At 37.1% G+C, this 144,179-nt stretch overlaps 3 protein-coding genes across 8 annotated transcripts; 2 read left to right on the plus strand and 1 right to left on the minus strand.

The window, feature by feature from the left end:
• The first annotated feature begins 26,425 nt into the window (after positions 1 to 26,425).
• Positions 26,426 to 53,283, plus strand: LOC131146159 (rRNA (cytosine-C(5))-methyltransferase NOP2C). Of its 4 annotated transcripts, none has more exons than XM_058095530.1 (11): positions 26,426 to 26,601; positions 34,203 to 34,364; positions 35,126 to 35,270; positions 36,400 to 36,490; positions 38,279 to 38,476; positions 38,613 to 38,851; positions 44,652 to 44,783; positions 45,178 to 45,245; positions 45,363 to 45,424; positions 51,795 to 51,933; positions 52,361 to 53,283. In XM_058095530.1, the coding sequence occupies exons 2-10, from the start codon at positions 34,252 to 34,254 to the stop codon at positions 51,926 to 51,928; spliced, it is 1,182 nt and encodes a 393-aa protein (XP_057951513.1). In that variant the 5' UTR covers positions 26,426 to 26,601; positions 34,203 to 34,251; the 3' UTR covers positions 51,929 to 51,933; positions 52,361 to 53,283. The 4 variants fall into 4 exon arrangements, 3 of the variants coding, with proteins under 3 accessions (XP_057951513.1, XP_057951512.1, XP_057951511.1); XR_009134249.1 differs by lacking the exon at positions 52,361 to 53,283 and adding an exon at positions 45,508 to 45,605 and having other exon boundaries at positions 26,446 to 26,601; positions 51,795 to 51,885; XM_058095529.1 differs by having other exon boundaries at positions 26,446 to 26,601; positions 52,154 to 53,283.
• A 2,709-nt stretch (positions 53,284 to 55,992) lies between these two features.
• On the minus strand, positions 55,993 to 68,481 carry LOC131146160 (ATP-dependent Clp protease ATP-binding subunit CLPT1, chloroplastic-like). Of its 2 annotated transcripts, XM_058095532.1 has the most exons (6): positions 67,924 to 68,481; positions 67,798 to 67,833; positions 67,541 to 67,650; positions 58,729 to 58,908; positions 56,506 to 56,633; positions 55,993 to 56,433 (listed from the first exon to the last, which is right to left on the minus strand). In XM_058095532.1, exons 1-6 carry the CDS (start codon positions 68,157 to 68,159, stop codon positions 56,410 to 56,412), a joined length of 714 nt encoding a protein of 237 aa, XP_057951515.1. In that variant the 5' UTR covers positions 68,160 to 68,481; the 3' UTR covers positions 55,993 to 56,409. The 2 variants fall into 2 exon arrangements, with proteins under 2 accessions (XP_057951515.1, XP_057951514.1); XM_058095531.1 differs by having other exon boundaries at positions 55,993 to 56,633; positions 67,924 to 68,446.
• A 23,185-nt stretch (positions 68,482 to 91,666) lies between these two features.
• Positions 91,667 to 119,966, plus strand: LOC131146687 (protein trichome birefringence-like 18). Of its 2 annotated transcripts, none has more exons than XM_058096435.1 (5): positions 91,667 to 91,953; positions 92,357 to 93,287; positions 93,387 to 93,449; positions 117,394 to 117,668; positions 118,786 to 119,966. In XM_058096435.1, the coding sequence occupies exons 2-5, from the start codon at positions 92,672 to 92,674 to the stop codon at positions 119,593 to 119,595; spliced, it is 1,764 nt and encodes a 587-aa protein (XP_057952418.1). In that variant the 5' UTR covers positions 91,667 to 91,953; positions 92,357 to 92,671; the 3' UTR covers positions 119,596 to 119,966. The 2 variants fall into 2 exon arrangements, with proteins under 2 accessions (XP_057952418.1, XP_057952417.1); XM_058096434.1 differs by having other exon boundaries at positions 91,667 to 91,947.
• Positions 119,967 to 144,179: the final 24,213 nt, after the last annotated feature.

Raw genomic sequence — 144,179 nt, forward strand, 5'->3', positions numbered from 1 at the left:
TCCCCTAATGAAGTCGCCAAGCTGTCGACATTGGATTCTATCTGGGGTGCCGACAAAGAGGGATTGGAGATCCCTAAAATGAAAAAGGAAAAAATATTTTGAGGAAAAGGGGGTAAAATATTTTAAAATGGAGTCGCTACCTTTTTAAAAGAAAAAAAAAACACAAGCAAAATAAATCGAAACATTGTAAAAGGTCTAAAAAAACCAAATAATGAGGTCGGAGTATATTTGTGCATAGTGAAGGTTATTAGCCAATCATTTTAGTGACGATTAGTCTCTCAGCACCCCTAACGACAATCGTTTGCAGAACGGTTATCGCACTTATGTAGGTGTTGCCTTTAAGAGGAAGGGAAAAAAAAAAAGATAAAAGACCCCTTTTTGTCATCAAGTGATAAAAACACTGTCTGAGCAGTCTAACATAACTTCAAGAAGCCCAGAGCATTGCTCTAAAAGGAGTTGGTTTTAGAACCTAAGTTTTGATGAGAAGACGATGGTGGTGATGGTGATTGATGAAAATAAAAATGTTAGGGTCTTATTATCGACTTAGAAAACAAAAGTTTTTAGAAAAAAAAAATGACCAAACTTGTACTATGGATTGGTTGACAGTTTCAGAGACGATTTGCTCTCAGTATCAAACCATTGACAGTTGGCTGAAACCCTCAACAGTTTCGTTCAGCGTAGGTCACAGAATTTGAATTTAGTGATCAATAGATTGGGGGGATTGGAGGATTTTCCTCCAAGTATTGCTACAGGGATGATTTAGATAGGTTATAAGGTTTCTGTATGCTTACGGTTTGTATTTAATCAATATTTGTAACTCTTAAATGTAAGCTTGATAGCATGATTGTCACGCCCCGAACCCGCAGATGGGTCCCAGGTATGAATATAGTAATCTAAGTTGTCTCTGTATCAATTAAACATACATGATACAATACTGAATGGGGGTCCGACCCCATGGGGTACACGTGAATCGCATACACATCCACATACATATCCATACTCATCAAATATGCAGCGGAAATGTTCTTTCTATACAAACATCATACAATACCGGAGTCTATACATAATTGGAAATATACATCCCAAAATACAATACATACTTTGGGTGTCTACAAAACCCAACATTGACAACCTGATTACAAAACACGTACCTACTCAGGTACCAAATGTAGCTAAACGACACCCCCGCTTTCGGATGTTAGGATGCTAGTTTCGGCTACCCGAAGGACCTAAAAAACATTTGTATATTCGGGGTGAAACACCTCTCAGTAAGGAAGAAAACAGTTTATATCAGTGTGTGGCATGCGAGTGTTATTTCGGCATAAAACGTAACTTAATACAATACAGTACAATACAGTTCTAGTATTTTCTACAAATCTGTTCATGTACATACGATATCGTTGCTAGTATAGTGTAGCTCACACCCTACGCTGACCAGCCGAAACAAACAGGCGATATTTCACACCCTCGGATATAGAGCTGGACACTCTCGCCCATAGTAATTAGCCGAGACATGGTGTCAGCGTATGGTAATTTGCCGCCCTTAGCTGATTTGCAAAACCTAGAACAATTTTGGAACTCATGTCCCTATACTCATCAGCGTACAGTAATTAGCCTCCCTAACTATTTTTACAAAAAACCAGGAACATTTTACATACAACAGTTCATTCCACACTTATTTGGTATACGGCAAATCATATCGTTTTTAGTTCAAGAATACAATTTAATACAAATATAGGTACGATCATCTTAAAACTGCAGTTTTAATATAATATAAGGTTTCTTTAACAAAACATAGATGATACCCGAAACTCCCAAATTTTCCCAAAAACTATAATCCAAAAATCCTGCATTTTCACCCGATAGATTTTCCCAAATAAGTAATATACATACGATCATAAACTATAGGTTTACTAATCCCGATTTCAAAAATAATATGATATAATCAGAATCCCTTTACCTTTCCCGAATACTAAAATATGAACTCTACGGCTCTGAAACTACGAACTGAGACACCAAAACCTAAACATCAAAGAACTATACTTAACTAGAATTCGTACTACTACATATATTCCAAAACGAAACTGAAATCGGACCCTTACCTTAGTTTTGGGTCAAAACCCAAAAATCCTCATAACGAAGATTTGATCCGCTAAAAACGTAGAGATTCCTCCCTTGATTCACGTAGTAACGTCAGATCGTCCAATCAGGCGACAAACAACGAAGAATTGAAGAGAGAGAGAGAGAGAGAGAGAGAGAGAGAGAGATTGAGGTTTCTTAGCAACTAAGCAAGAGAAATGAATATTTATAGCCTCTTTGACCCAACCAACCTCATCGACGAGACGGCGCCTTCGTCGACGAATCATCCATTCATTTGTCGACGAATTGGCTCCTTCGACAACGAACCCTATTCCAATATTTAACAACATGTTCAGTATTTTTTCGTTGATGAGACTCTGAATTTTGGCGACGAAGGGTACAAGGGCCTTCATCAACGAGAACAATGGCTTCGTCGACGAACCCTACAAAATATACCTTTTTACCCTTTCGCTATTTACTTAATCCACATATCTTGGGTCGGGTTCTTACAACCTCCCCTCCTTACAAAAATTTTGTCCTTGAAATTTGTAATCTCTCGCTTACCAGCTAAACTACATACCCAAATGCATACCCAACTCTAGGAAGAGCCGACGATCACCCACATAGTAGCCCCATCCCAAACACATACATACCCTCACTTATGGTGGAGGAATACCATGGTTACATACATACATTGTCTCGGGAGCTCACGACATCACATACTCTCCCAGAGACTAACCATAAAATACTACTACGATAACAGAGTATTACATATATGCATACATACCCATACCAACCTTGCTATCCAAACTACTACTCAGAACAACTGCAGATATTTCTAGTGTATTTCCATCTCTAACTCCCAAGAAGCCTCCTCAACCGCATGATTCCGCCACAATACCTTCACTAACGGTATCGCCTTGGTATGCAACTTCTGAACTTTATGGTCCAGAATCTGAACGGATATCTCCTCATACGTCAAAGCATCCCCAATCTCTAAAGATTCATAACTAACCACATGCGATGGATTCGACACCTACCTTCTCAACATGGATACGTGGAACACATCATGGATCCTCGAGAGCGCTAGGGGTAGTGCAATCCTGTAGGCCATTGGATCCACTTGTTTCAATACCTCAAATGGTCCGATATATCTCGGGCTCAGCTTGCACTTCTTCCTGAATCTCATCACTCCTTTTATCAGAGCGATTCTCAGAAATATCTTACCCCCAACCTTGAATTCCAACTCATGATGAGAACATCCTCGTAACTCTTCCTGACTCTGAGTTGATTTAATCCTATCCCTAATCAACATGACCTTCTCAAATGCCTGTTGTATGAGTTCGGGACCCAATACCCATTGTTCACCGACCTCATCCCAATACAAAGGAGACTGACATCTCCGACCATACAATGCCTTAAACGGTGCCATCCCAATACTAGCCTGGAAGTTGTTGTTATAGGCAAACTCCACCAATGATAGAAACTGAATCCAACAACCATCAAAGTCTAATACACAAGCCCGTAACATATCCTCCAAGATCTGTATCGTCCTATTTGACTGTCCATCAGCCTAGGAGTGGAATGTTGTACTGAAAGTAAGTTTTGTCCCCAGTGCTTCCTGCAAACTCTTCTAGAATCGAGAAGTGAATCTCGAGTCTCGATATGAAATAATGGACATCGATACCCCGTGCATTCTGACTATCTCCTGCATGTACAAATCTGCTAGCCTACTCAAAGAGTAGCTAACCTTCGTTGGTATAAAGTGAGCAGATTTAGTTAACCCATCCACAATTACCCAGATGGCATTCTATCCGTGTAGTGCTGGTGGCAACCCAGTGACAAAGTCCATGGAAATATGCTCCTATTTCCACTCCGGAATACTCAATGGCTGCAAAGGCCTTACCGGCCTCTAATGTTCAACCTTTACCTATTGACATGTCAGATATTGCTCCACAAACCGAGCAATCTCCCTCTCCATGCCACTCCACCAGAAAGTTTCACGCAAATTCTGATACATCTTTGTACTACTTAGATGTACTGTATACAAAGAATGATACACCTCCTCTAGGATCGTCCTCCTTATCCCCTCATCATTTAGAACACATAGCTTGGTCCCAAACCTCAGCACACCTCCCTCAGAGATGTTAAAATCTGCAGCCAACCCTTACTGCACTTTCTCTACTACCTCGACTAACTCCGCATCATTAGCCTGCGCGGCTTTAATCCTCTTCAATAATGTCGACTAGATCACCAAACTAGCAATGAAAGCCGGATGATTACCATCCACCAACTCCATGCCAAGACTCTCTAAATCCCATCTGATATGATGCTAACCTACCACTGCAGATACTAATGCATGCTCTGACTTCCGACTCAACGCATCAGCTACCACATTAGTTTTCCCAGGGTGATAGCTAATCGTGCAATCGTAGTCCTTGATTAGTTTTAACCACCTTCTCTACCTCATGTTCAACTCCTTCTGAGTGAAAAAATATCTGAGGCTTTTGTGGTCCATGAAGATCTCACACTATTCACCATACAAGGAGTGTCTCTAGATTTTTAACGCATATACTACTGCCGCCAACTCCAGATCCTGCGTAGGGTAATTCTTCTAGTACTTATTGAGTTGCTGAGAAGCATAAGCAATTACTTTCCCCTGTTGCATCCGCACACATCTCAGCCCCTTCAGCGATGTGTCGCTGTAAATCACAAAACCACCAACCCTATATGGGATGGTCAAAATTGGAGTAGTGATCAGTCGATGTTTCAACTCCTATAAACTCTATTCGTACTCATCGGTCCAATTAAATCTCACATTCTTCCTTATCAATCGTGTTAGAGGTCCAGATAACTTAAAGAATCCCTCCACGAACCGTCGGCAATACCTAGCTAGTCCAAGGAAACTTTGAACATCCTGCACGTTCTTCGGTTTCACCCAGTCAATCACTGCTTCTATCTTACCAGGATCAACTAAGATACCACCCTTCGACACGACATGGCCTAGAAATGCGTCTTGACTCAGCTAGAACTTGTATTTTTTCAGCTTAGCATACAACTTATTCTCCCGTAGTACCTAAAGTACCAACCTCAGATGATTGTCATGCTCTTCCGAACTCCTAGAGTATACCAGAATGTCATCGATAAACACCACCATGAACTAGTCTAGATATTCATTGAAAACTCTATTCATTAGGTCCATAAATACTGCTGGGGCGTTAGTTAATTCGAAAGGCATGACTAGAAACTCGTAGTGACCATATCTGGTTCGGAAAGCAGTCTTTGCAACATCTTTAGTCCTAACCCTCACCTAATGATACCCTGACCGTAGATTGATCTTCAAAAAGACCTGTGTTCCCTGCAGCTAGTCAAATAGATCATCTATACGAGGCAACGGGTATCGGTTCTTCACTATTACCTTGTTGATCTCACGGTAATCAATGCACATCCGCATCAACCTGTTCTTCTTCTTCACAAACAATACTGGAGTTCCCCAGGGTGAAACACTAGGTCTGATAAAGCCCTTGTCCAGTAATTCCTTTAATTGCTCCTTCAACTCTCTAAGTTTTGCTGGAGCCATTTGGTATGGAGCTTTAGTAATTAGCGCCTTACCTGGCAGCAAATCAATAGTGAACTCCACCTCACGATCAGGAGATAAACCGGGTAAATCTTCCAGGAATACATCCAAAAATTCGTTAACCACTCGGATATCTTCAAGTTTCAAATCATCCCGAGGTAGTTCCTTCACGTAAGTTAGGTACCCCTGACAACCCTCCAAGAGTAACCTTCTCGTCTGTATAACTGATAGAATATATGGCGTCAAATGCACACACAATCCCACGAACTCATACTCGTGCTCCCCAAGAGGTTTGAACACTACTACCTTCCTACGACAATCGATCAGTACATAACTAGAGAATAACCAATCTATCCCCAGTATGATGTCAAATCCACACATGTCGTACACTACTAAGTTCCCCAGTAGTAGTCTTCCTTGAATAATCGCTGGGCGGTTTCCCAACATCTTACTACAGATTGTTATACTCCTAATCAATGTAGCCACGGACAACCACTCATCCATCACCTGGGTTTCAACCCCACACAGTTTCACAAAACTAGCAGATATAAACGACTCCCGAATCATATAAAACAACAGATCTATTCGAAAGTAATAACATGGTACTTGTCACCACGTTCCTAGTGTGTTCTACATCTGCTGGAGTAAGAGAGTACACTCTCACCAGAGCCATGTTTTCCCAATAATTTCCCCGAGGCATCTGATTACTCCCACTGTTCTAGCTCTATGCAGGCATATCGCTCATCAGTGCCTGACAGTTCCGGGATATGTGGCTTGGTTTGCCACAATTGTAGAAGTTACCCTAGAACGGCTGGCATTCACCGTCGTGCCATTTACGACATCTGGTGCATGGTGCGGAGGATAGATCCCCTTGAAAACTTTGTCGTTCAGTATTCTGATGATACACCAAACTATAGTTCTTCTTCTTCTTCCACTATCCTTATCGTAGACCAGTATGAGAACCAGAAGAAACCAACCTCTTCTTCTATTCGTGTACCACCTCATTCCCCTGAAGGTCAATCTCAACTATGGTGGCTTTATCCACCAGAACCGAAAACTCTCGAATCTACAGCATTCCCATAAGCCTGCGGATGTCTTTCCTCAAACCTTTCTTGAACCTTCGAGCCTTCTCATACTCATTCGAGACCAAATACGGCACGAAACGAGATAGCTCGATATATCTAGCAGCATATCTCTACACCGTCAAGGTTCCTCGAGTTAGGCTCGAGAACTCATCAGCTTTCGCATCATGAGTGGAAGCCGGGAAGTATCTCTCGAAAATACCTCCTTGAAGCGGCTCCACGTCATACCAGATGGACCAACTCTCTGCTTCTCAAGTAGACTCACAGCCATCCACCATCTTTCCACTTCTCCTGCCAACTGGAAGGTAGAATAGAGAACCTTTTACTGGTCAGTGCAGTGCAGAACTTCCAATATTTTCTCGGTCTTCTACACCCGATTCTCTGCCACTATCGGATCGGGTCCTCCCATAAACATTGGAGGGTGCATGCGGGTGAACCTCTCCATGGTACAACCCGTAGTAGTAGGAGAGTGCTCACGTCTCCTAACACTTCGCCCAATCTCCCGTATAACCTGCCTTATCAAACCCTGAGACACAGAAGGAGACCCATTACTCGTAGTCCCCTCGAAACTCCTATCCAAATTGTTATCCTTGGGCTCCATTCTAAAAATAAGATAGATTCGGTTAGAATTCTTATATCCTACATAGTTAACACAGTCATTAAAAGCTAATTATGTCAACTATTACTCCTACGGGTTCAGGTCTATCCTGCCACACTAACACGAAGCCATCAATGGTTTACCGTGATTTTACTGAAATTGTCATTCCAAGAAAAACACAGAACATTGCCAATGAGTCCCCGTCTAGCTAAAAAACAACCCTCGACCTACTCTACCCATTTCCTACATCCTATACTCTGTATGTACACAAAGTTATGCCTAACCAAGTCTACAAGACCTAACAACCTAGTTTAGCTTTGATACCAAGTTGTCATGCCCCGAATTCGCAGATGGGTCTTAGGTGTGAATATAGTAACCTAACTTGTCTCTGTATCCATTAAACATACATGATACAATACTGACTGAGGGTTCGACCCCGTGGGGTACACGTGAACCCTATATACATTCACATACATATATATACTCATCAAATATGTCAACAAAAATGTTCTTTCTATGCATACATCATACCATACCGGAGTTTATACATAACCGGAAATATATATCCCAAAATACAATACATACTCCGGGTGTCTACAAAACCCAACATTGACAATCCGGTTACAAAACTTGTACCTACTTAGGTACCAAACATAGCTAAACAACACCCCCGCTTCCAGATGCTAGGATGCTAGTTTCGGCTGCCTGAAGGACCTGAAAAACATTTGTATATTCGGGGTGAGATACCTCTCAGTAAGGAAGAAAGCATGTTATATTAGTGTGTGGCGTACGAGTGTTATTTCGACATAAAACATAACACAATACAATACAGTACAATACAGTTCCAGTATTTTCCACAAATCTGTTCCAGTATATACGATACCAAATATATAGTCAGTGTCGTCACACTCAAGCACCCGATACCCTACGATAACCAAAGCCTCACAGCGATATCATTGCCCAATATGGTGTAGCTCGCACCCTTCAGTGACCAGCCGGAACAAACAAGCGATATTTCACACCCTTGGATATAAAGTCGGACACTCTCACCCATGGTAAGTAGCCAAGACATGGCGTTAGCGAATGATAGTTAGCCGCACCTAGCTGATTCAGCGTATGGTAATTAACCGCGCCTAACCGATTTACAAAACCTGGAACAATTTTGGAACACATGTCCCTATACTCATCAGCGTACGGTAATTAGCTGCCCCTAACTATTTTTACAAAAACCCTAAAACATTTTACATACAATAGTTCATTCCACACTTATTTGGTATATAGAAAATCATATCGTTTTCAGTTCAAGAATACAGTTTAATACAAATATGGGTACGATCATCTCAATACTATAGTTTTAATACAACATACGATTTCTCCAACAAAACAGAGATGATACCTGAAACCCCCAAATTTTCCCAAAAACTGTAACCCGAAATTTCCGTATTTTCACTCGATAAATTTTCCCAAATAAGTAATCAAAACATACATATGATCATAAACTATAAGTTTACCGATCTTGATTTCAAAAATAAACTAATATAAATAGAATCCCCTTACCTTTCCCAAATACCAAAATACAAACTTTACGACTCTAAAACTACGAATCGAGACACCAAAACCTAAACATCCAAGAACTATACTTCACTACAATTCGTACTACTACATATATTCCAAAATGAAATTGAAATCGGACCCTTACCTCGGTTTTGGGTCAAAATCCGAAAATCCTCGTAACGAAGATCTGATTCACTAAAAACGTAAAGATTCCTCCCTTGATTCACGCAGTAACGTCAAATCGTCGAATCAGACGACAAACAGTGAAGAATCAGAGAGAGAGAGAGAGAGAGAGTTTGAGGTTTTTTAGCAACTAAGCAAGAGAAATGAATATTTATAGCCCCTTTGACCAGACCAACCTCGTCGACGAATCATCCATACATTTCGTCGACGAACTAGCTCCTTCGGCGACGAACCCTATTCCGATATTTTACAACATGTTCGATATTTTTTTGTCGACGAGACTCTGAATTTCGGTGACGAAGGGTACAAGGGCCTTCGTTGACGAAGCCTGCAAAATTTACCTTTTTACCCTTTCACTATTTAGTCAATCCATATATCTCAGGTTGGGTTCTTATAATGATAGTAAAAATTCAGTTGCTGCTCCCGTAAACGTAGACAAATTGCAGAACCATGTAAATCTTGTGTCTTTGATTATTGCTTTTGTTGAATCTCTTTGTGAGTGTTTGCTTGCTTTGTATTGTTCATCATTAAGTGTTTGCATTAGTTATTTTAGATTCGAATTGTGTGTGGTTTCCACTGCACATTTGACACCAAAAATTGGTATAAGAGCGCCAATTTCAACAAAATATTTCCAAGGGGTTTTTAATCTTATTTAGTAGTTAACAACAAATTTTTTTTTTTTTAAACATTTCAAGATTCTATGATTAACGTTACACATGCAACATTTAGTTTGCCACATGTTTGTCAAAAAAAAAAAAAAAAACTTATGAACAGGATATTACTTCTAAATTAGTTAAGGTTCCCTTCTATTGATAGAGTTGTAATAAGATCGTCTCAAGAACTCTTTTCTTATCTAAATCTCCTACTTCTCCTTAAGTCAAGTTCATTAACGAAATTGTTTAAGCTTTCAAAAGGTTTTTCAATCTTATTTAACATCTAACAAAGAATATTTTTTTAAAAAAAATTAGCATTTCAAGATTCTACGTTAATTTAAGGTATTCTTACATTAGCCAAACACTCCTATGCTTTGAAAAATTTTAAGCTAGATGCAAAGCTTTTATATGACTCATATGGAGTTTTTAGTGGTTGTTTCCTTTGGAATACTATCCAAATTGTGATGCGTAGATAAAATTGTGTTCCCCCACGTGTTTGAAAGATAATTTAAAACATTACTAGATCATTTATTGTGTTCTTAAGTATCCGAATTTTCATTTCAACAATGCTATTATGTTTTGTCACCTTATGGACTATGTCATTTGAACAACTATACTTAAGTTTTAATGGTTATAAAACCAAAATTGTATTTACTTAAAATAATTTGAATTTGAACAGTCACATTTGAGATTTACAAGAAATAGTTCGACGAATAATAAAAATCACTTAGATGTTTGTTCAAAAGTAAGGAAAATTTTGAGAGAAAATAAAGGCTCGTAGTAAAATGAAAGTTAAGGCCTGTGCATATATGACAAAGGGGTTGGTAATTCATCTCTAAAGCATACTAATTGCAATTCACGAGAAAATTTCTCTCACAACAAATGCAGTACTAGAATTTCGTTTCATTTTGAAACACAATCACACACAAGTCTAAAAATAAGATTACCCTCTATTGTACATTATGTTCATTTTCAATTCAAAGTACATTACATAGGCTCGTCTGGTCAAATTTTTAAAACTATGGTTAAAAGGAAAATTTGCAATGTGAGTGGAAATTTCAAACTATTCTTATTGTTTGTATATATACATATATATATATATATATATATATATATATTACTCCATTCCAGTCATTTGCAGTTTGCACTTGAAATCAAAATGATATTACCTATAAACATAAATATAAAAGATTATGGTTAGAAATGAGACTTGTCATCATCTCTTATAGTTTATGCTTATATGCAATATCATTTTGATTTCAAGTACAAAAAATTGGAATATGGGGCAATTTTTGGTGAAATAATTGTATGCTCATGGCATGGAATTGTGGCAAATCATTTTGTTGAAAATCCAAATTAAGAAAAAAGAAAAAGGATTTTATGCACAACAAGAATAGTTTGAAATTTCCACTCACATCGCAAAGCTCCCTTTTAAGTTTTAGCATATAACCGGTTCGCAAAGGTTCTATAACAAAAATTGGTTCGGCCATTTACTGGTTCAGCTCTTCACTGGTTCTCCAAGTGGCCCAACTCGAGTTTTTTCCTGTTTTAACTTTTTTTTAAAAAAATATATTAAATAATACCTCATTCTAGGAAGAATTTCCCAGAATGACTCTGACGTAATCTCGCTACTTGGAGTAGCGAGATTTACTTTTGCCTGAAGGGCTCGTGCTAACACGTGGCAAATCTCGCTACTCCAAGTAGCGAGATTTAATTGGGAGAATTAATGCTCTGCTAGCCGGCTTTCGACACGTGGTAAATCTCTGCCAACCACCATTTGAAGCGTGGTAAATCTTGCTACTCCAAGTAGCGAGATTTTCTTGGGATAATTAATGCTCTGCCAACTGCCTTTTGAATTACCTCCACCCGGCTTTCGACGCATGGCAAATCTCGCTACTCCAAGTAGCAAGATTTGCCTCAGAATAACCTCGCCCGTTCTTCCTCCTTTCTTGCGCGAACAGAGTACCTATTGCAGAGCCGAGCAGGTGACCGTTGAAGGGAGACTCCGGAGTAGGTGACCGTTGCGGGCTTCATCAAATCGAAAATTATATAAGGAGATGGGGTAAGTTTTGTTTTCCATATTCAGTGCTTACATTTTTACATTATTTTGATTTCATCGAAAGCTTTGATAATTCGAGAAAGAGTTTGTGATTTGTGTTAAAAGATTCGTGGACAAACATTACTCTTAAGGTTTGTATTTCATTGTTTTGGTATTTAAATTTATTTTTTTTGCTGATAATATTTTATTTGTATTTCATTATTTGGGTATTTGAATTTAATTTTTTGCTGATAATATTTTATTTTTTCCATTCAAACTGTTGTTTAATATTTATTTATTTTTTTTGGATTGTTGTTTCATTGTAAAATGCATTATGTTTCCTGCCTTAGAAATTGTTGAAGTTTCCTCCACTGACTAAATTTGTTGAATTTCCTTCTACTCTTTTGAATATAATTGTGCAATTATAATTAGATCATATGGTTTACTTTCAAAATGGGAAGTTTTGTTATTCAATTCTTGAATTTTGTTGTACTATTTTTAATATAATTGAGCACATCCACTAAAGTTTTTCAATAACAAGTAAATTGTATGGTTTTAATTGATGCTTTGAGTTAATGTGAGTGCACATTGTAATTATAAGTTGTATTGTCATATGTATAAGATCCTAGGATCTTATACCTTATTTTTCGGGTTATTAATAATTATGTTGAAAATTTTAAAATAAAAAATTCTAACTCTTATATTAATGCTAAAGAACTAAAAAAAAAAAAAATGTGATATTTTTACAATCTACAAAAGAAGAATCTAAAAATTGAGAATTATTTTCTAAACATTGAACACATCCTTAGGCTTTTCTCTTCCCTTTATTCTTTTCTTTTCTCCAATTAATTTAGGGCTAGTTGAAAAATTAAAATTTGACAATATGTTTGGTTAATATTTATGAAAATTAATATAACTTAATTTTTTTAATAAAATAATATTTATGTATTATTTTTAAATCAATTGATATTTTAAATATATAATTAAAAAATAAAATTACAAATAATATATAATAAAAATATTATAAAAATAAAAATACAATTTATTATAATTATTTTAATTAATTGTTGTACTATCAAAATTTATTTTATAATAAAATCTTTTTTTTACATGACAATTGAAAAATTGTGAAAAATATTATATTATTGCTTTTATAATTATATATATATATACATATATATCTTAATTTGAATTCTATTTCAATTTTTTTCATAAATAGTTAAAAATTGAAAATAAAAACTGAAAAATGACCACATAAAGAAACATATTTATATAATATGTTTTCTTGTTCACTTTTCTAATCTTTAACTAAATAGTTTTATTTTATTCTTAGATTTATGAATTGGTTCTTCAAAAAACTAATAAAAAAAAAAATTAGGGCCAGCCCAGCACAATGATTCATATATATATATATATATATATATATATATATATATATATATATATAAATTGTTGGATGCTACGCCTTCTCAATTTCAAAAGCTAACTCATAGGATCAATCTTTCCAAACACTTAATAATTGATTATTAGTACCTTTCACAATAAATCCAATAATCTCTCTCTCATACATGAGACTCCAATTTTAACCCATCTCGAGAAGAATGTTAAAACATGTTTATGACACTAGTATTTCGGGTGGGATTTTTTCCATACTTATATATATATATATATGTATGTGTGTGTGTAGGCTATGAAAATAAAATAAAATTTATTACCTCTTTATCTGCCTACTCAAGAATCCAGCTATAATGTGAATTGCTGTCTGGACATCAATGAGTTCTCCTTCTCCTAGACTCAGATGATCATGTGGGCAAGTTTTGACAAGTTCTCTTTAAGTGAAGAGTTTTCTTAGTTCTCCAAGCTCATAGCCTAAATTTCTTTTGTATTTTGTTCACCAATACTCACAAGCCTACTACTTGGTTTCCAACAATCTACTCAATTCTAACTCACCCAAAATCACATACACAGAGGCAATGTTCACAGAATCACAGCTCTAGCTATGAAAGATTATCTCACCCATCCTCTGTCATTAATCCATCCTATGTAATAGAACAATGGCTTTAACGAATATATAAATAGAGGCAACTCCTACACTGCACATAAACTGCCAAAAAAGAAAGGTGCTTGAACAGCTGACCATCATTAGAATCCTGAAGTAGCAGAAGACAATTAGTTGGATTATCTGAGTTATTTGGTAGGTGCAGTAGTTCTAAAAAATGCGGTTCCTTAGGGATCAAATTAAAATAAAAAATTCCATGGAAAAGCCCCATATGTATAAGATCCTAGGGTGGGGGGTGCCTGAGGAGGCCACAGTCAACAGAGCACCATTAAAGATCCAACGGTACGAGGGCGAAGCCGGCCTCGACTAGTCACCGTCGATGACGCTGACTGAGAACACTGTAGAGATGATAGCTAAAAGGTCACATTATTAGAGGAGAGTAGTAATGAGTTTTTTCCTCCCCGAATTTATGTACTTTTCACCAATATATCGATATAAATGTAGTGTTCACATTTTAAAGCACTTGCCATAAGACAATCCCATTCCCATTTCATGAATCGGGATGTTATGCGTCCTAAGTAATATTTTTCCAAAAGATCCCTTCAACTCCTTTGAGTATGGCTATTTGGATTAGCAATGAATCCTCAAAAGGCTACTTAACAAAATTGAACTTCAAATTAAGTGGCAACCCAACCCATAATGAGGCAGAGTACGAAGTACCATTTTGGAAAAATTACTCTTAAGAGCACCATTTCATAGTTCTTTGGATTCTAAGTTGAATTACAATTTTGGGAAAATCTAAAGTATATGTCATATGGGGAAAATCAATACATATTCATGTTGTTTATTCATAGACGCTGAATTCATCTATTTATTTTCTTGGTGGGAAAGTTAGGTCCAAACTCTAAGTTCATTCATTCATTAGAATTTGTATACATCTATTTGGTTTATAGTTATTAGTTATTTCGTCTCATTTACACATCACTTATATATACAATTTTGTCTTGCGTAGGTTTGTTTTATTTCCTGATCGCCGATCTAAATGGCAGGAAGCTCAAGCAGTGATCCAATCACGGTATTTTTATATATAGGGGGGAACATTATAACCGTATTAGATGGTGTTAGGTATAGTAGTCGGCCAGTTCGACTTATTCGAATTGGCCGTAGGTGTAAATTAAGTAAATTATATACGAAGATATATAAATATTTGCATATTGATCCAGATCAATATGCATTGCGGGTGACCGCAAGATACCCTGCGTGAGAGTTAAATAATACAGCGTTCTATGAGGCTGTTCCGATATCAGATGATTATGGGTTGCGCATTGTATTGGACGCACACTGTGTCGGTGAGAGATATTTGACGATGCAATTGTATGTCGAGACTATTCCTCAAGTGGGTGTAATTGTAGTTAGGCAACCAGATGAGCCCGCGGAGCAATTGGGTGAAGTCGGTGAAGACACCGAACAAACACATCAGGTCGATGTTGGTGGGGAGGTTCGTGCTATGTCCACGGTCGATTTTGATGAATATCCGGGATCGTCATTCCAGCCGTCGGAGTACGAAGCACCTGTTCCTCAGACGTTTTCGCAGGAAGGTTGCGAAGACGTCTCGAGTGCGGTACCAGCATCGTTGTTTGCCATTGCGAACGACGCATTGGACGAGGGCATGAACATTACGAATGATGTTCATATTGAAGACGAACACATGCACGAGCAGGAAATGGGTGAAGGGTTAAATGATGTCCCCAATGATGTGAACTTACCTCACCATGACATGGACGACGCAACATTTGATGCGCAATTCATCGGCGAGCTTCCGATGTACGGTCATATTGACCTGGCTGCTGCAGATTTAACTGCGGTCGATGAGCTTCCCATACGCGTCACTTGTTGGGAAGAATCCTCTGAGTTGAGTAAGGGGATGCTCTTCGGTTCAAAGGATCAGTTGATCGCCGCAGTGCAAATATATCACGCTCGCACCCACCATGACTTCCATATGGTGCAATCTACTCCTGAGTTGTGGGTTGCTAGGTGTAAGGACCACGATTGCGCGTGGAGATTGCGTGCCATGTATCAGATGATACACCGTTTTTTCGAAATCACCCAATATAGTGGTCCGCATACGTGTCTGAATGAACTTATATCGCAGGACCATAACCAAATTACGTCGTCCCTCACTGCTGGGGAGATAGTGAATATGATCAGGGGAGATGCGTCAACGTCGATCGCTACATTGAAGGAGTTCATTGATTATTGATTCGGGTATTCAATATCTTATAAGAAGGTTTGGTTGGGCAAACAGAAGGCAATAGCCCAAGTCTTCAGTGATTGGGAGAAATCGTATGAAACTTTACCAAAGTGGATGGAAGCGATGCCCGCGTACAATCCTGGGACTACAGTTAGGTGGAGGTCAACTCCGGTTCCAGGTAGCACTAACAGCGCAACCTTCATATCTGTATTTTCGTCATTTGCAGCATCTATTCAGGGTTTTCGTCACTACCCTCCCGTTATATGTGTGGACGGGACACACTTGTACGGTAAGTACAAGGGCAAACTCCTTATTGCGACGTGCCCCGATGCAAATAGGCAAATATTTCCCTTTGCTTTCGCTATTGTGCAAGAGGAAAGCCTCGACACATGGAATTGGTTTCTGTGTTCTCTGCGTTTGATTACCGACAGGGACGACATTTGCCTCTTATCAGATCGACATCCAGAGATTATTGCTGCGGTGCAGCACAATCCTGATTGGCAACCACCACGTGCGCACCACCGATTTTGCCTTCGACATGTCGTCAGCAACTTTCATACGAAAGTGCGGAGTGTCAATATGAAGCGAATGGCTGAGCGAGCCAGAAGGGAGCATCAGGTGAGAAAATTTGATACCTGGATAGAGAGGATATTTGACGAGGGTGGAGAGCCAGCCAAGTCATTCTTCGATCAGATCCCTCCTCATATGTGGACTCAGTGCCACGACGGTGGAAAGAGGTACGGAAACATGACCACCAACCTGGTCGAATGTTTCAACGCCGTCCTAAAAGGCACACGTAGCCTTCCCATAACGGCTCTTGTGCAACTAACATTTTATCGCGTTGCACATTACTTCAATAGCCGACGGGAGTCTACTCGTAACGCAATATCTGGAGGAAATACATTAACTCCGCATATATTGCTATCGATGGAAAGAAGGAAGCTGATGGCGACCGGACAACGAGTCATGACATTCAACCGGTCTAGGGGTACTTTTAGCATCACGACCGCGCAGTGGGGACCCCATAAAGGAAACAATGTCCAAACTTTGAGCATCCAGAGGCGCGAATGCTCCTACGGGAAGTGGCAATCTTTACACTATCCCTGCTCGCACCTTCTTGCAGCCTGTGCCGAGACATGGCTAAATGCGAGCCAGTTTGTTGAGCCATATTGGAGCACTGTCGAGCACTATGCAACATATGCTGCAGAATTTTATCCAATCATGCATGAGGCATATTGGCCAACTTGCTCTTCGCCAAACTTGCAGGCAAATCCTGCATACGCTAGACATAAAGGTCGGCCTAAGAGCTCACGTATACATAACAAGATGGATGCTCGAGAAGGTCGAAAACATATCACGTGTACCATATACCGTCAAGAAGGACATAACCGCACAAGATGTCCGAGAAGGACCCAACCTGGGGATGCAGCTGGACCTTCGCACTGACCTATAACTTATAGGTTATCCGGGATTTGCGTACTCTTACTCCTCGCGTCACGACAAGTTTTCAGCTGCCATTCTACTCATTCCTTCTGAAAATTTTTTCCCCAAATGTTAAATCCTCAGACCGCTTTCATTTTTCGGTGAACACGCGAATGCTCCATGCTCAATTTGTCTCTAAGCAATTGAGTCACTGTGTCCATCAATCGAGAATAGTGTATGTTTAGATGAAAACTTGGTGAGACATTTTCATTTGTACACATATAGGATAAACCCTGAGATTTTTGATTGGTTCCACCATACAAACCACCGGGGACAGATACTCAATTCTTATGATTTCTATGTTAATGCTTTCAATATTCTGGCTTGTTTGCAGGATCGATCCAGGGCCGTCCGATACTACTATACTGAGTATGGGCGATCGGCACCGGTCCAGTCGGCCGTGGACCGATTCGCATGCTGACGTGCTATATTGCCGAGGGGGCAGTCAGAGCGTACAGGATAGGATAGGCGCAGACCCTCGCATTATTGATTGGATACGTGACACGAGTTTTTATGGGATATATCAAATTGGCCATATCCAGTTCGATTGGCATCTTGTGACCGCGTTGGTCGAGCGATGGAGGCCAGAGATACACACTTTCCACTTGCCGCACAGGGGAGGCGACTATCACATTACAGGATGTCGCGGTGTTGTTCGGGCTACCGATTGATGGGTTGCCCGTCACTGGTCGTACAGCTAGACCAGTACAGGATGGAAGCGTCGGTAAGGGGGGAGGACTTCGCCGCATGTGCGAGAGATTGTTAGGAGTAGTGCCTCCAGATGGTAAGCTTGTTGGTGCCCGCATTCGCATGCGGTTTCTAGAGGGGGAGATGTTTCGCCAGCTTCCGACTGATGCTGATGATCAGACTATAGCGTGTCACGCACGTGCCCACATGCTGCGATTGATATTTGGGACGCTATTCTGCGACCTATCGGGGAGTTACACACACTTGATGTTCCTTCCACTGCTCGCGGAGCGAGGAGAGATACGCCATTATAGTTGGGGTGCTGCGATGTTAGCCTGGCTGTACCGAGAGATGTGCTGCGCCGCTGACGTGTCGCACTCACAGATTAGAGGAGCACTCTGCTTATTGCAGGTTTGGGTGTGGGAGAGATTCACGTTGTTAGCTCCTACGCGCCGCGATGTCTGACGTCTTATTCAGAGGGATGAGGATGGACAACCGATTGACCCAGCTCCACTCGCGTGGAGGTTAGTAACTCAACTGAAAATCATTTGCTTCAGTTGTAGTACGTAGTAGTGGTTACACCTTGCTAACTTACGTTTTATTGTGTACAGGTGGAGGGATCAGTTGTTGGCGCCTAATGTTGCGCAACACACGCTGCCCTGGTACAGATTTGAGCTGGACATGCACCGGGAGCACGAGGTAGTCTCGGTGATGTGTATTGATAGTATTTTTCAAGATTTGCATATATTCCCGTCCCACCTCTGACATTTACTATATGTCAACGTGCAGTTCGTATGGGCGCCCTACAATGATTACATTGTTGCCGACCTACCACCAGGTTATGTAGTTGGGTTGGACCTCTGGGTTGCCTGAGTGCCACTCATATGTTTTCATATTGTTGAGTGGCATCTCCCAGACCGAGTGATGCGCCAGTTTGGCTTTCGACAGGGCATTCCCAGTCGCTTCTGTACTTTGGGGGTCGATGTACGTGGGAAAGACTTGCACGAGATTGATGGTCGCGGTCGGGGGAACACAGATTGGGCTGCGGAGCACGCCATGTACGTGAGTATGTGGGTACATAGGCGCGACTACATTGTCGAGGGAGTGCAGGCAGATGGCCCGATGCGTCCGGAGGATCCGTATTACGCATGGTACAGGTCGATCACACGTCGCTTCGTAGATAAGACTGCGGCGGTCTACATGAGCCTTGTACGCTTACTCAAACGTATACCTAATTTGTTACCATGATGATTAGTAGTTCAATGTTTTAATCACTATTTTCCTATGCTGCAGGCTGACGTATTACACCAGGTCGACTCGCTATCATCAAACCCTGTTGTGAGCGATTTAGCGAGAGTTGGTTTGGACATTGTCTACGAGGACGGGCGACGAATCCCTACCCCACGCCAGACCCCGGCCCCACGAGGTGGTCGAGCAGCTCCAGTACGAGGGGGTCGAGCAGCTACATCCAGCCGTCCATCGAGTCCGGCCTTCTCACCGCCCATTGTACATGAGGAGTATGTGTTCGGGCCATACGCACCGTATGCCCCATCGACAGCTGCTGATTTTGCGGGACCCTCCAGTAGACCGACAGATTATCGATCTGACTCTGCCGTGACGCCGTCGGTGTTGTACTTACTAGACGATCCTCTCGATGCAGAGGAGGTGGACGCACCCAGCTTGCCAGTTCGGACTCGTCCAGAGACTACATACGACATAGCTCCTCGTCCACTTCACCTAGAGAGGGATTATCCAATACGTATGGGCGGAGACGACAGACATGTAGCCCCTCGACGTGACCGGACGCCAGACGCAAAGGAGCAGCCAGGTGAGGGCAGACGCAGACGGCAGCCACCCAGACACCGGAGACGACCTCCATGTGGTACCGAGTAGCCGATATATGTGTTTGTTAATTAGTTCATACTTTCATTTGTACATCAGATATATGTTTACAGCTTCATTTGTACATAATGTATTTATTCATTATTCATTTGGGCATAATGTATTTATTAATGACTTCATTTGTACAGCATCTATTTGTATAGAATATATCATTTGTCCTTTATTTCTACTTGTTTGGAGTATCATTTGTACATAATGTAATTGTTTGGAGTATCATTTGTACATAATGTAATTTTCTTAATTCTGAATCTATAAAGCAACAATAGGTAAAGTGACAAGCAGGTATCATTTAGTGTACTAATTTGATATGTTGAATGTATACGAATCTGATGAATGTAACGTTGTGAACATACTGGTATCAACTGTATTTGAATAATGTTTTCTTTGCACAAGTGCGTGGATGGATATGCTCAATTTGTAAACAGAACTCTGCCGAAATTAGTATAGTATTTTGATAGGTTCAATGTATACGATTCTCGTGAATGTAACGTTGTGAACATACTAGTATCAACTGTATTTGAATAATGTTTTCTTTGCACAGGTGCGTGGATGGATATGCTCAATTTGTAAACAGGACTCTGCCGAAATTAGTATAGTATTTTGATAGGTTCAATGTATATGATTCTCGTGAATGTAACGTTGTGAACATACTGGTATCAACTGTATTTGAAGAATGTTTTCTTTGCACAGGTGCGTGGATGGATATGCACAATTTGTAAACAGGACTCTGCCGAAATTAGTATAGTATTTTGATAGGTTCAATGCATACGATTCTCGTGAATGTAACGTTGTGAACATACTGGTATCAACTGTATTTGAATAATGTTTTATTTGCACAGGTGCGTGGATGGATATGCTCAATTTGTAAACAGGACTCTGCCGAAATTAGTATAGTATTTTGATAGGTTCAATGTATACGATTCTCGTGAATGTAACATTGTGAACATACTGGTATCAACTGTATTTGAAGAATGTTTTCTTTGCACAGGTGCATGGATGGATATGCTCAATTTGTAAACAGGACTCTGCCGAAATTAGTATAGTATTTTGATAGGTTCAATGTATACGATTCTCATGAATGTAACGTTGTGAACATACTGGTATCAACTGTATTTGAAGAATGTTTTCTTTGCACAGGTGAGTGGATGGATATGCTCAATTTGTAAACAGGACTCTATCGAAATTAGTATAGTATTTTGATAGGTTCAATGTATATGATTCTCGTGAATGTAATGTTGTGAACATACTGGTATCAACTGTATTTGAATAATGTTTTATTTGCACAGGTGCGTGGATGGATATGCTCAATTTTTAAACAGGACTCTGCCGAAATTAGTATACTATTTTGATAGGTTCAATGTATGCAAATCTCGTGAATGTAACGTTGTGAAATATAATTTAGTCTCTCTATGTATGTTTCTTAGGTTTTATTTCTACTTTTAATTTGAAAATATTGAAAGTAACAACAAACGGGCCCCCGAGGAAAAAGGAAAGAATTCAATTAGGTGCAATTCAACTTGAATAGGGTTGAAATGTATACTCAGTAAAAGAGCTGTGTGATATGATGATTTATCTTTAGAACTACCAAAAAAAAATATAATCCTAAAAAGTGTATACCGAGCCATTTGTATTTCTACAACAGTTGGTTCGTGGCATCATTGTATCCTTCGATTTTCGGATGCTTCAGAATTGTGTTACTAAAAATACAAATTTTTCATGAACATAAGAATTTTAATGTTTTGACCACAAACATATTGCTAATAGATTCCTTCGCATGGAGCATTAATCTTTTGTTCATAATAAGATTGATATGGAAAGGAGGGTATGTCTTCTTATTTTATATATAAAGTAAGATTTTTTGTTAATTAATACCAAGTTGCGAATTTAGATATGAATGAACAGCTTCGATGAAATGGAGTTCGAACTAAACGAGGGAAAACATTGGAATACTTTGGAATCATTGAATGCACAAACCAGATGCTAAGCAAAGGCACAATAGAACCAATCATTAAATCAGAAATGTAATGACAATCCAAAATGTAGAAAGTTAAACATAAGCCAGACGAAAATAATAACCTATGATCTGTAAAGGAGGAAGTTCTATTAACTCCTATCGATAATGGATACATATATGATGAAGAAGTAAAAGTTAAAAAACATTAAATGTAGGACAGTGTGGTCCCAACTCTATACGCTAGAACATGTTAATAACATAGAAGAAGGAAATAATTTACAAATTTGAGCTCATTTTGTATGATTCTTGAAGGGTTAAACCGTTTAACATTCGGAAATGTGAAGACAATCCGACGGGGGATTGTCGTCTGAAGGAGAAGCAGAATCAGAATTTACCTTCTCTTAGCTCCTCGTTGCCTTCTCTTCATTGCCACCTACCCTGCAGGACACTGAACTGCTCTTCTTCTCTGATGAAATACATGGATTCTCTGCAGGTATCAAAATGTCCGTTAGCAGCTTCTAGCCTACTAGCTGAGGCTGTTGCTTATTATTTTGTCCTCTTTTTTTTTCATGCAGCTGTTGCTGTCGATTTAGCATTTGTTGCTACTTGTTTTCATCTACCCCCATTCTTTCCATATTCTGGGCGACGAGCTACCACATCCACCTTAAAATCTTTATTGCTGAAATCATCGTTTTCATCTTCCCTATCAGATATCTCTGTAATAGTTAACGATTTTTCTGTGCTATAGCCTTTGATACTTTCTTCCTCGCAGACACTTGGGGAATTTCATGTTAATTCCCAACATAAAGAAAAATAAGTTTTGAAATGAGCAAAAGACTCCATAAGTATAATTGTAGTTGTCATTGGAGGAGTAATGACTAGTCTATCTGATCTGAGATCATTAGGGTGTTCCCTTAGTTGGACAAATGGTACGGTTTGGAGCAAATTGGCCAGGGTGATTGCTAATCACCTGGATCCATTGTTTCAGCTTTTTGGGGAATGGGACCTCGATCATTCTAGCTCGTTCATTTGCTATAACTTCTGGATAAGTAAAGGAACTACGGGACCAGTTCCTTGGTCCATGGTGGTTTGGAAGAGTGGAAGTACCCCTATACATGCTTTCACTATTTCGTTGGGAATTATAAATAAACTACCTACTTGTGATAGACGTATTGGGTTTGAAGGAAACCTGTATTGTTCCTTTTGGTTGGTAAGAGACTTGGTTTGGCCTATACTATTTATCTCATATGGAATGCTAGAAATAGGAAAAGGTTTGAAGGAAAATTCATATCTCCAATGGAGTTGATTGTGACCATTTAGAAACATATATACACAGTACTAGGCCAAAAGGTCCCTACATTTGCTCAGGCTCTCTTAAGATCCTGAGTGTTAACTTTATTGCTTGTAATTTTGATGGAGTTCATTTCCCCCCTTATATCTGCCCAGTGTTCCATGTAAATTGATGGATCATCGACTCTCTTTGTGCTACAGATAGCGGTAATAAATGGAACATAACATTTACATATATATATTTGTTTAAATTTCTTCTCAAGCTCTTGTTGGTTTCTACATCCAAATGGTGCTTGATTTGTTTGCCTCTGTTAATGTTTGATATGCATTGTTGGCCCACAACCTAACAGCTTAAGCATTTAGTTAAAGTGGTATTCTAACTTGGTACTGGAACTGGGTACCAAAAGGTCCTGGGTTCTAGTCTTAATGCCTGCTGTGGTGGTGTTTAAAAAATTATTGTATTCCCTGTAATGAGGGTTATTTATCAAGTGTTCATCTCTTCACGTGTTGTCGGGCTGCATGTGCGGGGCAGTGCTAAAGCTTGCAATACATTGTTAGCCCACAACCTAACAGCTTAAGCTTTTAGGTAAAGTGGTATTTTTACAACCAATATGGAATGTCTAGTTTGCAATTTCAATTTGTGATATTGTGCATTTTTTTTTTTTTTCTGGAAATCAACTGAATATGGTCCTTGATGTTCAGATATTTGCATCTGATAGCTTTCTTCAATTGACGGAGTATACGCGCGAAGAAATTTTGTGGAAGAACTGTCGGTAAGATATTTTACATTTTGCATTTTTTTTTCTAAAATATTGTTTATATTATTAAGCTAGAGTGCCTTGGCCCAAGTTGCTGGTTGGAGAACACAATCCCATTCTATCTTAAACCGAGTAAGAGCCAAGTTCTTGTAAAATACATGGTGCCTTAGAGACATCCTTTTCCCCACTCACCTCTTGCTTTTAGATCATTCATGTTTTATTTTACAACTTCTCTTCGTGTTTTCATCTCATTGTATTTTGAAGCCTCTCAATTAGTCATTCACAAATATTTACAGGCATACAACCATAAGTTACATATGGAATGTTATATTCATTTATGTCTCCTTTATATTGAGGGATATGGATGTTAAAGCTTGATATACATTGTTGTCCCAAAACATAATAGCTTAAGCTTTTAGGTAAAGTGATAATGTAACATGGACTCTGCCGTTGGTTACCAGGAGGTCTTGGGGTCTAGTCTTGTTGCTTGCGTTTTTTGTGTGGTTTTTAAAACTATTGTATTTCCTATAAGTGGTAATCTAACAATGGATATATTATCTTTTCACTGGGGGTTTGGGGAGCTTATTGGTTCTCATTTGTTGGGGAAATTTCCTCCATTCTGAAATTATAATTGAAGTTTAGAACATTTGTTGGTAAATTTAAATGTGGAAGGTAAGAGCAGATCAATCTCAATAATTTAGCGCCATTAATCATCATGCATGGGACTGGTGCTTAGAAGCTGGAAGTCTTGGGGATTATAGGTTGCAGGCTTATTCTTGATTTTATCATTATATGTGATGGGGCTATCTCTGAAAGGCATGCATGTAAGACTTCATGCCATTTATCCTTTTTATTATGTCATTGGTCTAGTCTAAAGTTTGAACTCTTAAAGATTTCAGGTTGACACTGAATGGTCTTGAATTCAACATTCTATATGGTTTAATATGTCCATGAACTCAAGTCTAACTTCATGCTTGTAAAGTAAAAGATAACTTCATGTTTCTACTATGGGGGGGATATCATACAAATTTGATATGAAAAATATTAAATTCAAAATTTTGAATAACATATGAAACAATTTTGAAATGAGCATACACTTCTTAATTTTGTTGTCTTGCCTGATCTTAATAAACATTTAAATGGATCCAAAAACATAAAGGGGTAGCAATACAATATTAATGAATTTTTTGTAAAATTATAATTGCATTATTATTATTATTATTATTATTATTATTATTATTATTATTATTATCCCCAAGATCCAGCACTATCTATGATAAGTATTTTTATCATTTGACTTGATAAATGAAACTATCGGATCCTTCTAATTTAAATATTAATATGAGTAAAGATATTTTAAAAAAATAGGCTAAATTCAACAAAATTAGATTTAATTTTTTTATTTTTATTTTTAAAAGTAACTAAGACTTAAAATTGGGACTAAGGAATTGTGTTACAGATGAACTCCTCTTCCTCTTTCTTAATTATTTTCAAATGATAACCACCCTTAGGCCTCCCTATTAAAGAAACTTTTTTATTTTTAAGAAATGAATTACTAAAAAGGTGAATTACATTTTTATTGTGCATGTCAGTATAATGGATGTGATCTGCAGGTCAGAATTCTGAACAGTTGCTGCAGAGCATGCACAGTAGCCTGCATATAGCCATTATTTCCTACCATCCTATTTTTGCTAGCATCCATCAACTACGAATACTAATAAGCAATAAAAATAATATAATGCATATAAACATATTTAGTAATTATTTCTATAAAAAATTTTAAATCCCATCTTGGGATTTGCTGCCGTCCATAGAGACTAAACTCTCTGTCAACCATTTGATATTGTCCAATCAGATACAGACAAATCTGGGCTGACGTGGGCCATCCAACTCTGCACATTTTGGGGCTGTCCACCCGAGACGATCCATCCAACGAATCAAAAAACACCACAGCAGAAGGAACCGAGTTTTTTCCTTATTTATCATTTTTTAAAATATAGATATTAAATAAAATTTTTTTACAAAACTAATTCTTAAATTGACACGTGGAAAATCTTGCTATTCCAAGTAACGAGATTTGTTTTTAGACAAATAATTGTCCAGTTGACACGTGATAAATCTCGCTATTCCAAGTAGCGAGATTTGTTTTTAGAAAAATAACTCTCCAGTTGACACATGGTAAATCTCGCTACTAAGTAGCGAGATTTGATTAAATATCGCTACTTGGAGTAGCAAGATTACGTCAGAGTTATTATGGGAAATTCTTCCCAGAATGAGATATTATTTAATATATTTTTTTAAAAAAAAGTTAAAACAGGGAAAAACTCGGCCCAACTCTATTCCTCGTTCAAACTTCACGTCGGCCGTGTGGCCCTCTGGGCGCTCGCATCTCAGTCTCGCAGTTCCTCCGTCCGCACCGTCTACTTACCCTCGAGTCTCAAGTTCTCAACAGTCAAAATTTTTCAAGGCTCTCATCTCTTGGATCTCCGTTCTCGCAAGTTGCAAGTCTCGCAGGTTTGATTTGAAATCCTCAGTCACTTTTTGTTGTAGTCTGTCCCTCGCAATTAGATTATTAAACAAATCAGAGCATAAGTTCAATGGATGAATGATTTGTTGGGAAATTGAGATGTATTCTAACTGTTCGATGAAATGTCCCAGGCGTTTAAGCAGTTTCGGTCTTTAAATTTCTGAATATTTCGATCACTGCAGCCTGCTGGCTGTTGCTGCTGCAGTACTGCCTATTCCTTGATTCCTAGCCCAGTGTCACGGTCTGACTATTTTCACACTGTTGTGAAGGGCTGTGCGGCGCTAGTTAAAGCACTCTTGCTTAACTAGCCAGCCTATCGTTTACCAACATTCATTCACAAAGCACTTTCATTAACATTCATTCAGATAGCAGCGAAAACAGTAATCAATTCATGAAAGCCGTGGCAAGCAAGCAGTAAACATTGAAGCAAACGTAATTCATTAACAAATCTTCCGTTGACATGGTGTACTTAGCGAGGGAGGCAAGTAGGTTAAGCACGTTGACAATTGCTAATGAGTTTTATAATGACTGATGAACACTTACCCTCCCCTAAAGAGGTTTTTATGTAATTATCATCATTACACTAGGAAACATCAAAGTGACCGAAGAGTTATACTGCCTTATTTGGTTTACAAAGACTCTACTAGTAGAAAATAACCCTACACTAGTATTTACATGATGGAAACCCATCCTGAGCACACGAGATAAGCGGTCACAGGCAAGCATAATACCCTGAATAAGCTTAGCTCGTGACACCCAGCAACGGGTGAAAGTGGCAGCAAGACAAATGTTTCAGCTCCTTTAGAAATTTCAAATTTACGTGGGAATTTTGGAAAAAGGTCGCGGACTTGTGTAGTGAAAGAAATTTACTTTGGAAATTTTGGGAAATTAACAAAATTTGGTTCAGCTCTTCCAGTTAACTGAATTTTTTTTTGGTTTGATCAAAGTTTTTCTTGCCTCAAGTTGGGTTTGGTGCAGTTCTTTTTACTTCTGAACCAAAAATATTTGATTCTCTTGGATTTTTTTTAACCGACCGATTGCACAGACCTAGTTTTATGAACTGCATGGATTTTTCATTTCTGGTTTGATGAAGGACAAAAAGGACTCTGGTTAGATAGTGTTGTAAGCGATATTTCAATACTGCCCTTGGTTGCTTGTTAAGTTAGAACATGAAGTATGGGAATGCTTGCGATTTGTTTCATTTTGAACTTAGCATGAAAGCTTTTGTACCTTGACTCCCATGTTTCAGTTGAACAAGGTCTAGCAAAAATAGGAAATGATTTTGCTGTAAATGCAGCACGTATTGTCACATTGAACTTCTCAAACACATTGGTATCACTTTTGACTTCACCATTTACTTCTTAATTGTCTTTCATGTCATTGCACTTGGCAATTACATGCATTATGTGTCATGAACAGTTCATGTTGTGCCATGACATGAATTGGATGGATATTTTTTTTTTTCCCTTTGATAATTTGGATATGACTTATGGGAATGCTTGTGATTTGTTTCATTTTGATGTTAGCATGAATGCTTTTGTACCTTGACTCCCATGTTTCAGTTGAACAAAGTCTGGAAAAAATAGGAGACGATTTTGCTGTAAATGCAGCACATATTGTCACGTTGAACTTCTCAAACACATTGGCATCACTTTTGACTTCACCATTTACTTCTTAATTGTCTTTCATGTCATCGCACTTGGCAATTACATATGTTATGTATCATGAACAGTTCATGTTGTGCCATGACATGAATTGGATGGATATTTTTTTTACCTATGATAATTTGGATATGACTTGAGATATCTACACCCAATGACTGTATATATGTAGTTCCCTTACATTAACTTTTAGATTTAGATGCAAATAATAGGCTATCAAGCTTATTAGATCCTTTGACAATTTGCAATTTAGGTTGAGTTGAGTTGATTTTTGAATGCCTATACTCTAAAATTTTCTCATTTGTTTTGGTGTACATGCACAATATCCCATGGAATCTCAAATAATGCTCTGCCCAAGGAACTTTTGCATGCATGCGTTGGGCTATTAGTTTGTATATCTTCTGGAGGAGGGATATTGGAACACCACATTCTGTATTTGCAATGCATTTTAGTAGTGCTCTTGGCCATTTCAGGTTTGAAAATAAATCTAAAAAAAAGTGAAATTATTTTGATCGACAATAGTTCAAGAGGAACTCTCCTAGTGGGTTTATTGGGATGTAAATTAGGATCTTTCCCCTTTAGCTACCTGGGGTTACCTCTTGGAGCCAGATTTAAAGATAAAGGAGTTTGGGAACCCATTATCAAGAAGTTTGAAAAAAGGCTAGCAAGATGAAAAGGAATTTTTTGTCTAAAGGGGGGAGACTCTTCTTATTGAAAGCACCTTGACAAATCCTCCAGTTTACTTCATGTATCTCTTTCCGATTTCTGTTGCCAAAAGACTCGAAGGGATTCAAAGGAGATTCCTTTGTGGGAGCTTGGGGGCAAAATTCAAATTCCACTTGGTCAAATGGGGCTTGGTGAAACAACCAATTGGCTCAAGAGGCTTGAGTTTAAAGTCCCGTCACATCTTCAATAAAGCCCTACTTAGAAAATGGCTGTGGAGATTTTGACTAAGAAAGATCACCTTTGGCAGAAAATCATTGACATGAAATATGGGCTTGAGCACAATGAGTGGATCTCTCGGGCTGGTAGCGGACCTCATGACACAAGGGTGTGGAAATACATTAGGAAAGGCTGGAATGACTTTTTGTCCTCTATTAGATTCCAAGTGGGGAATGGAAACAACATTTATTTTTGTCATGATGTATGGAGCAACTTGGAGGCTTTCAGTGTCTCATTTCCAGCAATTTACAACATGGTTTGTGATAAAGATGCTTGCATAAGTCAACACCTTCTAACATCAATTCAGAGGTTTTTTTGGAATATACCCTTTCGTAGAAATGTGGAAGATTGAGAACTTCACCAGCTCACCGATTTCTACAGTCATCTTTACAATAACTACTTTCAAAACAATTATGACCTTTCTATTTGGTCCTTGGACAAGAAGGGGGTCTGCACTATTAGATCCTTCTACAAGAAACCTTTTCTTCAGGAGTCGAACAACATTCACTCCCCTTGGCCTTAAACATGGAAGACAACTACGCCTACTAAGGTTGCCTTTTTTACCTGGTAAGCAGCTCCTAATAAGATCTAGACCCTGGAAAACTTGCAAAGAATGAGGTTCTCCACTGCCAACAAATGCGCTCTTTGCATGGCTGATGCAGAATTGGTAGACCACATCCTTCTCCATTGCCTTCTTTGGAATGCGGCTCTAACTCTAATCAGACAACCATGGGTTACCGCTAGATTGGAGGGGAGCTTTGGTTCTAGAGAAGGATTTTGGCAACAAATGAAAAGAGGAAGGCTTTGTCTCTCATTCCTGTAACGACCCGATCCTTTATACGGACCCAGGTGTCACTCTTTCATTACATAATATCTATATCTGTTCAAGATATGGAAACAACCCGCCCTAAACAGGGACATACGGGTGTAAATAATACATAATCATGATGTAAATGTCGTGGAAAAACATAAACATCCATTGGGATTACTACTAGCCTTATAGCAAAGTTCACTAATACATCCATAATTTACATGCATTCGGACTTAGAGTAATCGTCATATTACAACCCTCCAAAAAGGACTTTCATCAAGTTTAGTACAAAATTTAGATGCTTACGTAAGCTAACTAAGATAACCACCCCAGTCCCTTTATCTACTAGGACTGATGCACGGACGGACCTGAAAACAAAGGTTGTAAGATAGGGTGAGACACCTCTCAGTAAGGAAGAAGGAGTTACAACAATGTGTGACTGCATACATGCATACTTTCATTCAACATCTGGAATATAAATCAAATATTTTCAATACAGTAATGCATAAGGTATATCATCATTCATATTACAAAATTCCCACATTTGTCTTTCGACCATTTAATGATTTATCAGATGACCAACAGCAAAATATCCCTATAACCAGTTTTACCCCGTGGTTCGGGTTGTGCACTGGTACTCGTCCAATGCCCTATTCGTGCAGACACTGCCGAGTACCTACATACGATCCGACTGCCTCCATTGGCCCAATATTAGTCAATGGTTTCACCCTGCTAGCCGACCATCTTGGTACCCACATCGTTTAGTACGTGTGGTTGCACGTGTACATCTAGCTACGATATCGTGCCGTATCATATAACAGTGGTTTCATTTCACCCTGCAAAGAAAGTATTTTTCAACCCTCCTGTTACTCTCAAGCTGTGGTTCCATGTATCCTAAATTCAATTTATACAAATATGATTTTATCTCCCATAATCTATATCAAAGTATAGAAATAATCCCATCGGGTTCAAACCGGCGTCTTTCCACTCAGTTTACCCCTCTTTGTTTATTGATGCGGCTCGATGTATCACCAGCCTCTGTTAATCACATTGTCAGTATAACAAATTGGAATTTCATTCCCATATTCTATATTAGTAGTATAGAAAATACATTCATTTCCATTTCAACATATATCACACAAGTTTAATACAAAAACCCGTTAAATGATAGAAATTCAATATACATAGTTTAACTAAATAAATAAAGGAATCGAGCCTCTCCTACTATAGTATAAACACAAATAACAATGTTTGTAAAATTTGGAGATCATACGTCGAAACCCTCGTTTTTACCAAAAATCGTAAAATCGTCAAACCGGCATTTCTACTTGGTAGAATTTCACAAATAAGTAGTTAAATCATAGATAATAACATAAACTAGCTTTTTAGTGGTTTAGTTTTCCAAAAATGCTGTTGTAATTAAATTCCCCTTACCTTATATTCGAAATGAAATTTCATACGAAAACAGTCCAAAACGACAACCCGAGATCCCAAAAACCTAAAACCACAGAACATAACCTTACTATGTTTTCTACTGCTATCCAAATATCCAATCAAAATTAGGATCAAATTCCTACCTTGATTCTTGGGAAAACCCGAAACTCTCCGAAACGACGATCCGATCTACTAAAAGTGTAGAGTTTCCTCTTCTGATCCACCCAGTATCCTCCGTTTTTGGAAACGGATGACGAACGGCGAAGGATCTTAGAGAGAGAGAGAGAGAGAGAAAATGAGAGAGAGAGAGAGAGAGAGAGAGAGAGAATGAGAGAATGAGAGAGGATAAGAGAATTTATAGAATAAATCCTTACTTAGCCCTTAAGTAATCTAAATAAATACCTCCTCCAAGATATTTATATATAAATATCTAAAAATATCTCTTTTCAAAATATCTTCTCCAAAATATCCTTTTTTTTCTTTTTCGGGGTCGGGTTACTACAATTCCTTTTGCATTTTTTTGGTGCATTTGGAAAGAGAGGAACTGAAGAGTATTAAAAAATTCAATCTTAAAGCTTCTATTCAGTAAAGATCAGCAGTTTACTGTGATGACTAGTTGGCATAGTGGTTTGAAGCAAATGAGACGTTGGGTTGGCATCCCCTTGATGCCCACTTAATATATAATATATCATCTTTACTGATCAAAAGAAGCAAAAGAACTTCAGACATATACACATCACAACTAAAGAACAGCTGGTTTGGGTATGCTAATAAGTAAGCTCAAGCTGTGTATTTCAGCAAGTAGCGCCCAACTTGTGTTGTGTTGTGCCTTCAAACATCCAGCTGTAAATAGGAGCCAAAACACTAATATAAGCTTCTCTAATTGCTTCATAACGACAACTGTCTTATATTCCAAGTATCTTTTGAGTCAAAAGTCAATAGACCCTTGCAAGCAAAAATCTATAAACTTGTAATTTATAATTTGTGAGTCCATGAAAAATATTTAAATAGAAAATCATCTAACTAAGATAATGTGTTATATTAATATTATCCAATTGATTAAAAATTAAATCTTCTAAACGACATTTGATTCACTAGAAAATATTTTGCGATAAAGTTAAGATTTCTTGTGAAAACTGAAATTATGGAAGAGAATATTTTGGGGCAAGTACAATAAAATCAATTTAGCAAAATACTTGCGGTGTCAAATCAGTTTCTAATTGGCCAAAATAGTTTAACATTGGGAACAATTGGCAGTTAGAAAACTAAACCTGCAGGAGTTTTTAAAGAGAGCTTACTCAATCAATTTGTACAAAATAACATATCATTTCAAGATTATGAGATTTTCTTCTAATAGAATTGTACGAGCACATCAACTCAATTTATTTTCGAAGTCTCCTTAGCTTATCAAATTCTTGCCTACTATAAAAATTCCAAGTATAGGAATTGAAATCTTTCAAATAATGTGGGGAGGAGTTCCTGGATTCGTTTCTGGAAAGATCCATGGCTAGGGAATGTTTCTTTTCCCACTTCTTTTCCTCATCTCTTTAAATTGTGCTCTGAGCCAAATAGAATTTTTCTTTTTTCGTTGATAATATGAGTAGCTCGTTGGCCTCTTGGATTCTCCATTTCAGGTGATCCCTTTTCGATTGGGAGATGGTCTTTTCATCTTCCTTGTTGTCCTTGTTGGACAGTTGCAATCTATCTTTGGGTGGTCTCTGGATCAATCGGGGGTGTTTTCTCAGAAATCATTACATGACTTCTTGACATATTGCAGTTCTCCTTTCCTTCTCTATCCTATTATTTGGAAAGTCACGGTTCCCCCAAAAATAAAAGCTTTTACTTGGTTGGTTGTGCCTAACAAAATTAATACCAATAACTTGCTGCAGATTAGTAGACCCTTGAAGGCTCTCTTTTCAGTTTCCAGATGTTTGCATGCTCTTTTTTAGGAATTCTGAGACAGCATCCCACCAATTTTTGCATTTTGCATGGAGGATATGGATTATGGAACAAACTGTTTGGTAGGAAGAGAGTTGGGTTTGTCCCTATTCGGTGGAGGATTTGTTGGTCATCTCATTCGTGGCTTTAGTAGAAGGAAGGATAGGGCTGCAGGGCAGCTCAGTGGCAGTGTGGCAAATTTGCAGCTTTATGGAGTATGTGACTAGAGCGTAATGCATGGTTTTTTTTTTTTTTTTTTCAGTAAGAAGTTAAATTGGTCACTGGTATGGGGTTTGGAATTTTTAGGGAAGCTAGTTTTCAGTATTTAAACAGGAATTGGAAGAACTGGCTGGTTTGATTTTTGTTGTTTTAGGTTTTTTTTTTTTTTTTTTATGGTTTGAACTAGATTTTCTGTGGGAGATATCTTATTCTTCCTTCTTGTAAATTCTTTCCCTATTAAGGAAATTTTATTTGCTATCCAAAAAAAAAAAAAAAATCTTTCAAGTAATATGTTTGTGTAGGGGGCTCTCAATTACATGCAATATTAACTATCCATGTGACAATTTAATTTTCAAGAAAGAAATATGAAAAATGATAATTTAATTATATATAGCATCAAAATTGTCATAAAACCTTGGAGCTAATATTACTGGACTATTGAGAATTGCGAATTCAAGGCACACACCTTTCAGTCAAAAACTGCTACTTGAGTAATGGAATCTTCTCTTGTTTTCTCACTTTCATAGCCCCCAAGCTGTTTTATTTGTTCTCTACTCTAAGGAATACTCTTTCTCATTTTCAGGCTGTTCTTTGGAGGGTTGATCGGCTAATATTAGTGTTCTTATTATTTGATGGAAGAAACCATGAAGCTCCCTTTGCCCAATGAATTTGTTGATTTTATCAAGGAGAATGGGTTGGATCCTTCAATATATAGTAAGGCTGATTCAACCCCTCGTTATATAAGGTACTCTTGAGGATTATATGCAGGACCATTGATTCTTTTTCTTCTTGTAAATCATTTATTTCTTTTCTGAGTGAAAAGAAATAAACCGTCATCATGTCATAAACAGGTTTAATTTTACAACTTTGCTTTGTTCATTGGAGTTCAACTCCTGCAGCTGTTTATGACATGATGACGGTTTGAGTTCCTTAATTTGATGGTCTTGATGAAGGTTAATGATTAAGCAGTGAGAGCAATGTTTACTGATATTGTGTTTCCTTTAATATCTTTGCTATTAATTAAAAGAATTTCAAGCAGTTTTGAGCCCTCCTTTTTTGGTCACAATATTCTGAAAAATCCCTTCAACATTAACATATGACCACTTAAAAGAAGGATACATGGATAATTTAAAAAACAAACATTTAAAAAAATCACACTTTTTAACTGTTTAAAACTGCCCACTAACATTTGAAACCACTTAAACTGCTCGCAATTACAAATTTTTTTAATTGAGATTAAATTATATGTGAATGTGTGATACTTCCACACTTAAAAAATCAACCGCTAATCTTTTGAGGGGGTTCAAAAGCATTGTATTGAGACATGCTGCTAATGCACAAAAGCAGCATATGGTAGTTCCTACATATTTTACTTCTGTGCTAATGTAATACTTTTTTTTTTTTGGGGGGGGGGGGGGGGGGGAAGAAATGCACAAAAGCAACGTGTAGTTACTTGTGCATGTGAATTTCACTATTGTGCTAACATAATTAGTTGTCTTTTGTAAGGTTGAAACCCAGTAGCAAAGCTGATCTCCAGGAGCTTGAAGTTGAGTTCAGATGTAAGCTTGAGAAACTGAGCTGGTTACCTGATTTTTATTCTCTTCCACCTCAGATCCAGATTGCTAAGTCAAATGCATACCAGGAAGGACTGGTGAGAAACAAAAAGTATTTCAGCATGGAGTTATCTGCTGTATAGCGGTGTACGAAAATTACTGAAAACCAAAAACTGGACCAAAACCGAACCTCTTGACATTTCAGTTTGGTTTTCAGTTTTGTTTTTTGGTTTCGGTCTATCAGTTTTCAAAAATTGGTTTTCAGTTTCAGTTTTGGTTTTACTAATGAACTGAACCTAAAAACCAAAAACCGAAATATAAATGTAAATGCATATTTAAATTTCATACATCATATTCTATATTAGTACTTGATTATTTCTTTTAATTCTGAAGTTTATTAATTAAAATAATTTATTTTAGCATTAGCATTATTATTGAGAATATTAAACTTACCAAATTTTTTCAACAGCAATGGAGCGTTTATGATTTGTTCCTTCACAAATCACTATTCCCAAGGCAATGCAAGCTATACAGCATAGCAGCAGCACTCTATGCATGTTGTCCCACATTGGTTGAAAGCAAACATTGAGAGCTAATTTCTTTTTATAAAGGGACACCTTGGACAACAATCACTCCATCTCATTGGGCTTGAGCTGTGCCTGCTAATTTAGCAATGTGTGGACTTCCTTTCAAAGGGAAAGAACATACCTAAGGCCCAATCTTTTTTAGCATACTGAATTCAATATTTCTGTTAATTGATGCCCAAACTGAACCGAACTGGCAATCCGTCACTAACCATTTTCATCGAGCCGCGGTTATCGATTTGGTATTAGTTTTGGATTTTAAAGACTGATTTTTTTGGTTTGGTTTTCAGTTTAGTTGAAACCGAATTGTTTAGAACCGATTACACCCATACTGCTGGAACAATGTAATTAATCAGTTGTGATGGTTGGGAAAATTCTTAAAAACACTTTCCTTTCCTTACTTAAAAATCAACTTTGCTTTTCAAAAGATATGTTTGTCAAATCATCTATTTTTACTGGATTTGACTGGAAATAGATAAGGAATTTAATCACTTAGTAGGTTAAATGCTTGCATTTGAGTTTTGATATCAGACACCGTTTTTCTTCACACCTAGATAGATTTTCAAGCACTCATTATTTTTTCCCAATTATCTATGCCTTTCAATGGCAATTCATTCTGCTATACTCTATTTTGGTTATTCAGATATATGGAATTGATGCTGCTTCTGGAGCTGCTGTTTCAGCTTTGGGCATCTCTGCAGGAGATCATGTCCTTGATCTCTGCGCTGCTCCTGGTAACAATTCTTTTATCCTTTCTTATTAAGTTTAAAAAATTTGTATGATATGTTTTAAAGAATAATTTCATGTGAAACTCAAAAACAGATAATAATGTGATGTTAAGATAAATTGTCTGGAAATTTTAGGTAGCATGCACAGACTTTGTTTGAAATATTTGGAATGTTTTGTAGAGTGTAGTACATACAGGGGAAAAAAGGAACTATCATTTCGGCTATATTCAATCAATTGTCAATAAGAGGTCGAAATCAGGGAATGTGTTGCGTGACATGGATGATACTAATTAACCTGCAGAACCTGTCTGAGATGTAGCTAAAATTGTAGCTCTTGGGTTGTCAAGTCCAAGTGAATAAGTTCAAGTTTTAACTTTGGTCTGTTAAAAAATGTTGAAAGTCTTTTTTCAAAGGACCTTGCTTAGCAGAAGCACCCCACCCCCCGTGCAATCGTGCACACACATACCGGCAACACACACGCAAACCAGGAAAAAAATCAAAGCTTAATCTGTATACTAGATTTTGGAGATGAAATGCTGGGTTGCTCTTCTGGACAGAATGATATGTCTATGGCTATTAACATCATTCAATTTGAAAGTTAGTTCTTTTATGCAAACATATAAAATATCATTGTTCACCTTACATGGAATATAGCCATTTTTAGGATCCATTTGGAACTTCGAAAATATAAAAGTAGAATATCAAGGAATCTGCTTTCCAATTTGGTAATAAAGGAAAATGAGAAAGAAAGTAAAATATATAGCAAACCAATGAACAAATTTTTTATTTTAAATATCATTAACCTTTAATGTTTTCTTAATTTTTATTCACGTTTAAATAAATTTTCATTCTTGATCATATTTGAGATAGAGAGAAAATACCATGGGAAATTGTTTTCCATCTTATTTTCTTCTTCTTTGTTTTTTTCTTGCAAAATCTTTAATCTAGATGTTGTCGTAGGGTTATTTTGCTACCAATGAGATTGTAAAATGGCTTTGAATCTAGTAGTAAGCTGCTGGAGGCTGCATTGAGAAGCTTGCGAGCTCTTGAGTTTGCAATAGGTTGCTCATGATTTCTTTATCTCATGAATGATCTTGAATGGGCCTCTAGTTGAGCCATGTTCTGTTGTTCAATTTGTTTTGAATTTTTCAACCACCATCTTGCTTTGATCTGCATTTGAAAAAAATGATCTCCAAAATTAGGAAAAGAGGTGGACTCAATCATCTTACTCTCAAGCTTTAAAGAGGGCTGCCAGCTGAGGTTGACTAGTTCTGATTGTTTAATAAATATAGTTGCTGGATCTTTTGGCTTCTGATTGTTCTAGTTGAGAACCTGGTTGAGAGACTTCAGGCTTGTTTTTCTGCAGAAAACACTTTCTGCTTCCATTTTGAAATTTTCAATTAGTTACAAAAAATGCCTTCTTGTTTTCTACTTTTCCAACATTTGTGTAGAAAATTTGGAAAACATCTTTTTATTGTTTTCAAAGTTTTCCATATAAATGTTTGAAAGGTAAAACCTGGGAAGCAACGTGGCATTTTTGTAATTCTTTAAAAAACTGGAAATAGAAAATGCATACTTTTTCTCTCAAGTAAACAGGCTCCCCCCCCCCCCCCTCTTCCTGTGGAGCTTAGGCTTAGAAAACCTGTCTTTCCTGTAACAGTTTGTGGTTGAATGTCTGCGTGTATGTGTGTATGAGATATTTTTATAATATTTCAATGGAGAATATCAGGGTTAGATTTTTGTCCCTATGTCAACGCTCACCTGTTTTTATATTTATTTATTTATTTGTTCCAGGAGCTAAACTTTGTATGATGCTGGACCTTCTTGGTAATTCGGGTTCAGTGACTGGTGTTGATGTTGCAAGGCACCGTTTAGCAGCTTGTAGAACAATGATTCAGAAATATGCACTGGGTGACCGGTGTCGGCTCTTTGTTGCTGATGGAACAACATTTTCCCTCATTCCTGTGGGGGTTCATTCAGATTCTAAATCATGTAATGAATTTGGAAAAAAAAAATGGAAATGACAATTGTGGCATTCTTCAAAAATAATCTGCTAGACTTTATGCAGTTATGTATATGATGGTCCTCATCTTTCTGATGTATTCTCATTCTGTCTAGTATTAAACAGGCGAGTATGCATTGGCAGAAAAGGTGGATGTATTCAAGGAGTGGACCTCTAGGAGATCATGGAAAGAAAGAAAAAATGCGTCTAAATCACGTAAAAGTATGGCCTCACAGTTATCTCAGGGGATTAAAGTTCCGGAACTTATCTTTTATGGGCTCCATTCCGGGGTGGTTGGAATCAGTAAAAGTGAGTTATATCAATGTAGGAGTGACAGGGATTTCTTGTGCTCTGGCTATGACAAGGTAAGTTGTGTTATGGCTTTTCCTTTGTTTTGTTTTTGGACAAAGCTGTGCTGACTTCCTTTAGTTTAACCTGATTTTAATTTATTGGAGCTGATTTGCAAATGCTAACATGGCCTTCTATTAATTTCTTGACCATATAATCTTTTCTTCAATATTCCTCCTACCATGAGATCTGTGCAGCACATATCATGCCAAAAAAGCCCCACTCTCTTTGATGTACTTCCTCCACCACCTTTTTTTCCTAGAAGTACATGCCCTTCCACCCTGCAAGTTTTGTTTCAAACTTCTCAATTGTGGGGTTCCATTAAATTTCTCCTTGGATTCAGCTCCCAATGGCAGCCACAAATATTTCAAGGTGAGAAAGATCCCACTTTAAACTCTAGGACCTGTTCCAAAAAACCTTCCATGTATCTCCTTTCCCATAGGAATTAGCTTGCTCTCACTCAAATTTACCTCAAAGTCAGAAATTGTTTCAAACCACAGGAGGATACATATCAAATTCAATATTTGCTTCATTTCAGCCCTGCAAAAAATGATAGCATCAACCACGAGTAACAAATGTGACACCTGCAATTCTTTATTGCCTCTTCTAGCTGTAAACCCTTTTCACTACTTTCATTAGCATCTTGCCAAAAGCTTTTATGATAAGAATAAACAACAGTTGTATAGTGGGTAAACCTTGCCTCAAATCTCTCAAGTATTTAATGAATCAGGTGGGTGTCGTGGGACTTCCATTGACAAGGATTGATTAGCTTGGGTGGAGATACACTTCTTAATCCATCTGAGCCATTTCTCATAAAACCTGTATTTTTTATTCAACCAAGCATGAAATCCCTACACACATGATCATATGCCTTTTCCATGTCAAGATTACAAAATTACACAGCTAGCTCCATTTTTTGATTAAAGTGCTCACTGCTGACAGCCTCAGTAGCTGTAATAATAACATCAAGAATCTGCCTCCTTTCTACAAAAGCATTTCCAGGGGAGGCACCACAACTGTGTTTATGACCTACTTCAACCTTGTTGTCAACACCCTTTGAGATGATCCATTTAACACTTTGATAATGTATCTTTTTCTCATCTTTATCGCTTCTTATAGTGCTCCAATTGCTAGTTTTTCGGTTGTTGAGGGGGAGGCTTTCTCTTGGAGTTTTCATTTTTCTAGGGATCTTAATGATAGATTTAGATGAACTCACTTTGCTTCTTTCTACTTCCCGCTTTTTTTAGCCTTCCTCAATGGATGATGGTAGGATTTGATACTTAGATAGCTCTGTCGTTCTATTTTTACATTATTCATTCTCCCACTTTCTCTTTAGCAAATCATATTTGGAAAGCTAAAGTCCTTCCAAGTGAGGGCTTCTGTTTGGTTTTCTGTTAATAAAGCTAAAACCAACAATTGTTGTAGGTTAAAAAGGCTCTTTGGATATTTTTTGATGTATCATGAAAGTGGTGAATCTTGTTATCTTCTCATACATTGTTCTGCTGCCTGGATTATGTGGAAAGACAGGACAGTAACTTTGGGTTTGTTCAGTGAGCAGTGGGTTTACCTGGATTTATTGATAGTTTCCTACTTCTTTTAAGGGATTTGGGAGGGGATGAGAACACAAGAATTTTATGGAGCTGTGCTTTGATTGCTGTGATTTGGTGTATTTAATTTTAGTTGGAGTGGAAATGGACAAATCTTCAAGGATCAATACTTTCCTTTTGAGTGTGCTTGGGAATACAATTTTTTTTCTTACTTTGTGGGCTTCAGCTGCTTGCTGCTAATTTTTATTTTTATTTATTTATTTTTTCTTTTTAAAGATAAAAAAAAATGATATATTAAGAGAGTACGTGTTAGGATTTGATGCCGACCTTGCTCCAAAACCTTGAGCTTGTAGTCAGGAGGTACCATTTCCTTACACATGGCAGTGCAAAGCCCAGCATTTATGGGTGGGCCTGAGGGGCCTTGCTACGCACACGTAGGCGCATTGACAGATGGGCTGTCAAGCACTGATGCCATATACTTGCATAAAATAGTGAGTCCATAGGAATATCGCACACCCCATAAATACCAGTATTAGGATTTGGTGCCTACCACTACACCGAGTTGATAGTGAGGAGCAGTCGTTTCCTTATACATGGTGTGGAAAGCCTCTCATCTATACATGCTGTGCGTGGGCTTGAGGGGCTTCACAGTGCACATGCAGGCATGCCAGTTTGGCTGCCAAGCGCTGATACTGTGTACATGCATACACAATAGCAAGTCCATAAGGAGATTGTTGACACCCCATAAATTCCAACAACATGATCAAGAGAAGATGATATATCCTCAAAAAAGAAAATGAAAATAGAGAAAGACCAACCCAAAACAGAATTGCTCACCCTGCAAAAAAATAAAAAAGAACCGAACCAAAACCACCTAAGATAGCCCCTTGTTAAATCCTTCGCATCATGGTTAATAGAGCACTGCAAATTAGTCAACTCCCATTGTCCCTTCTTAGCCTTACAATTACCACCATCCAAGTGGACTTCCTTCATCTCGATCAGCTAACAGCAAACCCATAGACCCTGGGACAATCACCAAATCAGCGTCAGTCTGCTCAATCTTGTGTATTTCCTAACCTATTCCATCGTATTCTGAAGCCTAAATTCCCTCTAAAACATCTATTGGAGGGGGAGGCTTATAGGAGAACTCCTCCAATGTATCAAAAAAATCTGATCCAAGCCCATGTTGTTCACCAACCTCACCTATAGGTAACCTTCCATCATATTCAAAATCATTATCCAGCTCACGCTCCTTGTCATATAAATCATCCCATTTCTTCTTCTCAAAAGCCTCACCATCTGTGTCCACCTTATAGAAAAGATCATACATCCTTTGAGCATTTATCATTTTATGGAAAAACTCAAGTATTTTTATTTTTTACTGCCTTTTTTAACTGGAGAACCATTAATTTTTGCCTCCAAGAGATCTCCATTCCAATAGCAGCAGACAGCACCGTTTAAAGCTCATTCTTCTTTCTTTTAGCTTCCAAGAAATCTCCATTCCAATAGCAGTAGACAGCTCCATTTTAAAGCTCATTATTCCTTCTTTTATTCCCTAGAAAACCCTCATATGGTTCCCTTGCATCCAGAAAATTAATTTCCAACATTAGCATCTCCTTTTTTCATGGAAATGTTCCCAAAATTCTCCTTTTTCCACCTTTTAATTTACTCTTTAAGCCATTTCAGTTTATTTGCTGCCACCAAGCTGGCAAAACCCCAACCTGCAAGCTGTTCCACCACTCCTCTACTCTAATCCCAATCGCTCATCCTTGAAACACTTGTTGTCAAACTGAAAATTAGGTGGACACTATATAACTGCTCTCACATCAAGAAAGATTGGGTGATGGTCTGAAGCTGGCGTTGGCAAGAGCTTTTGTGTGTCCATAAGGATGGAGTTCTTCTCAGTTGGTTGACACCAAGGGGGCGCTCGGAAAAATTGAGCATTAATTACTGAATGCTGAATCACACTCTGAATTTGTGAATCAGATTCATAGCTTGACTGAACCACTCAACACTGAATAATTAGGCTGTTTGTTGCTAGTCTATTTAAACATCTGAATACTTGTGTTATGTCCATTTAACCCTTTAACATTATGAGCTCATGTTTATTTGCATGTAAACAAAAAGAATGCATCTTACAAATTGAAATGAAAAAAGGTGAAAATACCTAAAACATTGTTCAGAATTATAGGTTGCAGGAAGAATTTCTCAGTAATTGTTTTAAAGTTACATTTAAAAAAAAAAATCAAACCACAAAAAACTTCAATTGATGTTCCAATTGCATCACAGAGAAACAATGCAGCTGTTTGTGGAAGACTTCCGGAACAATAGGAAAATTTCAAGAAAGTCAGACCCTTTTGAGAACAAAGCCCCACCCATGAATAATAAAAAAAAAGAAACCATAGGAGATGAGATTCTGGAACAAACACCTCTTGAACAGTTGAAATTTTGTGAGGAAGCTATATCCAATACCTTCAGAACAGAAGCCTCCCATGAACAATTTAAAAAAAAATGATAGATTCCATTGAAGAGAAGATTCAGGTTCAAGAATAATCAGAAACTTTTCAAATTCTGCGAATCAAAGCCCCTTATACCATTGCAGATAAAACTCCCGTTGCATTACAGGGAAAAAAACTCATCAATTGAAGCCTCTAATCACAGATCTATCCGGTTGTCCATGGTGCTACTGATCTCCTCCCTCTCAGTGACGGAAAACAATTTGGATCCCAAACATAACCTGGAGATGCTACTTGTTGGGAGAGAGATGGGAGGGGGAGAAAGGAGCATAGGGAGATGATGAAAGAAGAACAAAGGGTGTTGTCGTTGTGAGTGTCACCTCTCCCTCGGAATGGCATCCTGCAGAGAATTTGTTGCTGAGCGAACCAGAGCCCTTTGAAGGACATTTGGAGATACAACCAAACAGGAATGATCTCTTATTTTGGAGGCTATTAAGTGAACAGGTTCTGTTTAGATGCTATTCAGTGCAAACAAACACCCTCTAAGAATCTGCAAATCCAGGACAGAGAATAACTCTCCCTGATGTTAGAATTATGGCAGAGTGACTCCAGAGACCTAGCTCACCCTTCAACATTACATTATTTATATCGGTGATGCAGTCTCACCTAGAAGCTCATAGCCTGATTTAAAGTCTGTGTGTTAAGCATGTGCCACTCAAAGCTTGCATCAACACCTTGAAGTGTCTCATTCACATAGCAGCTGTGGACTATGGAGTTGGGGGATATGGCTTTCAGTATGCTGAGTCCATGTTGGGTGATGCCAAGTTCAGTTATTCAAGAGTTCTGGGCTTGGATAGGAGGATTGGACTTGTCTCATGATTTTTCGAACTGACATGGAGGGAAAGAAATAGAAGGGCTTTTCAGGGCAGTGAGTTGTCATTTGCAAATCCTACAAAAAGTTGGCTTTTGTGTTTGCTTTTTTGGTTTAGTGGGGAGTATGGTGGCAATGCTATAGATAATCTGACTTTGATAGGGTTACTGATTTTTTGTGATAGGGTTTTGTGGTAAGATCAACTGTTCAATTCACGGAAACAATCTCTTCAATTATAGTGGTAAGACTGTGCACATCATGCTCTCCCCAGATCGCAATGGTGCGGGGGTCTTGCGCACTAGGTGGTACACATCAAATGAGTTGTTGTACTTGTGTTGACACCCTAGTAGTGCCCTTTAGGGTTATCTTCATTACTTGCCAAAAAAGAGAATTTTTTACATCTAAAAGCTCTCTTTTGTAGTCTTATTGTCCTAAAAAAAGAAAACACATTGAATAAAACTAGGAATCCTATCCATTGTGAACAATAACATACTAAAGAACAAGTCGCTTGAGGATGGGGTGGTTGTCTATGCTTTCACTTTTTGCTTCAGCGGCTGGTGCTTTTGCCGGAGTTCCTTTGAATAATATTCAGAGCAGTTGGAGTTTTTTGCCATAATGATTTTTACTTGAGCTTGCTTTGTCTGGCTGTATTATTTTTATTTTATTTCTTTTGTTCTTTATGGGTGGATTTCTTGTCCTTTGCAGTGTATTACTCTTCCTACTAAATATACTTTCTCCCTTTTTTTTATCCCACACACACACACACACACAAATGAGAGCACTTAAAACATGCAAACACTTTATAGCTTGTTTCATTTTTACTGTTTGAGCGAGCCCCATAATAATTGTCTGGCATTTTTTTATGCTTATGTTGATTTTTCTGCATTTTTTGCCTATTCACTCTTTTCAAGAGCTAACGATTGGTTGGAACTTAAAAAATCAGGTCCTTGTGGATGCAGAATGCACTCATGATGGGTCAATTAGACATATTCAAAAGTTTGAGCACTGGGGCTGGAAAACGCTTGACCGTCGTGTATTGAATGCACAGAGAACTGATTGTGTGACTGTTCTTCAGGTAACTAATCTATCCTTCCAGCATCTATGAGGTTTAAGTTTGCAGCATATGGATTTTTCAAGTGTTAGATGAACTGCTTACATTTTTCTTGGAATTTGGAGCTAGTGTAACTTAACAGTTGATACTTTAGAAAGCACAAATGGCCCCCTATGTTACTGCTTACAAGCTGTCCTTTAAATTTACTTCTCTGTAGCTTCAATTCCTCTGAATAAGTAATCAATGGTGTCATTTTCCGAATTGATTTTCAAATGTTTTGGTCTCTCTGTTTCTTATTTGAGCCTTCATTGGCCAGAGTAGGGAGCCAGTGTCAGTCAAAGTGTAATTCTTCTATATGTCATCTCTTTTTCCCATTATCTTAGACGCATTGGTTTATTTATTTATATATTTATTGCAGTTACGACTACTGACTAATGGATTTAGATTACTAAAAGTTGGAGGGTCACTTGTCTACAGCACATGCAGGTACTGGTCACTGGCACTATTACAGCTCTCAAGCTTCTCTTTTCTATTTTTTTGGTGGGGGGCGGGTTTGTGATGTACATATTTAAAAATATTCATTTTTACCATTTTGTGCAATAGTTTAACAGTTGCTCAGAACGAAGATGTGGTAGAGCGGTTTCTTATGGAAAATGCTTCTGCTGGTAAGGGTCTTGCACATCTAGCGTATTAATTTTTTATTTTTCATTTAAAAAAGTTATAGCCTGCAATATGGGTTAATTTTCAGGAGTGAATACACGAAGTGTGCTTAGAAAAAGTTCAACATAATTCTACCTTCAACAGAATGGTTTTCATTGCTTTTCTGAAGGAATTTTGGATTAAAAGGTTTGGATTTAAGAGCAGTATAAATAGGCATGATCTAGGACTCTAATCTGTTCCATAGTTAAATTTTTCTACCAATATCTGCTGTCCAGCACTAAATTGCTTGTTCTACCAGCGTACACATGTAATTGAAGGCTGGATGCAAGTGTTCTGGTCGTTAGTATTTAACTAGTTAATATTAGTGTGATGTAGTATCAAGGAGAGAGGGAAAGAGAGAGAGAGAGAGAGAATAGAGAAGGAATAAGAAGATATATGGGGGAAAATACACATCTCAATCCAAACTCTTTAAACTGCTTTCTAAGACAACAACATTCTAAACTAAGACACTTATTTAGAGACTTGCCCGTTTTAAACAAGAGACTAATTAGTTACTTAAACCTAACTTGTTTAGGTTTGGTTTTAGGATCCACTAAGCCTTGACCCTATATTTTGGAATCACCCCCTGAATAGGGTTCAATTTGATCCATCCAGTGGCTGGATTCCACCCTACAGTTCTTTCTGCTGTAAAGAACTCAACTCCATTGAGTTGGGGAAAGTAGTAAGGAGACCATCCGCATAAGATGCATCATCCTGCTTCGTAGGAAAGGAGCTGCCGTTGCGTTTCAGCTTGGTTAGTGAAGATCTTGAGTTGGCATCAACTTGTACCTCTTCTTGTTAGTGGAGAAGGTACAGAAGTTTCCAATGCATCTTTCTTAACTCTCCTATTGAAAAACCATGGACGCCCGAAAAGAATGTTGCCAGATCTGGAGAGGAGGATGTTGGACTGCACTGTCTCCAGGCTCTCCACAATCAGAACCATCTTGAAGGTAATCAAACAATGGTAATGGACCTTCAAGTTGGTATTGTTCACCTAAGCTATTTTCATGGATCAAGATGTGGCTTATCCTTTAGAGTCGACTTCACAGCTTATTCAGAGACTGCATTTGTATACTTACCTGGACCAATAGCCAATGTGCAAAGTTGTTTCTGAGTTCTGAAAAATCACCTGGGTCTAAAAAATGCTAGTTCTCCTCCAATCTTTGTTTCTTTCAATACTGAAGGAAGAGAGGACACATTGAAATACTTGACAGTCTTTTCTCCCATGTTGCTGTCTTCATTTCGAAGTCACTTGGTTTCATCATCATTTTTTTCCCTATCATCGCCATTGCTTGATTAGGAAATTGTGTAACTCAATGCCCAAAACCTAAGCCCTTGAAATGCTAAATTTTTGGGTGGAGCTTAGAAGCTGGCTCAGAGTGCTCAAGTCTTCAATGAGATAGGAGTTTGAACACCTTTATCCAATTGCTCAACTGACTTTGCTTGCACAACACCACTGATGGTCTTCTCAAACCAAAAGGTCTGTTAACTTGAGGAGGATTGCATTGCATGTCATCCTCTATTTGAGTTGCAACCTGCATCACCAAGTGTAATTAGATGACAAGCAACAAACTTGGATGCATCGCTTGCTTCAACCCTTTCTTGTACAGGGCAATCCTGACATCTTCTTTCCATTTTATATCTGCTCGGTAGCCAAATGGTAGCATCCACTAGTGTATGCAGCTACATTCATTTCTTATTACCTCAAAGGGAAGAGCTCTAGATGAACACATTGCTGGTTGTCAAGGGGTTACAAACTGTTCTTGCATGGCTCATTCTCCATATTTTTCCCTTCCAAAGATTTATTATTTAATCCACCAAATTTGAGCAGTTTCCTTCAATTTGGATTCAGCCAAATACAACTTTTGAGCATCATTCATATCATACCCCTGAAAATATTTCTCTAATGAAATTCCAATTCATCAGGAGGACCAGCTCTTTTTTTTGGATAGAAAAAGAAGACATTTCTTTGAAGGATAATGAATGTACAAGAAGGAACATAAGAAATTCTCATTTGAAGAAAAATGAAGAAAAAATTACAAAAATAATAACACAGCCAACCAGGCTTGCTGCAGATAAGGAAAAACACAATTCTTTAAAATAACCAGCTGCAACAGCCCAAAGCAAAGCCAAATACTGAACCTATCCCAGAGCATAAAGCATTTCTTTCCCATAAAGATAGGCAAACCCAGCTCTCTCCAAAAGACCCAAACAACTTGTTCCGAACCTTCCAAGTGAAAGAACAATGCGAAAAAAGGTGAGATACAGATTCTGAACTTTCAAAACAAAGAGCACACACATCCATAGATAAAGCCTTACAGGGCTTCCTCCTTACCAAGACTCAAACCCCAACCAAATAGAAAAGGCATGCTTTCATGAATCAAATGCTCGAAAAAAGATACAGGAGTAATTCCTCGATGAACCCAGATGAAAGTTTCTCCTATTCTAAGGAGGACAACCCTCCAATAAACTCAACAAAGAAGAGAGCTTTTCCACCTCCTTCACATTAAAAGACCTACCAAAAATGGAAATCTCAAGAGAAATTATCCTCCATTACAAATCAGGAAGGAAAAGTGCAGATATATCAACCAAATGCCTTCCCCAAAAAGAAAGTGAGAACCATTACTCAAAATAAATTTGGTATAAGGGATGAAGAAAAATAGATTGTTCATAATACACCTCCAAGATCTCCCAAAGGAACATCTTGCACCCATATTTGCATCCACCCATTTACCTACATGCTAAATGTGCTTTTTTAACGTTGTGCCAAAGGAAATTCTCCTTGAGGGAAACCACCAAAGCCATTTACCCATTATAGCAATGTTTTTAGACTCCAACTTACCAAGGCTCAAATTCCCTTCCTTAGACCTACAACCATTCTTCCAACTATCCGAATGATCCTTTCCATTTTCATTTTTGATAGAAAAAGGAAGATATATTCATTGAAGAGAAAAGTATGTAAGAAGAGGATAAAAGATCCTCCTACAAAAAGAAGAAACCAAAATAGACTGGAAAACAATCAAAATAAAACCGCCTTCCAATCTCTTTGACGAATCATCCTCTCCAATTTAAATGCCCTATTTAAATGATCATTACGTGTGGGGAGCTACTATCATCATTCCACTTTTCTGTTTGGTAGGAGATTTATTGATGTCTTGCCAAGACTCAGAAGTGGATGACAGATTGAATTTGGATCAGATGCCAAATTGATGCAGAATTAAAAGAGAGGAAAGGAAAGAGACGGAGAAGAAAGAAGGAAGAAGATAGATAGGGGAGAAACACCCAGTTTAACATGTCGATTCAAATTCTCCAAACTGTTTTGCAGCACAACAACATTCTATTTTACAGGGATTATTTTTTAAAAAATTGCAAATTAGCCTCTGATACATATATATACAAGAAAAATATAAATCCAACAAATCACTTAATTCTAATACATTTGACCTTGGGACCCAATAAGCCCCTTTATCTTAGTCTTTGGAATAGGCCTCCAAATAGGGTCTAAATGATTATCCAATAGTTGGCTACCTGCTCTGCATCATTGTTCATGTCTTCATGATTCCTTGATTGCTTTACTAGTTAGTACCCATTTTGTGTCTTAGTTGCATCAGCATCCTCCAGTTGATCAATGATACTTGGTGATTGCTTTCATTCAATGTGTTTATCAATTGCCTGCCTTGTCCTAGGCTCACCCCTCCTTTATTCAAGTGCACACATGACAATATTTTAGGTAAGACCTATTTACTGGGGCTCATTAGTTCTCATCAATTAACATTCAAAGATAAATCGCTGTCTGATCTACAAAGAGATTGGAAGGCAGTCTTCCTGTAATTAGCTATTTCAAGGATGATGCCTTGTCCTCCATTTTCTGGACTTCTTTTTAGTTATTAATGGATTTTTGTGATCTAAAAGAAAACATTTGAAGATGACAACATTGCAGAAATAATTTTATAACTTGTAAGACAGCTGGCAAACTATATTCTTTTACGGGCATTTGGTTTGTTGTATCATATATGCCTATTGGAATAATACGTAAGAACTATATTGGATGCCTGTTTCATGGGAATATTTTTGTTTTGGTTCATGTTTATGACCAGGAATCAAAGGCAGGATGCTTATGTGTTTGGTTCGACATTGGAATCCTTCATGTATTTCATTAGGGTTACTAGAAATATCCATGAACCAGAATGCATAACAATATTATTATATAGTCATTGTTTACCACAATGACCTGTTGAGAACACACTCAGCACATAACAAATTAAATTCATGTTCTAGGCATTCAAACCATGACAAATGATACTCTCAATTTCATTAAGTTGTCTTACATTTTCAAATGTAGAACCAACACAGTAATCTTGCTATGGCTGCAATCATATCGCATTTAAAAAAAAGGGTGTCCCTGGGCCACAAGGCTCCCCTTTTTGCAAGGATATGCAGTGAACAGATAACAAAATTGTTTACTAGGTAACAGCTAGCAAAATGAAATTTACAGGCAACTTATTTACTTATTTAGTTAACTTATTAGCTTATAAGAGCAGATAATTAACCTATGAGAATGGAATCTGTAGAAATACTACAGAATCATAAATAACAAAATAAATGAGATAACAAAATTATCTTGTTAACCTGTAATAATACTACCTAAACAGAATCTATGAGGTACTCAATTGTCTTAAGCAGGCTGCAGTAGTGGTGCACAACAACCAAATGTTATTGCAAAATGAGCGGTGGAATACGCCTTCAGCCCAAGGAGAGGCTCTTCAGTCCTAGAATATTGGATGTCCATGGAAATAAAGAATAATCTGGGGAGTGACTATGGGATTCACATGCTATGTGGGAATAAGGAATCTGGAGACATCTTCAATGTCTACCATGTCAGATTCCCATGGCAAGCCTCTAAAGCTTCAACAATGGGTAAGTCATCTCAGTGTCTGAGATGCATTGATACTGATACCTCAGTGCCTCACTGACACTCTTGACACGACACTTCTCAGGCTGTGGAGCTTATTGTTACTTCTGGACATATGCCAGACACGGAAAATTTGAAGTGTCCAACACTTATGACACGAGAATTATTAAAAAAGGAGGGGGACTCAGGCCAATGTCATAATATATCAAATTTTGGTAAATTTCTTATGTCTTAGGGAAAGATATATTGCCTAAATTAAGGGAACTTGCAACTTGCATCTATCACATCTTTTACCCCCAAAAAAAGTTTGCATCAATTAGATGTCTGAAAATCAAATGGACCATATTTATCAACATTAGATGCAAACTCAATAATGCTTGAATACTATTTTTTTAAAGGACCATAAAAAATATGTTTATTACCATAATCATATGTGCATTTGTCTTTTTTTTTTTAAACTATTATTATTACGCCCATGTCTTTGCCTTACTGTGTCTTGACTTTTAAGATTTGGTATGTCAACGGGTCAGACATGTGTCATGTCGGACACCCATGTCTGAAGCCACCAAATCTGCGCACCTGAGGTTCCTGACATTACATTCCTAGGAATATTTTAAGATGCTGAAACAAATCTCCCCTCAGTTTTCATATGATATTGCTTGTCAAAATTTATATTTTTGTAGTGCATTTGTTTTATATTCAGTCTTGTAGGGATGGAAACACACAACTTAGGAATTATTTTCATTATTCCTGATGTTCATGTGAATAATTTGCGTCAGTAATTGAAGATTCATGGGTGCAAAATGTTAATTTAATTATGTTGCAGAGGTACTGGTTAGGCTGTGCCCACCCTATGCTATGGGTATTGCCTTGTTATGTAGTCTATTGTGCAAGGCTGTTTAACCAAAATCCATCTATTTATGAACAGGTCAACCAAACACACCCAGTCACTGCTCACTTTTAACTAAACAGGTCTCTTGATTTTACCTGGGCCTTTTTAACAAGACAGTTTGGTTGAGTGCTATGAAGACCTGAAGTGGGTCTCTAGAAATTATGCTAGTGGCCAGAAGTCTTCCCTCTCCCTAAACACCCCCCCCCCCCCCAAACCCCACCCAACCCAACTTTCTTCCTTTACCTTAACTGGTGACCAGATTTAGTAGTTTATGGATAATTCTTGTTTCATTTGATTGCCACTTCTTTTTGGTATTTCAGCTGTTTTATCTTCTGATAGTTCAAATATATATTCATTCCAAACTAATTTTTTTAAAAGCATGGTTCAGGTTTTTCTAACCTCTTTTGTCACTTGTATTGCTATAGCTTTTTGCTCTTTAAAAACCCTCATTTTATTGTTCTCTGATTTCAGAAAAAGGAATCTTAAATTACAGCATTTCATTTTCTTGTTCTCCATTATTACTGTCTTGCAGATTTGCAGGAGATAGATGCTGCCGAAAATTGGCCTTGCAGGAGTGGACTAATACCAAAGACCCTGCGCTTTGATCCTTTGACATCTCAAACTAGTGGACTTTTTGTTGCCAAGTTTACAAAATTGGCCATCTAGTCAAGGTTGGTGCTTGTAGATATTCTGACCCCATGTTTTTGTGGCCTGGGGGGCTTGAAATTTGAAATTGTGTATATTTGGATAAAATACAATGCAAAATTGCATTGCACTTTGTTTAAATCCACACAAATTCAAATCCAAATCCAAGGAATGAAATCCATACTTCAAATACAACCGAAGAAGAATTTGATACTGAAATGGTGTCTGTATGTTGCATGTTTGCAGCCAAAATAATAAAAGTCAAGGTGCAGCTTCGGTCACTTAGATCTTTTTTACACTGGCTTAAAAAGTCATTAGCCCTGTGCCTTTGCTAAAAAAAATATTGCTGCCCCCCCGCACTGGGTTCTCAGCACCATTAAATATATAAATAAATAGGGAAGGAAAGGAACTTTGTTGTGTATTCTTTTAGTAAAGTTATTTGTCCTTGTGCAGGAAAAGTTTGTTTTATTTTCCGTGTTGTTACAAAGGCATGGGATTTGAGTTTTGACTTTTTAATCCAAGAATCATATGCTTTTCTGACACTCAAATCTGATGAATCGCGGTAGGTTATTAGTTGAGGTGATGCTCCCTATTTTTTTGGGGTTTTTCTGAGTGTAACTAATTTGCAAGGCGGCTCCGAGTCATTCCTGAAGACCATAGAGAAGACAAAATGCAGGCTGGAAAGATTCTGGGGGTGATGGAACCCAATGCTAAAATTTTTCCTGGCCGACTGATTTGCACTCCAGTCTGCTGCGAAAAAAATGCCCTGCATACCATAACTCTGGCTTTATGCTCATCATGCTTGTTCTATGGTTATATGGAAGTGCTCCCACACTGTTTGCCACTTATACCCGAATGTTTTTGAGTTATTTTCACTTATCTTTCAACTCTTAAAACTTGATCAGAGGCTCTGTTTGCCTGTGCCAAGTATAGGATTGGCTTATTTCAAGAAAGTGGTGGCTCAACTTCCAAGAGCCTTTCTTCAGATGAACGATCTGTTACATACTTTTAATCACTTAAAATCAAGTCTCACTCTTCGATGACAAGATGGGAAGGGGAATCAGTCATGGAAACACATTGACGGGACTGAGTAAAGCGATAAACCCTGTCTATCGTGTATTCTTCTAATTTGATGGTGACAGAGATCTCCGCACATGCATAAGCTGCACAGCCCAGGGGATGGGAGTGTAAGATACTCGTTGGATTGTTCATGATGTAAATTTTGCAAAACAAGCATTTACTTTTTGTCAGTTGGCATGTTACAAAAATGTTCTGAAAACTAGTATTGTTCATGAAATTTCAATACTAGCATTTACTTTTGTCAGTTGGCATATGACAAAAAAAAGGTTTATAAAGAAGTACAACTTAGTGGTGCATGTTATTTCCTTGGTTGGAAGATATTTGCGTATTGCAGTTCATTAGAATATGGGGGAGACACCCTTGCTCTGTAAAATTATGAATGTAAATTTTCCAGTATGCAAAATTATTCCAGCTATTCTTATCTTGGTCTCTGTGTGCGCACTAAGGTAATCTTTTTGCTTGACTGATAAGTTTTATGTAACTTATTGCTTTCCAGTTTTGAGTGGCTAATTTTTTAGTCATTCCAAATACCCCTTAGCCCCATTTCTCCCAAAAAACAAGTTGCTGTCCCTTCAAGTTACTGCTGCTTCACCAACGTCGAGCTGAAATTGTCTTTACAGAACTTGAGAGTGTTTTCCCGATTTATCTTTTTTTTTTTAAATATATATATTTAATAATACCTTTTTGCAGAAAATGATTCTGACGTAATCTTATTACTTGGAGTAGCGAGATTTGCCACATGTCAGTTTGTAAATTATTTTCTTAAAAACATATTATTTAATATATATTTTTTTAAAAATGATAAATGGGGAAAAAACTATGTTCCGTGTGCTGTGTTATTTTTTGGTTCCTATTGTGTGGACAGCCTCAAAATGTGCAGAATTGGATGATCCACCTCAGCCCTGATTTGTTAGACTCTGATTGGACGATATTGGATGACTGACAAGCAGCTTAGTCTCTTTGGACGGCAACAAGTTCCAAGATGGGATTTAAAAATTTTTATAGAAATGATTACTAAATATATTTATATACATTACGATATTTTTATTGCTTATTAGTATTAGGATAGATGCTAGAAAAAATAGGATGGTAGGAAATAATGGCTATACCTGCTGCTGTGCATGTCAATTTCACATCAATAGTACTTGCAAAATATTAAAGATGAAATATTAAAATTTCTTTAAAAATTTTAAATTAAAATTTTATAAAATAAAATAAAATATATATGTATTAAATGTGAAATTAGATAAAAATATTGAATAAAAATATTAACAAATATAGCATGAGTGCTGAGCTAATTTCTAAAATCCCCTCAGAAAAAAATTGTTAAACAATAGTTTTTGTTAAACTTATTTTTATTAAGCATTCACTTTTTACTTGTCTTATTGTAATTTATCATTATCATTATGGAATCTTTTAAAAAAGAAAAATTGAAAGATTAGGAGTTAGGTAGGTAAAAGAGAAATTAAATAAATCATAATTTTGGAATTTAGAGATGAATTTGAGTTTTAATATTTTATAAAACGGGTAAAAAAATATTTCCAATATATATTGTATAATACTTTAATTAATTCTTGGCTTGTAAAGTAAAAGATAACTTGATGCTTGTACTATGGGGGCAATATCATACAAATTTGTCATGAAAAATATTAAATTCAAAATTTTGAATAGTATATGAAACAATTTTGAAATGAAGATACACTTCTTAATTTTGTTGTCTTGCCTAATCTTAATAAACATTTAAATGGATCCAAAAATATAAGAGGGCAGCAGTATAATATTAATGAATTTTTTGAAATATTATAATTTGCATTATTATTATTATTATTATTATTATTATTATTATTATTATTATCCCCAAGATCCAGCACAATCTATGACAAGTATTTTTGTCATTTGACTTAATAAATGGAAGGGTTCGGATCCTTCCAATTTAAACATTGATATGAGTGAAGATATTTTTTAAAAAATGGGCTAAAATGAATAAAATTAGGTTTTATTTTTTTATTTTTATTTTAAAAAGTAACTAAGACTTAAAATTGAGACTAAGGAATCGTGTCACAAATACCCTCCTCTTCCTCTTTCTTAATTAGTCTCAAGCGATAATCACCCCTAGGCCTCCCTCTTAAAGAATTTCTTTTTTCTTGAAGAAATAAATTATTAAAAAGGTGAATTACATTTTTATTGTGCATGTCAATATAATGGATGTAATCTACAAGTTAGAGTTTTGAATAGCTGGAGAGAGCTACAGAGCATGCACAGCAGCCTCAGGAATAGCCGTTATATTCTATTTTTGCTAGCATCTATCCAACCTACTAATAAGCAATAAAAATAATATAATGTATATAAATATATTTAGTAATCATTTCTATAAAAAATTTTAAATCCTGGGATTTGCTGCCGTCCAAAGAGGCTGTGCTGCTTGTCAGCCATCTAATATTATCCAATCTGACAAATCAGGGCTAACGTAGGCCATCCAACTTTGTACATTTTGGGGTTATCCACGTCCATCCAACAAACCAAAAAACACCATAGCACAAAGAACAGGAACAAAGTTTTTTCCCCATTTATCATTTTTTAAAAAATATATATTAAATAATATTTTTTTAAAAAAAATAAACGTGACAAATCTCGCTACTTAGAGTAGCAAGATTACGTCAGTCATTTCCATAATTCCGCAAAAAGATATTATTGAATATATATATTTTTTTTTAAAATAAATCGAGAAAAAACTCCAGAGTAGCCTTTTTACAAGTGATATTCTAGACATCATGACATAATAGATGGAAATAGAAACAATGTTTACAAGAATGAAATACATTGATAGGGTAACTTATTTCTATTACTATGAAGACCTAAACAGGGAGAAATGGAATATCACACCCTCAAATACCATTTGTAATTCATTTCTTGTTCAAACCATTGCCTACCACTTCCACCACATTGCAATGAAATTTGACCTTGCAACAAGCTCATGCTAGAATTCAATTGATGAAAGGCTTCTATTTTCTCCCAATCACAGGCATTTTCACAATTTCCAAAAACTTTTCAGTGACATCAGTGGTCTTTGTATCCAAAATTAACATGGATCAAAGCAATATTTGAACAGTGTTGAACACTAAGGTGTATAAAAATATGGAGAGAGAAGAAAAACAAATCGTAAGAAAATACATTACATAGATGAGACCGACTTGGAAATTTTAATTCCATGTAATGCCTTGTAAAAGAAATACAATTTTACTGTGCCAATAGCTGGGTCAAGAAGCATTCGTTTGTACACTCCAACCTACCTGCTGCAAAACAAATCCCTCGGCAATTATCTTGCTCCAACATGAATGAAGTGGCAAGCCTTGGAAGCCATCCAGATAGTGTTTCAGAACAAGATGCAACTAGCATTCCGAGAAAAACTTTAAATTCTCTCTTCATGGCGAAACCTCCTTGTTAATCTAGAGAGATTAAGAAAGGCATTAGCTATAGCAGTAAGGACAGTCAGTAGGTAATATAAGCTTGGAACTCACGTATTTTGCAAGCTCTTTAGCTTTCTCATCGTCAAATCCAAAAGCAGCCATTATCTTGTAGCCAGCAGATTCATCTTCTGACCATATCCCAAGAAGCAAATGTATAGTGGTTATTTCCCCACTTTCACCTGCATCGCGTGATAATCTCAATCTAATGGAAGCAGCCAAAAGGAAAAGACAACGGCAGACGGGAAAAAGAAAAAGCGATGCAGTACAGTTTTTGAACTTGGTTGACATCAGGAAACACAGGTTTGCATTTGAGAGAGACATGGTGTTTTACAGTATAAAGTTGAACTTCCGCCTTCCAAGAACTATTCTTGAACATCATGTTACATCAGCAAGATAGACAGCACCACAGTTTGCATGCAATAACATCCACAATTAACAGCATTCATGGACCCAATCCCGAGATAAAAGCATAGCAAAAATGGGGAAAGGCTTACATGTCTTCCCAGCTCAAATATTTTCTTCTAGTTGTGTGGGATCCTGTATCCTTTAGAAGAAGAAGAAGAAGAAGCTCTGAACAGCAACAGTGGTACTTTGTTTTTATGTTGAAAATACAAAGGACAAATGGACAAGAAAGAAGACTCCCCCCATGATATAAACCAAATTCATGGTGGATTTCAGCCTTTGCCGTTTTTTGGGGCGTAATCACTAGCATTGAGCTCGGGAGCTCAAGGAAGGGGATGACACTTGCCTGGAGCAAGGTCAGAAATATTATATGGATTAAGATTCAGCTCTGGCTTTGCATTTACAAAGATCTAAACAGGGAGAATGTTGTCATTATAAGAATTTGGTCCAAGACTGCCAGAAATTTATGGAACAGGACTGGGTCTGTTCCCTCCAACACTCTCTAAAGAATGAGATGATTGTCCCCCCCAAAAAAAACACTGGAACTGTGAGTCATTTGACACTTACATGTGCTCGGATTTACTTGTTTTCTCTGTTTATGGTTCCACAGAAGCAAGAAAAGCATAAGTATCAAATTTTAATCCCTCTTACTAATTAAAGGACTAAATAAATAACAGAAGCTATCAAGATCATGCAACTCAAATGAAGTGAGTCTTAAAAAACCACTTCACATTATTGAAAGGAGAAACATGAAAAGAAACCAAAATGAGTTTAGTACATAAATCAGCCAGCATGGAAGGCGTGGTATGCCACGCACATGGGTGGGTGCTTGGCAGTCTTAGACAAGGGGCAGGGTTCTTCTGCTGTGGGCTGGAAGCAGATGCAATGTCACACTATCAATGCAAAAAAAAAAAAAAAGATTCATTTTTAAAGTTATGCATTAATTATGTGGCATTAAAAAATTCAGCATTACGTTGATGCTGAATGTTACCTTTGTTAAAGAATTTTAGATATTTCATTCAACCAAAACTTTGAGCAGTTCAAATGGGACTCAATGTTAATACCAAAATGATACCCGTATAAAATGGTCAGAAGATTCTTAACAACAAAAATGAGACACATAAGAATGCTCTGACTCTTTAACTGATTTCTTTTTGTCAGTTGTTGATGGGCCCAATATTTGTTGACATGACATCCTCTTAACTTGACTCGATCAAGTGATTTTTAAATTTTAATAATATTTAAAAGACAGTTGACAGATTCTCAAAACAAAATTTAATTAGATCAGATAATAAAATCTCGTTCCCAAAAAAAAATAAAAAATAAAAAATAAAAATGATGCACTTAATTAGTTGTTTCTAGCATAAACCCATTCATTGGATGCAAACCCAAAAGATTCTCAAACTAGACGAGACTAGAAGCAAGCTTCAAGAAACAAACATACTACTATCATGGTGTGTGGTTAAGAACAGTTCTGTCATTCTGTATTAGCTTCAAATGAGTTTAATCTCAACATTTTATTTCTATGATGATAAAGATATAATATAATAACTACAAATTTTTAATAGCATGAACACTTGCACACCATTTTTAAAGTTTAGATGTAACTAGAAGCAAGCCCTTAATTTATAAAGAAACTTCCATACCCTGCTTATAAAGCAGGAAATAACTTTCTATGGCACTCATGCACACCTTGCACCACAAACCTATGTAGCTGCCAATTATTCGTAGATTGCATGACTTATGGTACGGTCCAATGGATCTTGTACGGAATGTCAGATAAAAAGAATTAGAGTAAAGTGTGCAGGAAATAGCTTTCTATCGCAACCATACACCCCTTGAATGCCATATTAAAAGGATTGGATTAAATACCGGATTTCAATTTCTCATCAACAGCCCAATCAAGAGCCCTCTGGGCTGGTTCAGTCAATGGGGGATGCTCGGGACTGAAGAAATACAAGTCAGATTTTCCAAGTAACTTTATGGTTTCTTCTCGCACCTTGAAAAGTGTGATTCCATTAGCCCTCAAAAATTTTGCAGCTTCACTTGTACCTGCAAAATAAATAGAATAACATGAATCAAGTAAAGGAAATTTTAAAAAATGGAACCCCTATCTCAACTAAACTTCATTACAGGCTACAAACAAGCTTTTTTTTTTCACTCTACAGATGAGCAATGGGCCATTAAAATGCCAAAAAGGGCAGAACCCAAACACAAACAAGATATCTAAAAGTGCTATAACTAAGTTTCATGATTAGACAAACTTATAGTTAATGCCAAATTTTTAAAAAGTGGGTCAACTAATTTTAATGCATCAGGAATTTTGGCTACAAACTTCTAAGCAGGTGACATTATCTGTGCTTATCCATGCTGATGACATGCAATGTAGATTTGGAAACAGAGGGAGAAAGATGGACAGACAGTATGGTCTTAGTCCTCTCTACCTTAGCATATGTTTAAAACAAATCTTACAAAATAACTTTTGCAAATTGATTCAGTTTCTAATTCAACAAACAAAAAAAAGCACCATAAATTTTTTTTTTATTTGGATAATACATAAAATTTTTAAAAAATTAAAATTTTCAACTGAATGGTCATTGAGATAGAAGGTTTTTTATCAACTTTGTTAATTAATTATTTAGAATTACATAAGTTCACAGTTGCAAAGTTTCCAAAATTCACTATTTAGTTCAATGTTTCATCATGCAAAAGTAAAGAAAAATCATAATCCAGAAGTTCAAAACCAACATCAGAATGATATGATGATGCTTATAACACCCTGCCACTCATGCTCATGCATGTGAATCAAAAGGAATTGTTAAAAAGTTCATTAAAGTTGCAGTAAAAACTGTTAGACCTGTCACAGCCTATGAATCAAAGCGACTTGTCACAGCCTTGTTGCAACTCATCACAACCTCAGTATTATTGTCGTCGTTATCATTATTGTTGTTATCATTGCTATTATTAATCAGAAATTAATTGAGACTGGGCACCTAGGGGCTGCCAACCCTATTGCATAGAAGTGAGAGATATAACAACAACAGCAACAAATAAAAAATTTTAACCAAGCCTCAAAGTCTGAAAACGATCCAAAAATTCCCCAGCTTTTCTCCACCCAATACACCTAAAAACACAATAGGAGCACTACCCTGCACTACTGGTATTCTAATCACAATCTCATAACTGCCAGGGAAGGAAGGAATGTGGAAATGTTATCAAGCATCATCCAAGAAATTTGAACCACTGCCAGACAAAACATCAACTATCTCAGGCCTTAGAGCCATGGGGTAAAAGTGATTAATGCTCTCCCTCTCCCATGCCTCCTTACAAAGAGAAGCCTCTAGGGAAAGGACTGATCAAACCAGCCTCTAATCTACTCTAGAAAATTTTAACCAAAAATTTTGAGTTCTACTACCCAGCTGCCAAATAGAATCTTCATCGTGCACCTCAATGCTGGTCCTGTATAGCTGTTGTATTACTAAATTGGCCTCATTTAGTTCCCAATCATGAACATCCATCCTATAGAAAAGGTTACTTGATTCATATTTGTTGTTGCCAAAATTTGTCCAGGAGAATTTGGATCAATCACGACTTTGATCGCCTGCCAAGAACGAAACAAAAAAAATAAAAAAAGCCTTTGAGGATCAGGATGTACCTCAGGGAATCACTCTAATGCCTAAGCTAGGGAATTCGGAAAGACTATATAATCGCATTAGTAAAGGAATGAGTGAAAATAAGATGATAAGAGATGTTTTACCTTCCTTAGGGGTCCTTTTTATTGGCATTCGGGATACCTCCTTATTGATTTTCCTACTAATGTATCGCAGGAGTTACACTTTGGCTATTGATATGTTACTAAGGAGTAAAGTTCAGTGTGCTAACCCCTTTAATTAATGGGCGTTATATCCTTTCCATTGATTTCCATTGACCCCTTGATGTCTTTTCATTTTTTGGTATTATATAAGTTAATGTCAAGTTTTAATATCGGGGTCTCTTTTAGGTTATATCAGCTGCCCCCTTACTCTTGAGTCTTAGGGCTACCTTTTTGGCTTGGGAGTATATTGCATTTACTATAAGCCACTTTATTATCACGAGATTCGAATTAAACCATCATATGGGCATTTTTGGGTCTCATGAGCAGTGCTCATCAGATGGGCCAATACATTGTCGAACTGCACCTGTTTCTGGTTGCCTCATGAGCGGTGCTCATTAGATGGGTAAATCTTTTGCCAAGCAATCTCTATCTCTTGTTGCCTCATTAGTGGTGCTCATCAAGTGGGCATTTTTGGCCTCACGAGTGGTGCTCATCAAATGGACCAATTTTTTTACCAAGCAGTGTCCATCTTTTGCTGCCTCATGAGCGGTGCTCATCAAACGGGCATTTTTAGGCCACATAAGTGGTGCTCATCAGATGGGCCAATTTTTTTGTCAAGCAGTGGCTGTCTCATGCTGCCTTATGAGCGGTACTCATTAGATGGGCCAATTTTTTACAAAGCAGTGCCCGTCTCTTACTGCCTTATGAGCGGTGCTCATCAAACGGGCATTTTTTTGTCTCATTAGCGGTGCTTACCAAATGGACCAATTTTTTACCAAACAATACCCGTCTTTTGTTGTCTCATGAGCAGTGCTCATTGGATGGGCAATTTTGGACCTCATGAGTAGTGCTCATTAGATGGGCCATTTTTTTACTAACCAATGTCCGTCCCTTGCTGCCCTATGAGCGGTGCTTATCAGATAGACATTTTTAGGCCTAATGAACGCTGCTCATCAGATGGACCAATTTTTTATCGAACAGTGCTCGTCTCTTGTTTCCTCATGAGTAATGCTTATTAGATAGGCATTTTTGGGCCTCGTGAGATGTGTTCATCAGATGGGCCAATTTTTTTCCGAGCAGTGCCCATCTCTTACTACCTTATGAGCGGTACTGCATTTTTGGGTCTCATAAGCAATGCTCATCAAATGAGCTAATTTTTCACCAAGTAGTGTGATGCAACCATGATTGAATTTTTCTGGTGGTGGGGAGTAAACTGACTAGCACAATTGATCCCCAACAAGTTTGGACTTGAAATTGTGTGATGCAACCATGATTGAATTTTAGAAAGAAATCCTTCAAAGTTTTCCACTGATGGTTCCAACTGTTGCTACCAAAATTTGTATAAGAAAATTTGGATCAATTAAGACTTTGATCACCTACCAAGAATGGAATAAAAATGGCTTGGAGAACCCGGTATGCTAACCCTTTGCTTTAATTAGTAGACATTACCTCCTTTCCATTGATCCCTTAATGTCTTTTTATTTTTTGATCTTAGATAAGTTAATGTCAAGTTTTAATGTCAACGACTCTTTTAGATTATAACAATATCATTCCACTAGACCTAACTAGAAAAGCATCCAATACTGATTATGTTTTTGTACTAGCCAACCTAAATAATGCTAGGACAAAATCTTTCAATATCATTTCTATACACTAGACAATAAGCTAAAACCTTATTACAAATCACAAAACCAATGTACCTAGAAAACTCCAAAAAACTCCCTTTTGCTCTTCATAATCTCTTTCCCAAGGCCAATTGCATGGAAGGCACGGCCCTAGGCACATCCTCAGCGAACTGAGACCCTCATTATTTGCTTTCAGTAAGTTTCTTTTAACACACATCTTCCCCATCGCAAATCTTCAAGTTCAAACCCATTTGCTAAAGAGAGCCTTGTTGAACTCTTGCAAAAGCCTAAGTCCCAATCCCTCCATTTTGATTGTGAAGCAGACCTTATTCCATTTTCCCAGATGGAACTTCCTCTCATCCTCACTATTGCCCCATTAGAAATACCTTAACAATTTCTTCCACCCAGCAACTCCACAACACTGCCTTAGATTTGAAGGAGGCAACTAAAGGAGGATCAAGGTGTAATCACACTTTGGTAATATACCTACCTTACACCAAACTATTCATGGAAAATTGATTGATATCTCCAACATCATGAACATGCATAAGCTCACTTTCATGACATTCACCTTCAGACCTAAAAGGACTTCAAGCCATAAGAATACAGATAGCAAGTGTCTACATTGTTTCCCTTCTGCTCCATTATGGCGTTGTTTGCAAACAAGAGATGGGACACTTCAAGCTCTTGATTGTAAAGGATGCGTACCTTAAAGTCAAGCCAAAAAACCACCCACAACCGACCTCCTAATCATCCTTGATAAGGCCTCCACCACACAACTATAAAATGGGGTGTCAAGATATGGTCCCCTTTCCATAGCCCTCTCAAACTAGGGAAGAAACTTTTTGGGGTATCATTGATCACTGCTTAATATCTAACAATGGAAATGCAAAAAATGGATGATTTTCTCTATTGTAAATCAAACCCCGTCCTTTTCAAACTATTTAATAGGAACAACATACATGTTCATAGGCCTTTTCAATATCCATTTGGCAACTAAATCAGCACTCTTGATCTTAGATCCACACATTCATTGGCCATAAGTGCAGCATCCAAAATATTCTTAACTAGGATTACGACTTTCTAAGACCACCTCTTTCAACTTCAAGCCAAGCACTTTGACAATCAACTAATAAACACAGTTAATTAGATAGGCCTAATATCCCGAACATCGTCTGCTCCTCCTTTTTTAGGGATCAAACAAAGTAAGCAGCATTCAAACTTTTCCCAAATGAGCCACGCTTCGTAATGTTGGAAGGTAGACATCACAGTCCCTTTTACAATGTCTCAACACTATTTGAAGAGCATTGTTTTCGCCCCATCTAGTCCAGGGACTTCGCCCCACGGCAGGTATTAAGAACTGCTGCGAATTCTTCAATGAAGAGCCTCTCCCTCGCACTCTACCATCCTATCTAATGGAACCAATTCTAGCAAGTCAAGAAAAGACCTTATGTAGCTTCAGACAAAAGGTACTTAACTTATTGTAGAAGTCAATAATTTTTTTTTATAATAAAAGAAAATGTGTTAAGGTAGAGAATGTACAATTGAAGCAAGGATACTAAATCCTCAAAAAAATAAAATAAAATAAAAACAAAAGAAAACTAAAAAAGAGGGGGGGGGGGGAAGAACAAAGCATAATAAAAAAATAACTACAATAATTAGCCAAGAAATCCCCTTTTCAAATCCTTCCCATCATAGTTCACCAAACACTTCAAATTAGCAAATTCCCTCTAACCCTTCTTCACCTTGGATTTGCCAATTGCCACCATCAAGCCTGACCTCATTACCTCCGTTGATCAAATAACCTTAGGGCCGAGGCCTAAGTCATCCAACCTCTAAGTATCAATATCTTTCCCAAGAATTTTGTTTTGAACAATAGTAGGCATAATTCCATCCTTAATTATTTTATCATCTTTGTCATCTTCATCTTCAAACAGATTAATACTTTCTAAACTTCTAAAAGAGGAGGCGGCACATAAGATAGATCCCCAAGACAATCAATAGAAGAATCGAAGGAATATCCACATTGTTCCCAAATATGGTCCAAAAGTGGCATCTTTTTTTTGCATTCAAGATCACTACTCCCCATGCTGTCCTCATCCGAAACATCTCCCCATCTCTTACTTCGCTTACCCAACTTTGCCCTCTCAAAGATTGGCTCTTCCACTATACTTAATACACCTTTGGAATCCCTCTTAATTTAATGTGTTCTCTCATTAGATAATTCTTGCTTATCTTCTAACTTTCCTCCCTTCAAAACCCATCTACATATTCTTTCGACAAGCGTACCACTTACCACTCCTCAAATTATCTGAATAGATTTCCTTTCCATCTTGATTTCCCACCAAACTAGAGATGAAATCCTAGTATTCCAACTCACAAGAAATAAAATTCCAAGCTAGACTCCCCCCCTAACGATCCTTAAGCCCCCTCTAATGCCATTTTCCTCTACCCGAGGAGAAACATCAAAACTATCAAGCCTTTCCCCTCCTTCCATCTCCATAACTTTACTTTTATCAGAGCATCCCTTGTCATGACCATCAAAGCATTTATTCAAAGAAGAGCGCAAAGTTGGATCACTTTGTACTTCATTCAAAGAAAAAAGTAAACACTGCTCGACATGTCGTTGCACTAGAGAATGGTGAGCCCCCATATCATCCCAAATCGTGGGCGAAAAGGCTCCCTTATGAGAAATATCCCGTCATTATAAATTCTACCAATGTAGCTCAACATTTTATGGGAATCGACCACTCTAAGGAAAAATCCCATGTTATTGTCCCCTTTCGAAAGCCACAAGACCCTATATTTTTGTCTCCAAGAAATTTCCTCTTCAGTGAGAAGTCTCCTCATTTTTCCTTAGAGAATATCCTCATCGTTTCTCTCTACCAATGTAATGCTACTAGCTAACACTTCCAAAGCTTGAACCAAATTGACATCTACTCTCCCATAGACTTCCCTATTCCGTTCCATAAGATCTTTTCAGCAACTTGCTTTACAGTTTTTCCACCAAGTAGGCAGCTCCTCCAATAAATCCACTTCCTTTAACCACAGCCTCTCAAATTGAGAAGGCTCTCCCCACTAGTACTAGAGATAACCCCACAATCCAGCTGAAGGGAGGAACGATCTGAGGTTGTCTGGGAAGGCACACTAGGAAAAGATTAAGGAACATCTCTTCCTAGTTAGCTGAGCACAAAAACCCCTCACTGCTAAATCCTGAATATGGCATCAACTTCTCTGTTGTTTGACCCAGTGAACCAACGCCAACCTCCCTGCCCCAAAAGTGAGGCAATATGCAAAATCTTTCACAGACTTAGATATTTTGCCGCAGCACCCTATCCTCTTTTGATAATATCCAACCATATTGAACCATCCCCTCCCCCGCCCCCAACCCAGAAAAAAAAAAAAAAAAAAGAGGGAAAACTCCATCTTGGCTTTAGCTCAGCCAGCTTCATCCATAAGTCCCCTCTTACTCTATCATAATGGCAGCACCTAAGTGAATGAAGTTGTAACACACGTTAACTTGCCCCATTTCAACCCAAACCCCATTCTCGTGGCTTATGTGAGGCTCCCTTTTAACAAATTTGAAATTTGAATCTACCCGTAGCCAGGTGGGCTGGTGGCTTTGTCTCCTTCCTCATATTTGCAACAACCACGCAAGATCCAACTAAGGAACTAATAGTCTGCAACCCATGAACCCGCTACCACTATTGCAGCTGCTGGAATACAATGCTTGTCCGTTACAAACTTATGGCTTCATCCACACCAAGATAGCTGCCAAACAACTAGTCAATGGCTTGAAATTTCTCCCCATGCCACAGGTGGACAAGAAGGCCCACTGCTCAAATTCAAAATTATTTCAGCTAAGCCTAAGAGTCAACCTTGGAGAAGCCACCAATCCAGCAATAAAGCAAACCCCCCCCCCCCCCTCTTCTTCAGTTCTTTTATTCCAACACTGTTTGCCCACACCTTCACCTTACTTCTCATCATAACTTCCACTATGCCTCCAAAGAACCCACCAACCAGAGAGCTCTCCTAGAAGTGGACTGTTGAGGCAAAGAACCTAGGGTTAGCTTTGATTGCATCAGAACCCCTTATCCACCAGGCTTCCAATTTATTACAAGGCCTCTCAGTCATCCGGTATGCCTCCATGAAGGATTTGCCTCTATCAAATGGTGGGAGATCCTGACCTTCCAAAACAAATTTCCTAAAATTCCTCCAGTAGCACTTCAATACCTAAATTGGTCACCAAACACCCCACTTTCTACTCCCTGAGCTCTCAACCACCTTCCGAGAAGACCACCCTTAACAGCATTTTGCAAACACCCAAAAACTTATCTACATTCCTCCAAATATTTTTAAAATAGAACACCCCATTTCTCAAATTTGGCAAACTGAAATCTCATCCAGAAAATGTTTTCTCAGTCAATCAAAATTTGACAAAGGTATCCTCATGCTCACTCAAACAACTAAAACTTTCTTATTCCATCTCCATCAACAACAATTAAGTAGACGATCCTTCCACCTACCTAGGCTGCAATGTCACCCACAATATCAATTGCACTTCTATTTGATTACAAAAAAAGGTTGAAGGTTTCTTCACGTGCGCATAGGAACACATGTTTTTGTTCATTAAACAACGTTGTTATAACACGTTAAAGTGGAGTTTATTAAAAAATATAGACTTAGGTGGAGGAAACTAAAGCAAAAAGCATGTTTGAGGGTAAGAGTGGTGTTTGGGTTTTAACATTCAATATAAGATAGAAAAGTAAAAAATAAAAAAGAATGACAAATTCCTTTTCAAAGATATTTTAACTTGCATTCTTAGCTTGCAATATAGTGGAACAATTAGGAAGGGGGCAGGATATTAATGGAAAAGTTTTCAATCATAATAAAATATTTACTATTTTTTTTTTTTTTGGGGGGGAGGCGGGGGGGGGCGATCAATTTTTAACCTGACTTGAAATTGATATGACATTTTACCATGGAATAATGATTTTCCAATTACTTAGTTTATATTAAAAGTAGCAGTTCTTCACTCACTGAATTTCATACAGGTTGTATGATATGACACTCTACCACCATTTTCTTAATTCACGGTTTAGTTGGAGTTTAGAGAGGCCTTGCGTGAATGTGTCATGAATTTAGGATGGAATCATACCACAACTACCTGCATTTGAAAAGCATATATTGCTGTTGACAGTAGAAAACATGATTAAAATTCTTACGAACAGTCAGAATTACAAACCCTCGATCAATATCCCCATTAGAAGAGCCTCGGTTCCAGTATTTGGGTACTTCAGCTTCCTTGCTTCCAGCTCTGCCAAAGCGAACGACTTTATGGCCCTCGCCGACCATCTAAACCCCATTAATTATAAACAAAAAAGAGTTATAAATCACCCAAAAATCCTCAAGCAAAACGACTAATCATAGTGTTCGAAGCAACTACTACGTAATTTTTTGCTTTCAAAAAAAAAAAACTACATTCATTGTAATGGAACTTACTTAGGGATTTTCTCAGAAGCAGCCCGATCCGGTTTCCTGCAAAATCAAATCACTATCAATTGTTCTATCAAACCCTCAAACAAAACCAAAGCAAGAAATTTGGCATATTAATGCAAGCCTGCTTACGCGGTGGGAAGGCTAAGCAAGACGGTAGCGACCGTGGGGTGACGAGTCTTCGAGGCAAAACGCCGTGAGCCGCCCGAGGGCAGAATCGAGAGCTTAAGCCCTAACAAAGAGCTCAACAGATAGTTGGGTTTGAGCGGGAATTGAAGACGCAGAGAGGGGTCGTAGGCTTTTCTGCAACAGGATGGTGAAGAGGCCGATGGTGACGCCGAGAGTGCCGAGATCGTGTGAGACGCCATGGACGTAACAGGACGTTGCAGAAACCCTGTAATGGCGTAATGCGCTGTAAACCCGAGAGACGAAAGGGGAAGTTGGGGTATTGAGAATTGGGCTACGGAGAATTTTTCATGGAGGTATCCGTAGTCCGCGTGGTATGTAGGTTGAAATGGAGATTGCAGTGACGAGCTGCTCTGAAATGGATAGAACTGTTCTTAAATAATTAGTATGGGTTTTTCGTCCTACTCCTGGAAGAGCTGCTCTGGACAAGCAAGAGAGTAATTAGGTTGTGTCTGGGAATGTAATTTTCATTTGTGTCAAGTTTTAAAAATTCAATATAAATATAAATTTAAAATTTTAATTTTATGTTCTTATATATAGTATTTTGTGCTTTGCATCTAAATTTGTACGAATTAAGAAAATTTTAATATAAGTTAATACTATATTTTTTTCTAAATTTATAAATTTAAATTTAATATTTGAATTTTAATGATACCTTGGAGAGTTTGAAATTTAAATTTTAAATTGAAACTTGTGTAAATTTGAAAAAATATAATATAAAATTATATTTATTTTATCTAAATCTCCACAAATTTAAATTCTATATCCCAAATCTAGCTCTTCAATTATAACCTAAACTCATGTTTGATAGTTTTAAGAGTCAATCTTCAATTTAAATTTATATAAATTTAAATAAAATGTAATACCAAATTATATAAAATTTCGTTCAAATCACTGATATTCAAATCCATTGCTAGTACACAATCTAAATTAATTTTTATACACAATGCCAATTTATTTATTTTAATTTAGACATAAATATAATTCTTCTATTTAATGATCTAATTGTCAAAATATCAAAAAAGTTAGACATCAAAACTCTGGGGAGTTTCTTTGATTTGCCATAAAATTTATCTCATGTGAAAATATAATTTATCATCTCTCTCTCTCTCTCTCTCTCTCTCTCTCTCATTGCAAATATATTAAAATCTTTCATTATATAAAACACTTTTGCAAATTTGTATTTGATTCCTTTTCAGCAGGGTCTAGTATAGAACTAACAAGAATTTAGTTGTTACCTCCTCATAAATGTAGATGTGAGAAATGCTAAAGTTAAATAAATGTCATTAACAGTCATTATGCATGGATTAAAACTGTAGGAACCCGACTTGTGATATATGGAATTAATTAGTTAAGAGAGAGGCAAAAAGGTAATTAAGCAGACCTCATCGACGAGGATGAAGGCAGAGTTCGTCGACAAAATCTTCAGGATACTCGACGACGAGTTTTAGGGGCTCGTTGACGAGGATAAGCCAAGGGACTTCGAGAAATCGGGAATCTCAAGCTCATCGACGAGGTCATTGTCTCATCGACGAGGAAACAAAATGAGCTCGTCCACAAGGGCTCCATTCGTCGACGAGAAGTGGCTGGGTCAAAGGGTTATAAATTGATATTTTCATTACTTCTCAGTTAAGAAAACTCAAATTCTCTCTTTATCTCTCTAGAAACTCCACCTACTCTTTATCTCTCTAGATTTCAGAGTCATACGTTGCAAGAATCATAGATCTGACGTTACTACGAGGATCAAGGAAGGATTCTCTACAAGTTCTACGGATCAGATCTTTGGTTAGGGCATTTTCGAGTTTTGGATCGAAAGTGAGGTAAGGCTCCGTTCTCAGTTCTGATCCAGTAGCTTTGTAGGTAACGGAGTTGTGAGTATGTTTTGTATTGGGGTTTATAGGTTTTGGAACTAAATTCGCTGTTTAGGGGCATTGGAATTCAGGATTTATCATCTGGGGGAAGGTAAGGGGAATTGTGTTTATATCGATTATTTTCGAAATCGGACTCGGTGGAGTTGTGACCCACGGTCCTATGTGCATTTTGGTTGCTCATTTGGGGAAATCTGATGGGTAAAATTATGGGTTTTTCATGTTATAGTTTTGGGAAAAGGGGCGACGGGTTGTATCATTGGTTTTGTTAGAAAATCGTTTATATATTGTGATGTATACTGTGTTACTGGGATAACCATGCCTTGACTTTAAACTGTATATGTTTGGAAAATCATGATTTGGATTACCAAATGGGTGTGGTTTTGTTTGGTTATATGAGCATGCATGGTTGTGTTTTTGTGGAAATGCAATAGGAATAGGGTTCCAAGTTGTTCCAGGTACTGAAAGAGTGTCCGACTCTATATCCGAGGGCATGTGTTTATCTCCTGCCATGTTTGGAAAGAGTGTCCGACTTTATATCCGAGGGCGTGAGCCTTATTAGCTGATCACCGAAGAGTGTGGATCCACCAGTTTGTACTAGTACAATGCCATGGGAGCCTAGGGTTCGCCATGTGCTAGGGACGCCGTGTATCGCGGGCCGGCTATGGGCCGACACCAGGTATTGCGGGCCGGCTACGGGCTGAAAGGTGTGATGACACCAGGTTACCTGATCATGTGTGCGTTGTGTATGCACTGGTTGAAACTGTTTTGTGAAAGTACTGAAATTGCATTTAAACTATGTATGTTACATGTATCATGATAACACTCATATGCCACACACTGATATAACATATATTCTTCCTTACTAAAAGGTGTCTCACCTCTGTTGTACGTACATATTTTTCAGGTCCTTCGGGTAACCGGAGCTAGCTTCCTGGTGTAGGAGCGTAGTGGTTGGTGTACTGCGGGAAGTACTTGGGTAAGTCTTTAAGTTTACACAGGGTGGTTTTTGGGATTCTGGGTTGCCACCTAGGTTGGTGTTGTATTTTGTGGAGTTTGACTCCTTTGTACAGACTCTGGTATGGTACTGTGTATATATAGAAATGACATTTTTTCCGCTGCGTATATTGTCATATATGAATGTGTATAGGGTGTCTGGGAACCCCACGAGGTCAGACTCTTATTCATTGTACTGTATCTTTGAGTAATTTGTATAATACAGTGACAGGTTAAGTTACTTTTTCATCCTCGGGTCCCATTTCCGGATTCGAGGTGTGACAAGAACTCTTTACTTTGTCCACAACCTCAAGATTGTGGTTCAAGACTCACTATTGTCATTCGCTTGCCTTAACCTTCCAATAGAGACTGTCGCGACGTCCCCACGCGGAGCGAAATTGCCCCAGGGTGGGCGAACTGAAAAAGTATGGTTTTAAATATTCGTGGAAAACATGGTGTGATGGAGTCACTACTAACATTTTGAAGTGTGGTTAGAATACTTGATTACTACCCAATTAAGGTTAGAATTAGTCTGCGCTACCAAAGCACGGATCGGGAGTTCGGTTATGCGAGAGAAAGGTACTAGCATCCCCTACACGCCCGTTCTACGGATGGTACCTAATTAATTGAAAATTATCCCTCAAATTAAATTTAATAGCCTTTTAAATTACTCCCTTTAAAAATTACACAACATTAAATACCATATAAATATTTCCTCAAAATTTAGGACACACGGAACTTAAGGAGCTCATGTCCTTTGTTTAAAATCATCGGGATGGAAAATCAAGAACATAATTTACAAAATACATTTTCCCAGGAAGCTTTGAAATTCATAGGATTTTTCTATGTATGAAAAATACTATTTTGGGAGGGTTTTGGAAATCATTCAAGATGGAAGAGGATGCCAACAATGATTTTTAAATTTCAAAATATTTTTCCTGATTTTTCTCTATTATATATATTGCAATTTTCCCATACTTTTACAAAATTTTTACTTAAATAACTAAAAAAACAATTAAGAAAAAATAACAAAAATTGAGTCAAAAATATATTTTATGATTTTTCCTAATTTCCCCTCAACTTTCTGTGATTTTTTTGAATTTTTTATGATTTTTTTTGAATTATGGTGAATTATTAAATTTTTAAATAATCATATAACAACTAAAAATGAGCTAAATCGGTTCCACACCGGTTTAGGGGACCAAACCGGTTCGGGAAAGAACCGGTCAAAGGGGAGGTGGTCAACCGGTTTAAGGCCTGGTCAGGGCCATGCCACGCGTCAACAACGGAGCGGGAAATGGAACGTGTCTCGAATTGGCATCGTGGCAACATCGGAGTCGTTGTTGGCGTGCAACGATCGGACGGTTGAAAAGGGAACCACACGAAGCACTAAATAAGCGGCACGTGTTGATCGTCGAGTGGAGCAAGCTGATGTGTGGGGATCCACATCACAATCTAATCTCATCTGTTCATGCGAGATGAAGATCGAACGACTCTGGGGTGCCTCGGGAGGCTGAGTGTGTATGGTGATGATGCTGCCACGCGTCAGTGATTGGTGGAGAAGCAGACGTTCAATGATAACTTTTGACACTGAGTAATCCTGGCAGTTGCTGAGAGCAAAGATCCAACGGTGGAGGGGGGTATTGCTGCGGATCGTTGATGGGATTGAATTTTGATCATCTAGAGAAAAAGTAGATCTGACGGCTGTGAAAGGAACGGTCATGGCTTTCTAATCGAACGGGTAAAAATGTGCCACATGTGTGAATCCTGTGGTCTCGAGGTCTTTGATATTTAAGCTTCAATTTTTTTTTTCTTTTTTTTTTTTCCTTTTTCTCGAATACTCTCTCTCTTTTCTTTCCCTTTTTCCTCTCTTCTCTGCAACCCTGCGAGCAAAAACCCTAGTTTCTGCTATTTCTCTTCTCCTCCTCTCTATCTTCTCTAGTTCTCTCTATACAACCCAACCTCCTTAGTCTGCAAGCCAGACTCTCTCAGTCCCTCTTCTCTCGATCTCTCCACTCTCTACTCTTGGTTACTTCCCTGAAAACCTTGCCTTGCCATCTCTTAATCTCTGCAACTGAAGCCCTGATTTCTCCTAACCCTCTCTACCTCAACTCTCCTAGAGACTTCCTGCTGAAACCCTGGCTCTGAACGTTCTACTCACGGATCTGAACATCCTCCTCCGATCCCATATCGAAACAAAACCCTAGCCTCTGCAATTTGCCCTATCTTACTCTTTACTCATCACCCTGTTTCCTTATATTCTTTCCTTGAAAACAAAGCTTAGGTTTGGTAACCTGCAACTCCCTTTACCTCTCTATCCGTCAACTCTCAGAGGATTTTTAGCTTCTAATAAACCTCCCTCAGGCTCTCGTGGTCAGGTCAGAACAAGCTGGAACCCTGCAATGAAACTAAGGCGAACATACCCAAGGGGACTTCGGGGGAAATAATCGATATCGATCTCAGAGAGGTCCATTCAGAGTCTGCAGAAAAGATAAGTTTTCTTTATTTTGATTTTTATTTTTGCTTATGATTTTATGCGTGGGTATGGTCTTGAATGATATGTGAATACTAGTTGTGTTTATGATTCTCTGCGTCGTGTATAGAGAATTAGGGTTTCGGGTTGAAGGTGGGAGACGAGTTGACTTGTCTCCACCCAGTGAGTGGCATCAGGGTTGACTTGCACGAGTCAACCCTATGAGTGATTTAACCATGGGTGAGCCTGAGTGGGCTAGGGATGTGTTTTTTGAACATGACCCCGGGTTGATATTCGGGCTTGGTCTTTTGGAATGGGCCTTGATTAGTTTTTTTTCAATGAAAAATGATATAGGCTTGGGGTTGTTTTCAAAAACGGGCCAGGAAAAGGAATTTAAAATTGGGCCTCGGGTGATTTAAAAAATTGGGGTATGGGTTTAGTTTTAACCGACGTTGTGGATTTTTAAGACAATGGGCCTTGGGTTGATTTTTTTTTTTTTTTTTTTTAAGTGGGCTATGGGTTTAAAAATTTGGCTTGGGCCTAAGGTGCTTTGAAAAAAATGGGCTTTTGGGTTTTCCAAATGGGCTTTTATTTTTAAACTCAAACTAGGCCCAAGGAATATTTTAAAATAAGATGGACATAGGGTTTTAAACAAGATTCGGGTCGGGTTGGGCTTCGATTTGTGGGTTCAATCTGGGTATGAGTTAAATGATTTATGGTTTAGATCAGAAGATCCAAACCCCGATTCGGGTTGGAGGTTTGGATTGGGAGATTCAAATCTTAGTTTGGGTATGGGTTTGAACTCAGGTTCAAAACCTGAGAGAGGGGGATGATGTAACGCCCTAGAAAATGATATGCTTGGGAGTGTAAAAATAAAAAATAAGAATAAATTAATAAAATAAAAATAAATAAATTTTAATTAATATTAAATTGAATTAATAAAATAAATAATAAGATGGATATATATATATATGTATATAATGATGATTGTAGAGATCCAGGAAAATAAAATAATAAAATAAATGGGAAAAAAGGTTTTTGGGGTGGTTAAGGAGAAAACCGGCGACGGTTTTTTGGAGAAGGAAGAAAAGCGGTGACGGTTTCCTCTAAGAGTTATGAAATTATAAAAGAACCGAGAACTCATTTGAAGAAATAAAATTAAACACTCTTCTCTCTCTCTCATGCAAACCCACAGACCCCTCTCCTTCTTTATTCGATTCCGACTCCGTTAAAGCCCGGATTGACGATCGAGAACTGCCACGGGATTCCTGGGAAGATTTTCTGCATCTTAGGTGGAGCAAATTCTTAGTTTAGGGTTACGGGGCACCATCCCAAAATTGAAGTAAGGGTATTAAATATTAGTTTAATGGTTAATATGGAGTATATAGGGCCTAGGGAATGATAAAATAGTGTTTTATTGAGATTTGAGTTGATAAACTTAGGTTTTTGAATTAGGGTTCGGGTGTGTAACGGACATTGTTTGGGGTTTTTGCAGGCGTAATCTAGGAAATCAAGTAAGGGGAATTAATTATAGTAGGTTTTTATTAATTATAAACTGGTTAATTCGAGTATACAATATATATATATGGAAAGAAATTGTGTAACGCCCCAACCCCGAAGGGTCTGAGATATTTACTTTTTACCATTGATTTACAGTGGAAGTAAATAAACTCAATTATTATTAAATCAGAGCGCTAATTATCCATATTACAATCGTTTATTTCAAAAGAAAAAAAATTACATAAGCATAAATATCTGGCATCATACTAATATTTATAATCAAGCTTTATTTTCTATTCTATTCCCACCCGCATGTTTGCTATGTTTGATTTCTGATATGTCCTTCAAAGTTATCTGAAATGTAAAAATATGATTGGGGTGAGACGACACTCAGTAAGTAAATAAGATTATTATTCGTGTGTGGCCAAAATGAGCTTTTAAAATTTTGTAAAACAATATTTAATACTATAACTTCAAAATTGCTTCTAAAATAAATGTAAATTTAAAAATTTTTACATAAAACTTTTGTCATCAACTACAATAGTAAAATTTTATAATCATATACTATAAGTGTTAAATTAAACTTTTAATTTTAAAACTATAAAAATATTTAATTATTTACATATATATATTTTTCCTTATACGTTTTCTTTAGATCGTCATTTAGGCACAAGAATGACCCTTTTTACATAAACATATACTTTTCCTTCAAATCATCAATAACTCTATACACGTAATTAAATATGTATAAACATATATTGTAAAAATCACTCTTAGGCCTGTTTGTCGTAAGTCATGTTTACCCCCATGACTGGGTTGTGCGGTCCAAAGATTGGACTTAGCTGGCTGGCCGACCAAACTAAATCAACGTACGTAAACATTAAGTGAGATTTTCCTTATTAAGTCCAAGTCCGGAATCAGGTGTGCACTTAAGAGAAATCCACTAACATAACTAACAACTCTATAAACAGTGTGGGTGCATTCTGATCCGTTTAAACTTTAAGCTACGGTATTGAGCATTTGTGCGGTACCGAACATCTGTAACTTTGAACTTCCTTTGCCATAAGGGGTTTTAAAATCATTTTATTATAAATTATGTAATTTTAAATAATATTATGAAAATCTCATCTTTACTCATATTTTCATCAAACATGCAACATAAAAATAAACTCATGTCACACAATTTTCGTGTTAAAAAATATATATATATATTAAATAGAGAGAAATGCTGAAAACTATCCGAGTGTATTAGAGTATTTCTTAACCCAAAAATAAATGTAAGAATATTAAAATTAAAACTGGTATAATTAAATATGCGTAAAAATAAATTCAGGAGAATTTTATGAAACTAAGTAACATAAATGAAATTTACTTACAAATAAACTTGGATATAAATTTTAAATGAAAATCTAACATAATTTAATTTACTTACCACTTCTTTTATCTTGTGCTACGAACACAATAACTATTTCTAAGAAATGAGATCGGAAAGAGTGGATGAGTGAGAACTTACTAAAAAATTCTCTCTCCGCCACTAATTATTTCACTCACTAATCTTTCTAGGAAAATTTTGGGGAAGAAGTGGAATTTGTAAAAGTGTCGGGAGAGGGGTGAGATTGTAATTTTTTTTTTTTAAATTAAAGAATGGGCAAGGAATGGGTTAGGTATGGGTTAAGTATGGGTAAGGAATGGAGGCCATGTGGGAGTACTTGCCACCACTCCCATTTAATTAATTTTTAATTAATTACTTACTTACTTCTTTAATTAATTATTTATTTATTTTATTTATTATTTTTTAATCATTATTATCATTATTATTATCATTGTTGTTACTTTTAAGCTATTTTTAGTATTTATTTATTTTATTATTTATTTTTTAAAAAGAATTAAATTTGAATTTTGAAAACTCATGTGGCCCATATGGTCTTGTGGGCCCCACACAACTTCAAGATCCAAGTGGATCATACGTAACTCAAATAATCCTCAAACGATTTTATGAGCCCTACACGGTTTCGAGACTCGTGTGAACCTCCACACAGCTTCGAGACTCATGTGGGCCCCACACAGTCTCGTGGGCCTTGCATAGGATACCTATATTATTATTATTATTTTATCATATATTTCTATAAATTATGTCAATCAAAACATTATTTTATGTACTTATTTACGTATACAAACAGTGTCTACCCTGTTTTATCCTATGAAATTTCATTTTGATCAAGCCAACCTCTAGGGAGCAACTGAGCCACAATGGTCTCTGAGCACTCGCTTAGACAAGGCCTTTCTTAGGCATCAAACAAGAAATCAAGGATCCTAATAGAGAAACTTTGATACTAACTAAATGACCATTAATATTATTATATTTTTATTTATTTTTTTGGGTTATTACAAATTGTGTGGCAGGAGTACAACTTTCATAATTTAATTGATTGTTGTGAGTACAGAATGATGAAATATACTATTGAATTGTGTACATTGGCTAATTGTGAGTACAGTTTATTGATGAATAAAGTTGGTTGTGAATATTGGCTGCTTGAGATTACTGTGTGATGAACAATGTGATGTGTGTGTATGGGTCATTTTGTGTGGTTATTCGTGTGTATCACAATATAACGTTGGCAGGCTTGAGGAGTTCGTTATATTGCCTAGATGTAATCATGATATACATTGGTAGGCCTGAGGAGTTCGTATATTGTCATTATATATTGGGGTAGAGCATTGGTAGGCCTAAGGAGGTTGTTCTACTGATATACTACAAGTAGGTCATGTGGATTGGTACTAGTGATTAGTGGTGCTTGTGTGGGTCACGTTATATCCTGTGTGGACAGTCCTGTGTGGATGTGATTCCTGTGTGGACTGGGCATCCTGTGTCAATGAGAGTCTTGTGTGGACCTTGTATTTTGTATGAATGTAAGTCCTATGTGGACGGTGTTCTCCTGTGTGTATAATTTATGTGGAATGTGATCTCACAAGATAAATGATATGTGAATTAAATTATATGTATATTTATGGCAAAGTAAAACTTTCTGCCAAGAGCTTACTGAGAAAGGCGAGTGCCCTGGTTATTTTCAGTTTGGTACAAGAGCAAAGGGATGCTACTTGTATGGACGGGTAATCTTCCCTATTCTTGGAGACTTTGCCTATATACATAACACGAGGGCTTACTGAGTAAGGTGAGTGCCCTGATATTAGTATTAGAGCTGAGGGAAGTTATTTGTATGGTTGGGTAATCTTCCCTATTCTCGGGAATCATCACTAAAAATAATAATGTATGCGTGTTTGATATCAAATGTCAGTGTTGTTATTAATGATGAGATTTCTTAGTTGCTATTAATAGTGAATTACAAATGAATATATGAATATATATATATATATATATATATATATTATGTATTTATATAAACTCTCTACCACACACTGCTATGATTTATTCTTCCTTACTGAGATGTGTCTCATCCTAGCGGATGATTATATTTTCAGGTCCATTAGGCGATCGAGATTAGAGCTCTGAGTAGGGTAGAAATTTTGATAAATCTTGGGGTGTTTGTAATAACTATTTATGTATAGTTATGTTTTTTTTTTTTTAAATACTGGGATGTAATATAAATAGATGGATGTAGTGGTTTTCGAGATTTATAGATAGACTATGGTATTTAAATTGAGGATGTATATTTATTTTTGTTGCATAATTATGGTGTATGGTATCAGAAATAGGTGAATGAAACATGTAACCTTCGGGCCCCACTTGGTGGGTTCGAGGCGTAACAATGATAATATAATATATATTAGATAAATAAGCACTTGGGAAGTTTAGACTTCTTGAGAATCAAACTGAATTTGAGAGTTCAATTCAACCCCCCCCCCCCCAGCGTGAAGAACTATCTCTCTTTCCGTAAGCTCACTCAACTTTCTCTCTCCTCAACTCACTTTCTCTCTCCTCAATTTTTCGGCGAAACGTGCGCCGATTGAAGAACATAAAATATCCTTGGGTTCTAAATTCAGCCACCGACATTTTAACCGGAGTGGATTCGTCATTTGAGTGTCGTAAGCACCACTCCTAGGATAATGTAAGGGAAATACATTATGTTAGATTTTTAAAGCTTTTGAACTGATTAAATTTGAGTATATTATATGTATACACCACATTTGAATTTATGTATGATTTGGGCGTATGGAATGGTCATTTTTTAATGTAATACATATTTGGGAATAACTAAGAGGGCGGTTCGTATGCCTTCATTTTAGGAAAAATTGCATGTTTAAAATTAAATAGAATTTTCGGAAAACAATCGGACCAGATTTTAGAAATACGCGTTTTTTCCCTGTGGATTACTTAAATGAAAATTTTAATGTATAACCGTGTGGCATATGATTAATTAAAAAAAATAATTTTATATGAATTTGTTGGAATTGTTATGGTATGATATTGTGAGTATGTGGCGTAATACTAGTTTATGGATATATGTATATAGTGGGATTACTGTGAAATTATAAAATGACAGGTTTGATATGGATATAAGGATATGACGGGTTAATTCCATTAATCATGAAATTGTAAGTTAGATTTTTCATTTGATTGAAAAATATGAAGTGGTGATGCTCAGTATGGAAACTCTGCATGAAGTTTATATTGATGTCGAAGGCTTATGTGGCGTATAAATTGAAGTGGTGATACTTAGTATAGAAACTTTGTGTGAAGTCTTACTGATGTCGAAGGCTAATGTGGTGTATAAATTTAAGGAGAATGCTTGTGTGACATATAAAAGTGCAAATTTAATTATCTGTGATGTGTTGTAAAACCTTACATTCATAGATTTATTATAAACTGTTTTACCTTGTGTGTGATATGTCGTAAAACTACGTTAGTAGACTTATCTAACTGCATCATATTGATTATACTGATATTGAGTATATTTAGGGGTAATATAAAAGACGTATATAAATAATTGTCACAATAGAACTCATCTGCCACACACTGATAATAATGTATTTCATATTATTGAGAGGTGTCTCACCCAATCCAGAATGTTAACTTTTCAAGTCCTTTAGGAAGTCGAGCCTAGGAGCTCCAGGGCTAGACTTAAATGATCATGCCGAAGGTGAGTGTGGGCACGATATTGTATGGTTTATGTTAGATGTTTTCAGATATTTGGGGTGGTCATATGTATTATTTTGGGACTAGTAGATGTCCTGGTTGGGTTAGTACTTTGGTAGGTATGATATTAGGAAAAATATTTGTTTCCGCTGTTTGTTTAATTATGTTATGGACAGTGATACCTTGGACCCTGCTATAACTCATAAATTACCTGTTTACGACCATTTATCTCCACATCCTCAATCCCTATTTAAGATTTAGTCCTACCACTCAGAAACAAGAACTGACGATAGTTTACTATGGTTTTCCTGAGATTGTCACCCCAGGAAAACTACAGAAACAACCACAGAATTTCCTACCTCTGGGCTGCAAGATAGAACCCAAGATTCCCAATCTCATCCTCTAACAATAACGAACTTATATCTCAATCTACCCATCTCCTATTCTCCTCACAATTCATTCCTATACTCTGGTATTGTATTTCGCTGTTTACTAAGGTATGCAGAACCTAACAACTTACGCTCTAATACCAAATTGTGACGCCCCGATTTTTCATACCATTTTTTTTCAATAAATAGCAAATATTCATCAACGATCGGCCACGTCAACAACTCTAATACTACTCACATGATTTGACCCGCATTGGGTACCGAGTAAACAGGCATTTTATTTATATTAACCTAACAACAGAAGACATAATGTACATACCATCTAGAATACAATACCCAAATTAACAATATCCATATACATATATTTCTGTCTCATAGCCAAAAACAATACAACCCTAAGGTAATCACATCTCCCTAGTAAAAAAACTCACCCTATATATCAGGGTCCCAGTTCCCTACTATCTCAGAGCTCTATTGTAAGAACTCGACCTGAGACAAGTGTATTAAATCAATGAGGAAAAGAGAAGGAAAGTTTAGAAGGTAAAATCTGTTGGGCTCATCGATGAGGCTTCTTTTCTCGTCAACGAAGCCTCTTGTTTAGCTTAACGACGAGATTCAGTAGCTCGTCGACGAGGAAATCCTGAAATCTTAGGCTCGTCGACGAGGCCACCTTGGCGTCGATGAACTTCCTTCTACGACTCGTTGACGAGGATGGCGTCTTGTCAACGAGGTTGGTTGGGTCAAAAGGTTATAAATATCTTTTTCACTTGCTTCATTGCTAAGAAAGCTAAAACTCTCTCTTTCTCTCTCTCTCTAGGACTCAAATCCTCTCTCTCTCTCTCTCTAAAATTTCAAGCCGTCAATTGCCAAAATCAACGATCCAATGTTACCACGTGGATTAGGAGGAGAATCTCTACGTTTATAGTAGATTAGAAATTCGTTTCAAGGATTTTTGGGTTTTAACCCAAAACCGAGGTAAGGGTTTGATTTTAGTTTCGTTTCGGTATATATGTAGTAGTAAGAATTATAGTGAAGTATAGTTCTTGGATGTTTAGGTTTTGGGAACTCAGTTCGTAGTTTTGGAGTCGTAAAGTTCGTATTTTAGTATTCAGGAAAAGGTAACGGGATTCTATTTATATCAGTTATTTTTGAAATCGGGATCAGTAAATATGTAGTTTATGATTGTATGTATGTTTTGGTTACTTATTTGGGAAAATCTATGGAGTGAAAATGTAGGATTTTCGGGTTACAGTTTTTGGAAAAATTTGGGGGTTTTGGGTATCATCTCTATTTTTGTTGAAAAATCGTATGTGGTATAAAACTATAGTATTGAGATGACCGTGCCTGTATTTGTATTAAACTGTATTCTCGAACTGAAAACGATATGATTGTTGTATACTCAAATAAGTGAATAATGAAATGTTGTATGTAAAATGTTCTAAGGTTTTGTAAAACAGTTAGGGGTGGCTAATTACCGTACACTGATGAGTATAGGAACATGAGTTTCAAAATTGTTCTAGGTTTTGTAAATCAATTAGGAGCAACTAATTACAGTACACTGACGCCATGTCTTGGCTAATTACTGTGGGCGAGAGTGTTTGGCTCTATATCCAAGGGTGTGAAATATCGTCTGTTTGTTCTAGCTAGTCACCAATGGGTGTGAGTGGACACCGTATTAGCATGATATCGCTGTGAGGCTTCAGTTATTGCAGGGTATCGGTTGCTTAAGTGTGACGACACTGACCATATGTTTGGTATCATATGTACTGGAACTGAATTGTGAACTGTATTATGTTATGTTTTATGTTGAAATAACACTTGTAAGCCACACACTAATATAACCTTCCTCCTTCCTTAATGAGAGGTGTCTCACCCCAAATATACAAATGTTTTTCAGGTCCTTCGGGTAACCGAAACTAGCATCCTGGTGTCCAAAAGCATGGGTGTTGGTTAGCTACATAGAGTACCTGTGTAAGTACAAATGTTGTAACCGGGTTGTTATGGTTGGGTTTTGTAGACACCGGGGTATGTATGATATTGGAATGTAGATTCTAGTTATGTATAGACTCCGGTATGGTACGTTGTATGGTATGATGTATGTATATAAAGAACATTTTCGTTGCATATTTGATGAGTATGGATATATATGTGAATGAGTATAAGGTGTACGTGTACCCCACGAGGTCGGATCCTCATTCAATGTATTATCATGTATGTTTTAATTGATACAGAGACAAGTTAGGTTACTAAAACACACCTGGGACCCATCTGCGGGATCGGTGCGTGACAACTTGATATTAGAGCAAAACTAAGTTGTTAGGTCTTGTAGACTTGGTTAGGCGTAGCTATGTGTACATACCAGAGTATAAGATGTAGGACATGGGTAGAGTAGGTCAAGGGTTGTTTTGTTGCTAGACGGGAACTCATTGGCGGTGTTTTGTGTTTTTCTTGGAATGATGATTTCAGTAAAACCACGGCAAACCATTGATGGTTTCGTGTCAGTGTGGTGGGATAGACCTGGACCCGTGAGAGTTGTAGTTAACATGATTAGCTTTCAATGATTGTGTTAACTGTGTACGATATAGGAATTCTAATCAATTCCTATCCTATTTTCAGAATTTAGCCCAAGGATAACAACTTGGATAGTGGTTCCGAGGGGACTGCGAGTGATAAGTCTCCTTCTATGCCTCGGGGTTTGACGAGGTAGGTTATGCGGGAGATCGGACATTGTTTTGGGAGATGTGAGCACTCTCCTACTACTACGGGTTGTACCATAGAGAGGTTCACCCGCATGCACCCTTCGACGTTAAAAAGCAAAGAAGAAAGAAGAAGACATTTGTGTTTAATTTGTATATGCATTTAATTTTTATCTTTAATCTGTAATAAAGCATGCATCTGCATGATATGTTTTAAATGCTCATATGACCATAGAATGACCATAGAGACTGAATTCGGTCGACCGACGCCAGATTTTTAGGGTTATTTCTCAAAGGCCTTAGACTGACCTTAGGTACCTGAATATTGTAAATTTTATAAGAGAAAAAGGACTGAAATGCACTAAATGTGCACATTTGGTCGGCCGAACTCCCATGTATAAAATGCCCTCGGTCGACCGGACTAGGACCAGGTCAACTGGTTGACCATAACCCAGTCAACCGAACTCCTATAGTTCATTTGACCTCGGTTGACCGAACTCCCCAGGAATCAACTTTATTAACCTCTTGGTCGATCGAGCCCATATTGCATTACAACGCTCTGGTCGACCGAGTTTCCACGTGTGGGAACTCAATGACCCGGTTGACCGACCAAGTTAGTTCAAAATCTTCCTAGTCGACCGAACCTCGCAAAAAGGAAAAATTGCCTTTGGACATACAAGTCGGGTCGACCGAACTCACAAGTCATTTAATGCCCGGTCGACCGAACCTCAAGAACTTCAGCCAATCGAACTTGCCTCGGTCGACCGGTGCTCTTGGGTTGGAATTTTTTAAAAGCTTTAAAACGTCATTAAAATTTAATTAATCATTTCCAAAATACCAAGCGTATCCCCAACGGTCATATTTTTCAAAAATGCTATAAATACCTCCTCATAACTCCATATTAGTAACTTTGATTACCCTAATTTTTCTCTCAAATATTTTTACTAATCAAAGTTCCCCCACATACTCTTTTACTTAAAAAATCATTTTGGGGTAAAATCTTTTCATATTCTCCAAACTCTCTTTGATTCTTTTATTGAAAACATTCCTTTTAAAAGAGTATTTTTTTATTTGGCTGATTATTTTTGAAGTGTGATTATTGCAAAAACGTTTTGAGCATAAATCCTATATTCTCCAAACAATATTTTATTCCAATTCTTGATTGGAGAAAATATTTGTTTTACATTTGATCTTTGAAGCTTTTATTGCATGTTTCATATAATATCAAAGATCTTACTTGTTAGTTTTTGCAAAAATACTTTTAGAACAAACCCTTGATTCTCCAGTGCATCTGAAATACATTTTTAGGAGAATATTTCATTAGGGTTCAAATCCTTGAAGCATATTATCATATACATCTTTCTTCAAAGATTAGAACATTTATTTAGAAAAACACTCTTACTCTACTGAGCATAAATCATATCATAAGAGAGTGCATATTTTATGAGCTTAAGCGTGTATATCTTTGCTTGTATTTCAGAAGCATGTTTCATGTACAAAATGGTTTTATTATAATGGTTGGGTTCAACCTGTTAATTGAATTGGGGAGTCTCAGCTCCATAAGTGAGACTAGTTTGATTCAGCCCGAAAATTGAACTGGGGAGTCTCAGCCCCGTAAGTAAGACTAGTTCAGCTCAGCCTAATAATTGAGCTGGGGTTTTCCTCACCCCGTAAGGAGAGAATGTAAAAGGCTTTTGCTTAACCCGATTGAGTAAGCAGGTTTAGTGGAATCCTTGTGGGGTATGCCCAAGGCAAGGACGTAGGTAGTATTGGCCGAGCCTCGTTAACAAATTTGTGTCATTCTATCTCTATCTCATTTAAATTCCTGCACTTAAATTTTAGCATGTGTATGTTAGTTCATGTTTTGCTATAACCATCTTGCATGCACACAAAACTAATTTAAATGAGATATGTAGCACACGTGTATGTATGCACACACTGATAACTTAATCGTTGTACGTACACATTTTCAATAATGAATGAAATATGAACTGTGGTGAATTGGTGTAATTATTTAAATTAGAGAAAAATATTTTAAAACCCAATTCACCCCCCTCTTGGGATCACACCAATTCCAACAGTGGCTTCAGTGTAGTGCAGGTGTTCCCATGGCAGTCCGGACCAAGTGGGACAAGCCCATCGTACTTACAGACTTATGTTTAACTTAACGTGGTCGGCCAACCATTACTAGATCTCGCCTACAGGTTGCACAACCCTGTCATATGGGGGGTAAGACATGACATCAGTTAGCTATCCATCATGGGTATTATTTCAGTGTTGTACAATTATAGAAGATGTTTTACATGATTACAGAAATTAGTATGATATTTATTGTGATATGATGAATCATATTTTGCTCAGAGTTTATACAATCAGTTTTTATCAAATATACATATTATGTACAGTTCATGTTCAAACACAACATTACTCATGTTGCCACACACTAATATTAGTTTATCTCCCTTACTGAGAGGTGTCCCACCTCAGCATTACAAACATTTCAGGAAATCCAAGTAGAAGGGCGGATAGAGCTCTGCAGCGGTAGAGATTGACCGAATTACCCTGTCAGAAGGGTAAGTAGTTGAGTTAGGGTCAGATTAATTTTTGGGTTATGACTTTTTGGTGCTTTTTGGTCCTTTTGTGGATGTTGTATATACATGACAGATTCAGTAAAGTTCTGGTATTGTGTCTGATGTTGTATGACATGTATGTAATTTATATTTTCCACTACTCAAGTATCAGAGATGTATGACAGGATTTCAGAGTTATTATGAATGTGGTTATGTAGGAATATATATATATGAATTTATGTATATGGTAAAAATAGGCAGGTCGTTACATATAGTCCTTCCAAATTCCCTAACTTAGGCATCAAAGTAATCCCTAAAGTACACCCCGAGTCCTCCAAGTCATTTTTTTTATTATTCTTGGTAGACGATTAAAGTTGTTATTGATCCAAATTCTCCAAAACAAATTTTGGCAACAACATAATCCTATGAATAAAACAATGGAGGACCATATAATTTCAAGTTTTCAAGTATTATGTTAAATTATTTGTTGTAATAATGTTTTTGTGTTTTTAAAATTTTATATTACCGTTAAATGATTTTAAATGTAATATATTTGACTTGTGGAATGTATGCCCTTAAAAACAACATGGTTACAATAAAAGAATTTAATAATTTGCACAAAGAAAATATGTTTTTACTATAATAATGATGCAAAAAAATCACTAAAAGACAAGAAATAAATATTCATATATATAATTATAATGTATAATAATGCTATATTGCAAGTATTAATATCTAAACCAATTAAAATAATATAATGATATTCAATTCAAAAGATTATATTCTCATATAACTTATTGCAATAATCTCATAGCCAACTTCAGCATTGTCCCTTTTGCCAACTATTCCTAAAGTTTTATCTTATAAAAGATGCCTTACATAATTGGAACCCAAACCACATTTAGAAACCCGAGGTATTTATAGTACACATAAGTTATAGTACCTGACTTATCAGTCAAAAAGAGATAATGAAGTGTTCATGTTTCGTGGATCTTTCAATCCCAAGAAAGTTAAAAATTCTGATAAAATTTCAAGAGTTTTTGCCCGATTTATCTTTTTTTTTTTTAAATATATTAAATAATACCTTTATTGGGAAAATAATTCCCTAAATAACCCTGACGTAATCTCGCTACTTGAAGTAGCGAATTTTAAACAAATCTCATTACTTGAAATAGCGAGATTTAATCAGTCACGTGTTATTTTGAGAATTATTTTCCCAAAAAAATATTATTTAATATATATTTTTTAAAAATGATAAATTGGGAAATAAATTCTTCTGTGTAATAAATTGAGAAATAAATTTTTTTAATATATTTTTTAAAAAATGATAAGTCGGGAAATAAATTCTTCTGTGTAATAGATTATTCTGCATAATAAATCGGAAAATAAATTTTTTTAATATATTTTCAAAAAAAATATTAAATCGGGAAGTAAATTCTTCTGCGTAATAAATCGGGAAATAAATTCGTTTTGTTTACATATATTATAAGTAAGTTATTAATTTTTAGTCGTAAATAAATTTATATCATATGTACATGTTCATAATATTATTGAAATTTTTTATACAACATGCAATTTTTATAGATATTATATTATTCATATGAATTTATCAATAGTTGTCAATTATGCTGAACAAATAATATAAAATAATGTGCTAAATTGTGATATTATTGTTAAAATTAATCATTGAACTACTTATAGATGACAATTAATCGTAGTAAAAATACATAAAAAAGTTGCGCCAAAATATTATTTATATTATATGTTTTAATGGTAATATTTAATGAAATAGTAAATTCCAAATGGGAATTTGCTTCCTCAGGCAAAGATCCGTCAAGGTGTTTTGCACAAACACGCCATTGACGCATGCAAGCTCTGATAACAAATGGGAAGTTGAAGCTATTGGGTGGTAGGAATTGAAAGATCATGAGGTTATGCAGAAAGAGAGCATGAGCATGACATGCATGCCACCAGTTTCGGGGTTTCCGCCACAGTCATCAAGTGTCAGCCTTCAACTATCACATTACTCGGAAGAAAAAAACGAGAGAGAGAGAGAGAGAGCTCATGGATTGATTTATATAGTTGTAAAAACTGTCCATAGTTTGTAAGATACAATAAAAAACAATATAATTATAAGTCGAAACATAATGAATGAATTTGAGTTTTAAACTTTGATAATAGATAATGGTTACAAGATAATTCAAATATTAAATTCAATTATAACAATACAAAATTAAAACAATATATTATTTGAATATGAAACTAAATATAAATACAACCTTACTATTAATAAAAAAAGGTGTGTAGCAAAATCATATTTGAAATTTACTATTTCATTAAACATTACTATTAAAACAAATAATATAAATAATATTTTGGTGGAACTTTTTTTATGTGTTTTTACTAAGATTTGTCATCTATATGTAGTTCAATGATTAGTTTTAACAATAATATCACAATTTAGCACATCATCTTATATTATTTGTTCAGTATAATTAACAATATTGATAAATTCATATGAATAATATAATATTTATAAAAATTGCATGTTGTATGAAAAACTTCAATAATATTATGAACATGTACATATGCTATAAATTTATTTGCGATTGAAAAATAATAACTTACTTATAATATATGTAAACAAAAAGAATCTATTTCCTGATTTATTACGCAAAATAATTTATTATGCAGAAGAATTTATTTCTCGATTTATCATTTTTAAAAAAAATATATTAAAAAAATTTATTTCCTGATTTATTACGCAGAATATTTTATTTTCTAATTTATCATTTAAAAATATATATATATTAAAAGAATTTATTTCCCAATTTATTACGTAAAAGAATTTATTACGTAGAATAATTTATTTCCTGATTTATCATTTAAAAAATATATATATCAAATAATATTTTTTTAGAAAAATAATTCTCGAAATGACACGTGGCAAATTTTGCTATTTCAAGTAGCGAGATTACGTCATGATTATTCAGGAAATTATATTCCCAAGAAATGTATTATTTAATATATATTTAAAAAAAAAATAAATCGAGAAAAAACTCAAATTTCAATGTTTAACTAAAAGAATAAATATATTATTAAAGGAGTAAAAAAAAAGGACCGCTGATACGCCTTTCACTAAATTAGGTTATGTATGTTTGTATATGGTTCTTAGGTTTATATAATGTGACATGATATTAATAAAAGCATGATATTCTTAAAATAAAATTTTTCTTGGTATCTCTAATATTATATTCTCAAAATATTAAAAGATATCATAAACTAGAAACACCCCTCTCTCTCTCTCTCTCTCGTTTGCCGACATGGTTCATGTGAACACTCGGACAAAAGGCTAGCTGTGTACGTAGGTTATGCACTGCTACACTCCTTCACTTCTAGGAAGGTGCAAGTTCATTTGATGATAGTATATAATATAATCTTTAAGGACATTTTAATTTTCGATTTTTATAAAAGTTGTGAAATTTTTATGTCAGAAGTTTCACAACTTTTATTTTAGAAAAAGTGAAGCAAAATATAAAATAAAAGAGATATTATCTTTAATATTATTTGATTAAGACTAATAAACTCTCAAAAATTCAAATTATTTATTTATTTTCCATGCTAAGCTGTAGTTTGGAAACCTAAATTTCAAGTCTTAAATTTGAATTTATAAATCTAGATAAAATTTAGTAAGTTTTTTTGCCGAATTTTGTTCAAATTTATCTAAATTTAAATTTAAAATGTGAAATCTAAGCTTCCAACTGTAAAGTAATTGTAATTTTATTTTGGATGATTTTATAATCTTATCAATTGAATAAAAATTATTATTTCTTATGAATTATTTTTTTAATTGTCTCACAATAGTAATGAGATTTGATTTTAGTATCTATTATGTGACGTAGGGGCGCACTTGTACAAAATCTATTCAAGGTAACCGAACAATTATGGATGGACCCATTACTTAACAAAAAATAAAAATATACATAAGTTAGACATTAAAAGCATCTTTTTTCTTCTATTATTTTATTTTATTAGATGGGTTGAGCCAAACTTATAGATATATATTTACCATTAAATATGATAAGTTAATATTTATAAAAACATAAGAAGCACAATGCCATTTTTCATAAACCTAAAGGTGTGAGAGTAATTTACTTCGAAAATCAATATTTCTGAAAATTGCACACATTAAATTTCATATACAATAAATGTTAAGAAAATTTTTTCTATGTACTCTCCTAGTAAATTGTCTAAATGTTTAGATCGTCATCTTTTTTAAGACCATTTTAATCATTAATTTAACTATTACCGATTGTCCATGAGGAAAAATTTAAAAAGAATAAGTGGCTTTGGAAGAGTATGAGAATAAAGGAGAAATGTAAAGGTTATTGAAAATATTTTTTCATCAATTCATTTTTAAGTTTTAGAATCAAATAGTTTGGTAAAAAATTATTATTGATGGTCAAATGATTCAGAGTGTTCAAGTTAGATAATTCAATCACACATCGTTTTGTGGTGTTTAATTGAAAGTTAATGTTAATGATAGATCAAGAAGCAACATAGAAAGTGGTGTGTTAAATGAGTTCATCCAAAAATATCTTTGATGGCTAATGATTGGTTTTTCAAAATCAATTAAGTTGCGTGAGCATGCATTTCAGATCTTAAATTTGAATTTATATAAATTTAGATAAATTTCAATTTAATTTTAGTCAAATTTAAGGTATTCCAAAACATAAGATTAGAGTGGTCTATAATACAATAGTCAGATTATTTGCACGATATCATTGCTAGTGAAATATTTTGCTAGGTGCAACCACAAGTGTAGGGGGTTTCAACCGGTTGGCCTACGAAGAGTTGTTGTACCTTCCCTGGGGTTTGGACTAAGATGCGGTAAGGCAATTAGACCAACAACTGAGATTGCAAATGTCTGCAGACATATTTGTAGATGATTACTTTGACTTTGTTTGGGTTGATCACCTATGCTATGTCCAGCCTTCGGGCCGCACAATCTGTCATGAGGGTTAATCATGTTATTTGTCTAAGGGAGTGTCTTATACGCATATATGTGAATTTATGTAAATAATGTTATCTATTATTTGAACTCGTTTATACTGTAGGAATAAAAATGTATTTTCAACTGTGTAGGTGTGGGTACAATTCTACAAATGTTAATTTTGATTAAATGGAGAAATGAATATTTTATGATGCTACTAAAACTCATATTGACCACACCCTGATATTAACTTACTCCGTCTTATCGAGAGATGTCTCATCCTAATGGTCCTTTGACTTTTCAGGAGGTGCTAGGAATCGTGCTTAGCAGGTTAAAGGGACTGAGATTAGTTTGTCTGGTATATCTATGTGGGTTGTATGAATGAAGTTTAGTTTCTATCTTCTATTTTGGGTTTGTAATATGAGTATTTAGAAATTTCTACGTATAAAGGTAGACTAGAACTTTGATAATGTATTTGAGGACGTTTAAATTATTTTCACTACTTTTATGTGATGATTATGGTATCAGGAATACAGATGTTACTAAAGTAGCACCTCAGGCCCCACGTAGCGGGTTGGAGCGTTACAATTATTGATAGTTTAGTGGGAGTTATGCGAAACACCCAATGTCATGTAAGGCCGACCTTACGACTGCCTACTTCCATGGGTATATTTGTCAAATTTGGGTGTACTAATTTTAGTTGTATCAGTAACATTACAATATAGATTAAGCATTGAAATATGGATTTGAATCATACCCTTACTCTATATTTAGCACTTCAAGTATTTAGTTAAGATGAATACAAAATAAAATTGTACTCCATTTTGACTAAATACACACAAATCTAAATTTGAATTTTAGTTGATGATACCTTTAAAAATTTAAATTCTTTACTTGTAAATTTACATATAATTTTCTACACAATCTAATTTATATGAATATAAAAATATAAAAATATAATATTTGTGGAGTGAAAACATTATCATCATAAAATAAAGAGAGAAACTATTTAATTAATAGCATAAAATAAATAAAATAATAAATTTTATAATAAAAATGTTTATTGTAAATAACACACCTACATTACGCGGTGCTATACAGGAAGCTCAGAAGTCACACTTATTAATTCTATTAATTATTTATGTACGAATTTCGCTTTCTTCGCGTTACTTTCTCTCCCTCTCTCACACACAGACACGATTGACAATCTTCTTCAACGACGATCCAAATTTTTCTCGAATTCAATTTAATTAATTCTGCCTGGACGCCGCGCAACTCTTTCTGGCGATCAATCTCTTACACTCCGAGAGTTCTCTGAATCTTTTCCCCTAATTCTTCGTCTCCTTCGCGCTAATCGAGCGTTCCGGTGCTTTAGAACCTCGTTGAATCGGTAAAGGTTCCCATTTCTACCTTTCCAAAGTTTTTCTTGGGTTTAATTCTGAAGATTTATGAGCGGTAGTCATTGCTTTTCTGTTTCTGTTTCGCCTTTTTGGTTGGTGAGAAAATGCACGAAGATACTGGAACTATGGGTTTTGAATCTTGAAATCTCTGTTATTTTGGAAGTGACAAAACTAAAATTTCCAGTTGGCTGAACACAACTCGAGTGCTGATTTATCGAATTTTTATATTAGTTTATTTAATTTTTTTTTTGTTGGAAGATGAAACAACACAGTGCCTGAGATTCGAAACTCGTTTCTGTTTCTTTTTTCCATATGTTCTCTTGGCATCTTTGTTCGGTTTTTTTTTTCCCAAGTAGTCTTGAATTTTCGATTAATTTGAAGTGGTTTCTGATATTTTAGATATTATATCCTGGACGTGATATTTCTGAAGGTGAAAAGAACGTTTGCTGATTTTTTCATTGTTACTCTATCAACCGATCGATGAGGTTTATTTGGCTGTTCTCGGCTTCAATTCTGCTAAGATTTGCCATCCCCGTTAGCAATTTGAAGCAACATTGACGAACAATATTAGCATTTGAATCTCTTTAGAATCTTATTCATCTTATGTTAAATTAAGTGTTGCACTGGTAGATCTCAGTTCAACTATTTGCTGTCTGGAACTTCTTGGTTTTCTGTTCGTTGTATGAAGAATTTACTTGATTCGCATTGAAAGCTATGACCTCAACTTCACCTAGAGGGCATGCCTCAATGGTTGGCTTTCTACGGAGCATCAACTCCATTGTGGTCACAGTAATAGCACTAGCATTGTTTTTGATTTTTGCTTCATTGCTTTCGGTTCCTTCCCCAGTTGGGTCTGCAATTCGTAGTTATTTTTATGGCGCGGATCCTTCGCCAAGACTGGAAGTCTCAATTCTTGAGGGGAATCAAGCTCAAATTATTGGTGATGGTGTTAATGGCTCAAAAAATTTGGACTCATTGGTGCCGAGTGGTAGTCAGAATACAATTAAAACTAGCTCTGATCAAAATAAAATTGATGATGACTTGCAAAAAGCTGCTTTGCCCATTCCACTGGTCAATCAAGGTACAACTGATCCAGGCCGAACCAACAAGGAAGATGCAATTGATGAGAATCTGCATTCTGAGTCTGGAGAAACTAAGAAGTCATCTAGTTTACAGCGGGAGGAAATGCCTGTGAGTTCTTCTGGTCCTACAGTTGTTTCAGAGGCAAAGGAGATGGTGGGTGTGCATGTGCCTGTACCCTCTCCGTCTTCTAGTTTAAAAAGTGATGTCGTGATCATGCAAAGTTCTGCTACATCCAATGCTGCAAAAGGTGTTGACATTGCTTTTTTCTTTCTTCTGTGTTTTGTTGAATAATGTTGTTCTAACAAATGATGCTGAACCATCTTCTTCCTTATTTCTTCCAAAGCAGAGCTTGTGCCATCTTCATCTTCAACACCAAATGAAGCAGGGAAGGGTGGCTCAGTTAATTCAGGTAGCACAGTAGAACTTACTGTTTTGAAATGTGTTCTTTTACCCCTTCACTAGTTTTTGCTTTCCATATAAAGTGCCCCTCCTGTCGATATTTCTCGGAATACAACATATTAATTAGGACTGGTTTACCATTTCAAGGTGTTTAGGGTCTTTATAATTGTGAGATTTTACCAAATGTTCCTATTGTAAATAATTTTTTATAATTTTAATAATTTTGAGTCCAAAATATTAGATTTTATAACATTATGAGCACTTTATCAGTTGATTATTCAAATTAAAAAGATAAATAAATTTAAATCTCATTATTTAATTATTAATTAATTAATTTATTTTTTTTGGATACTCAATTCTGAAAGTACATTTGATTGATACAATTTGTCGGTCTTTTGTATCTGCTTGAAAATTTTATTAATTATAAAAGGTGCTACTTATTTTTGGATAGAGAAAGAAGAAATTTTATTGAAGAGAAGAGTAACTACAAAAAGGAGCATACGAAATCCTTTTGTGTAATATAAGAATAAAAAGGAAAAATACCAAACAAATCCCCCCTCCAATCGCATTTGAAGTTTGAAAAAGACAATCTTTTGAAACAATCAATTGTAGTCTAGCAGGAGCCCATAGCAAAGCCAAATACTAAATTTTATCCCTAAGCATAGATAAAGACATCTTCTTTCAATATATGTTCATTCTGCTCCAACTAAATCCCCACAAATCAGCAAAACACCCATGAAAATGAGATAGCCAATAGGTCCTCCCCTGACTCCCAATTCTCTCCATATAGTCCAAATAAATTAGTTTGCACCCTCCATGAAAAGGAACAATGGAAGGAACAAATGAGAGATATATCCTGCGCTTCTGAAGCATAAAGAACAAACATCTAGATATAAATCCTTAAAGGCCTCCTACTTTACAACTAATTGTGAGCGTCAACTCTATTAAGAATAACTAACCAAATAAAATCCGTAATCTTAGAGGGGATATTGGTCTTCCAAATAGTATAATGAAGGGGGAAAGATGTGTTTGTATGGGTCAAATACTCAAGAAAAAAGATTTCGAAGAATACTCCCCATGAAGAATCAAGAATCTATACTTGAACTCCGTCCTAGAAGAAGGACAACTACCTTCAACAAACATAATAAGGAGGTGAGCTCAATGCCTCTTTATCATTAAGAGACCTATGAAAATGAAAATCTGAAGAGAATTCATCCCCATTAGAAATACAGAAGGAAGAAATAGGATCATTATGCAAAGAGGACAGCCTATACAAATGAAGAGAAGAAGTGTAAAGTGCAGAATCGCCCTCCCAAATGGTTTCCTAAAACCAAACGAGATACCCAGTGGCCATAATAAATTTAGAAAGCAGGGTAAATTTGCGAAATACACTTCCAAGGACTCTTAAATGAACATCTAAACACCAAATAGCGCATCCCACCCATTATCCTGCAAGCCAAGTTTACTTTTAGGAACTTTATGCTGAAGGGAAGGCACCTTTATAGGAAAATGCCAAAACCATTTACCCACTAAAGCGATGTTTTTGGACATTGTCCTACCAAGATCCGAATGTCACGAAATTTTATGAGCCAAGCTTGTTCAAGGCATTATCCTTACCTATGATAGGTTGTCTTTTGTGCATGGGATGGGTTACCATCAAGTAAATAAATAATATAAGTTTTCTGCTTTGTGTATGTGTAACTTGTAGTGTAAAGTGGGAGTATGACATCTTGGACATTTTGATGTTTCCTAGTGCTAGAGCTAAAATAGCATATAAAGCTCTTTAGGGGAGGATGTTTGTTCATCAGTCTTGTAAACCTCACTAGCATTTGTTAAACATGTTTAGACTACTTGCTTCCCTCACCAAACACACGTTGCTTATGGAGATTTTGTTAATTGATTATGCTGTTTTGTTGTTTACCGCTTGCTTGCCATTTGCTTTCATGAATTGCTTATTGCGTCTGCTTAGTTTCATTCAATTGTTGTGAATGTGTTCTTGTGGTAAATTGCAATAATCTTTGGCTGACTAAGCAAGAGTGCTTTAGCTAGTGCTGCACGGTCCTTCACAAGGTGTGAAGTGTTCAGCCTGTGACACAAACCCCCCTCATTTAGATCCAAAAACAATCTCCTACCTAATCAAATGATTCTTTTTGTCCCCCACTTCGCAGTTTGGACCATAAGAAACCATCATGACACTCTCAACATTTCTAGCAATCCCCATATGAATTCTAAAAATAAACAAAAAATAGAGACGAATACTAGAAAGACATTCCTGAATGTGGGTAATATGCGCACCTAGAGAGAATAAAATACCCTTCCACCCATCTTGGCACCTTCTCCACCATAATATCTCATGTCGATGTTTGTATTATATATACATATTAATATAAACCTCTCAGTCACAGTGCAGGCAGGGGAGGCATGCTGTAGGAGTAGTGGGGTTGCCCAGCTGGTTCTCCCTCATATCTTGCTTGCACTTTTGCCCACCACCGACCTTTGTGGCCATTATTGCACCCATGCAGGTCTAGGTGTGTGCTTTCAATCGTAGTGCAGCAGTAGGAATACCATTACTGGCGACCCCATTCCATTTGCCAACTAGCTAGGTAGCTGGGTTTCTATTTCACCTTGTCTTGAGAGAGAGAGGGTCCAATATGTTCAACACATAAGGTTATATGCATATATGGCAGTGGGGGAATTAAGATTGTTCACCTTGTCTTTTATTTCATTTTTTGTTTTTTGTCTTCTGGAGTCCACCTATAATATATATGGCATTTCCAATTTCAATGGTTTATTTATATTAAATATTTTCTTTGAAAAAAAGAAAAAAAAAATCACTTTTTATTGTATTTTCTCTTTACATATATATGAGATATTATAAAAATGAAATATTGTCTGAATATAATTAAATTTTTTTGAAAAATTAAAATTAATGACACATACTAGTAAATTTGATTAATTAATTTACTTTATTTTATTTCTTTTTTGTTGTGACCAAATATAAAAATATAAACTTAATTCATTTTCTTTAATATTTTTAAAATTTTAAACATGCCAAAGGGTTTTTTTTTTGGGGGGTAACCTGTCTTGGCACCTTCTCCACCATAGCATTCCAAAAACCAACCAACATAGGTCACCACCCAAAGGCATTCTTAAATAAGTCAAAGGCCAATCTAGAGTACGGTGAGTACCCCACATTGCTAAAGAGGACAGGTCCTAAGATCTAGACTCACTCAAACTAATACAAGCTAGACCACTCTTTCCCAAACTTATTTTTAAATTAGAACATTCTTAAATAATTGTAAAATAGTGATCAATCACATTAAAAAATACTTCCTATGATCTAAGTGAAAATAGTATCATTGCTGAAGATGAGACACCCTCACCCCTTCACTCTCCATCCCAATCCCTCTTACAATCCTATATCGACAACCCTATGAACCAATCCACTCAAGACATTTATTGGAAGAACAAGCAAAAAGGTCTTAGTCAATCCCCTTGCTCAACCCCCCAAACCACAATTAGGACCTCTTTTAATGAAAAAAAAAAAAAAAAAAAAGGGGAGCCTGGTGCACAAAGCTCCCACGTATGCGAGGTCTGGGGAAGGGGCGGACCATGATGGATCTATAGTACGCAGCCTTACCTTGCATTTTTGCAAGGGTAGCGTTCAGGTCTTATGCGAACGATGACACTATCACTTGCATTAAACTCTCTAGTTGTACGATGCACATCTGCAGCAAACTTATCATCCATATTACTCATTAGGGGTGTATTCGGTTCGGTTTTGCCTAAAATCGAAAATTGAACCGAATTCATTGGTTTTAAATTTTTATGAACCGAAACCGCGCTGAAACCGACTGTTTAAAGAATCCAAAACCGACTACTACTGGTTTGGTTTGGTTTTTATTCAGTTTTTAAGTTATTTTAAATACATAAAGAGACCATCCTAGTTATAACTGAGGCCCAATTGGAAAGGAAAATTTAAAACATGGCTCCTACATACAGGCCCAATACCCTAAGCCCATTAAAAAAGGGCTTTACCAATACTCTAAGCCCATTAAGATCAGGCTTCAAAGAAGGCCAGCCGTATGTACTCAGCCACGGCTTATTTTGTATTGGATTTAATTGCAAGATGAGGTTGGGCTGCGTGCTGAGTATATATAATGGGAGGAAGAGTCTTTCCCCTCTTCCCTTAGTCGATGTGGGACAAATTGTTCCCACTTCCCAATAGCCACTACTCACAGTTCAAAGCAATGCAAGCCTTGCTCACTTTTACTTTGTCCCACATTGGAAAGGAGTACAATCAATGATCCTCCCCTTCTTTATAAATCTTCTTGGTGGGTTAAACTATCAGTCCACTTAATTATTTAATGCATGCAATTATTATATGGTTATATTATTTTATTGACAATTATAATTATAATATATGTCATATGAAAAATTTATAATAATACTTTACAAATTTATAAAATATAAATATAAGTAATTGGTTTTTCGGTTTTTTTCAGTTCAATATGTTTATCAAATCAAAACTGAAACCGAAAAATCAGTTTTTATAAAATTAAAACTGAAACCAAAATCAAAATTGAAAAACCGAACTGAAATGTTAAAATGGTTTGGTTTCGGTTTGTTTTTCGGTTTTTCAGTAAATTTTGTACACCCCTATTACTTATAGCAAATTTTCAGCTAACATTAGCACGCAACTCATGAATTTGATGGACTCAACAGGCTTAGAAACACTAGCATATGGTGGCAAAGGAACAAGATCAATGGGTGCATGGGGTTTGTAATCGAATACACACTCAAAATGACTCTTACTTGTGGACATATTCACAAGAATAGTATAAGCAAACTCAATAGTAAGTAGCACCCAGTCGCAATCCAATGTTTTTCTCCAACAACACACCTAAGTAGGTCACCATGACTACAATTCACAACCTCAGTCTGCCCATTAGTTTGGGGGTGACAAGCAGAGGAAAATATTGAGTACATATTCCAAAGTGTCTTCCAAAAAGAGTTGGAGAACTTGATATCCCTATTGGACACTATGGAGGTTGGCAACCCATGCAATTTGATGACCTCTTTAAAGAACAATTTAGCTACATGAGATGCATCAGGAATCTTATTACATGGAACAAAATGTGCCATTGTGGAGAATTTGTCAACAACAACATATATGAAATCATGTCTCAGGCTGTTTTGGGAGTCCAAGAACAAAATCCATACTTAGGTCTCTCCAAGGAATGTGTGCCAATGGCAGAGGGGTATAAAGGCTAGTGTTGTGTCTCTCTTATATTTGACTAACTGAAAGGTGCCACATTGAGACACTATACTAGTAACATCCCTCTTTAAGGAAGGCCAATAAAGTCTACCCTCAACTAAGGCAATGGTTTTATCCTGCCCCAGGTGACTAGTATGCGATTCCCAAACTAAAAGATCTCTAAAAGAAGTATGGGGAATGCATAACCTAGTACCCTCTAAATAGGTATACCTTTTGGATGATGAAATCTACAAAAATCCCTATAGTGGCCCTCACTCACCTCCTGAAAGATAAGTCCAAAATCAGGACAAGTGGATTACTCCTCCTTCGGACGATCAAACTCAAATGATCCCAACTCTCAAGATGTGGAGAATAACTATTGCCCAACTAAGTGGCCACTTTATTCCTAACAGTGGAACAATGCTCAAGAACAAAAAGTGTACTTGTTGAGGAACTCTACCTAATCGACATGCTTCACACTTAACTTCTTCTGCGAGCTCAGATATCGCAAAGCAAGGTGATTGGAGAAAAGTACAAACGCTTGGGGTAATAGGTAGTATCTCCAATGTTGGAGAGATCTCACTACAACGTAAAACACTTTATCACTAAAAAAAGGCTATAGGACGTCTCTCTTGACTCAAGACCCCTTCTATACCTATCCCAAAGGCATCACAAGCCACCTCAAAAACTCTATTAAAGTTCAGATGCCTTAGTACAAAAACTTCGGTCATCTTCTATTTGGCCTCTCTAAAAGCTCTAGCAGCTGATGGGGTCTAATGAAACTCTCCTTTCTTCAAACATTTAGTGATAGGAGTCATGATGGTGCCAAATTGCCATACGAATCACCTATAGAAAGTAGCAAGGCCATGACAATTACGAACCTCAATAATAGTATGAGGATCAGGCTACTCTGTAATGGCGCTAACCTTTTTAGATTTGTGCTTACTTCCCGCACAGAGATCACAAAACAAAGAAAGATACACTAGTTTGTAAGAAGCTGAATTTCTTGAGGTTAGCAAATAACTTCGTTTCCCTCAAGGTGGCAAAGACCTCATGAAGATGTATCAAGTACTCCTTAGATTTACTATAGACTAGTATATCATCAAAGTAGACCACTAGGAACTTTCCTATGAATGGCTGCAAAACATGTGTCTTTAACCCTCATAAAAGTGTTGGGCGCATTAGAAAGTCCAAAGGGCATGACCAACCACTCAAGTAAACCATTTTGGGTCTTAAAGGCTGTTTTCACTCATCTCTAGGTATAATTCTAATTTGGTGATACCTGCTACGCAGGTCAATCTTGGAGTACCAACTAGAGCCAGCTAGCATGTCAAGCATATCCTCAAGTCTAGGGATAAGGAACCTATACTCACTAGGTAACTCACTAGGCACAACATCATAAAACTCAACTAGCAACTCTCCTACCTCAAGTGGGTACTCACATGAAGACTCTCGATCCTCAGAAGGAACCTCTCGAGCGATGATTGCTAAAATGCACTTGTTTTCTAAGCTCTCTTGCTCAAAAGCCCTATGACCAAACAAGTGAATATTTCTTTGAATTGGGGCTTGATGGGCTACCTTGTTTTTTAACTTGGGATCTTTTGGGGTGGGCTTGGTTGGGGTCAAAATAATATTCTTATCTTTGCGCCTAAACGCATAAGCGTTTTCCCTACCATGATTGGTTACATCATGATCAAATAATCGTGGTTGCCCTAACAAGACATGGGCCACATCCATCGGGCGTTTATCATTATAGACCATGTCCTTTCATTTGGATGGGTACAACACACCTCTTGGTAACTAGTAGATTTGTCTTGTTTACCCAATTCACCTTAAAAGGCTAAGGGTGTGGTTCTTTAAGGTTTAATCTTCCTAGAGCAGCCTTGGGGATCACAATTATGCTACTACCCCCTGTCAATAACTAGCTTACATGTCCTATCTCCACAATGAATGGAAGTGTGGAAAATAGTGGTTTGTTTCCACTTCTCACTATCCATGGTAGTGGATGACACACGCCCGATCACACTAACATGGTGGTCATCCTCCTCAAAATCATCTACAAGCTCCCCCTCATCTCTCGACTACTCAATAGCATATACAACCTGATCCTCTCAATCAAGTAGATCATCAATCTCACGCTCTAAAGCTAAGGCTCATTGGGGACAATGGGCAGCAATATGCCCTCAAGTGTGGCAACGATGGCACTGCATAGATGAGCTACTAGCTTGAGGAATACTAGGTCCACTAGAACAAACAACATGATGTGACCCTATTTGCTTCAAAGAATCTCTCTAGGGGTAGATTGAGGGATGGTGGGCTTCGGTAAGGAAAGGATTTGGAGTGATGTGACTCACTCACGTGAGATGAAGACCTATTGGAGCTCTTGAGGTACCTTTTGATGGTAAGAGCTTCTTGATAAGCTATCTCTAAAGACTCTTGATAGAACAACTCAACTCTTGCCTAATCGTCGTTAAGACCATTCACAAACCTAGCTAGAGTGATGTGTGACCTCAACAATGTCATTGCTAAGCATTGGCTCTTCAAATCGATCAATGTAGCTGGCTACAGTAGTGTTCCGTTTATGGTTCAAAAGCTCACTGAATAGTTAGCTCTTAAAGGAAGGAGGGTTGTACCTTTTTCGAACCATTGTCTCATCGCTTCCCACCAGATAATAGGAGGTTCACCCTTTCAAATATTTTGTGAATGGCCGAATGAATTTGCCTTGAGCTCTGTATATTATATATAGACTTTACAAGAATGCTATACAGGGAAAGTAAATAAGGTCTAGCATGATTCTAGCCCTATACAAGTAAACTATAATCTGTCAAGCCCTTTACATGTAAACTAAATGTATTCTAACTGTACAAAATAATGAATTGAAATATAAGGAAATAAATGTGGGTTGAAGTAAGGAAAGAAATCTTTTGCTTTGCCATTTGCTGTTTTGTTGGCAGCCCCCCTCAAATTGATGCGGGTTGATCAACAAGCATCAATTTGCTACTTAGGAAGCAATGTCGATGACGAGTGAGAGCCTTGGTGAAGATGTCCGCAATTTGTAATTTAGTTTAAATGTGTGGAAGAGTGATAACACGAGCTTCAAATGCTTCATGGATAGAGCATGGTATTAAATAACGGCCGTTATGTAACGGAAAAATAGGTCACCGATTCCGTTATAGGCCGCATTAGCGGCGAGCCAAAAATTCACATGAGTAACGGCCGTTACGGAGACGTAACGGCTTGTAACGACCGTTACACTAACGTTACGGAATGTAACGTCTGTTACTCCACATCACGGTCGAAAGCCCCTTACAGCGTACCTTGTCTCCTCGAATCTGCTCCACTTTGTGCGTCTCTCCTTTGTCTGATATCGTCATTTGAATCCTCCAAAGTCCGAAGAACTGAAAAGCAGCTTCGAGCCTTCGAACTCTTACATCTGTCGTCTGCAAGCTGAGTTCAGTTCTCTCTTCACTTGAATTACTCCTCGATTCTTCGTCTCCTTCGTACATACAACTTCGATCTACTGATCTGAAGCTTCAAAATCCCTAAAACCCCCAAAATCTGCTTCGTACAGCTTCGTCTTCTTCGGTCCGTCATTCATCTCCTTCGTCCAAGAACACAAAAATCAGCAAGCCTTCGATTCCTCCATTCGAAGCCTTCGATTCCTCCAAAATTTGGAGGTTTGCAGGTTGCAGCTGCAGCAGGCCAGCAGTTCTCTCGCAGCGCAGGCTCGCAACTTCCGTGGGAGTGGAAGTTGGGAGTGGGTTTTGGGTATTGGGTAAGTGGTAACTGGGTAGTGGGTGGTGGCCAGTGGGTATGTAATTTATTATTTCAATTAATGCTTTATTGCTTTTATTCTGTTTTATTATTTCAATTTATGCTTTATTGCTTTATATAAATTATAAATTTTAGTTTATTTAATTAGTATATAAATTGTAAATTTCAGTTCATTTAATTAGTATATAAATTGTAAATTTCAGTTTTAAATTTAGTTTGTTTTATAATTTCAATTTATAGTTTATATAAATTATAAATTTCAGTTTATTTAATTACTAATTAGTATATAAATCGTAAATTTTGTTTTATAATTTCAGTTTATAAATATAATTAGTATATAAATTTAGTTTATTTATTATTTAATTAGAATATAAATTAACAGTTGTAAATTAATAATGATTGTATAAGTGGAATTTATTAATTAAAATAAAAAAAATAGTGTAAAGTTTTTAAAATATAAAATTTATAGAGTTACTTAGACTCTTAGAGAGTTAGAACCTAGAACTTAGAACTTAGAAACTTAGAGTACAGATTTAGTAAAAAAAATATTAACTAATATTCTACATATATATTTTTTTTAATACCTTGAGGTCCTTGACAATTAATAATTTAATATTAGATCTACAATTTATAATAAATTCTAATTTGTACACAATTAGTCAAGTCTCAACTCTTAAGTGACTCAAGTTCAAGTCTATTACCATTTAAATAATTAAATTGTAAGATTTACAATTCCATATTTATTTTGTTAAATTGTAAATTTTAAAGTAATGTAAATTATAAAAAAAATATGTTTTTTTGTTTGTAAACAGCGCACTAAAATTAATCTAAAAATCATAATGCCTATTAAAAAACATTTGTAGGTTGAATGAAGATCTTTAAAATTCATTAAAAATCATGTATTAATGGATTTCATGCTTATTTTTCGATTTTGGCATGGTTGTGCATGCGTGAAAAAAATTCACGACCGTTACATCCGCTTCCCGTTACGTAACACCCGCGTCTCCCGCGTCCCGCGACACCCGCGACCGTTACGTGACGTTACCCGCGACCGCGATTTCGAACCATGGGATAGAGTGACAATCGACTTCAATATGCTTTGTGCACTCATGATAGACAGGATTGGCCGTGATCTGGATAGCACTCATATTATCGGCATGTGAAGGTGTAGGATTGGTTTCAGAAAAATCTAGCTCAGCAAGCAAGCCTTGAAGCCAAATAATTTCAAAACAAGCAAGAGACATCGCCGTGTATTCAGATTCCGTCGATGACTTTGAAATTCTGTCTTGCTTCTTACTCTTCCAAGAGATCAATGCATCATCTAAGCCCACACGCCCACCAATGATGGAGCAACGTGTATCTGCACAACCAGCCCAATCAGCATCGCTATAAGCAGTAAGGCGAGTAGAATTGCTTGCAGGGAAGAATAAACCACAGGCATAAGTGCCCTGAACATAGCGTATGATCCTACGGACAGCAGCCAAATGAAGATGACGAGGAGTTGGAAGAAAGTGGCTGACTTGCTGTACGGCAAAAGAAATGTCTGGTTTAGTAATGGTGAGATAGACAAGACTACCCACCAACTTCCGGTATAAACTGGGATCAGCAAGTAAGTTACCCTCCTCTTTCCAAAGCTTGACATTTAATCCCATGGAAGTATCAACAGATTTACCCTTTTGAAGGCCAGCTGTGGTCACCAAGTCATTAGCATACTTATGTTGATTGAGTGAAATACCTGAGGGACTACGATTCACCTCAAGACCAAGAAAATATGTGAGAGACCCAAGATCTTTCATATGAAAGGACTTTGAGAGATGAGTCTTGAGCTGAGCAAGTAAAGTAGAATCGGAACCAGTAATCACAATATTATCAACATAAACCAAAAGAACAATAATACCCATGTTTGATTTTCGAAGAAACAATGAAGTGTCATACTTGCTTTGTTTGAATGAAAATTATAATAAAGTGGTGCAGAATCTTATCAAACCAGGCCCTCGGAGCTTGTTTGAGATCATAAAGAGAATGATGAAGCTTACACACTTGTGAAGTTGGAGAGGGAAACAAGCTTGGGGGTGGCTTCCTATAAAGAAAATCTTTAAGATTCCTTTGAAGAAAAGCATTCTTGACATCCATCTGATGTAGTGGACACTCACTGGAAGTAGCAATAGCCATAATTGTACGAACAATAGTCATCTTAGCCACAGGAGCAAAGGTATCTTCATAATTGACACTATATTCCTGATTATTCCCAAGTGCAACAAGGTGAGCTTTGTAATGATCGTGACTTCTATCAGATTGGACCTTAGTTGAGTAAACCCATTTACAACCGAGAGGAACAATGGTGGGAGGACAAGGCTCAATGTCCCAAGTTTGATCGGCCTCTAAAGCGGCAATTTCGTCCTTCGTCCTGCATAGCTTGTTGCCAACAATCATGCTTGGCAGCGTGTGAGTAGGAAGTGGGAATATCGAAATTAGACAATGCAGCAGTAAGAGCTGAAACAGAGTTACCAGAACTTGAAGAGGGAAAGCCTTACCTGTCTGGGGGTACAAGCACTCGAGAAGAGCGCCGTACCAAAGGCTCTAGAGGTGCTGCAACTGACTGAATTTGGAGCGTGGAAGGATCAGATATTAGATGAGCTATCGGAAGAGAGTGTGGGTGGGGGTGCTACACAATAGCTGGTTTAAAACGAGAACTAACTGGATGAGGATCCAAGAACTGCTCCTCAAAGGAGGGGAGAATCACAGTAGGAGAGGAGGGTACAGAGGACATAGGAAAGAAATGTTGATTTTCAAAGAAAATAACATTTCTAGAAATGCGTGTACGATGTAATGTAGGATCATTGCAAACAAATCCCTTTTGACACACATTATATCCCAAGAATGCACATCGAACAGATTGAGCAGATAATTTATGTTGCTCATGAGGAGGTAAATGAACAAAACATACACAACCAAAGGTACGAAGGTTATCGTAACTAGGTTGCTTAGCAAATAAACAGAAATAGGGAGACTTCATGAGTAGGACTTGAGAAGGTAAACGATTAATCAAGTAAGTAGTAGTTTTTAGAGCCTCAACCCAGAACAAGGATGCAACAGAGGGTTCCAGCAAGAGAGTACGGACCACATCTAGGAGATGACGATTTTTCCGTACGACTATTCCATTCTGTTGGGGAGTAGTAGGACATGAATGTTGATGAATAATGCCTTTGGAAGCCAAAAATGCCTGAAACTAAGTAGACACATATTCACCACCAGAATCTGTGCATAATGTCTTAATGGAAGCAAAAAATTGATTATCAACATACGCTAAAAACTCAGCGAAAGTACGAAAAACCTCAGATTTAGAGCAAAGAAAGTAGACCCAAGTAAATCTGCTATGATCATCAATGAAAGTCACATAGTATTTAAATTTTTCATGTGAACTAACCGGGGAAGGTCCTCAAACATCACTATAGATAAGCTTATAAGCTCAAAATGCTGGGAAGCTCTACTAGCATGCAAAGGGAAGGGAAGAGTTTTGCTTTTACTAAGTTTGCATGAGGTACACTCAAGAGATAAAGAAGAACGTTCTTAATTATGAAGTAAACCGGAGTTCAATACATGAGATAAGATTTGAGTATTGGGATGGCCTAAATGTCGATGCCACACCATACTAAGATCTGAAACATTATTACAAGCAAAAGACTTAATAGAAGAAACTGGAGAACGTGCTAGAACAGGCAAAAGTAGTGGAAACAAGAGCCCCATTTTAGGTCCCTTTGCGATTGGCTCCTCCGTTACCTGGTCTTGCACAACACAACCATTACCAAAAAAATTAACAGCACAATTGTCATCAACTAATTGACCAATAGAAATAAGATTCATGGAAAGTTAAGGAGCAAGAAACACATTAGTGAACTTAGAAGAGACATCTCCAATAGTAGCTATTGGCAAAGAAGTGCCATTGGCAGTTTGAATAGCAGATTGACTAGTGTAGGGCTGAACATGACACAAGGTAGTGGGATTATTTGTCATGTGATTAGAGGCGCCCGAGTCCACATACCAGCGATTAGTAGAATTGTTACCTTGGAGCCCCATTGCTGATAATGCCGAAATTAGCATTTGTTGCACCATTTTGGGTGTGTAGTAATTCGCTGGAGGAGGTGCAGGAACAGAGAAGTCACCTGAAGAAGAGCCAGGGGCCACCAAAGTCACTGTGGGTGGTACACTAGTAGAAGTCTGGAATGCCTAGGCCTGACGATTCTGCGGGCAGATACAACATTCTTTGATAATGTGACCCTTCTTCTTGCAATAAGAGCATAATTTCTTGGAACAATTAGTAGTGATATGTCCAAATTCTTTTTAGCAAAAACACTGCAAAGTGCCAGAATGCGTGAGCAGTCCTCGTCGTTGAGCAGCATAAGCCACAGGGACAGACCCGGAACTACAATGAGATACTGCTAGAGTAACTTGAGTACTAAGCCGTTGTTCTTCACGAAGTAACTCACCAAAACAAACATCCAGAGAAGGAACAGGAGAGTGATTTAGCAGAGACGAGCGAACAGATTCATACTTGGGGCGGAGTTTCATAAGAAACTAATCACGACGACCAGTCTTGTGAAGATGTTGAATAATAGGAAGAGAAGCCACAGGAACATCCGAAGTAACAAGGTCAAAATATTCATTCCAAAGAGTTAGAAACCAATAATAGTCTTGGATGGAACGATTGTCATGTTGAAACATGGCAATCGTGTGCTCTAACTGAAAACGACGGGCACTGTTATCTTGATGATATACTATTTTTAAATAAGTCCACATGGATTGAGTGGTGCGATAATGTTGCAAGTTGGGGACAATATGTGGCTTAACTGAGCCAAAAAGCCAAGACATAATTCGAGCGTCAAGCATAGCCCATGAAGGACAAGCTGCGGACTCCTTGGATTTCTCAGGATTGGGTGCACAATCCATGTCACCAATATGACCCCAAAGATCTTTTCCCTTCAGGAAAAGTTCAAACTGAAAAGCCCACGTAGAATAATTGTTGCTTGTAAACTTGGCACACACAGGTGCGGAGTCCATGCTAAATAATAGAGAAAATCGAGAAGCCAAAAAAAAAAAAAAAAAAACAGACTGTGCCGAAAGAAACAGACCACCATAAAATCTAGAAGCCCAAAATAAACAACGCAGGTACAAAGAAAAACCAAGAACAACCTCCCTGCACTAAAAAGTTAAATCTTGAACCAAAACACTGCACTAAAAGTTAAATCTTGAACCAAAAACCTGCTGTGCCGAGAAGATAAGTGCCAGAAACAGCAACAAAAAGTTGTTGCCTGTTTGCCGAGAGTCACAAACACCAACAGAAACTGGATAACTAAGTGGCAAACCAGAAACCTGCTGTGCCTGCTTGCCGAAAGTCACAAGCAGCAACAGAAAACTGTTGCCTGCTTGCCGAGAATCACTAGGACATAAACTGGAGGAATAAATAGCAACCCAGAAACCTGCTTTGCTGATAGCAGCTATAGAAGTACCGAAAGAACAGAGAAAAATTCCAGAAGAGAAAACAAAAGTTACAACAGCCACGAAACTGAGAAGACAAAAAATTGAAGGGAAAAAAAAAACCTAGCATTCGGCTGGCTCTGATACCATGTCAAATGTTTTGTGAATGGCCGAATGAATTGGCCTTGAGTTCTGTATATTATATAGACTTTACCAGTATGCTATACATGGAAAGTAAATAAGGTTTTGCATGATTCTAGCCCTATACAAGTAATCTATAATCTGTCAAGCCCTACACATGTAGTCATGTAAACTAAATATATGCTAACTGTACAAAATAATGAATTGAAATATTAGGAAATAAATGTGGGCTGAAGTAAGGAAAGAAATCTTTTGCTTTGCTGTTTGCTGTTCTGTTGACACACCCTACTGTTCTAGGGTTTGTTGCACAGTTTGCCAATACTTTTGCTGGTCCTACAAGTTTCATCTTGGCAAACCGAACTTTGTCCTCACCCCTTATGTGGTACCAATTAAGGAAATCCTCCATCTCCGATATCCAATCTAAGAAGGAGCTTGGGTCTAGTTTTCCATCATAGGCACACACATCCGCCTTTACCTTTTTTGTAACATCTCCGTAGCCCTCTCTCCTTGCCTAGGTTGGTACCCTATATCATTAAACTCCTCAAGGTTACCTTCCTCAAACCTAGACTCTAGTGACCTGAGGTTGGTCTGTTTTGGAGCCTGATTCATATAATCATATGACAAGGTGCTAGAGGAACCCCAGGAGTAGGAAGGATACCCTGGGCTGACCCTACTGAATATGGGGAGTTGTTAGGGTGCCTAACTGATGGCTCTATGTCTTCTACAATAGGGCATTTACCTAACATCTTCAGGACTTGGTCAAGCTGCTGTGTGAGGTGCTTAAACCTTTGGAGTCCATGAACTCCTGAATTGTCTAATCAGATAGACAAGGATTGGGTGTCATTTGGTGCAAGTTCAGTGGGATTGGGGTCAATGATTTTGTTGGTGACCATGGTTAATGCAATATGCTGCAATGATGCTGAGGAAGGCTAAGCTTGACTATGAATGATGTGAATCCTAAAAATTACTACAACGCACACACATGAAGCTACAAAACATAATGCATATGAATGGACATTGTCTCACATGAAATGGTGACATGGAATGACTAGGTATAGGTATGAACAAGGATGCAATGATGAGTTAACTGGGGTAATTTACAAAATGAAGGGGGCAGATTTTTTTTTAAAAGGTAATAAGAAACTTGCAATTATGCAATTACAAGTTTTCCTTAGTCATACAAATGATAGTCAAGAAAATGTGAGAGTTTGATCGCCTAGCCAAGAATTTGAGCACAGATTGAGTTTACCATCAAATTCTAATGGAAGTCCAGCAATTTCTCAGGTCCCTACTCTCAGATCCTCAAGAAAACAGCCTTCAAACAGTAACAGTAGTGGGTGCTTGATCTAAATGCTAACAAGGTGTCAAAACCCTGAAATTTGCTTAGTTAGCCCAAGATTAGGCTGTGTTTGACGTTAGGAATGCAAATCAAGCTTCATACGTCAATATTCACTCAGGAAGCTTCAAAATATCAGTAAAAAATCCAAATTCTTGAAGCTGGAAGCAATTTCTCACGAGTCTGGGCAAAACAGGGGAAGTCTGGCAACATCCCCATGCGTGTGGGATGGAGTGTGTGAGCTGCTGAAGATGAACCTCCTTTGATGGGGTCCTGGATGGTGGTAGATGAGGGGGTGGGGATTCCATTGACGATGGAGGTTTAGCAAAAAAAAAAAATGCAGGAAATTGGGGATTTAGAGGGGCTGCTGGCTGGCGTAGCTTCTGGGTGGCACATGGGGGCCATCCAACCCCTTGTTGGATGGAGATGATATTGAAGGGGAATGGGTTTCGGTGGTGTCTGTTGCGATGGCGAAGGACCTGTTAGAGAATGCAGTTTTGTGGTGGATGTGGTTTGAGTTTTTGGATGGATCTTAATGGAGATTGTTGTAGGAGTTACAAATCTGATGGAAGAACAGCAACAGTGAAGTCTGGGACTGAAGTGAATTAGGCTCTGACACCAATTTGATATAGGACAAGTATGGAAATTTATATGTGGAGATTGAGTTGAGAAGAAGAAGAAGAAGAAAAATGGAACCTGCAAGAGAGAGAGAGAGAGAGAGGGAAACTATAATCTGATCCAAACAAGTTAATACATCCACTAGCAGGTCCAGCACTTAAACCACTAATACAGCTAGCACATATTTACAAATAGGACCCAACTAAACACATAATTACAAACACTAAAAGAAGTTGTTAAAAAAAGTACAAAGAGGCATACACATGTTTCCTAAACCTTCTTAAGCCTACGCCTAAAAAACGTGTGCTGAATGGGCAGCCTAGGGGATATAGGTGGTCCTCCATTGAATGTGGTCTCTAAACATTCAATTGTTTCATTTTGCTCTATATATATTTTAAAATTTGTTTTCGATGTCAAACTTTGGCTTCATAATTTGTTTCAATGCCTTCCTAAAAAAGGTACAAAGAGGTATACACATGTTTCCTAAACCTTATTAAGCCTATGCCTAAAATACGTGTGCTGAATGGGTGGCCTAGGGGATATAGGTGGTCCTCCATTGAATGTGGTCTCTAAACATTCAATTGTTTTGTTTTGCTCCATATATATTTTAAAATTTGTTTTCAATGTCAAACTTTGGCTTCAATTCGTTTCAATGCCTTCCTTTCCTGTTTTTTCACTAATAAAACATGAAATGTGATGACTCTCAACTTACCCTCGTGAAGCGGGGAGCCTTATGGCCCGGGGACACCTTTTTTTTTTTTTTTAACTGCCCTTATTGCTGAAGTTGCCAGATATACTAACTGTATGGTAATAGATCATGGGCGTTCTAGTAAAATTAAAATTAACAATTTTCATTACAAATGGCAAAAACAGCAAACAGAAGATATAAAAACTTTTGTCTCACAAATTCAGAGCAAGTTTGGTGTTTTTCTGTTTGTTGATGTGAATTAAAAGTGTATGGGTACTTTGAAACATAACTCCGCCTGTGATGCACTTGATGTCCTAATTTTTTTACACACAGCCGGTCCCAAGCCCGGTTTAAGGAGGAGAGTTGCGTTAGGTAGCTGATAGCCAGCGTAAAATTTGTCAGATCACTAGGATATGAATCCTTACCGAATATTTGCTAGGGCGTCCCCTATGAGCGACGCGTTGCACTTGAACCACCCGGGTGTAGCGAAAAGTGGGCGAGGGTGGGCTAGGTCATCGCCCTGAAGCGACGCGCCGTGTCGGCGCCCGGGTACGGTGTCAAATATGCGAGGGTTCCTGTATCATTCTGGACGTGGGCAGGTAAAGACGTTAGTTCAGGAAATTAGGATTAGATTAGCAACTTGGAATATAGGTACACTTACGGGTAAAAGCATGGAAATTGTGGATACAATGATTAGAAGAAGAATTAATATAATTTGCCTTCAAGAAACTAAGTGGATGGGGGAGAAAGCTAGAGAAATCGATAAATCAGGATTTAAACTTTGGTACACTGGAAAAGAAAAACATAAGAATGAAGTAGGCATTATTATAGACAAAAACTTAAAAGATCGCGTTGTGGATGTAACTAAAGTAAGAGATAGAATTATAAAAATCAAGATGGTATTAGGATAAGAGATAATAAATATCATTAGTGCTTATGCTCCTTAAGTTGGCTTAGCAGAAAATCTTAAGAGACAATTTTGGGAAGATATGGATAGTATCATACAAGGCGTACTAGGGAATGAGAAAATGTTTATAGGAGGAGATCTGAATGGACACGTTGGAAGAGATAATAAAAATTATGAGAGGATACATAGAGGATATGGTTATGGAGACAAAAATGAGTTTGGGGAGATGATCTTAGACTTTGTTATGTCATATGATTTTAGTATAATGAATACTTGCTTTAAGAAGAGAGAAGAACACTTAATAACCTTTAAAAGTGGACAAAATAGAAGTCAAACTGATTTTTTTTATTGTAAAATTATTCCAGGTGAAAGCCTAACCACACAACATGGAGTCTTAGTGTTAGCTATATGTATTAATAAATGGAAGAAAAATGATAAAATAAACCAGTGTAGGAGAACTAGATGGTGGAACCTAAAAGGAGAAAATATAATAAAATATAAAAATAAAATGATCAAAGATGGGGATTGGACCTTAGAGGATGGGATAGATACAAATAATCTTTGGAATAGATTAGTTAGTTCTATTAAAAAGATAGCAAAAAAGATTTTAGGTGAATCAAGGGGAAGATTCTCGAATAGCAAAGAAAGTTGGTGGTGGGATAAAGATGTACAAAAAACCATAAAGACAAAAAAAATTTGGTATAAAATGTGGCAAAAATGTAAAAACAGAGATAACTTTGAAAAATATAAGGAGGCATGAAAAGATGCAAAAAGGGCCGTTAGTGAAGCCAAATATAGATCATTTAATAGTTTGTATGACAGATTAGGTACAAAAGAAGGGAAAATAGATATATTTAAACTTGCTAAAGTTAGAGAAAGGAAGAGCAAAGACTTAGGAAATGTAAAATGTATAAAAAATGAGGATGATATTGTCTTGGCTAAGGACGAAGATATTAAAGAAAGATGACAAAGTTACTTTAGTAAGTTGTTTAACGAAAACCAAATAGAAGGCTTAAACTTAGAATTGTCAAATGAGAAAAAGACTAAAAATATAAGATTTATTCGCAAAATTAGAGTTAACGAAGTTAAGTTTGCACCAAAAAAGATGAAAAATGGGAAAATTATGGGACCAGATAACATCCCAATTGAAGTTTGGAAATGCTTGGGTGATAACGGAATTATATGGTTAACTAATTTATTTAATACAATTGTAAAAACTAAGAAAATGCTAGATGAATGGAGGAAACACTTCATACTTATATACAAAAATAGAGGAGATATTCAAAATTATAATAACTATCAGGGAATTAAACTTATGAGTCATACGATGAAACTTTGAGAAAGAGTAGTTGAACAAAGATTAAGGTTAGAAACGAAGATCTCAGAAAATCAATTTGGTTTTATGCCTGGGAGATCTACCACAGAAGCTGTTTATCTTTTAAGAAGATTAATAGAAAAGTTTAGGGAAAAGAAGAGGGACTTGCATATGATATTTATTGACCTTGAGCAAGCATATGATAGGATACCTAGGGAAGTTCTATGGTGGGTTTTAGAAAAAAAAGGTGTATGTTGTAGGTATACCAATGTCATTAAGGATATGTACGATGGAGTAATGACTAGTGTAAGGACTATAGATGGAGAAACTAGAGATTTTTCAATTAGGTGTACATCAAGGATCTGCTTTGAGTCTTTATCTTTTTGCTTTAGTGATGGACCAATTGACTAAGAGTATTCAAAAGGAGGTTCCATGGTGTATGTTGTTTGCAGATGATATTGTATTAATTGACGAAACTAGGGATGGAGTAGAGGCTGAGTTAGAATTATGGAGAGAAGTTTTGGAATCTAGAGGCTTTGGTATAAGTAGAAATAAAACAGAATATATTTAATGTAATTTTAGTAATGATAGGAGGAATATTGGAGACAAAGTTAAACTTGATGATGATGAAATAAATAGCACTTGTAGATTTCGATACCTTGGATCTATTATGCAAGCTGAAGGAGAAATTGAAATGATGTAATGCATAGAGTTAAAGCAGGTTGGGTAAAATGGAGAAGTGCTTCAAGTGTGCTATGTGATCGTAGAATACCCTTAAAATTGAAAGGGAAGTTTTATAGGACAGCTATAAGACCGGCTATGCTATATGGATCGGAATGTTGGGCGACGAAGAAGCATAATATCCAAAAAGTAAAAGTTGCTGCGATGAGGATGCTTAAATGGATGAGTGATATAACATTGAAAGATAAATTAAAGAATGAACATATTCGTGGTAAGTTCGGTGTAGCTCCTATAGAAGATAAGATAAGGGAGGGACGACTCAGATGGTATGGACACTTGTAATGTAGGCCTTGTAGTGCACCTATGAGAAAAAGTGACTTAGTTACTATAGGGGGCAGTAGAAGGGGTAGGGATAGACCTAAAATAACTTGGAAGGAGATAGTGAGTAAGAATTTAATATCCTTGAATCTATTAAAAGAAATGGTCCATGATCGCATAAATTGGCGGAAAATGATTCATATAGCCAACCCCACTTAGTGGGACTAAGGCTTGATTTTGTTGTTGTTGTTGTTGTTGGGTACTTTGAAACATAGTAGAATGTTTAGTAGACTTTTGCAACAATTGAAAATTGATGTAGCATATTGAAAGTTGGCCAATATTAGGGATGAGAAGTGTATATTGAAAGTTGGCCAATAATAGGGATGAGAAGTGTATATTTTGCTTAAAAAAATATTATTTCGATTTACAGTTAAAATTTGTCGTTTTTTAAAAAAAAAAAAAAAGTTAAAAAAAATTCTTCTAAACATCAACAGTTTTTTTATCCTTGATTTATTTTTTTGAAAATCTTTGTATACTTATTAATTATCAAATGTATTAAAATAATTTTAATTTTTTAAAATTATTTTCAATAATAACTTAAGATGAATTTATTAAACTATTTACCTAGATTATTCAAAATTTTACATTATTAATTTTATTACATTTATTTATTATTTTTAAAAAAATTAGTTCATTGGTGGCTTATTATCCTAATCTATGTTGAGGATACCCTTTCACTCTTCTCAAACTTCTCCTGATCCATTTCAAATTTCAATACATGCCTCTTATTATCAATAAAACCTGAGTATTAACTCCATTAAATTTTGTATGTAAAATTTTATCTAATTATATTATAATTTTTATTTGTGCGATGTGCTAGTTAATATTGACTTAATATCCATTGCCTTGGATTATATGCCAAATAGTTTTAGTGAAAATTTATACTCTATTCAAAATTTGATCATTTTCTGAACTCAAAATTGGTTGCCTGCTTATCTAAAATGATCTTCCACCATCATGGTTAATGGTGGATTTGGTCTTTGCAAGCCAATTATAATGTACACCCGTATGGTAGCGAGTCCTGCAAATTAAGCTGATTACTTTTATGAGGAGGGTTATTACTTATATAATGGGTGCTCAAATCTATTGAATTTCTAGAGCAATTCATGGGCCAAACATCGTACAACATCCTACATGTAAGGTGATGATTCTTTTCTTTCCTTTTTCCTTTTTCCTTTTTCTTGCTCTTTTTTTGGTGCAGAGTTAATCACAATTAATTATAGTTCAAACATATTTGCAGACTGTATTGTAGCAATACACAGTCAAAATCTCCTCAAGAGGGTGGTTAACTAAGCTGTGAATCCCAAATCCTTTTAGATACCGTTTTGGCAGCAGTTATTGCAGTTGCACTTATAAGACTTATCACTTAAAATAAGTGCTTGTGCAAAAAAGAATGGTGTTTGGCATGTTTTGAAAGCAGTGCTTTTGAAAAAAGTGCTGAAAAGTGGCACTTTTTAAAGTGAATTTCGAGAAGCAATGAGGGATAGCTTTTGGCCACTTGTAAGCAGGTACCGTTCATTGCTGGTGGCAATTTTTGTAATTATAAATACTTGCGGTGGCTATTTTCAGAACCTCTCCTTCAAAGTCACCACACTGCTGGATCTGCTGGTGCGCCGCATTGGTGTTCTGCCTCTCTTCATCTCTCTCTCTCTCTCCCTCCCTCCCTCTCCCTGAACCTTCTTCTTTCAATGACCATGCCACCACTTGTCTCCTCTCCTTTGTTTCCCATATTCTCCCTGAACATATTAATTATATGTTGAAATATAATAATATTATTCATATAATACTAATATCTTCATATAGCAATCATAATAAAATTGAGTATCCAAACACCATTACTTAATCAACACTTATTTCTAGAGATGACCAAACAACACATTACTTTCAGCAATTTTGCATTTATTAGGTTCAGCAATTTTTCAGAAAAGCACTTCTACAAGTGGTTCCAGACGACCTCGAAGTATTGGGAAGTGAGTTATTGTCCAAGGAAGATTTGTGATTGTTGGCAATAGTTCCGAAAATGGTAACACCTAGCAAACCACAAATTGGTACTAACATTTCAAAACGTGGTACATTTTCATTTCAGGACATTAAATATCCAAAATTTTTCAATTCAATATTTTCTGTTTAACTTTTTTTTATTAGTTAAAAATGGAGAATTTTCGCATTATAATTCTATTTTGAGTCATTGTTAATGTATTTAACAAAAGAAAATCTCTTCTAGATTTAAAAACGCTTCAACATCCTCTCCAAAACAGACAAGCACCATTACATATTGTTCAATGATATATCTACATAACTATACTCCTAACATACCACATTTTAGAGCAAGTGCCATACAGCGACCTGTTCCTGTTTCATGAACAAGAATGTTCCACACATCTGCATTCTAGCTATCATTGGTTGGTATATCTATATTTTTTTTTGTCCAATGGTTCTGTTCCAGTTTGTTGTCTTGCTTTGCATAATATGTAGTCAAAATTCTTGACCGATCATCGACTGTACAAATGCAAGGGCTTTTGCCATTTGTAAACTCATAATTGGCTGTGTTTGTCATGAGTTGGAATATTTATGATTTATCACTTCTCTTTTAGGAAGCATTTATCTTCTATTATTTATAGGAATTTTTTTCATTCATAACATTACATTGAGACAATGTAGGACTCTCCTTTCAAATAAATCTATAAAAGATTTGGCTTTCTTTTGTACTTGGAAGATGCCTCAATTGGCATAATTTCTTTAATGATGCAGTATTTTTGTTTGATAAAAAAAAAACAATAAAGAAGGGACAAGAAATATCTTGCTTGAAAGGTTCTCAACTTTGATTGAGAGGCAGTTAATGAGAAAGATGTAAAAGTCTGGCTCATCAGGGGTTGCTATTCTTAGTCTTCTGATTATATTCATTTCCTCCAGCCTTGGAAGGACACACTATTCTTTAGTCTTTGTATGGTAGACATAGCTAACAGCAACAATTTTGTCTTGCAATAAAAATTTGAAAAGAAGGTAGTAAAAGGCAAAACAGTTATTAAATGAATCTTACTTTAGTTTGATACAACTGCCACCACATCAACCATCGAGCCTTAAGTTCACTAGGTGGGGTTGGCTTTATGATTCTTTTTACAGGATTCTACCTAATTAAGGGTAGTATCCTCAGAAAGTTGGATCATTGTCAAATCTTTTTTAACTTCATCCTAGCATATTATATAAATCTCTTGTTCCCACTGGAGGTTATTTGGTCAGTGTGCCAAATGTGCAACTCATGTTATCTGCCCTCCCCTTGTCTTCTGCAAGTGCTATTCTAGCTTAATACAGATGTTTTCATTTGTCACTTCTTTAGTTTGATATTTATAAAAAAAATTTTGCTTCTCATTTTTCATCTTATAGGCTGCGATCTGTATCATGGACGCTGGTTTCATGACTCTTCTGGACCATTATACACGAACAACACATGTCCTATTGTCACGCAGATGCAGAACTGCCAGGGGAATGGGAGGCCAGACCAGGATTATGAAAACTGGCGATGGAAACCTTCTCAGTGTGACCTCCCACGATTTGATGCCAAAAAATTCTTAGAGTTGATGAGAGGGAAGACACTGGCATTCATTGGTGATTCAGTTGCTCGGAACCAGATGGAATCAATGCTGTGCATTTTATGGCAGGCAATCATCTATACCTTCTACAATTATACAACTTTTTCAAATGAGTTCTACTTTAATCTAGAGTCGGCAGTTTGCTCCTATGGCCATTCACATTTTGATTTCAAGTTATTCGATACCCTTTTTATGCCTGTGAATTTACGTAAATGGAAACCACTCTGTCAGTTCTTATAAGGCAAGACATAAGTTGGATGTTGGAGCAGGTTAATTCCATCCTCGTTACAACCAACTTTTTTTATCTTTCACAGTTTTTTCCCTAGTTATGCTATGTAATAGCATATTAGATTTTTTCATCTTAGTTTTTTTATATGCTTTTGTCCTTCAATTTGGTGTAATTAGTAAGGAATATTTTCTAATAAGCAAGGAATATTTTATTCTCCATTGTTTTTGCCTTTAAGATACTAAAATGTTATCGTACTAAGAAGAGAAATAAGCTGAATATTTTTTAAAAGGTGTACAACATTTGTGTTCAGCCGTCTGGTGATAATACAGGCCAGTTTGATTCTGGTCCTGTCTTGAGCTTTAGAAATTTAGACCATTTCAGCTGCCATCAGCCTGATCTCTCTTTATTTTGATTTCATACAATGCTTCATCTTTATTTTGTATGTCCTCCCTCTTACTACATCATAAGTCTAGTCATTGATTTAAAATTATGTTGAAAAATATCTAATGTTTCTAGTCTTGCTCTCTACCCTTCCCTCTCACAGACATGCACATGTGCTTACTGAGGCCTGGACTGTTTTGGGGAATACCATGTCTGATGGTAGTCCTGCTTTAGATAATTGGCATTTCTTTCTTATCATGCTGTTCCCTGGTGTTCTTATTTGCATGCATTAAATTGAAGCCTAGCCAGGACCAATATATTTAAGCATAGCTTGGCAGTCTTACTTAGCTTGGGAAATTGACTTTTCATGGAGAGAGTTTTAGTTTTCATTTTATAATATAAACTATCTACAAGCTTGGCATGGGCTTGGCTGTAAAAAATATGTTCCACGCTTGACTCAGCATAACCTTGTTAATTGCTACCGCCATTTATATTTGGTGTTTCGTTACTCATGGAATGTTCCTTTTAGAACACTACTCTAGGCCATTCTGTTTCATTTTTATGGCATATTTTCAGGTAGAAGCTCCCAAGAATCGGGGGAGTCGAAAAATGCAGCGGTGGTTCTTCAAGTCAACATCTACCTCTATTGTCCGGATATGGTCTTCATGGCTTGTCCACCAAACATCTGGACAGTTAGATTATGCTCCTGAGGGTGTTGTCAAGCTCCACCTAGATGCACCTGACATGAACTTCATGGAATTCATCCCAAGGTTTGACGTGATTGTCCTTTCTTCTGGACATTGGTTTGCTAAGCAATCAGTCTATGTCTTGAACAATGAGATTGTAGGAGGGCAACTGTGGTGGCCAGACAAGTCTCGCCAGATGAAGATTAACAACATTGAAGCATTTGGTATATCTGTTGAAACAATTCTCACTGCCATTGCTTCTCATCCTAATTACACCGGCCTGACCATTGTCCGTTCCTTTTCACCTGATCATTATGAGGGTGGGGCCTGGAACACAGGTGGATCATGCACTGGAAAGGTAAAGCCTGCCTTGGATGGTGAATTGGTGGAAAATGGCTTTACTAATATAATGCATGAGAAGCAGGTGATGGGTTTCAACGAGGCGATGAAGAAGGTGAGGGACAAATCAAAATTGAAGTTGATGGATATCACTGAAGCTTTTTCATACCGCCATGATGGACATCCAGGCCCATACCGGAGTCCTGACCCAAATAAGATCACCAAGCGAAGCCCAGATGGGAAGCCCCCGCCCCAGGATTGCTTGCATTGGTGCATGCCCGGTCCTGTTGATACTTGGAATGAGCTTGTGCTTGAGGTCATTAGGAGAGAATTTGAAGGCCGTCAAAGCTCTGCTTCTTGAGATGTCTGCATTTGGTTGCTGACCAACCTTTTATTATTTATTTATTTATTTTTTCTTCTGTAGTTGCCATTCATGCGGTAAAATATATCAAGTTATGGCTAGGGTGAGGAGTAGCTTCCATCTTTCCCCTTTTTTTTCTCTTAATATTAATATTTTTGTAGCAAAATTTGCTGTAACAGATACGAGAATCAGGGGTTAGTTGTGAAATATGAGGTTATTAATTTGTTCAATTATCGAAGTCAAATATATCCTTTTGGATCCGTTAATAGCTCTTCTATTTTAGTATTATCTTTGTAGATGATTTGGAAGAAAAACAGAATGAGTAATGCTATACAACATTTTCATGTGCAGTTGTGCATGGGATAAATCAATTATTGTTTTTCCATTTGACTCAGATACGTGCCTCGTCTTTGTTGTCTATAAATTTTGTTTGTGTAAGCTGTTATATAGTTCCCAATCAATTAAAAATGATTTTGTACTTGTAATATCATCAATATATGTAACTAAATCTGAAGCATTGCTGTCATTCCCTGATCAACTGGTGGGGCACGAAGCATGTGACAGAAGTTGGTGGATGCAAGTGAGGTTGCATTTACAGCTCACACATTGGTTTTTGCATTATTTTCTTTCATCCTGTTATCTGTATTTGGAAGAAGAAAAAGGGGCATTTGGCTTGATTTTGTCATGTGATCACAATGATTTCGATTCTTACATTTGCACTGCAGGTCTAACCACTGCCATTTTCAAACTTTGGAGCAGGATTTGTTTTGCCATCCATTAAGGCGGTGAGGATTCTGTTTACGTGCCATAAACTACGGTTTATGGCAGACTAAATACTTCAAGCTTGGTTTTAGATTTTATTTTTCTCCAAGTTGTTTCATGGTAACAATTGACACAGCTGTTGAACTTGGAAATTGCCCTGAAAGACAATTTTACTGCTGCCTTTCTTCTGTCCAGATTAGCGTATCATCTGTGTAGTTTATAAAGCTGCTTTTCTTCATCCGTTTTATGCTGAGGGTTTCTTATTCAAATAAGTGGAAGCTGAAGAATATTTGAGGAATCTTTCACTGATCATATTTTCCAAATTGAATTTACCTATTCCTTCGATTATGGTTTCTATTTCTGTCTCTCATGTTGAAGTTCTTTGCTCACGTCTTTCATTTTATTTGAAGACTAACTCCTTATCAATTACTTTTGACTCTCTACAGCTGATGATGTGGTACCATGCCGAGCTATTCTGTTGGGTGCATAAAGGCAGCCTTCACCCCAATTATTTGGGCTCGGTTATATGAGTCCGCCCCCAGTCCTCTTACCAGTTCTGTACAACTATTATTTTGGTTTGCACAGTAGGATCTCATTTTTGTGCCCCTGGATAACTGATCACTGTCTTTGCTTTTGTTTTCCAAGCTCTTTTTAGTCTTTGAAGCACCAGCGGCACACTTGACCTTGTGTTTGTCTGGAAAAACACCTGATCAATGATAAAACAAACCAATTCATTTGTTGATTTGTCTCGGCTATGTTGGTTTTCCAATTGTTATGGAAGTTTTTGATAAGAACGAATGGACGAACAAATGATTTGGTCTGTGTAAATCCATCAACTGGGATCTCTCCAGACTTGTCATCATTTATCATTTAGCTGCCACTGCCAGCATTTCAGGTCCTGTTGCGTGGAAAATTTGTCCCATGTTGAATTTTGGTATGTCATTACCCTTTTGGTTCATAGTTTCCATTTCGGACGAGTTCCCGACATGGGGGAAAACATGTGCCCTTCCCTGCGACTTGACCATTTGAAGCCTACCTCGCTTTCTTCCGAACCAATACTTCTTCGAAGTTCTGCTTTTAGGGAGCACAATTTGTAGCTAGATAACCAAATTTTGTTACATATTTCAAAATAGATCGTGATAGCTAGATAGCATGCAATGATCATTCACCATCTGTTTATAAACTTTGAGTGAATGATCAATCTGCAAGAGATCTAATTCCTGGATTCTATTCCTTCCTGTCCAGTTTGAACCTGCCCTAGTAATCACCTCAAGGCTGTGTCAAATCTTCTATGTAATCTTAGGTAATCTTTAAATGTTCACTTTCTTAGATTTTTTTATGTATGGAAATATGATTACTCTCTTAATGAGAATATTTTTTTATTTCTAATAAAATAGGATTTTAGTATTTGATGTAATATGAAATTAATATTACTTTAATAAGAATACCAACATGCCGTTCATTTGTCATGATAAAATGTGTATCCTTGCGAGTGCATATAATAATTGTAGCAATCTTTAATAATCATTTTTAATAATAATCATAATAGAGAAAATAAATTAATAATAGCGATAATGACTACCACAACCACTAAAATAATTAATAATGAAAAGAACTAACAATAACATTTTTAAAAATATTTTATAATAATATAATGATTATAACAGCAAAAGGTAAGAACATGGTAGGATTTAAGATTATCTTAGGGGAGAATCCAAAATGCTTACCATGTCTGATGATTTCTCAAATGCGGGTATTTGACTTTCTCAGCATTAAATTTTGAAAAATTTTTAGAAGATGAATTCAACTAAATATCCTCCAAGATTTAGGGCGTGTTGGTATATAAGAAAATAAAAACAAGAAATAAAAATAAAAATAAAAAATTTAAAGCTAGAAATTTGATTAATGTATACTATATATAAAAGAACGAATAATATAAATCATTTTGTTGGACAAAAATACCCTGATCTTTTTAAAGTAAGACTAAAAATTTCTAAAAGTGAACTTTTATAGATATTTATTAAATTTCTTATCCATAATGATCTATAAATTTTAAAATTTACACTTCTTATAATGTTAATTAGAGCATTCTTGTTCTCACGGGCATGACGCGGTGAAGAGACATCAACAAGGTAATAAGGAGCATCGGGGGTTTAATTACAGGAAGATACACTCACGGAGCCAGTGTTACCTATGGATGGTGAGAGTTTACTCTGTGAGCTAGCGGGAAGCGTGGATGGTGAGAGTTTGCTCTGCTTGCCAGCGGGGACTATTGATGGTAAGAATTCTCTGTGAGCCAGCGGGGACCGTAGATGGTAATGGAGATGTGTCCCGAGGGTCGAGTTGACCGAATGTCTAACTGATACACAGAAGTCGTGTTCGCATTTCGAACTTTACCCTGATCAGCGAGACCTGGGGGCGGAGGATGCCGATCCGTAGGTTTGGTGCCGCACCAAGGGGTCCGAAGGGCTCGTTGGTGGTTGAAGTTTTTATGTAATAAAATAAAATAAAATAAAAAATAGAGCATTCCTATCATATTGTATTTTATACTTTTGTTTTTTTTGGATTACGCACCGAGTATCCACATGTCCGTTTTACGGTTCACGTGACTAATCCTATGCCCCTTGAAGTTGACCCCATAACTCCGAAGGGAGGGTAAATTCAGGAGTCTAGGGGCGGAAACGAACTCGGGAGGGTTTGAACACCTGACCTCGTGAAAGACACTCCCGCAACCTGCACTACCACCTGAACCACACCCTGGGGGTATCGTATCTTATACTTTTACCTTATGTTTGAGAGGTCATGGATTTGTATTTTTAATTGGATTTACATAAATTGTAATGTAAAATTGTGTTGAAATTGCATTCAAATATAAGATTCAAAATCTATACTCCCAAACACTACTTTAAGATAATATAATTTTTTTCTTAACTTTGGGTAGACGAACCCCGACTTCCATAGATCTTTGGTTTGACCTCTAGTAGTGGTCCTTGCTTTTAGGAAAGTGGAGCGGGGCCAATTTTTTAATATTTATAAATTAAATTATGAAAATATTCTATTAATTTCTTTAAAAAATATATCTAAACTTTATTAAAATAATTTACATAATGTTATTTACATGCAATCAAGTGCAACACACGTAACATGTTACTAGTTTTTCTAAAAGTAAAACAAATTAAAATTTTGATTAAGCAAATATTTATTTTTATCTTTGATTCAAATAGTCATTTTAAAAATAGATGATTAAAAGAATAAAATACAAAATTGTATAAATTGAAAATATTATAATAAAAATAAAATTATTATGTTTATTTTACTTAATTATTCTATTTGAAAATTCACTTTATAAGAATGATTTTATTGTACTCCGCAATTGAGAAATAGAAAAAGATTTTTTAAATAAATTTTACTATTATTATTTTAAAAACTTTTATAAAAAAATTAATTTTAAGTGTATTTTAAGTTCTTGTAAAAGGGGAGGTTAGACGCAATGGTAAGGTTATCCTTGTGTCACCTGGAGGTGATGAGTTCGAGACATGGAAACATCCTTTTGCAAAAATGTAAGGTAAGACTACGTACTATAGACCTATTGTGGTGCACCCATTTCCCGGACCCTGCATATGCGGGAGCTTTGTGCACCGGACTCATGTCCTTTTATATATATATTTTAAGTTCATATGATTATTTTATTTTGATTTTAATTAAAAAGTAAGCATAAAATGAATGATTTAATAAAAAAAAGTTAATGTTGGATGTTAATGTAGAAACCCGAACCTAGAAAATAAAAGAAATAAATAAGAAAAGAAAAAGAGAAATTTAAAAAGGGCAAAGCAATAGGGCCTGTCGACGAATCCCTTGTTTTCATTGACGAGTGCCCTTTTGTGCCTCGTTGACAAAGTTCAGGCATCGTCGACGAAGAAATCCTGAACGACGGGAAATTTCAGGTTTAAGGTTTGTTGACAAACCCTTTCTTTCGCCAATGAACGTCTTTCTGCAACTCGTTGACGAAGGTTGCATTTCGTCGACGAAGTTGGCCAAGTCAACAGCCTATAAATTGATTTTTAAGTTACTTCTTCATTAAGAAATCTTATCTCTCTTTCTCTCTCTAAATCTCGCCCCACCCCTTTTCTTTATGATTTCTCGCCGTTTGTTACCCGAATCAACGATCGGAAGTTACCACGAGGATCTAGGGGCGTTTCTCTGCAAGTCTAGTGGAGTGGATTTTTGAATTGGGTCTTTCCAGACATCATCCCAAAGTTGAGGTAAGGGTAGAAATGAGCTATTTATCTAGCATTTAACTATTTAAATGGGGTGTGTCACGCCCCAAACCCACAGATGGACCTCAAGTGTGAATTTAGTAACCTAACTTGTCTCTATATCAATTAAAACATACATGATACTACACTGAATGAGGGTCCGACCCCGTGGGGTACACGTATACCCTATACACATTCACATACATGTCACATACGCAGCGGAAATGTTCTTTCTAATACATACAATATACCATACCAGATTTTATACATAACTAGAGTCTACACTCCAAAATACAGTACGTACCCCGGGTGTCTACAAAACCCAACAATGACAACCCAGTTACAAAATTCGTACTTATACGAGTACTATACGCAGCTAACTGACAACTACGCTCCCGTTACACTAGGACGCTAGTGACGGCTACTCGAAGGACCTGAAAAATATTTGTATAATCGGGGTGAGACACCTCATAGTAAGAAAGAAACAAGTTATATCAGTGTGTGACATACAAGTGTCATTTCGACATAAAACATAACACGATACAGTTCTAGTATTTTCACAATCTAGTTCCAATACATACGATACAAAACATACAGTCAGTGTCGCTGCACTCTTCGGCCAAAATTGGCCGCATTACACGAAGCACCTGATAACTAGGCATTAGCCAAAGCCCCACAGAGATATCGTTGCTAATACAGTCTCAACTCACACCCATCGGTGACTAATCGGAACAAACAGGTAATATTTCACACCCTTAGATGTAAAGCCAGACACTCTCGCCAACGGTATTTAGCCAATACATGGCGTTTGCCCATGGTAATTAGTTGAGACGCGACAATTTCACAAAACCTGGAACATTTTGGAACTCATGTTCCTATACCTCTCAACTTACGATATTTGGTTGTCACAGCTGTTTTCACACACTTGGAACATTTTACGTACAATGGTCTATTCCACACTTATTTGGTATACAATAAATCATATCGTTTTCAGTTCGAGAATACAGTTTAATACAAATGTAGGTACGGTCATCTCAATATCACAATTTTATACAACATACGATTTTCCAATAGAAATAGAGATGATACCCGAAACCCCCAAATTTTCCCAAAATAATAACCCAAAAATCCCGTATTTTCACTCGATAGATTTTTCCAAATAAGTAGCCAAATCATACATACAATCGTAAATTACATGTTTACCAATTCCAATAAAAAATAACTGATATAAACAGAATCCCCTTACCTTTAACCCAAAAACCAAAACACGAACTCTACGTATCCAAAACTACGAACCGAATTCCCAAAATGTAAACAACAAAGAACAATACTTCCTTACAATCATATTTTATACATATCTACCGAAACGAAAATGGATTCAGAGCCTTACCTTAGTTTGGGTCAAAACCTAAAAATCTTTGAAACGAAGATCCGATCTGCTATTTTTGAAGAGATTCTCCTCCTGATCCACGTAGCAATGTCGGATCATTGATTCTGGCAACAGAAGACCTGAAATCCTAGAGAGAGAGAGAGAGAGAGAGGATTTTGGTTTTTTCTTCATTAAGCAAGTGATTTAGATATTTACAACTTGGTTGACCCCGCCAAACTTGTCGATGAGATGACGTCCTGGTCGACGAGCTGCAGAAGGAATTTTGTCGACGCCAAGGTGGACTTGTCGACGAGTTTGAGATTTCAAGAATTCCTAAAATCCCTCGGTATCTCCTCATCGATGGGCTCTTGAATCTCATCGCCGAGCTGCACAAGAGACTTCGTCGACGAGAAAAGAAGCCCCGTTGATGAGCCTTGCAGATTTTTACCTTTTTAATTTTCCTTCTTTTTTCTTATTTATTTAATACACCTATCTCGGGTCGGGTTCTTACAACCTCCCCTCCTTACAAAAATTTCATCCTCGAAATTTGTAATCTCTCATTTACCAACTCAATAACATATCCAAATGCATAGCTGATTCTAGAAAGAGTCGGCGGCCACCCACATAGCAGTTCCGTCCCAAATACATACATACTGTAAGAACTCGACCTGAGGTATGAAGATTGAATAAATGAAAAAGGGTAAAATGATAAATTTTTCAGGCTTCGTCGACGAAGCCATTGTTCTCATTGACGAAGGCCTTTGTAATCTTCGTCACCGAAATTCAGAGTCTCGTCGACGAAGAGATACCGATCATGTTGTAAAATATCATACTGATCGTATTGTAAAATATCGGAATAGGGTTCGTCATCGAAGGAGTCGGTTTGTCGACGAAATGTATGGATGATTCATCGAAGAAGGCGCCATCTTGTCGACGAGGTTGGCCGGGTCAAAGGGGCTATAAATATCCTATTTCATTGCTTCATGGCTAAGAAAGCTAAAACTCTCTCTCTCTCTCTCTCTCTCTCTCTCTCTCTCTCTCTCTCTCTCTTTCTCTCTCTCTCTCTCTTCGATTCTTCGCTGTTTGTCGCCTGATTCGATGATTCGACGTTATTGCGTGGATTAGGGGAGGAATCTATTCGAGAATAGTGGATTAGATCTTCGTTTCAAGGATTTTGGGGTTTTGACCCAAAACCGAGGTAAGGGTCCGATTTCAGTTTCGTTTCGATTTTTATGTAGTAGTAAGAATTATAGTGAAGTATAGTTCTTGGATGTTTAGGTTTTGGGAACTTGGTTCATAGTTTTGGAGTCGTAGAGTTCATATTTTGGTATTCAAGAAAAAGTAAGGGGATTCTATTTATATCAGTTTATTTTTTAAATTGGGATCGATAAACCTGTAGTTTACGATCGTATTTATGTTTTGATTACTTATTTGGGAATATCTATCGGGTGAAAATGCGAGATTTTTGGGTTATAGTTTTTGGAAAAATTTGGGGGTTTCGGGCATCGTATCTATTTTGTTAGAGAAACCGTATGTTGTATTAAAATTGTAGTATTGAGATGACCATACCCATATTTGTATTAAACTGTATTCTTGAACTGAAAACAATAGGATTTGTTGTATACCAAATAAGTGTGGAATGAACTGTTGTATGTAAAATGTTCCAGGTTTTGTAAAAACAGTTAGGGGCGGCTAAGTATTATACGCCAATGAATATAGGGACATGAGTTCCAAAATTGTTCCAGGTTTTGTAAATTAGCTAGGGGTGGCTAATTATCGTACGTTGAATCAGTTAGGGGCGGCTAATTATTGTATGCTGACGCCATGTCTCTGCTAATTACCGTGGGCGAGAGTGTCCGACTCTATATCCGAGGGTGTGAAATATCGCCTGTTCTTTCCGGCTGGTCACCAATGAGTGTGAGCTATACCATAGTGGCAACGATGTTGCTATGAGGCGTCGGTTATCGTGGGCTATCGGGTACTCGTATTGGCAACATTATCGCTGTGAGACTTCGGTTATCGCAGGGTAATTGGGTGCTTAGTGTGATGACACTGACCGTATGTTTGGTATCGTATCTACTGGAATGGATTTGTGAAAAATATTGAAACTGTATGGAACTGTATTGTATTGTGTTATGGTTTACACTGAAATAACACTCGTATGCCACACACTGATATAACCTACTTTCTTCCTTACTGAGAGGTGTTTCACCCAGAATATACAAATATTTTTCAGGTCCTTCGGGTAGCCAAAACTAGCATCCTAGCATCCGGAAGCGGGGGTGTCGATTAGCTGCGTTTAATACTTGTGTAAGTATGAGTTTTGTAACCGGGTTGCCATTGTTGGATTTTGTAGAAACCCGAAGTATGTACTGTAATTTTGGGAACGTATATTCTAGTTCTATATAGACTTTGGTGTGGTATGATGTATGTATAGAAAGAACATTTTTCGCTGCGTATTTGATGAGTATGAATATTTATGTGAATGTGTACAGGGTTTACGTGTATCCCACGATGTCGGACCCTCATTCAGTATTGTATCATGTATGTTTAATTGATACAAAGATAAGTTAGGTTACTATATTCATACTTGGGACCCATCTACGGGTTTGGGGTGTGACACATACCCTCACTTATGGCGGAGGAATACCGTGGTTACATACATACCATCTCGGGAGCTCACAATATTACAAAACTCTCCTAGAGACTAACCACACATCATTACTACGATAACAGAATATTACATACATACCCATACCAATCTTGCTACCAAAGCTACTACTCAAAACAACTGTGGATATTTTCGCCGTATTTCTGTCTCTAACTCCTAAGAAGCTCCCTCAATCACGTGATTCCGTCACAATACCTTCACTAACGATATCTCCTTGGTACGCAACTTTTGAACTTTCTGGTCTAGAATCTAAACAGCCATCTCCTCATACACCAAAGCATCCCCAATCTATAAGGATTCGTAACTAATCACATGTGACGGATCCGGAATGTACCTTCTCAACATGGATATGTGGAACACATCATGGATCTGAGAGAGCGTTGGAGGTAGTGCAATCCTATAGGCCATCAGACCCACTCGTTCCAGTACCTCGAATGGTCCAATATACCTAGGGCTCAGCTTGCCCTTCTTCCCAAACCTCATCACTCCTTTCATCGAAGCGATCCTCAGGAATATCTTACCCCCCACCTTGAATTCCAACTCACGGCGGCGAACATCCGCGTAACTCTTTTGCCGACTCTGAGCTGATTTAATCCTATCCCTGATCAATCTGACCTTCTTAGAAGTCTGTTGTATGAGTTCGGGACCCAATATCTGCCATTCATTGACCTCATCCCAGTACAGAGGAGACCTGCATCTCTGACCATACAATGCTTCGAATGGTGCCATACCAATACTAGCTTGGAAGTTGTTGTTATAGGCAAACTTCGCCAATGGTAGAAACTGAATCCAACTACCATCGAAGTCTAATACAAAAGCTCGTAACATATGCTCCAAGATCTGTATTGTCCTCTTTGATTGTCTATCAGTCTGGGGGTGGAACGCTATATTGAAAGTAAGCTTCATTACCAGTGCTTCCTGTAAACTCTTACAAAATCGAGAAGTGAACTTTGGGTCTCGATCGGAAACAAGGGACACTGGTACCCCGTGCATTTTGACTATCTTCTGCATGTATAGATTTACTAGCCTACTCAATGAGTAGCTAACCTTCATCTGTACCAAGTAAGCAGATTTTGTCAACCTGTCCACGATCACCCAAATTGCATTCTGCTTGTGAAGCGTAGGTGGCAATACGGTGACAAAGTCCATGGAAATATGCTCCCATTTCCACTCCTGAATACTTAATGGTTACAACGGCTTTGCTGGCCTCTGATGTTCAGTTTTCACTTGCTGACATGTCAGACATTGCTCCACAAACCGGGCAATCCCCCATTTCATGCCACTCCACTAGAAGGACTTGCGTAAATCCCGATACATCTTCGTACTACCTGAATGTACCATATACAAAGAATGATGTGCCTCCTCCAGGATCGTCCTCTTTATCCCCTCGTCGTTTGGAATGCATAGTCTGTTTCCAAACCTCAATACACCTCCCTCGGAGATATTAAAATCTACAGCCAACCCTTGCTGCACTTTCTCCACGGTCTTAACTAACTCCACATCACTAGCCTGCGCAACTTTAATCCTCTCAAATAACGTTGGCTGGATCACCAAGCTAGCAATGAAAGCCCGATGATTACCATCCACCAATTGTATGTTAAGACTCTTCAGATCCCGTTTGATATGATGCTGACCTACTATTGCAGATACTGACGCGTGCTCTGACTTCCGACTCAACGCATCAGCTACCACATTAGCTTTATCTGGATGATAGGTAATGGTGCAATCATAGTCCTTGATCAGTTCCAACCACCTCCTTTGCCTCATGTTCAACTCCTTTTGTGTGAAAAAGTATTTGAGGCTCTTGTGGTCAGTGAAAATTTTACACTTTTCACCGTATAAGTAGTGTCTCTAGATTTTCAACGCATATACTACTATTGCCAACTCCAGATCGTGCGTGGGGTAATTCTTATCATACTCCTTGAGTTGTCGAGAAGCATAAGCAATTACTTTCTCCTATTGCATCAACACACATCCCAAACCCTTCAGCGATCATCGCTGTAAATCAAAAAACCACCATCCCCAGTTGGGATGGTTAAAATCGGAGTAGTGACCAGTCGGTGTTTCAACTCCTGAAAACTCTGCTTGCACTCGTCGGTCCATTCAAATCTCATAACCTTCCTCGTCAACCATGTCAGAGGGCCAGATAACTTATAGAATTCCTTCACGAACCGCCAGTAATACCCAGCCATTCCTAGGAAACTCTGAACATCCTGTACACTCTTCGGTTTCACCCAGTCAACCACTACTTCTATCTTACCAGGATCAAATGAGATACCACCATTTGACACAACATGACCTAGAAATGCGATTTGCTTTAACCAAAACTCACATGTCTTTAACTTGGCATATAGCTTCTTCTCCCGTAGAACCTAAAGTACCAACCTCAAATGGTTTTCGTGCTCTTCCGAACTTTTAGACTATACCAAAATATCGTCAATAAACACCACTACAAACTAATCTAGATATTCATAGAAAACTCTGTTCATTAGGTCCATAAATACTGCTAGGGCGTTAGTCAACCCAAAAGGCATGACCAAAAACTTGTGGTGACCGTATCTGATTCAGAAAGCAGTCTTCGGAACATCCTCCATCCTAACTCTCACCTAATGATACCCTAATCGTAGATCAATCTTAAAAAAGACCTGCGTTCCTTGTAGATGGTCAAACAGATCATCTATACAAGGCAACGAGTATCGGTTCTTCATTGTTACCTTGTTGATCTCGTGGTAATCAATGTACATTCACATCGACCCGTCCTTCTTTTTCATAAACAATAATGGAGCTCCCCAGGGTGAAACACTAGGTTTGATAAAACCCTTATCCTTTAGTTTCTGCAACTGCTCCTTCAACTCTCTAAGTTCAGCTGGAGCCATCCGGTATGAAGCTTTAGAAATCGGTGCCTTGCCTAGCAGTAATTCAATAGCGAACGCAACCTCACGATTAGGAGGTAAACAAGGTAAGTCTTCTAGGAATACATCCAAAAATTCGTTAACCATTCGGATATCTTCAAGTTTCAAATCATCCCGTGGTGGTTCCTTCACACAAACTAGGTACCCCTGACAACTGTCTAAAAGTAACCTTCTTGCTTGTATAACTGATAGAATCTATGGTGTCGAATGCACACACGATCCCACAAAATCATATTCCTACTCTTTAGGAGTTCTGAACACCACTACCTTCCTACGACAATCAATCGTCGCATAACTAGAGAATAACGAATCCATCCTCAATATGACGTCAAGTCCACACATCTCGTACACTACTAGGTTCATCGGTAGCAGCCTTCCCTGAATAACCACTGGGCAGTTTCCTAACATCTTACTATGAATCATTACACTCCTAGTCGATGTAGCCACAAACAATCACTCCTCCATCACTTGGGTTTCAATCCCACACAGTTTCACAAAACTTGCAGATATAAAAGAATAGGTTGCTCCCGAATCAAATAAAACAATAGCTCTATTTGAAAGCAATAACATGGTACCTGTCACCATATTTCTAGCATGTTCAGCATCGGCTAGAGTAAGCGAGTACACCCTTGCTGGGGCCATGTTTGCCTGATAGTTTTCCTAAGGCACCTGATTACTTCCCCGATTCTGGCTCAGTACAGGAGCACTGCTCATCTGCACAGGACAGTTTTGGGACATGTGGCCTGGTTTGCCACAGTTGTAGCAGTTACCCATGAATGACCAATATTCACCATCATGCCATTTACGACACTTGGTGCATTGTGAGGAAGATGGATTCCCCTGAGAACCCTACCGTTCGGTATTCTGGCGATAACCAGAACCATAGTTTTTCTTCTTCCACGGTCCTTTCCAAGAACCAGTCTGAGAACCAAAAAATACCAACCTCTTCTTCTATTCTTGTACAAGCTCGTCCCCATGGAGATTAGCCTTAACTATGGTGGCTTTATCCACCAGAACAGAGAGCTCTCGAATTTACAGCATACCTACAAGCCTGCAGGTGTCCTTCCTCAAACTCTTCTCAAACCTTCAAGTATTCTCATACTCGTTCGAGATCAAACACAGTGCGAAACGAGATAACTCAATATATCTGGCAACATATCTCTGCACCTTTTGGGTTCCCTGAGTCAGACTCAAGAATTCACTGGCCTTCACATCACGAGTGGAAGTTAGGAAGTGTCTCTAAAAAAAAACCTCCTTTAAGCGGCTCCAAGTCATACCAAATGGACCAGCTCTCTACTTCTTAAGTAGACTCACAACCGTCAACCATCTTTCAGCTTCTCCTGCCAATTAAAAGGTAGAATAGAGAACCTTCTACTGGTCAATGCAGTGCAGAATTTCCAATATCTTCTCGGTCTTTTGCACCCAATTTTCTGCTACTATTGGATCGGGTCCTCCAGTAAACGTTGGAGGGTGCATGCTGGTGAACCTCTCTATGGTACAATATAGTAGTAGTAGGAGAATGCTCACGTCTCCTTACACTTCGCCCGATCTCCTGCATGACCTGCCTCGTCAAACCCCGAGGCACAGAAGGAGACTCGTCACTTGAAGCCCCCTCGGAACCACTATCCAAGTTGTTATCCTTGGGCTCCATTCTGAAAGTAAGATAGGAATCAGTTAGAATTCCTATGTCATACACAATTAACACAGTTATTGAAAACTAATCATGTTAACTACAACTCTCATGGGCCCAGGTCTGTCCTACCACACTGACACGAAACCATCAATGGTTTGCCGTGATTTTACTAAAATCGTCATTCCAGGAAAAACACAGAACACCGCTAATGAGTCCCCGTATAGCTACAAGAAAACCCTTGACCTACTCTACCCATTTTCTACATCCTACACTCTTGTATGTACACATATTCATGCCTAACCAAGTCTACAAGGCCTAAAAACATGGTTAGCTCTAATACCAAGTTGTCATGCCCTGAACCCGCGAATGGGCCCTAGGTGTGAATTTAGTAACCTAACCTGTCTCTGTATCAATTAAAACTTACATGATACTACAATGAATGGTGGTCTGATCCCGTGGGGTACACGTATACCCTATACACATTCACATATACAACACATATGCAGCGGAAATGTTCTTTCTAATACATACAACGTACCATACCAAAGTCTTTGCATAACTAGAGTCTACGCTCCAAAATATAGTACGTACTTCGGGTGTCTACAAAACCTAACAATGAAAACTCGATTACAAAATTCGTACTTACACAAGTACTATACACAACTAACCAACAACCACGTTCCCGTTACACTAGGACGCTAGTGACGGCTACTCAAAGGACCTGAAAAACATTTGTATAATCGAGGTGAGACACCTTTCAGTAAGAAAGAAACTGGTTATATCAATGTGTGGCATACAAGTGTTATTTCGACATAAAACATAACATGATAAAGTTCCAGTATTTTCATAATCCAGTTCCATATATACGATACAAAACATATGGTCAGCATCGTCACACTCTTTGACCGAAACTGGCCGCATTACACGGAGCACCCGATAACCTGACATTAGCCGAAGCCCTATAGTGATATCGTTGCTAATACGAGCACCCAATAACCTGACATTAGCCAAAGCCCCACAGCGATATCGTTGCTAATACGATGTCAACTCACACCCATCGGTGACCAACTAGAACAAACAGGTGATATTTCACACCCTCGGATATAGAGTTAGACACTTTTGCTGACGGTATTTAACCGAGACATGGCATTTGCCCACTTAATTAGCTGAGACGTGGCAATTTTCACAAAACTTGGAACATTTTGGAACTCATGTTCCTATACCTCTCAGCTTACGGTATTTAGTCGTCATGACTGTTTTCACACACCTAGAACATTTTACATACAACGGTCCATTCCACACTTATTTGGTATACAACAAATCATATCATTTTCAGTTTGAGAATATAGTTTAATACAAATATAGGTATGGTCATCTCAATATCACAGTTTTATACAACATACGATTTTCCAATAAAAATAGAGATGATACCCGAAACCCCCAAATTTTCCTCAAACAGTAACTTGAAAATCTTGTATTTTCACCCGATAGATTTTCCAAAATAAGTAGTCAAATCATACATATAATCGTAAACTACATGTTTACTGATTCCGATTTCAAAAATAACTGATATAAATAAAATCCCCTTACCTTTACCTCGAAAACCAAAACACGAACTCTACGACTCCAAAACTAGAACCGAGTTCCCAAAACCTAAACAACAAAGAACAATACTTCCTTACAATCCTATTCTCTACATATCTGCAGAAAAGAAATTAGATTTAAAGCCTTACCTCGGTTTTGGGTCAAAACCCAAAAATCTTCGAAGCGAAGATCCGATCTACTATCCTCAAAGAGATTCTCTTCCTGATCCATAGGGCAACGTCGGATCGTTGATTCCAGCAACAGATGACCTGAAATCCTAGAGAGAGAGAGAGTGTGTGTGTGTGTTCAAGTTCTAGAGAGAGAGAGAGAGAGAAAGAGAGAGAGAGAGAGAGAGAGAGAGAGAGAGAGAGAGAGAGAGAGAGAGAGAGAGAGAAAGAGAGAGAATTTTAGTTTCTTCTTCATTAAGCAAGTGATTTAGATATTTATAACTTGGTTGACTTAGCCAGACTCATCGACGAGATGGCGTCCTCGTTGGCAGGTTGCAGAAGGGAGTTTGTCGACGCCAAGGTGGACTCGTCGACGAGGCTAAGATTTTAGGATTTCCCAAAATCTCTCAGTATCTCCTTGTCAACAGGCTACTGAATCTCGTCGCCGAACTGCACAAGAGACTTCGTCGACAAGAAAATAAGCCTCGTCAATGAGCCCTGCTGATTTTTACCTTTTTAATTTTCCTTCTCTTTTCTTATTTATTTAGTACACCTATCTCGGGTCGGGTTCTTACAGGGTGTATGGGCCTGGGGATGTTTAATAGTTGCTAATTAGGGATTTGAGTTTATTAAACTGGGGGAAATATGTTTTCAGGGTTTTGGGCTCCGTATTGCATTAGGGTGGGCTACAAGAGCGTTATAGGAACTCTCTCAGTAAACGGGTAAGGGGATTTAGTTAAGTCAGGATTTTATTAAAAGTTAAACTGATCAGACTACTTCGTATGTAAGTATATTTATGTTTTCAGTTGTTACTACGAAAACCAACCATTCAAAATGAATTTTTCAAACCTAGGATATATGATATAGTATTTTGAGTAAAAATGAATGGTGGAAAGTTTGATTTAACCATATAAACTAAATATACTATGTTTTTGGTTGCCTACGGGTTATGTTCAAAATACTGAAAACGTGTGGCAGGTGAATGGTATTTTGGGGGTTATAGTATAACCGAGTTTGTTAATGTTTGCAAAATACTGGAACTGTTTGTGAAAAATATAGGGATTTGATATAACGACTGTAGGGCGAGTTTTATATGATAGCTCGGGGCCGGGATTTGTTTAACGGCTGTGAGCTGAGTTTTATATAATGGTCGGGGGCTGGGATTTGCTTAGCGGCTATGAGCCGAGTTTTATATGATGGCTGGGGGTTGAGATTTGTTTAGCGGCTGTGAGTCGAGTTGTATATGACGACCGGGGTTTGGGTTTTATAATCTGACAAGTTTTATACGAAATGAGTTTGAACTACTGGTTTGATTACTTAAATAGCGTGATATGCTTTAGGAACCCTGAGAACCAGTTGTATTATGAGCACGATACCGTTGCTAGAGTTCAGTAGTTAACCATGTGCGCCCACACTGTTATGGATAGAAGTGTAGGGTGATTTCAGCCTATTGGCCTATAGAGAGGTGGTACCTTCCCTGGAAGTCTGGACCAAGAAGTTGTAAGGCAATCAGACCTGTAATTGGGTTGTGGATGCCTGCAGGTGTATTAGCAGATGCATGATTGACTTAGTCTAGGTTGATCCCCCAAGGCTAAGTCCAGCCTTCGAGCCGCACAACACGTACTATGGGGGAAGTAAATGGTGTTTAGTCCAAGGGAGTGTTTTTTATGCATATCTATAGATTTATGTAAATGATGTTACTTATTTAATAAATTGTTTATACTATGGAAATGAGACGAGTATTTTCAACTTTGTAAAGTGAGTACAATGTAAGATAAATATTTTCGGTTAAATGGAGGATGACTGCTTTCTGTAAACAATAAATGCATGCTGACCACACGTTGATATTAACTTAATCATCCTTACTGAGAAGTGTCTCACCCCAATATACAAATTATCTTTTCATCATCTCAAGGTTGAGTTTAGCAAACTTCAGGGCGGGGTGATAGCGAGTTAGTTTTTGTGAGTGTCAGTAAGAACTTTATTGTATTTAAGTTGTGTTGAAGTCCCTGAGTATGTAATATGGGTGCATGTACTGAGTTAGTTTTTGGTATTGTACTACGGTTTGTATTATGAGCATTAGGAGACTTTGATGTATATTAGTAACATAGAACTTTGGTAATGGATTATGGAGAATATTTAATGTATTTTTGCTGCATTTAAATAATGATTAAGGTATCAGGTACACAAATGTTACTAAAGTAGCACCTTGGGCCCGCATGGCGGGTCGGGGCATTACAGTTGGTATCAGAGCCTAGGTTTGCTAGGTTTTGCAAACTTTGACACTTGATAAGTACCAGAGTATAGGTTGAGATAAGTTAAGGATAGGAATGGGTAGATTAGGCGAGTCTTCGTCTGGAAGCTTAGAGGCGGAAATCCTTTGACAGTCTTCTATGTTTTTTCTGGAATGACGATTTCAGGAAGATTATGATAAATTCATCGATGGTTTCGTGTCTGGTTTGAGAGACTGGAACTTCAAAATGTAAGTGGGAATGCTAGGTCGGTTGAGTATGTACGTAGTTTTAGTGTTATGGATAGAGGCCGGTACCTTGATGACTTTGTATCATAATAGTGTAAATGATCCCTTTAATTGCAAACTCAAATGTTATATTATTTTATCATTCCATACTTGCATCAGCCATGATAAATATGGAATTTGTGAGTAGGTTTCTGTCCTATCTTCATGATGGATCCCAGGGGAAAGGATATCATGGTTAGAGGGGATAATCAGGTGGACACCTCCAATGAGGATGATGTTGATGCCTCAGCAGTGCTACGAAGTATAGTGCGACAGGAGAGGAAGGAGGACCGGAGAGACTCTAGAGAGAAGGTTCAACTACCGACTGATAGGGGTTCCACGTTCCAGCAGTTTACCCGGGCGAGTCCACCGGTGTTTTTGGGAGGAGCAAACCCGATTGTAGCTGAAGATTGAGTTCATGAGATATAAGAGCTGTTGGGTGTGCTGGAATGCACAGAGGAACTGAAGGTATGATTTGCCACCTTTAAATTAGTGGGAGGAAGCAAAGAGGTGGTGGACATTGGCCAAACTAGTCAAGGAACAACGCCCAGGTTATGCATCTATTACCTAGAGCCGTTTTAGGGAGGTTTTCTTCGATAGATACTTCCTTGTTGCCACCCTAGAGGCGAAGGCAGAGGAGTTCCTGCATTTGACCCAGGGGCCCATGACTGTGCAGCAGTATGCGGCCAAGATTGTGGAACTATCCCGTTTCGCTTCGCACATGGTCCCAGATGAGCCAAAGAAGGCTCGAATGTTTGAGAGAGGTCTGAGGCAGGGTGTACGCGCACAGGTGGTGGCATTATTGACTCAAAATTTCTCTGAGCTAGTGGATAGGGCTATGGCAGTCAAGGCCAGTATTCAGGAGGGGAGGAGAACATTAAACCAGAAGAAGAGGCCCTTGCCTTAGGGGTTTCAGTTTAGCACCAGCCAGAGTTCTTGGAGGCGGCTTGGTAATTTTATGGGCCAACGATAGGAGATGGGATCTTGAGCTCCTTAAGGGAATTCTCAACATTCTACCCATCCCAGATACCATAAGAAGCATTGGGGCGAGTGTAGGGCTGGAATAGTTGGTTGTTACCGGTGTGGTGGGGTAGGATATTAGGTGTGCGACTATAGCGTGACATTAAATTACGCACCTCCACAGCATCAATATGGGGGAGGTTACCGGCACCCTGAGGTAGTCACCAAAGGGGCGTCGCTCAGGCGCGGGTGTACTCACTAACGCTAAGAGACACGGAGAATGCTAACGATGTGGTGACAGATATGATTTCCATTATGAAAAATAGTGCTATTGTGTTATTTGACTCAGGTGCGACACACTCATTTGTGTCTCGGAGATTCATTAAACTGTGCGGGGTAGAAACACAACCGTTAGATGTCGAGTTAGCTGTGATCAAACCAACAGGTTCAGTGGTGGTGTGTAACAAGGTGATTAAGGATCACCCAGTGGAGATTCAGGGGAGAAGGCTGTTTGTTAGTCTAATCATTTTCGATATGCATGGATTCGACATTATTTTGGGGATGGATTGGCTAACATCCAACTATGCAAGTATCGATTGCCATAGAAAGGAGGTAGTGTTTAGACCCCCCAGGGGAGCAGGAATTTAAATTCGTAGGGTCTTGTGTGCGCTTTGGACCACAGATCCTTTCAGCAATGCAGGTAAAAAGGTTACTTTTGGAGCGTTGCCAGGGGTACCTAGCATGTGTGAAAGAAGGACCAAAGGAAGGACTGAAGCTGGAGGATATCCTAGTGATAAGGGAGTTCTCAGATGTGTTTCTTGAGGACTTACTGGGATTGCCTCTGGATTGTGAGGTGGAATTTTCCATTGAGTTAACTCCAGGAATGATGCCAATTTCCAAGGCTCTATACCAAATGGCTCCGGCTGAACTAAAGGAGTTAAAGGAGCAGCTACAAGAACTTTTGGATAAAGGTTCTATCAAACCAAGCATTTCATCCTGGGGAGTGCCGGTGTTGTTCGTAAAAAAGAAGGATGGGTCGATGAGGATGTGCATCGACTATAAGGAGATTAATAAGGTGATAATGAATAATAAGTACCCATTGCCTCATATTGACGACTTGTTTGACTAGCTGAAAGGCACTCAGGTTTTCTTTAAGATCAATCTGCGATATGGGTATCATCGGTTGAAGGTGAAATCAAAGGATGTATCGAAGACAACTTTCCAAACCCGATATGACCATTACGAATTTCTGGTTATGCCGTTCAGTTTGACGAATGCGCCTGCAGTATTTATGGACCTAATGAACAAGGTGTTCCATAAGTACTTAGATTAGTTCGTGGTGGTGTTCATCGATGACATCTTGGTTTATTCGAGGAGTCCTACAAAGCATGAAACTCATTTGAGGTTGGTACTTTAGGTACTCAGAGAGAAGAGGTTATTTGCTAAATTTAATAAATGTGAGTTCTAACTAGAACAAGTTGCATTTTTGGGACATGTAGTGTCCAGGGAAGGAATTTCAATGGACTCGAGCAAAATAGAAGCTGTAGTTGATTGGGCGAGACCGAAAAACGTGCATGAGATTAGAAGTTTCATGGGTCTAGCAGGGTACTATCGCTGGTTCGTCGAGGGTTTTTCTAGGCTGTCAGGTCCTTTGACACAGCTTATGAGAAAGAACAGTAGGTTTGAGTTGACTAGTGAGTGCGAGCAGAGCTTCCAGGAATTGAAACAATGACTAGTCACAGCCTCAGTGTTGACCATTCCATCAGGGGATGGTGGATTTGTAATCTATAGTGACGCATCTCAGAAAGGACTTAGGTGTGTCTTAATGCAGTAGGGAAAGGTTATTGCATACGCTTACGCCAACTCAAGGAGTATGAGAAGAATTATTCGACGCACAACTTGAAGCTGGCAACAGTAGTATATGCGTTAAAGATCTGAAGGCACTACCTATATGGTGAAAAGTGTGAGATTTTTACGAATCACAAGAACCTTAAATACTTTTTCACCTAGAAAGAATTGAACATGAGGCAGAGGAGATGACTTGAGTTGATTAAGGACTACGACTGTAACATTAGTTACCATCCAGGAAAGGCTAATGTGATAGCCGATGATTTGAGTCGTAAGTCGGTGGGTGCGTCAGTTTCAGCGGTTGTTGTACAATATCATATTAGGATGGACCTGGAGAGATTGGGTGTAGAGTTAGTGGACGAGGATCCACAGGCGATCATGACTAGTTTGATCATTCAGCCAACCTTAGAGGAGAAAATTAAAGCCGCTCAGATGAAAGACGTAGAGTTAATGGAAATTGTGGAGAAAGTGCGGAGTGAGCAGCATCATACTATGAATATGTTCATTCCTTAATTTATCTTTCAATGTTATACCACTCATCCGTCTAAGCATTCTCATCTCGGCAATTTTTACTTTTTGGATATTATGTTTCTTCATCGCCTAACATTCCGATCCATATAGCATTACTGGTCTTATAGTTGTCCTATTAAACTTCCCTTTTAATTTTAAGGGTATTCTACAATCACAAAGCACATGTGAAGCACTTCTTCATTTTACCCAACCTGCTTTAACTCTATGCTTTACATCATCTTCAATTTCTCCTTCAGTATGCATAATTGATCCAAGGAATCGAAATCTACAAGTGCTATTTATTTTTTCATCATCAAGTTTAACTTTGTCCCCAATATTCCTCCTATTATTACTAAAATTACATTTCATATATTCTGTCTTATTTCTACTTATCCTAAAGCCTCTAGATTCCAAAGCTTCTCTCCATAATTCTAACTTAGCCTCTACTCCGTCCCTAGTTTCATCAATTAATATAATATCATCTGCAAACAACATACACCATGGAACCTCTTTTTGAATCTCAGTCAATTGATCCATCACTAATGTAACGACCCCCCTTTCGGGCGTTGTCACTTTCCTTTAGGGGCCTTGCGCCCGTGGCAACAACGGGTACCTATCAGAGCACTCACTGAGATTAAGGCGTTACGTATCGCCGTCCCTCAATTCAGTAAGCCCCCGGGCGGAGAGGCTTACTTCACCACAATTATTCATGAGGGAGAGTTCCCGGGGATCGGGGTAACTAGCCCTTTGCTCTGATACCACATGTAACGACCCGAACCCTTAAACCCGGGTCCGGTGCGTTATACCTGATCATATCCTGATAAATCATAATTCATAACATACCCAGCGGAAAACATAATCATAATCTCCATGTAACATAATACCAGAGTTTACTAATTCTAACTACCAACCATAATAAATTAATCATTCACCAATATTCAAATATATACATGTCTCCAAAACATTATCCACTAATACCAGTAAGTTTCACAACTATCCTTTCATAACTAACTTAAAACATAAAGACATAAAACATAAAATATACATATAAGAATTAACATAAAAATATACTCTTTTCTTATATCTTCAAATAAAATGTTATAAAATCTTGAGCTCTCAAAGTTCGATCTCGAGGAACTCTTGAAAAAGATAATTTCATATTCGGGTGAGACACATCTCAGTAAGAGAAGAAACAATATATTAAACTCAGCGTGTGGCCATCATGAGATTATACATATCATTTTATAATATTTGCGAATCATTTACATAATACTGAAAGTCATTTTATGATCCTAAACAAACACATGCAAATATTTAACTCACGAGATTACCTGAGGATAGGGGTGATTACCCGCCCATGCAAGTAGCACCCTTCTGCTTTGATACATTTAGCAACCCGCAGGTCACAATTTAAGCATACCAGGGCACTCACCTTACTCAGTAAGCCCTCAAGTGTTAGATTGATCTCGTACTCACGCATTCAACAATAATTTATCGGCAAAGACCCTAAGGATAGGGAAATCTGCCCGTCTATACAAGTAGGTTCCTTCTGCCCTAGTACGTTATGCGGTTACTGCCACATCTGTAGCTACCAGTGCACTCGCCATACTCAGCAAGCCCTCAGGTGAAAGGTACGCCTCGCCCAATCGTAACATGTTCTACGTACATACATACTTCTAATATCATAATACATCATTCTTTTCTGTCATTATACATTCATGCACATTCATTCTGTTCATAACTTAATTTTGCATTTCGTTTCACTTTAAGTGACTCTTTCCCATTTACATCATTTACCTTTTTCATTTCATTTTATTGTCATTTCATCGTTATTTCATTGCATAACATTTCATTTCATTACTTCATACTACAGCTGGTCTTTAGCCATCATCAGTTAGTCTACGTAGAAACGTGTTAGATCTGCTAACACAGCTCCTTTTAGCTGTCATTAGTTAGTCTACACAGAAGTGTACTAGATCTGCTAACATGACTGTCTTTCAACTGTCTTACATTTATATGGTTGCATTTAACATACACAAATAACATTGTCCATATCATATTTTATTTTCATTGCTTTACTTACTTAGTTTGCATCTCATACATTTAACATATATTTGTACAGAATCTCATGCCACACAATTTAGCAATAAAATTCATACACTGCTTGTAAAATAAGCCAACCAACATTTAATGTTTATATACTGAAAATACTTTTAATTTCTTACTTAATTATCCTAAAAATATTTCCCACTTTCATCAATTCATTTTCGCATATACATATCTAATGAACAGCTCTAAACTCGAAAAAAATAGAATTTAAACAGTTGTCATTTTACCTATACTGAAACATATACACGTACATATAACACAATTTATTTTTTCATTAAATTCATAAAAATTCTGATTTAATATATATTTTTTTCCTTACCTGGTTTCTTGAACAGGGACTCCGAAAAATACCTGCGGCGCTCACCCAGACCCTGAATCAAAAATTCCTAATTCTAATAAATTATTCCTAAATAAAATATTATTTAAATATTTCCTAAGGCTATAATTCCTAAATAAATAAATATATCCTTAAATTTAGCCAAATAGCCAAATTTCCCAAATCCCACTCTCGCTTTGGAATAAGGCCTAAAAAATCTCAATTGAAAAATTACCTACGTCAAAATGACGACAACGACGATTAGGACCCCGTGGTGGTATCTGATCGTCGATTCAATAGTAGATTTAAAGTAAAATTGAGAAAATGAGGAAAAATTACCTTTCCCCTGGAGCAGTGCCTAAGCTATTTCCACGACAAATTTGCTCTAGTAGAAATGTCGGTGGCGGAGTTACGAATCCAACGGTACCTTCCATTTTTCGATCCGCCATAAATTCGTCGAGAAATAAGGGAAGAGAGAGAGAGAGATGGAGACAGAGACGGCAAAGGAATTCCAGAGGGGGGCGGGCGCAACTCTCTGCAAGTCTAATTTCAGATTTCAATTTGAAATCTGAAGCTTCCTTTCCCTTTTGTCTTTTTTTTTTCTTTACTTTAACTTAACATGATAATATTATATCATATATATATATATATATATATATATATATCTTTATTCCTTTTTTTTTCTTTACTATTTTATTTATTTATTTATTTAATTTAATAATATTTATTTTTATTTGTTTATTTAATACATTAATTTAATAGTGTTTAACAAATTAATTAATTAATTATTTTAATTAATTATTTTTTTTTATTTTAATTTTTTTTCTCAGGTTATTACAACTAAAGAAAAAAGATAAGGACTCAAAGCAGATTCTTGATGCACACCTATGGTGATTGAAAATTCTCTAGTTTCTCCATCTATAGTCCTTACACTAGTCATTACTCCATCGTACATATCCTTAATGACAT

The sequence above is a fragment of the Malania oleifera genome, chromosome 13 (assembly GCF_029873635.1).
Source record: "Malania oleifera isolate guangnan ecotype guangnan chromosome 13, ASM2987363v1, whole genome shotgun sequence".
NCBI lineage: Eukaryota > Viridiplantae > Streptophyta > Magnoliopsida > Santalales > Ximeniaceae > Malania > Malania oleifera.

Bases quoted from the DNA above. Each gene is read 5' to 3' on its own strand.
- LOC131146160 (XM_058095531.1), bottom strand. From the start codon at position 68,159: ATGGCGTCTCACACGATCTCGGCACTCTCGGCGTCACCATCGGCCTCT. The intron at 67,834-67,923 runs GTAAGCAGGCTT...TTGATTTTGCAG, and splicing joins TTGCTTAGCCTTCCCACCGC to GAAACCGGATCGGGCTGCTT. The intron at 56,634-58,728 runs GTATTTAATCCA...CACGCGATGCAG, and splicing joins TGATGAGAAATTGAAATCCG to GTGAAAGTGGGGAAATAACC.
- LOC131146159 (XM_058095530.1), top strand. From the start codon at position 34,252: ATGGAAGAAACCATGAAGCTCCCTTTGCCCAATGAATTTGTTGATTTT. The intron at 34,365-35,125 runs GTACTCTTGAGG...GTCTTTTGTAAG, and splicing joins TCAACCCCTCGTTATATAAG to GTTGAAACCCAGTAGCAAAG. The intron at 45,246-45,362 runs GTACTGGTCACT...TTTGTGCAATAG, and splicing joins CTTGTCTACAGCACATGCAG to TTTAACAGTTGCTCAGAACG.
- LOC131146687 (XM_058096435.1), top strand. From the start codon at position 92,672: ATGACCTCAACTTCACCTAGAGGGCATGCCTCAATGGTTGGCTTTCTA. The intron at 93,450-117,393 runs GTAGCACAGTAG...TTCATCTTATAG, and splicing joins GGGTGGCTCAGTTAATTCAG to GCTGCGATCTGTATCATGGA. The intron at 117,669-118,785 runs GCAATCATCTAT...GCATATTTTCAG, and splicing joins TGCTGTGCATTTTATGGCAG to GTAGAAGCTCCCAAGAATCG.